Source organism: Eumetopias jubatus, unplaced genomic scaffold, assembly GCF_037043125.1.
Source record: "Eumetopias jubatus isolate StellerSeaLion01/CBP00866 unplaced genomic scaffold, mEumJub1_p1.0 scaffold_1, whole genome shotgun sequence".
Classification (NCBI taxonomy): Eukaryota; Metazoa; Chordata; class Mammalia; order Carnivora; family Otariidae; genus Eumetopias; species Eumetopias jubatus.
In genome coordinates this window covers 80510773-80613121 of record NW_028274807.1, presented here as the reverse complement: position 1 = coordinate 80613121, position 102349 = coordinate 80510773, and the positions used below count along the sequence as shown (strand labels likewise).

Below are 102349 nucleotides of genomic sequence, written 5' to 3'. Positions count from 1 at the left end.
TCAAATAAATAAATAAAATCTTCAAAAAAAAAGGAAAACTTAATCAAATAAATCCATAATCCATTATTGCTGTAGCAAGCTAACCCAGAATTTTTTGAACAAAGGGGGATTCCCATCTCTTTTACCCTATATCTCTCCTTCCCCAACCCATAAGCACTCTAATACCACCCATATTATATAAGGCCTTATAACAGAATCTTTACAGCATTTTGCTAATATTTAAACAGAATCCTTCCCCTTGCCTTCTACTCTAGGGTGAAACATGGTAGAAGATTCTACTATATATGAAACCATACCATCTCAGCTAGTGAAAAATGAGCATGAGAAATAATGCAATATAGCACTTTAACCAGGAGGCAAGGTAAATTACCCAGAATCCCCATTTTATGCTAGCCACATGATTTGAAGCTGAGAAGCCTTTACATTTTCTATAACATAAAACTCATTCCATCCCCTTGCCCTAAAGATACTATTAACCTCTACTGTCTGCAGTGGAGCTGGAGGAAATAAATGTCCTTTGACCTCTAAACATATATACTTACAGCCTTCAAGATGTGCTGTCAGGATGCAAGTTTTTAAAGTATTAGTATGGAAAATATATACAAAAGTAGAGATGCTAGTATGATTAACCTTCTTGATCCCATTGCCTGGTTTCAATAATGATTAACTCATTCTTGTTTCCTTTATAGCTCCACCCACTCATACCCCCACCTTGCCACTGGATTATTTTGAAGCAAATCCCAGACATCAAATAATTTCATCCATAAATATTTTTGCATTTATCCCTAAAACCATAACCCACAACATCATTATTACATGATAAGATACACTTTGATCATATACAGGTACTTGTCCCATTGGTGCTGACCACCTCTCCACCTCCCCTTTAAGAATGCTACCCTTCTGTCTGGAATTTTCCTCTTTCCTTCTCTTCCTGTCCTGCCAGCCTCTTCAGTTTATGTGCCACTTCCTCAAAGAAGCTTTCTCTGACCAACCTCCATTCTTCCTTCATATAACTTTAAACAAATAATTAAAGAAGGAATTATTGAACTAATATCTCTCCTCATTCTTCACCTCTCCTGCCACAAACTGTAAGCTCCTTGAGGGCAAGAACATGGCCTCTGTCTTGTTCACCATCTTGTTCCCAGTTCTAAGCACAGAGAATAAATAATTGTTGAAGTAGTGAAAATTATTCCATCTCAGACTCCCAAAGACTGGAAAAAGTCCACCTATAGTAAATTGTTTGCAAATATGTGTGAATAATTTGTATAATTACTCTTCCTACAACCACACCCTTGGATATTCCCCCACTGACTCTGAACTTAACTCTGGGTATTAGTTATCTGTTGCTATATAACACGTCACTACTAAGTTAAAACAACTCCATTTCTATGGGTCAGGACCCCAGGCATAACTTGGGTAGGTCCTCTGCTTCCAAGTTTCTCACAAGAACACAATGAAGGTGTGGGGCATGGTTGCATTGACACCTAAGAGGTTCAACTGGGGTTGGGTCTGCTTCCAAGTTCACTCACTCACTGTTTGTTGGCAGGATGGAAATGTTGGGCTGGGGGTCTCAGTTCCTCACTGGTTATTCGCTAGAGAGTTCTCTCAGTTCCTTGTCACGTGGACCTCTCCGTAGGGCAGTTCACACATGGCAGCTTGCTTTACTGGAGCAAGCACACAGAGTCAAAGAGAGTGTTACAGTCTTTTATAACCTAATCTTAGAAGTGATATCCCATCAGTTGTGCCGAATTCTATACATTAGCAGCAAGTCCTGAGGTCTATCCCTCATACAGGGGAAGGAGATTACACAAAGACATGAATATCAGGAGGCAGGAATTATTGGGAACCGCATCATGTGAGTCGCTTTAGCCAAGGAGAGAATAGCAAACTTGGCATCGCAAGGATTTCCAAAGAGTATGCTCAGTGGAGTTCCTCTCTTTTTATGTTTGGAACTCTGAGAGCACCAGGTGTACAAGACTGATGGAGGATGAAATGCCTTATGGAGGAAAATGAAGGCACCTCACATGATGAGCAGCCAATCTCCAGCCAATCAATGGTCTACCAACCACAAGAACTATCAGTGAAGCTCTACTAGATTATCCTAGACCCACTTGCTGATCACAGAAGGATGAGAAAGTCCAGTAGAAATCTGCTGAGCCCATTTTGACCTGAACAGCCACCAGGACACTCTACAGAATCAGGAGCTACATAAAGCAGTTGTAAAACCTACTGTTTTGGACAGTCTCTTACAGAGTAAAAGCTAACTGATACACCCACTGATCCTCTCTTGTTGTAGGCAAAGTAATTGAGGATTCAAGAGGCTAAGTGGCTTGCTCATGTCACAGTAGAGCAGACATAGTGGGGAAAGTTCTCTAGGGCCTGGCATTGGAAAAATGTAAATGGTTCAAGTCTAAGCTCTGTTGTTTTCTGGCTGGGAGACCTTGGCAGATCCCTTATGCTTTCTGGGCTTCAATTTCTTCATAAGCAAAACAAAACAGAAGGTTTTCCAGAACATCTTTTTTCACCCGAAGCTCTGACTTGTCCATTTGGGTATATATAGATGGAGCTAGGGTTAAAATCCTTTCGGTGCAGATGGTCATTTGTGAATAATCAGATTTTGCCTTCCTATTCTATTGCACGTATTTGTCTAATGCTAATGTCAGTTGTATCTATGTACACCAACAATTCTGAACACTTTGATAAATCAAGCCATTACAAATCAGTGACTTTTTGGTTGCTTGATTGAACCAAGCAACTAATTGCATCATGGTTATACATAACCTGCTAGTATTGGTTAATTTGTCATTTTAAAGCAATTAGAATAATGAAGTAGTTGGAGAAGCTTCCAAATGAGGTGCAACTAAATGAGGAGTCTTCTGTGGGGAGGGAGGACCCGACACCTCTTTAGCATTGTCGCTGGCATAATTCAGACCCTTGTCATCCTCTTTAATATAAAGGAAAGAAGGGCAGCTTTAAGATCAGGCAGAATGGGGCGCCTGGGTGGCTCAGATGGTTGAGCGTCTGCCTTCGGCTCAGGTCATGATACCAGGGTCCTGAGATCGAGTCCCGCGTCGGGCTCCCTGCTCCTTGGGAGCCTGCTTCTCCCTCTGCCTCTCTCTCTCTCTCTCTCTCTGTCTTTCATGAATAAATAAATAAAATCTTTAAAAAAAAAAAAAGATCAGGCAGAATGGAATCAAAGCTCAGCTCCACTATCACCTACCTGGGTGATCTTGGGCAAGTTACTTGGCCTCATTTCTTAAATGAGAATTAGAATTCCTACTTCATACACTTGCAGTGAACACTAAACATGATAACATATGTGAAGAGCCTAGCACTGTATCTGGCACATTGCAGATCCTCAAGAAGTATTAGTTTTCCACATCCAAGCACCCCAAATGTCTTCCCTGTCTACAGACTCTCTATGCTCCAATCATTCCTTCAAAATGCTAAGAGAGCCCTCTAAAATCTGATCATATCATACTTGGTCTTAAAGGTTTTAACACTTCTCACTGCCTACTGAAAAATAATTCACACTCCTTTGTAGGCTATACAAAGCTCTCCCAATGTCTTCTCCAGCTACTCTTCGCATGCCTCCAAAGCTGTACCCCACTGGATTATTTATTGGTTTGTTTCTAGGCATGTAATATCCTCTCCTGCTTGCCTTTGTGTCGTCTCTCATCCTTTCCTTTGTCTCAAAGTGCCTAACCTTATTTATGCATGCAATTCCTACTTTTCCTCCAAGTTCTAGCTCAAATGCTACTTGAAGCCTTCTCTTAGTTGCCACCCTTCTCCATACTCAGGGACACACTGTGCCTACCATTTGGTACCTCGAGCAGTGAAGCAGATATTGTGTATTTCCAGTGCCTGACATTGTGTTGGGTAGTAGGAAAAACTCTCAACAAATATTTTGGGATGGATACGTTAAAAGATTTCGGACTAAAAATTCATAAATATCATGGAAAAGCAAAACATCCTTTTTTCAAACTTAAGCCCCCCAGAACTAAGAGATTCCTTTGGATCCCTGGAAATTAAAAAGAAGCCTTACTTAAATAAACTTGCTTGTAATCTCAGTGAATGTCTTACCTCTATAGGTGACCCGGGCTGCAACAACTGTTGGCTCAAAAAGGCATTTTAGACATTGCAAGAATGACAGACCCATAATAGAGAAATATTCATGGTCCCTCCCTAACGTTCTGATATGGCACCATGAAGGGCAGCTTTCCCACAAAGTATCCCATTGTGCCATCACCAGAGGCAAAATAGAAAAACAGACTGACCCTGAGCTGGTCCAAAATAGCATTTCCTGTATTTATACAGTGGTGGAAGTAGTTACTATTTATGGATTGCCTTCATATGATTTTCAAAATTCACCATTTTATTCCTCAGTTTTTCTTTGAAAGGGATGTACTGATTTTGTGCCACTTTTTTAAAAAAAATCAATTAGAGAAATATTTTTATGTATAAAAAAATTTAGTGGAAAAATCAACCTCCAGAGTAGGTTTTGAACATAAAGGGGGAAAGCAAAAGGCCAGTCATTAAAGTGCCAAGCAATCAGCCTCCTGGGGGCCTCCGTAAACACCCTCAGTGTTCAAGCCCAATAATCACTGGACTTTTCTTGAGTGATGTGTTGTGACACTAATAGAAGTAGGATCTGGGTCAATTTTGTGCTCCATACCACACAACCCGTTCTTTACGCTCTGACAGTCCACACTTACTTCTGGAAGCAATGGACCTAGCATAATTTTGAAACAAGACACTCTGACTTCTTTAAGTGGTAGGATAACACATACATGCTGCCATTTCCATTAAAAAAAAATCTTTTTTCTTGATGATTAGCAATTAAAATAATTCAGCTTTAATTAGCTCATTTCAGTAAGCAGCTAAAGGCTGAAATGACAGTGAAGAGGAATCTGGAATACAATGACTGACTCATGGTGTATAAATGAGGCAGCTGAGGTACCTCACACAACCTGCGTAGATGCTGTGCTGTGGTCAGCACTCCATCCACACCCAGGGCCCCAAGCATTTAGGCTCACTTATCCCCTCCACACATAGCGAATGAGCATCTTCTATGTGCCAGACTCTGGGCTGGATGCTGGAGATCATTCAGAGGGGAGCTATAAATCAACCATAAGAGTATAGAAGGTAATTGCTTTGATTAAGGGGTTTAAACAAAGCAAACTACAAGAATAAGAAAGAAACAGGTAAGTCTGCCTGGAGCCATCAGAAAGTATTTCACAAAAAGGGTGAGTTAGCACTGGCAATGCAGACAAGCTGGAATGATGTATTATGGGAGAAGGAACGGCATGCATGCCAGCAAGAAAGGCAAGGGGCTGTTCTGGAATTCTGTCTTGCTTGAAAGTAATGTGGGCTGAAGAAGTGATCAGATGAGAGGAGGAACTGGTAGGCAGGGGCCAAATGATAATAAGCCCAACAAAGTTTAGATTTAGTCCTCCAAACCAGTAGTTTTTGAACACCTTGAAGCTAGAGGCACTTTGTTCATTGGAAACACTTATCAGAAAGCATAAATGAAAGAGATTTGCAAAGTCCAGCTGCTTTCGTTGGGGCATGATACATGTTGGCGGGAACGCTCGGACTCCATTTGTTTGTAACCCCACAACGCCAAAGCCAAACCCCTGCTTCAGGAGGGGCTAGTCGTGGCAGGCAGCATCTAACATGGCCGCCAATGATCACCGCCTCCTAATATTCACAGCCTGTATAATTCCTTCCCTTGAGTACACACTGGATTTAGCAACTCCAGAAGTAGTGATGGAGTCACTTCTAAGATTAGGTTGCAAAGACTGTGGCTTCTGTTGCTTTCATCTCTCTCTCCTTCACTCTCTGAGATCTCACTCCGAGGGAGCCAACTGCCATATTGTGAGTGGTCCTCCGGAGAAGCCCACATGGGAAGGAACTGATATCTCTGGCCAACAGCCAGTAAGGACACGAAGAGTGCCAGCAATCACGTGAGTAAGCTTGGAAGCACATCCTCCCAGTTGAATCCTGAAATGAAACCACAGTTCTAGCCAACACCTTGACTCGAGCCCTGTAAGAGACCTCTAGCCAGCTAAGCTACACCCAGATGGCTGACCCAGAGAAATTGTGAGATAAGTGCTTTGTTGTTTAAGCCTCTACGTTGTGGGGGCACTTGTTATGCAGCAAGAGATAACTATTACAGGCACCACGGTGGAATTCTGAGCCCAGAGCAACAGGATCAAGTGTGCATTTTAAATGCTAACTCTGGAATGAGCAAGCAGGAGACATTTGTTGGAACAAGACCAGAGATAAGGCAGTGGCTGGCCCAGGAGGAAGGTGAAGAGGGCCTGAGCAGTGGGGGTGGGAAGGAGGGGAAGTAGTATAACTATTGAAGAGGTAAAATTAATGAAACTTGATATTATTTGGTTGTGGAAGTAAAGGAGTTTCAGGGACAATGCCGGCCATCAGCTGGGGAACAAAGAGGAAGGAACATGTTTAGAGAGGAGGGAAAAAAGTTTAATTTGGGATGTGTGGAGATCACAGTGGCTGAGAGTCATCCTTATGGGCAACACTGTTACTTGGAGGCATGGTACAAAGAAGTCTGAAATAGGGTGCTCTACGTGAGAACCTGTACTCAGGAAACTTCACTCCTAGATGCTGCAAACTGCAGTGCCTTTGTGGGTTAAGGAAAACACAAAGGAGAGAAGAGTTCTGGGTATAAAGTAATAGGGAGCGGCAGGGACTGTGTTGAAATGCAAGGTGCCTGCCTTCCTTAAAGTACCAAAGCCAAACATGTTTGAAACACTGCTGTCTGTGGAGCTGACATCCACTTCAAGAGAAGCTGGTTTTAACAGCCTTCCTGAGGAAGATGTCACAACAGAGCGAAAAGGGCATGAGCTTTGGAGTCAGGCAGCACTAAGTTCAAATCTCGTCTCCACCACTTACTCACTGGTGTCCCTGGGCAGGTTACTTATCCTCTCTCCGCTGGCATTTCCTCAGCTGCACACAGGGTTAAGAACACCAGTTTTAATGGAATTGTTAAGTGGCACAATGATTTTTAACGCAAAGGAAAGTTCCTGGCACAAAATAGGTACTTCAGGAATAGTAGCTGATATTACAATTATGTTATAATAATGGCCATTATCCCTCCCTGAAGGGCACTCCAACATACAATGGATTGCCCCCCCCCCATTCTGTGCAGAGAGCACAAGAGTCATGGCAGAGTGCCCACGCTAGAGCTCCGAGGACTCAGTGTCCAGGAGGGTGAGTGTGTATTGTGCGTGTGTGTTGCAAGTACTTTAAGTAATGGAAAATTGAATGTCAGGAGGTACATGGTGCAATAAGGGAAACCAAGAACAGAAGTCATGGTACACCCAGGCCTCCAGGAACTGGGATTTCAACCAAAGCAACCCTGGGACGATGGTAGCAGGATTTGACAGAGCTTCACACCGGTGCTCCAGAAATAGGACTCTGCTATTCCCCATGTGTTGGTGCTCATGTCGCCGGTACATTTATTCTTTCTACTTTTTCTTTTTTCCACCTGATAGCTTCTCTTCTCTCATAGTGTCTGTTTCTTCCTAACTTTGACCCTATATAGTCCTAACCCCACCTCTTCTTTTCCACTGTAAATCCTTTCTAATTCAGTTCTTGAGAGGACCTACCTTCTCCTTTCCCCTTGCAGTTTGAACTGCAAATGAGGATCTGTTTCAACTACCATCTTAGCAGTCATCTACGGCTGAAGAAAGAGAAGGGGAAGTCATGCGATGTAAAAGCCACCTAAACTTTAGCAGGACCCGTGGGTGGACCATTTCCTATAGAAGGGACTGCGGTCATGGAGGCACCATGATTTGCCATGCCTAGTAGAGAGCATCTGTGAGCTTGTGTCCAGCACAGGCCAGGAGGCCGGATGGCAGAGCAGATTTAAAAAAATAGCATACTGTTATTTTAGAAGTCAGTATGAGAGTATTATTCAGCCATAGAAATGAAGGAAATCCTGCCATTTGTGACAACATGGATGGACCTTGAGGGCATTATGCTAAGTGAAATAAACCAGACAGAGACAGACAAATACTGTATGATCCCACTTATACGTGGAATCTAAAACAAACAAACCCACACCCCTGAACTCATAGATGCAGAGAACATCTTGGTGGTGGCCAAAGGCAGGAAGTGGGGAGGGAGAAGAAATAGGTGAAGGTGGTCAAAGGATACAGACTTCCAGGTATCGGATAAGTAAGTCCTGGGGATGTAAGGTATGACATGGTGACTGTAGTTAATAATGCTGTATTGTATATTTGAAAGTTGCTAAGGTAGTAAATCTTAAAAACTCACACTTGTATAATTGGTAACTATGTGTGGTGATGGATGTAAACTAGATTTATTGTGATCCTTTCACAATATATACAAATATCAAGTTATTAGGTTGTACATCTGGAACTAATATAATGTTATATGTCAATTATATCTCAAAAATAGTATTAGGGGCACCTGGGTGGCTCAGTCAGTCAAGCATCAGCCTTCAGCTCTGGTTGTGATCCCATGGTCCTGGGATTGAGTGCTGTATCAGGCTGCCTCTCCTTCGGCCGCTCCCCTTTGCTTGTGCTCTCTCTCTCTCTCTCTCTCTGTGTGTGTGTGTGTCAAATAAATAAAATCTTTAAAAAAAATAGTCAGTATGAAATTAGTTGCAGGAAGATATCATGCAACATTACAACACTGGAAGCTTCTTCCAGGAGTCTCACTTTTTTCCCCTCTGCAACTTGAGCAGGTACAAAGAACTACCAAGGCAGTTGGCTCCAAGTATAATGTCTGTGGTGACTGCCTTCAGGTTCTTTACACAGCTGTCTGGAGGATGAAAGTCCGCTCTGCTCCAACGTCAAGGGCAAGGATAAGGCTTGTTTTCCTTCTCTGCTACTCCATCCTGCTTGGCCTGGGTGTGGAATCTGGGACATTACTGTTACTTCAGTCCTGAGCAGAGCTCATCCAGGGTGAAATAAGGGTAGGCTCAAGTCTTTGCCCTCGCTGGCACTTGGCTTTCCCCCAGGTGTTCATTCTCTACTTCCCGAAGAGAGGGCCAAGCCCCAGTGGCAGCTGTTGTGATTTCCAGAGAGCACAGAACTGGGGCTTCCCTACCCTTCTCGCATCTCCCATGGGTGTCCATCCAAATGCGTATGTGCCTGTTTGGAAGCTGACAGGGTGAATAGCTTAGAAAGTGACTGAGAGGAGAAATGTATGGATTCATAGATTGACAGAATTAGTTAAGTAAAACATCCCTTTTATTCGTTAGGAAAAGTGGAGGCACAGAAAAGTGATGAGGTGACTTGCCCAAGGTCATAAAACTACTCGTTCCACAATCTATTCCTGTTGGAGAAGGAAGGAGAAACCATATATTTCCAAGGCCCCTGCTCTTCCTTCCTCCTTAGAGGTGTGAAGACGAATTGACTTCTCCTTTTGTGCATTTTAAATTTTGTTTACTCCTTTTTGTTCTCTACCCACTGTTAGTTATTAGGGTGATGCTTCCATACAGACAAGGACCCAGCAATGCCCAAACCCTGCCTTACCTGCTACCTCCCTCTCCACCTCCCACCAGACTCCAAGGAAGCTAAGCACAATAAATAATACAGATTGTGAAACAAAATACCTCTTTATTAGCATGGCCCAGGCACCCATACCCCAATGTAGAGCTCGCTGATAAAAAAAAAAAAAAAGTAAGTGAGGCCTTCTTCTTCTTGGGATTTCTCTGCCCTCTGACCATATGCAAAGATGAGGAAATCTGAGAAACAGGTACTATATGGCCAGGTTTGCACAGTAGGTCTTCGCTTATTTGCTCACCCAAATGCATGGTAGGAGGAAAGTAGAAGAGAAGAAACTGGCTGAGCCTGATCCATCTAGAAGGGATACAGGAAGCACAAGAGAGGAGCACAGAAGTTCACACCCTTTAGCAAATATAGCCTAAATTAATTACCTGGTGCTATGTAACCAATCACTCCAAAACTTAGTGGCTTCAAACAATAATCATGGATTATCTCTGGCTGCTTCTGTGAGTCGGGAATTCAGATAGGGCATAGCAAGGATGGCTTTTCTGCGCTCCACAATTTCTGGAGTCTCCCCTGGAAGACTCATAGACTGAGGACGGGACCTGTCTGAAGGAACATTCACTCACTCACAGGTCTGGTGGTTAGCTGTCAGCCAGGACACTCCCATGTGGCGTTCCCATGTGGCTTCCCCAAAACATGGTAAGTGTCCTGAGAGAAAGCCACACGAGGGCACCTGGGTGGCTCAGATGGTTAAGCGTCTGCCTTCAGCTCAGGTCCTGATCCCAGGGTCCTGGGATTGAGCCCCACATCGGGCTCCTGGCTCAGCGGGAAGCCTGCTTCTCCCTCTCCCTTTGCCTCTCCCCCTGCTCATGCTCTCCCTCTCTCTCTCTGTATCTCCGTGTCTCAAATGAATAAATAAAAATCTTAAAAAAAAAAAAAGCCACACGGAAGTCATAGTAACGCCTGTGATCCAGCCTCTAAAGTCATGCAGCATCACTTCTGGGACATTTGAGTAGTTGAGGCAATTACGGACGTCTGCCTAGGGTCAGAGGGCTCCTTCTGTTCTCCACAGACACCACCTCATGATGAATCAGGTCAACCTCATATCGTAAGAAGACCATGAGAGAGGAGACATTTTAGGATAATACAATCTACAACAAAGTCCAATCGATATCTTGGCCTCTGACCATTCAGATTAGAAACTTCTTCCTTACTGAGTGGGAAGACAGGAAGAAAGGTGATCTGAGATAAGCATGGCTGGGAAGAGGGCTTACAATTGTATTTTTCACAGAACGACCACCCTTTCCCTACAGACATTACTTTAGAGACTCCTATTTTACTCTCTTTATAACTCCCTTATCTTGGCCAGAACACAAATTCAAATGAACTGCCCAGTTTTGACTTCTGGATACCACTGGGTTGATGGGTAGGAGGCACATATGTGGAAGAAGGACCCCTGCCCAGTCAGTCCCCTTCCAAAGCAAAGCAAAGCAAACCAAACCAAACCAAAACAAAACAAACCTAACCTAAACCAAACCTAACCAAACCAAACCTAACCAAACCAAACCTAACAATCTGTTATACTGTCTGAGAAATCCATGTCAGTTAATTTATCTTAATACTGTCCCAACTGTTAAATTCAAACCCAGTAGAAGTTCTCTCTTATTAATCATGTATACCTTAATGGAAGTTCATGTGGGTTTGAACTGGGGTGGGGGGGGAGTGGGAGAGGAAAAGAGAAGAGTTGAGAAGCTGGTAAGAATAAGGTAGAGAAGAAAGGAAAAGCAGGAGTAGAAGCTATATTACCTGGAACTTGCTGTGTTACAGTTCACCATGGTCCAGTTGTTGAAAGCATCTTACAGGGTTTTCCAGCTCTAAGCCCACAATATTGGCGTGGGGACCACAGATCCTCCACCACCTCTTACCCAGAGACCAATCCTGGAGACCAGATTTCCCCTTCATCCCACCCCTCACCAGAAATTCTTCTTTCCTCTGAGTACCCTACAGAAGGAACTAAGTAATTCATATTTTTTAAATTAAAAATAGTAACAATAACTATCATACTAATCATTAAAAGCTGTGTGCCACATACTATGTTAAGTGTTCATATTATCTTCGAATAATCTTTACAAAAATAATCTAGAAGGGGCGCCTGGGTGGCTCAGTCAGTTAAGCATCTGCCTTCGGCTTGGGTCATGATCCCAGGGTCCTGGGATGGAGCCCCGCATCGGGCTCCCTGCTCCGCGGGGAGCCTGCTTCTCCCTCTCCCACTCCCCCTGCTTGTGCTTGCTCTCTCTGACAAAGAAGTAAATAAATATATCTTAAAAAATATACATAAGTAAAATAAAAAACAAAACCAAGTTAGTACATTAAAAGAGTAAAAAGTGCCTTTTTGTGTAAATGATTATTCTCAATCAAAACAAGAGAAAATATGAATTAATAAGGAAGACATAATATATTCCCAAATATGTGCTTGCTTACAAAAATATAAAGCACTGTGACAAATCAAATAACTGGAAAAGAAATACAAGCCATTACCCCACAAAGATGCCTGATCCTGATGGGTTTATGAAAATTTTCCAAACTTTCAAAAGAACAACAACAAAAAAATCCCTATGTTACATAAACTGTAAATGTGTGTTTGCGTATGTTGTAGGTCTTATTTTATCAAGTGAAAATGATTGATTTCAAAATTTGAATAGGAAACTAAAATCAAATTATAGGGCAATCTCATCAATAAATAAAAACGTTAAGATTTTATGTTAGCAAAAAGGGAGAAAAATACATGTTCTAGTCACTATGTTTAATTCTAGAAATGCAAAACTGGAACAAAGAAGTAAAACTAATATAGCACATCACATTAACAGAAAAATGGAAATAAATCTACATGATTTATCCAAAGAGATTTTAATAAGTTGTTGCCTATAATTCTCTTCCCTTCCTGATGAGAACTTTGAAAATCAGGTGTTGATAATTTAGAGATTGTTTTTTGTCATATGGAATTTATCAGAAAGGTAGATTCCTGGTCAGCATTGTTTAAAATCATTTCTCTTCTATGAGAATACAGCCTTTACTCAAGGATGTGGAGGAAGGGGGACTGGTAAGAAGAAAAATATCAGCACCCTGGGGCAGGAGCCCTCGTATTTACAGACTGTGGCACTAGGGAGCTAGGATCCAAGGAGAGACCAATTCAAGAGGCTCACATATACAAAATAATTGAGTAATGACCAGGAAAAGGGAGTAGGAATAAATGCTTCTAAATGTCCAAATGATATGCTTTTTAATTTATTTTTTGCTTATTTTGATTTGAGCTGCCTCCAAGCTATTTTTTTTAAAGATTTTATTTACTTATTTGACAGAGAGAGAGAAAGCGTGAGTGGGAACACAAGCAGGGGGAGTGGGAGAGGGAAAAGCAGGCTTCCCACTGAGCAGGGAGCCCGATGCGGGGCTTGATCCCAGGACCCTGGGATCATGACCCAAGCTGAAGGCAGATGCTTAAGAACTGATCCACTCAGGTGCCCCCCGAAACTATTTTTTTAAAGATTTATTTATTTTGGAAAGAGGAGGGGGGAAGGAGGGAGAGAATGAGAGCGAGCATGTGGTGGGGAAGGGGCAGAGGCAGAGGCAGAGAGTGTCCCAAGCCGACTCCCTGCGGAACCCAGGGAGGGGCTCCATCCCACAACCCCGAGGCCACCTGAGCCAAAACCAAGAGTCAGATGCTCAACTGACTGGGCCACCCAGGCATCTGGCCTCCAAACTATTTTTATCTTCAGCGATTCCTTTTTTTTTTTTAAGATTTTATTTATTTATTTGGCAGAGAGAGAGCACAAGCAGGGGGAGCAGCAGGTAGAGGGAGAAGCAGGCTCCCCACTGAGCAAGAAGCCCCATGTGGGGCTCCATCCCAGGACCCGGGGATCATGACCCCAGCCGAAGGCAGACGCCCAACCAACTGAGCCAGAGGCACCCCAATCTTCAGCCATTCCAAACAGGAAACTAAGGCAACATTAGCTATTTTGGATTTCCAGTCTAACCATGATGGAGTATGTACTAAAAACAGAGTCCGATTTTATTCTTGAAGAAGAAACACACTGGTTTTCTCAAATCAGGGTCTCTTCTAGAAATGTCATCAATAACTATTTAAGAAGAAAATATTATGTTTAAATATTAGAAAGGAAGAAACAAGAATATCTCTTTTACAGATGGTATGATTGCAGACCTAGGAATCGAAGGAAATCAACTAAAAATTATTGAAAGTAAGAGTTCAGCTGCAGAACTGACACTAAAAATTTTGTATGTATGTATATATTGCATTGTATTATATACGTATACATGTCAGTATATATACTGATACATAACAAGGAAATACAATAAAAAATGGATTTCTGTTGTTGCTCTTACAACAAAAGCAGGTTAAATGCACAGGGATTGACTTAACTTGTGGCGAGGTTTATTCAGAGAAATTATAGAGAGCATTAATAAATTGAGTGCTATGCCTGCTCTTGATTAGGAAATTAGATACAATGGTACGTCCAAGGTTAGTATGTAGATTTATCAAAGCCTCACAGGGTAAATGAGCGCAATTCCTCTGGTTTAATAACAAGAAAAATGCCAAAGAACACTTATTTTAAAAAACACACTTACCTACTTTATATTTTGCTTTAGTAAAATTTTGAAACATAGTTCATACCTCTAAGCCTTTGTGCAGGACTGCTCCCTTTCTTGTCTTCTTCTGGAGAGTGACTTTACCCTTTATGACCCAGGTAACTCCTCCAGGAAGCCTTCCTTGATACATCCTAGCTGAACCAAAAGCCCTCTTCCAAGCATCCTAGCAACCTACCCGTGCGTTTCTCCCCGACTAGGTTGCAAATTCCTTGTGGACAGGAGACAGTCCTAGCTCTTGGCCGTCTTTGTTCCTAGCACAGTGGGGGCCCATGGTAGTCCTAAGAAAGGTCTTGTGCCATCTGCCGCAGAGTGTCTCACTGCTGGCACTAGTTTTGACATCACTCTTTGTCCTACTGAAGCTGCTCATATGAATCTAGATGGTGGTTCTCAGCCCTGATGCATATAGGAATGTCCTGGGGAGTTTATAAAAATACCAGTGACAGGGCTGCACCCGAAGCCAATTAAGTCAGAATCTCTGGGGGTGAACCCAAGTATCAGTATTTTTTCAAAGCTCCCCAGATTGATTTGCCTGTGCTGCCAGAGTTGAGAACCATCAGTTTAGGACATACTTCAGAGCTTCAGACAAAGAGCTGCTTTTAATTCTGATTCTGACTAGGCAGATGGGGAAGGGTACCCCTGCTGATATGGTTGCTATGCAGGGCCTGGGGGAGTCAGGAAGCATCTCACCTCCCCCTCAGGGCCTCCCCCTCCACGATCCTATCCCCATGAGGCTGAATGCTTACAGTTATCATCTTCACATGTTCTTGAAGGCTTGCTGTTGAAGCCCTCTCTCTGGGAACTGGCTTTGAATGCTGCCTCACTCATTCGCATGCTTGCCTTTCCTTCTGATCAGGGGGATGGGGCACTTCAATTGGCCTCAGGTCCCCCCTTTGGAGTAGAAGGGTTGCATAATAGTCATGACGAGGGTCCAAGGCAAGTCTGAAATAGATATAATCCTAGGGGCCCCCTCTTTAAGAAAAAGAATACACAGTTACACATCACAAAATTGCTCTGGCCTTCCCAAAGTTTGATTTATTGTGGCATTCTCTATCAGAGACTTATCATTGAGAGCTCTCTTCACAACAAAGAAGCAAAGATGTGTTATCCTAATTTTACAAATGAGGAAACCCTGGTCCAAAAGTGTGTGCTACTTATCCCAAGTCACACACGTGGAACTAGAATTCAATCCAGTTCTGGCTGGTTCCTGACCCTAGACTCTTTCCACCACACCAGCAGATCTCAGCAACTACAGAGGTTGTGTATGCCCCGGGGCCTGGGATTATCATAAGATGCAGGCAAATCTATAAGGATACCAAATATTTATGTACATGGAAAACTTAATGTGACTTGCATATAGGTAGGATGTTTCTTAAACAATGCATCGATGCCGTTGTAGCTAATAAAATGGTATCATTTAAAAAAAAGCATGAGTGTTACTTAATAGCCTAAATCACAGTCTCCTTTCTCAATTGAGAGACATGGAAAGCACAACTCTTACATGAGCACTTGCAAATTTTTTTTTAAATTTTAAATGTGACTCTGGTGCTGGAAAGGTCAGGATGCCCACTCTATGAATGGTGCAATGGTATAGCTCATGTTCCCTGGGTCTGCCGTGGCCAGCCTCTTTCCACAGGATTCCATATTCACAAATAGTGGTCTCTAAAATGAAAGACTAGAAAACAATATTGTTTTGTTGAGTCTAATCTCTGATAGAGAATGCCACAATAAATCTGCTGGGGTAAAGGAATAATATATCTGAAATTCTATTTATGTTTATTTTTACCCTTACCTTTAAAAATATCCACGTATGGGGGCTCCTGGGTGGTTCATTCAGTTGAGCATCCAACTCTTGATTTCAGCTCAGGTCATGATCTCAGGGTCATGAGATCGAGCCCCACGTCGGGCTCTGCACACAGCACGGAGTCTGCTTGAGATTCTCTCTCTCTCCCTCTGCCCCTCCCCATACTCAAGTTCTCTCTCTCAAAAAAAATTTCTTTTTAAATATCCATGTATATTTATGCTTCATAAGGTATATACACGTTTGTAATTATAAATACATATTGCATAACATAAAAGATAAGAGCACAGACCCTGGGATCTTGGGTTTCCCTATGTATGTCCTTAGAAAAGAATCCTTTCTGTGCTTCAGTTTCCTCATCCATGAAACAGAGATAATAAAACCTACTATTGACAGTTGTTGTGAAAATTAAGTGAGTTAACACATGCAGAATATTTAGAACAGTGTCTTGCAATAGTAAGTGCTGTGGAAGTTTTCTTCTGTGATTAAAACTAAGTTGAATTTAAATAAAGAATTTTTAAAAAATAAAATAAAAATTTGAAAAAACATGCACTGCTTATTTTGCATATATTAAGGCATATTAAGGGTGCACTCTCTCAACCAGAAAAAGGTGTGATCTTAAAAGTTTGGCAATTATGGCTCTAACAATTCGATTAACTACTGTAGAAGCAAAAAAACAAATGAGTCTGGGGGAGCAGATCAGGACGCCGCCCCAAGCTGCCGCCTCCTGCGTAAGCCAGATTCTGGTTTTGGGATCTGGGCTAGCACTGCCAAATTGCTTAACAACGCAGGAGTGAAAAGAGAGCGCTCATATGCTGGGATTATTCCTCTTTGTGTTGTTCTCCTGCCCGGCAATGGGAGACAGGCTGCTACACAGAGCTTCCTTCTGATAACTGGGGGTGGAAAGACCAAATCACAAGGCTCCACTTACAGCAGCCTCCCACTCCCTCCAAGGATGAAGAAAGGGGTCTGTGTGCTGGGGCCATGCCCCTGCCAGCTGCCCGGCAGGACAGCTGCTGATCCCCTGCCCCGAGGTCCTGTTTGTCTCATCTCCAGGCTGAGGCACCAGGAAGTGGGGACATCAGCTGCAGAGAAAAGAAGTAGATTGAGTTTTGCTTATGCTGTCTACTTTTCTTTCCTCCTTTGCTCTTCCCAGTGACAATTTCACAAGTCAGTATCCTCCCACAGCCTCAATGCCCTTAAGCCCAGAGATCTACTGGTCTGGCTCTCCTGACTCCCCGGATGCTGTCATCCAGATTCTCTTCTTCCTGAAGGAAAGGCCCTGGAGACCTTTGCGAAGTCCCAATCCCCGCTCCAGGCTCCTCTTCTCCCTCTTTGGGTCTGCCTCTCTGTTACTCAGAGATTTATAACTTATGCAAATACATGTAGATGATTAGGCAAATGATTATGTAAATGATGCCTTTCCTCTTCTCCGTTCCCAGTTCTGCTAACACTAGGAGAAAGGAACAATAGTGATTAAATCCTGACGTTCCAGACAAACATGGATAAACCTTGAGGGCATCATGCTAAGTGAAATAAGTCAGACACAGAAAGACAAATACCGTATGATCTCACTTACATGTGGAATCTAAAAAAACCAAACTCACAGAAGGAGACAGTAGATTGATTGGTGGTTGCCAGGGGCTGGAGGGTGAAGGTGATCAAAGGATACAAACTTTCAGTTATAAGATGAATAGATTCCGAGATCTAAAGCACAGCAAGGCGACTATTAGTCACCAATACTGTACTGTATACTTGAAAGTTGCTAGGAGAGTATATCTTGAATGTTCTTACTACACACACGCATACAAAAGGTAATTATGTGAAGTGATGGATATCAACTAATATTATTGTGACAATCATTTTTTCAGATATACATAGATCATCACGCTGTACACCTTAAACTTATGTGACGTTGTATGTCTCTTATATCATAATAAAGCTGGAATAAATGATTAAAAGATGGGAAATAAGGGTGCCTGGGTGACTCAGTTGTTAAGGGTCTGCCTTCGGCTCAGGTCATGATCCCAGGATCCTGGGATCAAGCCCCGCATCGGGCTCCCTGCTCCACGGGAAGCCTGCTTCTCCCTCTCCCACTCCCCTTGCTTGTGTTCCCTCTCTCGCTGTCTCTCTCTGTTTGTCAAATAAATAAATAAAATCTTTAAAAAAAAAGATGGGAAATAGAATCAATGTGTAAACAGTAAAGAAGCTGGAATTTTAATCTAGAAAATAAAATGTAATGCTTTTTCACAGCAAAATTTTTTTCCACAGAGGATAAAATAAAGGAAGTCTTTGATCCTTAAATTTCCAAAAAAGCCTCAAATCCACAGCAAACTGTAGAATCTGACCACCTATACCCATTGCATTTTCCCACTGAAAACGGCCTCTTAGGAAATGGTCAAGGGGACTAATTGCTGTATTTTACCAGTAGCTCATATTATAACATTTATGTATTATACACGGAAAAAATCCTGAATTTTCTGCCTAATAGACAAAATATCTTCATAGAAAGAACCATAAATCCAACTGTTCAGTTTCTATTTTAAAAATTCTTGTCCTTATTTTAAACAATTAATAAAGCTGGCTTTTCATGAACCACAAGAATAAGTAACTGGGTTTTTAAGTTGAAATCGTATTATAATGCTCACTCTTGCGGATTGAACAACATCTACAATTCAGGAGGCCTGCTGAAGCTTCCAGGAAAGGTTATTGGAAGCCAAGTACATGACAACTGCTGAAAATCTAATAATTTCAAATGCCGTTGCCGCTGAAATCCTATCTCTGATTTCCACCTACTCAAACAATTATTTATGAAACTGACCCACAACACATTCACACACAAGCTCTAGAAGCCCACAGAATGTTTTGCCTAAAGTTACAAAAATAAATGTTATTAGAGAACCATCCTTAAACATATGAATTCTATCCTATTGCTTAGCTAAAAGTGAAACTCTAAATTGTATTTTTTTTAGAAAACTTCTTAGCAGCACCATCTAGTGGGGAGTGCAACAAAAAACCCAGTCTGAAGAGCTATTTCTTGGAATGATTTATTTAAATTTTACTTAATAAAGTTTGTCCCATCTTCTGACATAAGAGTCTAAATTATGAGATAGTCTTCAGGACCACTTGGATAATTGAAAATATAGTGATATAGCAAAACTTAGATTTTCTCCAACAGTTCAAATTTCAAATTTTCATATATTCTAATAACAAATATTCTAGAATTTTATATTTCTTTTTATGTAATGTTATTGTCTTAAATAAAGAGAATTTGTTAATTATACCATAAAATGTCATTTGATTTTTAGTTCTTTTAAGCATTTTTAAATTTAAGTCACAAATTAGGAAAAATTTTATTGGATCATGTGTTCTGAAGTTAGGGGTCGGGGGGCGCCTGGGTGGCTCAGTCAGTTGAGTGTCCAACTCTTGGTTTAGGCTCAGGTCATGATCTCAGGGTAATGGAATCAAGCCTGGAGCCCTGAGTTGGGCTCTGTGCTCAGTATGGAGTCTGCTTTGTCCTTCTCCCTCTCCCCAGCGCCCCCCCACCCCCGCCGGCCCCACTGTGCTCACTCCAAAATAAATAAATAAAATCTTAAAAAAGTAATAAAAATAAAGTTAGAGTGGGTAGACAAGGCAAGAGTTAGGTTACCAATGGAAATTTGGTTTTTACACCACCTTATGTTAAGCTGTGCTAGATACTTTTTAAACAGTTAATGAGCAATCTTTGTAACCAAAATGCTTGCTTTTTAGGAGCTTACATTTGGAGAGGGAGCAGAGAAAATAAGCAAAGAAACAAAGAAATATATAATATGTCAGATAGTAATTGGGCTATGGAGAAAATGCAGTGTCAAAGAGATAGGAAGTACAGGGGAAGGGAATTATTGCTATTGTATGTGGAATAGGCAGAGAAAGATCTAATAAGGTGACACTGAAACAGGAAAAAAAAAAGAGAGGGAGCAACCTATGCAGATAGCTGAGGGAAGTGGGTTTCAGGTAGACAGAATAGGAAGTGCAAAGGCCCTGGGGTGGGAGCTTGCTTGACAATTCTGAGAACACCGAGGAGGCCAGGTTGGTTAGAAAAGAATGAGCCAAGCAGAGAACTACGAGAGAGGACAGAGAATTTATGGAGCTCCGCGGCATTGCAGAAAATCTCATTTTTATTCCAAATGAGATGGGAAACAACTGGAGAATTTTGGTAAGAAGAGTTAGTTGCTCTGGCAGGGGTGAGAGTTCAGTTAGAGCAACTGGCTGTTGTATCCATAAGGCCACAGTAAAACAAGGGCTGAAGCAAGGAGTCCAGTTAGGATGCTGTTGCCCCAGGTGAGAGATAACTATAGCTTGGCTCCAGGCGACAGCAGAGGAAGCAGTGATAAGTACTTGTATTCTGAGTATATTTGCAGGCAGAGTCACCAAGATTTGCTGATGGACTAGATATGGAGAGTGAGAAAGAGTCAGAAATGACCCTAAGGTTTATGATCTGAGTAAACGGCTGGATGGACTGCTACTTACTGAGAATGGGAAGGAAAAGCCTGTATGTGGGGGAGGGGGTTGACAGATATCAAGGGCTCAGTTTTAAACATGTTAAGTTTTAGACATCCATTAGACCTCCAAACGTAAATTTCCAAATAGACAAGACAAACAGGGGAGAGGTCCAGGCTAAAGGTGTGAATTTAGGAGTTTTCAGTGCGTAGATGATATTTAAAGTTGTGCAACTGAGATCACCAAGAGAGTAGGGGTACATAAACAAACAACAGATTTAAAGACTGAGCCCCAAGACCTTCCAACATTTGGAGGTGAGGGAGATGAAGAACCAGCAGCGGAGACCAAGCAGGAGGCTAATGAGGTGGAAGAAATCGAAAGAATGGTGGTATCATGGAACTGGGTGAAGCAAGCTTTGTAAGGAAGAGGGAACGATCGATGACTCACGTAGGATGAGAACCAGGACTGACCATTGGATTCAGCAACAGAAGAGCGTTGGTGACTTTGACAAAGGCAGTGTCAGTAGAGTGGTGGGGATACAAGCCTGACTGGAATAGATTCAAGGGAGCACGAGAGGAAAACAATGGGAAGCCAAGAGAATCATCAGTACAGAAGTTTTGCTACGAATGAAAGAAGTGTTGGTAGCTAGAAGGGAAGATAGGATCAAGATTTTTTAAGACAGGAGGAAGTTTTTTTTTTTAATATACATTTTTAATGGAACAAATTACAGCTTGTTTACAGGCTGATTGGAAAGAAGCCACAGAGAAAGGGAAATCGGAGCAGAAGAAAGAGGAAAGGATTGCTGGGAGAACGGATCTGAGTAGGTGAAAGGGGAGGGGATCTAGAGTCAAGTGGAGGAGCTGGGTTTTGACAGATAGCTCGTTCACAGAAATAGGAGGGAAGGCAGGATATATGAGCACAGATGCAGGGAAGTGGGTAGATGTGTTGATGCTGCCTGTGGAAGCTCTCTTCTGACTGCTTCTATTTTCTCTGTGAAGGAAGCAAAGACATCAGCTGAGAAGGAGGATGGAGAAGGAAGTGATGGAACACAGAAGAACGGGAAGTCTGCAGAGTTAAGGTACTGAAACCCGCATCCTTCCCCCCAGACTGTATCACTAATAAAGGTGATATTTGGCACACACAGTTACTTCTGATTTACTCCTCAATTTATTCTGAAGCTGGCTGGTGAAGCCATTCATTAGAGACCCCCTTTGAAGACCCTAAGAATTTAGGTCAAGAAGACAAAGGAATACTCAGAGAATATTTTGAGACTAGAGAAGATTCCGCTGAGGCAAACTGTGAATTGAGTCCCTTGAGGACTCAGGGGAAGGATTTGGAAAGCGGAGGGAGACTAGGCGTCAGGTCAGGAGAGGTACAGAGCAGTATGGGGGTGAGAGTTCAGGGATGAAGTGAGAGATAGCTGGGAGTTTGGGCTTTTGGCAGTGAATGACCAAAACAGAGATAAGGTACGATGAGAGCAGTGTGAAAACATGGCGAAGCTGTGTATGGATGCTGTGGGGCACTGCCCAGGTCCCGCCTTTCAGGGCCAAGACACTTATTCCCTCAGCTCCTGGGAGTGTTGGCTGCTGGTAGAAGCCAGCAACCTGAATTTCTCCAAGGATATTGACCTTAGCTGAAGGCAGATGCCTTGTTTGAGGCCATGCCTCACTAGGGGCAACCCACATTCAAAAGCAAGGTGGGCATACAAAGCCCAACCCCTTTACCTCAAATTCAGGGGGCCTGACGAAGCTTTGCTGCACCTGCCTAGTAGTTCAACTCCTTCGGTTCAGTCTTGGCTTTCTTCGCTCCTGTACGGGTATTGTTCCCAAGAGCACTCAGCAGCAGACCTTCTGCATGGAAATCTCTACTCCAGAGTCTCTTTCCTGGGGATCGTATCGTGGCCTATGACAGTTGCTAACAGAACTGGTCCCGGGAAGCAAACTCTAAAATGGGATTTTGGAGCTGCATTACAAACCGGGCAATTGGCAATGAAAACATCATCACTGGTAGAAAGTGGAACGTTGAAATCTTCTAGCATGCTGTAATTGTGAAAAAGTTAAAACTTTCATCAGTGCAGGGCTCCATACTGGGCCTACTTAAAAACAAAAACACCAAACAACTTTCATCAATGGAGAAGTTGAAGTGGGATACCCATAGAAGGTAATGAGGGCAATATCTCAGGCATTTGAGAGGTTTATAGGAAGTCGTAATTACTTGGAGTCAGATGGCTGTTGCTGGGGGCTACCACTGCACAGAGGAACACAATTAAAGGTGTGAAGGTCATTAATTACCAATGTAAGATGAACAGAGAATGTCAGAGGCCTCCCCTGGCAGCATGTGGGAAACTCATCCACTGTAGTCACAGGGCAGAAAACACAGAGGATCAAGCCCAGGACTAAATTTTTTTTTAAAGATTTTATTTATTTATTTGAGAGAGAGAGAGAATGAGAGATAGAGAGCATGAGAGGGAAGAGGGTCAGAGGGAGAAGCAGACTCCCTGCTGAGCAGGGAGCCCGATGTGGGACTCGATCCCTGAGCCGAAGGCAGTCGCTTAACCAACTGAGCCACCCAGGCACCCTCCCAGGACTAAATTATAAGGGAAATGGAGTTCCAGAGAGGGTTAGTTTCTCATGGCAATTCTGCTTTGCCGAAGTTAGGGCTGTGATTGGGAAGAAGTGTGACCCTGTGACTTGGAATGGGGACATCTGGGTCAATGAATTTGAAAATATCGAATTCTGGGGAGGTGGCTCCCCTCTCCTTGCTAAAGACCTGTGACTACTCAACCCTCCTGCCACTTGCTCTAAGACAAGTTAGAGGCTTCTGTTCTGCAGGACAAATGCCTAGCTCAGGAAATATCTTCCCTCCTGGCCAGCAGAACAATAACTACAGTTAAGTCACAAAATAACCCATTCAGGGCAGTGCTGAGATGAAGGAAGGAAACATCTTCCCAAGGAGCTACAGGACTAGCCAACAGGTATCAGTAGAAACCAGAGAGTACATTTACGAGTGTGTCAGATAAAGGAGGGGGGCAGACATAAACTTTGGTAGAGAGAGCTTATTTATATGGAAGCACTCTCCATAACAGAGAATTTAGTGCCCAGGTAAAGACTCAGGACACGTTAGTAATACACTGCTAAGTTGGCTGTTGGAGGCTTGGAGAAAATGACAGCATAATTAGTGAAGCAGAGACACCAGGACTGCTATGGCAGATGGTGGAAGAAGGAATCAAAAGACTCAAGAGAAGTGACTTGAGGTGAGAATATATATGGGTAATGGCAAATTGCCAAATGGTGGGATGGTTGGTCGGGGCCTAGAAGGAGAAGTATGGGAGGATAGGGGGCAGCAAAAACTGGGGAATTGAGGGATGGACCTATGGGAATGGGCACAAAGTGTGAAGAGCTGTGCGTCACATGTTAATGTCATCCAGAAGACCTCTACCACAGAAGACAAATTAAACAAACAAGTAGGTAAAGTGACCAGGCTGGCTGCCATCAATGAGCCAGTGTCCTTGACCACCTTAGAGCAGGCACAAATAGCCTGTAAACAGAGTGGGCTGTAAGGATGGAGGTCATGCATGAACCCGAAAGAATGGGCTTCCGCTCACCAAGGCTAATGTAGCTGCTGAATGTACATCTAGCCCTAGGCACTGTCCTATCCTGAGACCAACCAACCACTTGGTGGTAAGCCAATTACACTGGAAACTCTTCAGTCAGCAGATCAGAGATTCATCGTGCCTGGAACTGACATATAGTCCATGTGTGGGTTTTCCTTTCCTGACTGCAGGATTCACGTTCCACAGACTTAGAGAGCGTCTGAGCCAGTGACACGAGAGCCCACAGAATATTGCATCAGACCAAAGGACACACTTTAAAAACTAAGGTGGTGTGGAAGTGGGCATATGAGCATGGATTCCCTACTCCCATTGCATGCAAAACCACCCAGAAGCTATTGGCCTTCCTAATGGAGTAACAGAGTATCTCTTTGAAGTTAGCCCTGAGGTGCCAGCTTGGAGAGGATATCCTGTGAATATGGGGTACTGGTCGTCCGGGATGCAGTTCACACCCCAAATCAATAACTGTTATGTAATGCTATGTTTCTAAGAGACAGAATTCAAGGTTATAGGGACCAAAGAGCAGAAGTAGAAGTGGCCCCACTTACATTACTGCCAGTGATCCTCTTGGAGAATCTTGCTTCCAGTAGCAGCAACTAACTCTCTGGGATCTAGAAGTCTGTTCCTGGAAGGGAAACCCTTCCACCAGGGACACAGTAAGAGACTTTGTACACCGCATGTGCCACTCAATCACTTCTGGATTCTTTGTGCCAAGGAAAGGAGTCACCACTCTGGCATGAGTAATTGCTCCCAATCACAGGTGGAGGTGGACTACAGATAAAACATCATCGAGGCTAAATGGAAAATTTGACAAACATCATTTAATTAACAACCTTGATCTTACGAGAGAATCCCATATTCGTCAGAGAATGCACATTCTTTTCTAGCACACCCAGGATATTCATAAAAATTAGTGATATGTGAGATCAAAAGAAATCTAGTAGACCAATACCAAAGAGTTGATAGAGAGTATATGGATCCAAACATTTCTGATCATGGAGATTCATTGTCATAGTTTGGGTTCCCTGGGAAGCAGACTCTGAGATGGAGATTAAGGAGTGCTTTTGGGATTAACACCTGTGAAGGAGAGAGGAAGAAGTGGGAATGAGTAGAGGGAGAGGTTGCATTTCAATGCAGAAGCAGTGAAGACCCCAGGCCAATATCACTGGGAGCTCTAGAGCTGTCAGCCCTTCAGAGTTGGGGCAAGAGGACCAGGCACTTATACTCCTGCACCGAGCAGTCATTGGATGCAAGCTCCGTTGGAAGAAGATGTGACCTTGAGCAAGGCAATCCCCGAAGAAGGCCATTTTTCTGGCAGCACTGTTAGCAGCTAGGAAAATAAATCTCTCATTCCTAAAGGAGGATCTGGGTAAAGGATCACATAAATTTTAGGATACATCTCTAACATGTAGGATGTTTATAAATTGTATAGTTTCACTATTATATTGATATATATGCACATTATAAAACACAATAAAATAGAGATTTATAAATGGGAGCACCTGGGTGGCTTGGTTGGTTAGGCATCCAACTCTTGATTTCAGCTCAGGTCTTGATCTCAGGGTCATGAGTTCAAATCCCACATTGGGCTTCACACTGGGCATGGGCCTACTTAAAAAAAAAAAAAAGAAAGAAAAGAAATTTTTAAATGATGAAATGATGAAATAAATAATGTTAAAACATTTTGCTAATAGGTGATGGTTTTGTCCTATTATTAAATAATATAAGACACAATACACACTTAGGGCAAGCTTCATCAGGAATGGTAGATTATAAATCAATATTCCTAATAATCTTCTTGATAATTTCAAAGCTTTTTGGTCAACTTCTTGCTGGATCTGACTAAATAATTCTACCTTGTAATGCGCCTGACAAAAAGCTGGTATCAGACCTACCAACTCTGCAATTTTCTTGTTGTTTACCTTTGTTTGTATTAGTTGCATTATCTTCAATTGTGCTTTCTTTCAAGGAGTCTTTTGTGAGGGTTAATTTAGTAAGATTAAATAATTAAGTCTAAATATCCACTTATCCCAGCATACGTAATCTGCAATATCTCTCAACATGCTGACAGCAAATGAAAGAGGGAGGAAACCTCTCTGTATGTTGGAATTTGCCCTCTGCCTGCAGGGTACTTCATTCCTGACGTATGCCTGTCTGAGATGCAACCTGGTGAGGCCAACAGTGTCCATATATACATGAAATATTAATAAAGATTAATTTCTTTTTTTTTAGACAAAGATAAGTAGCAATCATTTCTAACATTTTCTGCCTGTACCTCTACCTCTATGAGTCATCTTTTACACTTCCTTGGGTAAGGGCGCTCCATTTTGGAGATCTCTGATCTACTGAGCAGAAAGTTCCTGTACTTCAGATTTATCACCACCCTTCTAGTCAGTGCTGGGAGATAGTATTTGTTTAATTCAAGAAATCTTTTCTTGAATTATTCTTCTTTTCCTTCGTGCCATTGTTGACCACCTTTCCTTCCCATAATGCACACTTTCTTTGGGTGTTTTTGTCTCTCAGTAAGTAGGAGTCATCTGAGGTTCAAATAGGACTGTGAAACTAATTCCTACTAAATATTGATTTAAAGCTCTATTCTCAGGTTCTTATTTGGCATCTCCATGAACTGCCTACAATTCTACATGAAACATAACATAAAAATTTATGAGCAATTCAATATCAAGTTGAAAATCACATCACAGTGGCAAATTTTTTTTCTTGAAATAAGAAATCCTGTTTAATGAGACTGGATTTTTGAGCCTGCCTGTGCATCAGAATTACCTACGGCACTGAGAAAAACACAAACAAAAACAAAAACCCACTGATTCCTGGGCCCTACCTGTGATAATTAAAGACCTACAATAACACTGGCTTATTTACACATGATAGGAATTGATTTCACTCTCACGTGACTGTTGGAAGGCAGAGTGGCAACTCTGCTCCAGGAGGTCTTTGGGGGACCAAGCTCTTTACGGCCCTCCATTCTGCTATCCCTAAGGCATTACCTTTGTCCTTATGGCCCAGGATAGTGGTTGGACTCCAGCTGTCACATCTGTGTTCCAGGCAGCAAAATGGAAGAAGGGACAAAAAAGAAATGGGCAAAGGAAGCACATCAGATGACTTCTAAGGGAGGTTCCCCAAAGCTGCCATGTGATGCTTCTATATATATCCCATTCTCTAGATCTCAGTCACATGTTCACAACTGGATGCAAGAGAAGCTGACAAATATATTGTGTATTTTGAGCAGCCTAATGCTCAGTTAAAAAACATTGAGAAGTGTATTACTACAGAAGAAGAAAAACATTGGGGGACAGCCAACAGTCTCTGCCAAAATGTACAAATTAACAACTGTCTAGGCCTTGGCAGATTCTGGGAATGCGAGTGCAGTGATGGTTTGGTTGGAGAAGATTTTGCCCTACCTAACCTAAGGATTTCATATTATGGCTAGAATTCGCAACTGCTTCCTCTTAGAGAAGGTGGAATAACTGTAACTATAGTGAAAGAGTTAGATTGCATCAGCTCTGCTCTTGTCACCTTATCAGACGCATTCAGGCACTCGTTCTGCTAGGCTATTTTAAGTTTGGTGAAAGAGAATAAATAAATATTACAATTGAAATGTCCCGGAATACTTTAGACAAGAATTAAAAAGCCCTGTTTATCTCTTATGTTCCTCTTTGTCAGAATGCTAGGGGAAAAAAGGACTAAGATGAACAGACAAGATGAAATCTTTGTGAAGTTTTGGTCCCATTAGAGACACCAATCTAAAGGGAAACTTTCCTTTTGTCAGCTAATTTTGGTTATAAAGATACTTATAGCAATAAACAGAGGAAAGAGTTTTTGACTTGAAAAGAGTACCGGGTGTTGTACAACTCAAGGGGGTGCTATTCACATTATTTTTATGTGAATGACCACCTCTTGGAACACGGTATGAGTGGTGTCCTTCAGAGTTGTATAATGCTGCTGTCCTACCAGGAAGCAGTGCAACTTGTTTGTTAATCTCAAAATTATAAGCTGGCAAGATAAGCAGATGGCACTGGTCGTTTCAAGAATAGTCAAAGACTATTCTGTTCTTGCAGAAAGCTGTTTGTAATCCAGAGAGCTTCTTTTCTATTAATCTCATCAATGGCTACCAAGAAGGGTCAGCCAATCTAGTAAACCCACAATTTTTCTGATTTTTAGGTGTCTAAAGACAAATGTAAGACTCAAGAAATTTCAGGTTCCTAACTGCTGTGGAGTATGATTTGCATACACAATTCTGAAACATCATTAATCAGGGGAGTTTAGGATCCCACACTTTATCTCTCTCACGCACACCTGTTCTTGCTGGAAGTGAATAAGTAGATAGCAACCACAGCTGCACAGTGGCTTTACTGATTTAAGGAACATCGTTGGTCTCATCTATAAAGCTGGAGAATTACGGCAAAGCTTCAAGAGTGCTTCTAATATATAGTTCTCGTCAGAGTCGATTACCATTAGAACACATTTTTTAAAATGTCATTCTGAAGCTGTTTTTTTCCTAAAAAAAAAAAGACAGGCAGTTTTAAAGTTATCAATAACAACAACAAAATAAGCCTCTGAAGCAAGAACATTTTCAAGGATGAAATAGAATATCCTGGACAGATTTCATCATATTATCCACTGTTGTATGTAGGACCCAAGAAATTTAAATTAGTTTTGCCTCTTTGATATGAAATAAGAATAAATGAACTCCTATTTCTTCTTCCCATATTATATAGAGAATATTAGTCCTTAAAACATTTATTGGGTCACAGACACTTTTGAAAATATGATGTAAGACATGGTACCTCTTCTAAGCAATATACTCATATACATATACAGAAACATCAGCATGAGATTTCAGGGATTTTTGACTCACAAAATCTATTTATAGACACTAGGGTCTAAAGAAAAGGTGTGTGTGTTGGGGGGGTGTGTGCACGCGCATGCACAGGCCAGTCCTTTAACATTCATTTGAAGATAAGTCAATTTGCAGACAAAGTAACCACTTCCCAAATTTTTTTAAATTTTGTTTAATTTCAAGGACCAATTTATATAAAATCCAGCAATACACAATTTAAAAATGATTCTAAATTAAACTACAATTCAAGGCACACTCTAGAGTTTTTGTTTGTTTTTGATAACGGAAAACCTATACTATTTTCATTCAAGATTCCTCTATCAGAACTTTTGTTAATTTTGCTTGGATTCACAGGTGAAAATAGTTCATTTACATCACACTGGAGGACAAGTTGAGCCCATTTGTTTATTTACTTATTTATTGACAATTCTGAGTTATAATTCACATACCAAACAATTCACCCATTTAAAATTATACAACTCAATGGTTTTTAGTAGATTCACGGAGTTATGTAACCATCACCACAATAATTTCAGAACATTTTCATCAACCCAAAAAGAAACCTGTCCTCTTTAGGTCCCTCCCCATTCCCTAGCTCCTAATTCCAGCCTTAGACATCCTCTGATCTGTTTTCTGTCTTTATAGATTTGCCTATTTTATTTCACTTAAGTGTCCATATAACATATGGTCTTTTGTGATTGGCATCTTTGATTTAGCATAATATTTTGAAGGCTCGTCATGGCATGGCATGTATCTATGCTTACTTTATTTCTTTCTATGGCCAAATATTCTACTCTATGGCTATTCCACACTTTGTTTATCCATTCATCTGTTGATGGAGCTTTAGGCTGTTTCCAATTTGGGGCCATTATGAATAATACTGCTATAAACATTTGTGGACCAGTTTTTGTGTTGACCAGCCCCCTCAACTTTTAACCCCACAAAAAAGTAAAAAGAGAAGAACTCTTATAACAAAACTATACAGAATCTGTTTTGCAGTAATTCCGGACTTTTCAAGATTCAACAATTTCCATACCCAGCATCATAGAGGCTCATCATGACAGAGAGACCAGCATCATGACTCTATCATAGAATCAGAGGATGTTAGACATGTTTTCTAAGATATCAACAACTGCTACTTTCTGCTACTTCTCCATGCATAGAAAAGAATGTTAGACATCCCCTGGTCCCCAGGAAGTTATCAACAAACATTACTGAGCCCCTTGCAAGCAGCAAGCATGACTGTGCACATGTAACTGCGCTGTGGACAGAAGTCATATGCCAAGTATGAGCTGCCAAGCTACTCTGAGTTCCCCATTCTAGTCTGAAGCACTTGACACCCTCACTACTTCCCACCTGGGTTCTGCCTACAACATTAGCACTGTTATACCTTTGACACCCTGCCTCTCTTTCTGGTTACCTACTGCCTCCCTGTGGGTGATGTTCCGTACTCACTCACAGAGACCCTCCCTGCTGACTCGACCCTGCCAACTATCTCCACTCCACCTTTGAGACTATGGCCTAAGCTTCATCACAGCTTTCCCTGCTGAATTAATGCCCCTCTGGACTCTGGGTTTGCCAAGTGCTGGGCAAAATGCTCAGGAGGTGCACAGTGAATGTTTGTTGAGTAGAGGACCCGTAAGATTTCCTATCAGGGCTGTGTGTGTGAGGTGGAAAGGGGTCAGAATGAATTCGTGGCTTAGTGGCATTTATCAGTGATTAATTGTTGACATCTCCAATGATCAAAGCACTTGGAAACCTCAACTTAATCCTGAGTCACTCTCCTTGGCTATTATGGTATTAATACAAGTTTATTCACTGGGATCAAAATGATTTATCTGATAAAGACAGACTCAGAGGCATAGGAAGCACATTCCTAAAGATTTGACCCATTAGAATAATCAGACAGAAGACCCAAAGAGAAGGTTTAGCTGACCACTTATTTCTTCTGCTTTGTATTTCAGAGCAATCTTACTTTGGATCTTTAGATTTAATATCAATGAAATTCCGTGAGGCATAACCTGGAAGGCTGAATCATAATCTACTGTGACGGGGTCCTGCTAAGCTTTGCCATTCTTTCAGAGGAGGGTTGCCCAGGGAAGCCAATTTTTTCAGATAGTCACAAGGCTCTAGTTGTGGAATATCAGGATTCTGCCTGTAATATTTTTGCAACTTCTCTAGCACTGTGGGCAACCCAACTGTGGAGGCGTAGAACATGGGCCCACCCCTGTGTCTTGGCCATCCATACCCATGTAAATAGACAACATCGATGTGCTCTGGAGTACCAGCCATCCCTTCTCCCAAGATACGGAATGCTTCATTGATGAGTGAATATAAGCAGCGCTCAAGGATCTCATCCTGGCTAATGATACGTGCCTCAATGTGATACATTTCTCTGTACTGTGACAGAAATTCAGAAAGCCAGGGGTCAGGTTTGTGAATCCTACCCAATGGCTTATCATATTGGTACCAACCCTTACCTGTCTTCTGGCCAAATCGTCCTAATTCACAGAGCATATCAGGAATTGGGCAATATCTCCCACTGCCTCGCTTTCGGGCAGGAGTTCCTAAAGGCAACATAGGTCCAGTAGGACCTTGCCCTTGTCGAGATTTCCAACCCACATCCAATCCAGCAAGATCTGACACTCTAAAAGGTCCCATTTTGAAACCAAACTCTTCCAGCACCTGATCTATCTCCTCTGGCTTACTGCCTTCTTCTAACAAGAAATACGTCTGATTGTAATAAGGTTTCAACATCCGATTGCCAACAAATCCAAAACAGTTACCTACAACTACTCCAATTTTTTTAATCTTTTTTGCTAAATTCATAACTGTGGCAATGGTAGTGGGGGAAGAGTACTGGCTGGGAATAATCTCTAACAACTTCATCACATGAGCTGGTGAGAAGAAGTGAGTGCCAATGACCAAGTGAGGGCGATGAGTGGAAGAAGCAATCTCATCAATGTCCAAGGCTGAAGTATTGGTGCACAGGAAAGTTTCTGGCTTGCACACAGCTGACAGTTCAGCAAAGACCTGCTTCTTCAGGTTAATTTCCTCAAATACTGCTTCAATGACTAAATCCACACCACCAAGCTCCTTCACAGATGAGGTTAACCTGGGTTTTGGTCCTAACCAAGGGTGGCTGTTATGCTGCATTTTGGATGCTTCCTTTTCCAAGAGGGAGGAAATTATCCTATCGGCAGTCTCTAGCTGCTTCTTGTCTGAGTCCACAGCAATCACAGGGATCTTGGCCTTCGCAAGAGAAATGACAATGCCCCGGCCCATTGTTCCCAAGCCTGCAGATAAGAGTGAAGAAAAAAAAGAATGATTCAATGATATTGGGAACTGAAACATTATTCAGTAAATGGGAGGCTTCTGTGGCAATAGGACATTTAAAGAGATCAATTCAAGGAATACAAATGGATTGAATATTAGTTAAGATTAGGCACTGTGTTAAGTGCTCCAGACGATGTGACATTGAGTAATATTCATGGACACGGATGGGAACACACACACACACACACACTGTTAGAATTAATAAACAAGTTCAGCAATGGTTATATAATATAAGATCTATATACAAAAATCAATTGTATTTCTATATACTAGCAATGAACAATCAGAATATGAAATTAAGAAAACAGAATAGCATTAAAAAGAATAAAATACTTCAGAATAAATTTAAAAAAGAATTGTAAGACTTATCCACTAAAAACCACAAAACCCTGAAATAAAGAAGACCTGATAAATAGAAAGACATCCCATGTTCATAGATCAGAAGACTTAATATTGTTAATATGGCAATACTACACAAAATGATCTGCATCTCCAATGCAATCCCTACCAAAAGTTCAACTGGCTTTTTGCAGAAATTAACAAATTAAATTAAGCTGATCCTAAAATTCATACATAAATACAAGGAATCAAGAATAACCAAAACAGGGGCGCCTGGGTGGTTCAGTTGGTTAAGCGACTGCCTTTGGCTCAGGTCATGATCCTGGAGTCCCGGGATTGAGTCCCACATCAGGCTCCCTGCTCAGAGGGGAGTCTACTTCTCCCTCTGACCCTCCCCCCTCTCATGCTCTCTCTCTCTCTCTCATTCTCTCTCTCAAATAAATAAATAAATAAAATCTTTAAAAAAAAAAAGAATAACCAAAACAATATTAAAAAAGAAGAACAAAGTTGGAGGATTCATGCTTCCCAATTTAAAAACTCATGACAAAGCTACAGTATTCAAGACAGTGTGGTATAAGGGTAGACCTATAGATCAATAATCTCATAACTTATGGCCAATTGATTTTTGACAAGGGTGCCAAGACAATTCAATATGGAAAGAACAGTCTTTTCAACAAATGATGCTGGGACAACTGGATATCCACATGCAAAAGAATGATGTTGGACGTCTGCCTCACACCATATACAAAAATTAATTCAAAATGGGTCACAGACTAAAGTAAGATCTAAAACCATAAAACTCTTATGAGTAAGTCTCCATGATCTTGGATAAAGCAATGGTTTCTTTCTTTTTTTAAATTTAACTCTTTTTTTAAATTTAAATTCAATTAATTAGCATATAATGTATTATTTGTTTCAGGGGCACAGGCCTGTGATTCATCAGTCTTATATAATACCCAGTGCTCCGGAGTGCGGCTGGAGGCCGGGGAGACAGGAGTGACTGACTGCTTTTCTCTGGGGGCGCACTGAGGAGCGGGGCCCCGAGTTCTCGGCTCCTCCTGGGCAGAGATTGGGAGGCCACCATTTTCACTCTCTCCTCCAAAGCTGTACAGAGAGCTTACAGGGAACAAAAGCTCCCGAGAGCAAACCTCAGCAGATTGCTTAGCCCGGCCCAGCAAGGGCGGGGCAATTACGCCTCCAGCAAAGACATTTGGGAACCACGGCAACAGGCCCCTCCCCCAGAAGATTAGCACGAACAGCCAGCCAAGACCAAGTTTACCGATCAATGAGAACGGGAGAACTCCAGCGCTAGGGGAAGACTGCACATAGAATTCATGGCTTTTTTACCATGATTCATTAGTCTTTCAAAGTGAATTTTTTTAACTGTTTTTTTTTCTGAATTTTTTTTTCCCTTTTTCAACCAACATCTTATCAAACCCTTTTTTTAAAAAAACATTTTTATTTTTCATTTTTAGAGTCATATTTTATCCCTTCATAGTAGTTACCCTTATTTTTGGCATATATAAGTTGTTCTCTTTAAAATTTTGAGACACAGTTTCTTCTAACATATCAAAATACACCCTAAATCTCTAGTGTATGGCTTTGTTCTAGTCTCCTGCCTGATCACATTCTCTCCCCTATTTTTTCCTTTCTTTCTTTCTTTTTTTAATCCTCTTCTTTCTTTTTTCAAACACCTTCTTATCAATTATTTTTAAAATTTTAAATAATTTTCATCTTTACAGTCATATTCCATCCCTTCATTGTATCAACTCTTATTTTGTACATGTATAAGTCTTTCTTTCTTTAAAATTTTAGGAGGCACTTTCTTCTAACAGACCAAAATACACCCAAAATCTAGTGTGTGGCATCGATCTATGCACCAGCCTGATCGTATTTGATCATATTCTTTTTTTTGTTTTGTTCTGTTTTTGTTTGTTTTTATCTTTATCTTTTTCTTTTTTTTCTCTTTCTTTTTTCTTTCTTTCCCTTCTTCTCTCATTCATCTATTCTCCTCTGGACAAAATGACAAGACGAAAAAAATCACCTCAACAAAAAAAACAAGAGGTAGTATTGTCTGCCAGGGACCTACTCAATACGGACATTAGTACGATGTTGGACCTAGAGTTTAGAATCATGATTTTAAAGATACTAGCTGGGCTTGAAAAAAGCATGGAAGTTATTAGAGAAACCCTTCCTGGAGAAATAAAAGAACTAAAATCTAACCAAGTCGAAATCAAAAAGGCTATTAATGAAGTGCAATAAAAAATGGGGGCACTGACTCCTAGGATAAATGAGGCAGAAGAGAGAATTAGCGATATAGAAGACCAAAGGATGGAAAATAAAGAAGCTGAGAAAAAGAGAGATAAACAACTACTGGATCACAAGGGCAGAATTCGAGAGATAAGCAATACCATAAGATCAAACAACATTAGAATAATTGGGATCCCAGAAGAAGAAGAAAGAGAGAGAGGGGCAGAAGGTATATTGGAGCAAATTATAGCGAGAACTACCCTAATGTGGGGAAGGAAACAGGCATCAAAATCCAGGAGGCACAGAGAACCCCCATCAAAATCAATAAAAATAGTTCAACACTCCAACATCTAATAGTAAAACTTATGAATCTCAGAGACAAAGAGAAAATCTTGAAAGCAGCTTGGGAGAAGAGATATGTAACCTACAATGGTAGAAACATTAGATTGGCAACAGACCTATCCACAGAGACCTGAAAGGCCAGAAAGGACTTGCATGATATCTTCAGAGCACTAAAAGAGAAAAATATGCAGCCAAGAATACTGTATCCAGCCTGGCTGTCATGGAAAATAGAAGGAGAGATAAAAAGCTTCCAGGACAAACAAAAACTAAAGGAATTTGCAAACACGAAACCAGCCCTACAAGAAATATTGAAAGGGGTCCTCTAAGCAAAGAGAGAGCCTAAAAGCAGCATGGACCAGAAAGGAACACAGACGATATACAGTTAACAGTCACCTTACAGGCAATACAATGGCTCTAAATTCATATCTTTCAATAGTTACCCTGAATGTAAATGGGCTAAATGCCCCAATCAAAAGACACAGGCTATCAGATTGGATTAAAAAACAAGACCCATCAATATGCTGTCTGCAAGAGACTCATTTTAGACCAAAAGACACCCCCACATTGAAAGTGAGGGGGTGGAAAACCATTTACCATGCTAATGGACACCAAAAGAAAGCTGGGGTGTCAATTCTTATATCAGACAAATTAGATTTTAAAACAAAGACTATAATAAGAGATGAGGAAGGACACTATATCCTACTTAAAGGGTCTATCCAACAAGAAGATCTAACAATTGTAAATATCTATGTCCCTAACATGGGAGCAGCCAATTATATAAGCCAATTAATAACAAAAGCAAAGAAACACATTGACAACAATACAATAATAGTGGGGGACTTTAACACCCCTCTGACTGAAATGGACAGATCATCTAAGCAAAAGATCAACAAGGAAATAAAGACTTTAAATGACACACTGGACCAAATGGACTTCACAGACATATTCAGAACATTCCATTCCAAAGCAACAGAATACACATTCTTCTCTAGTGCCCATGGAACATTCTCCAAAATAGATCACATCCTAGGTCACAAATCAGGTCTCAACCGGTACCAAAAGATTGGGATTATTCCCTGCATATTTTCAGACCACAATGCTTTGAAACTAGAACTCAATCACAAGAGGAAAGTCAGAAAGAACTCAAATACATGGAGGCTAAAGAGCATCCTACTAAAGAATGAATGGGTCAACCAGGAAATTAAAGAAGAATTAAAAAAATTCACGGAAACCAATGAAAATGAAAACACAACTGTTCAAAATCTTTGGGATGCAGCAAAGGCAGTCCTAAGAGGAAAGTATATAGCAATACAAGCCTTTGTCAAGAAACAAGAAAGGTCTGAAATACACGACCTAACCCTACACCTAAAGGAGCTAGAGGAAAAACAGCAAACAAAGCCTAAACCCAGCAGGAGAAGAGAAATAATAAAGATCAGAAGAGAAATCAATGAAATAGAAACCAAAAGACCAGTAGAACAGATCAATGAAACTAGGAGCTGGTTCTTTGAAAGAATTAACAAGATTGATAAACCCCTGGCCAGACTGATCAAAAAGAAAAGAGAAATGACCCAAATCAACAAAATCATGAATGAAAGAGGAGAGATCACAACCAATACCAAAGAAATACAATTATAAGAACATATTATGAGTAACTATATGCCAGCATATTAGATAACCTGGAAGAAATGGATGCATTCCTAGAGATGTATCAACTACCAAAACTGAACCAGGAAGAAATAGAAAACCTGAACAGACCTATAACCACTAAGGCAATTGAAGCAGTCATCAAAAATCTCCCAACAAACAAAAGCCCAGGGCCAGATGGCTTCCCAGGGGAATTCTACCAAACACTTAAAGAAGAATTAATACCTGTTCTCCTGAAACTGTTCCAAAAAATAGAAATGGAAGGAAAACTTTCAAACTCATTTTATGAGGCCACCATTACCTTGATCCCAAAACCAGACAAAGACCCCCATCAAAAAGGAGAATTACAGACCAATATCCCTGATGAACATGGATGCAAAAATTCTCACCAAAATACTAGCCAATAGGATCCAACAGTACATTAAAAGGATTATTCACGGACGCCTGGGTGGTTCAGTTGATTAAGTGACTGCCTTCGGCTCAGGTCATGATCCTGGAGTCCCGGGATTGAGTCCCACATCGGGCTCTCTGCTCAGCAGGGAGTCTGCTTCTCCCTCTGACACTCTTTCCTCTCGTGCTCTCTATCTCTCATTTTCTCTCTCTCAAATAAATAAATAAAATCTTAAAAAACAAAAAAAGGATTATTCACCATGACCAAGTGGGATTTATCCCTGGGCTGCAAGGTTGGTTCAAATCCGCAAATCAATCAACGTGATACACTACATTAACAAAAGAAAGAACAAGAATCATATGATCCTCTCAATAGATGCAGAAAAAGCATTTGACAAAGTACAGCATCCTTTCTTGATCAAAACTCTTCAGAGTATAGGGATAGAGGGTACACCTCAGTATCATAAAAGCCATCTATGAAAAACCTACAGCGAATATCATTCTCAATGGGGAAAAACTGAGAGCTTTCCCCCTAACGTCAGGAACGTGGCAGGGATATCCACTATCACCACTGCTATTCAACATAGTATTAGAAGTCCTAGCCACAACAATCAGACAACAAAAAGAAATCAAAGGCATCCAAATCGGCAAAGAAGAAGTCAAACTCTCACTCTTTGCAGATGATATGATACTTTATGTGGAAAACCCAAAAGACTCCACCCCAAAACTGCTAGAACTCATACAGGAATTCAGTAAAATGGCAGGATATAAAATCAATGCAGAGAAATCAGTGGCATTCCTATACACCAAGAAGACAGAAGAGAGAGAAATTAAGGAGTCAATCCCATTTACAATTGCACCCAAAACCATAAGATACCTAGGAATAAATCTGACCAAAGAGGCAAAGGATCTGTACTCAGGAAACTATAAAATACTCATGAAAGAAATTGAGGAAGACACAAAGAAATGGAAAAACGTTCCATGCTCATGGATTGGAAGAACAAACATTGTGAAGATGTCAATGCTACCTAGAGCAATCTACACATTCAATGCAATCCCCATCAAAATACCATCCACTTTTTTCAAAGAAATGGAATAAAAATCCTAAAATTTGTATAGAATCAGAAAAGACCCCGAATAGCCAGAGGAATGTTGAAAAAAAGAAAAGCAAAGCTGGCAGCATCACAATTCTGGACTTCCAGCTCTATTACAAAGCTGTCATCATCAAGACAGTATGGTACTGGCACAAAAACAGACACATGGATCAATGGAACAGAATAGAGAGCCCAGAAATGAACACTCAACTCTATGGTCAACTAATCTTTGACAAAGCAGGAAAGAATGTCCAATGGAAAAAAGAGAGTCTCTTCAACAAATGGTGTTGGGAAAATTGGACAGCCCCACGCAGAAGAATGAAACTGGACCATTTCCTTACACCACACACAAAAATAGACCCAAAATGGATGAAAGACCTAAATGTGAGACAGGAGTCCATCAACATCCTAAAGGAGAACACAGGCAGCAACCTCTTCAACCTCAGCCACAGCAACTTCTTCCTAGAAACATCGCCAAAGGCAAGGGAAGCAAGGGTAAAAATGAACTATTGGGATTTCATCAAGATAAAAAGCTTTTGCACAGCAAAAGAAACAGTCAACAAGACCAAAAGACAACTGACAGAATGGGACAAAATATTTGCAAAGGACATATCAGATAAAGGGCTAATATCCAAAATCCATAAAGAACTTGTGAAACTCAACACCCAAAGAACAAATAATCCAATCAAGAAATGGGCAGAAGACATGAACAGACATTTTTCCAAAGAAGACATCCAAATGGCCAACAGACACATGAAAAAGTGCTCAACATCGCTCAGCATCAGGGAAATCCAAATCAAAACCTCAATGAGATACCACCTCACACCAGTCAGAATGGCTAAAATTAATAAGTCAGGAAATGACAGATGTTGGTGGAGATGTGGAGAAAGGGGAACCCTCCTACACTGTTGGTGGGAATGCAAGCTGGTGCAACCACTCTGGAAAACAGTATGGAGGTTCCTCAAACAGTTGAAAATAGAGCTACCATTTGATCCAGCAATTGCACTACTGGGTATTTACCACAAAGATACAAATGTAGGGATCTGAAGGGGTACATGCACCCCAATGTTTATAGCAGCAATGTTCACAATAGCCAAACTGTGAAAAGAGCCAAGATGTCCATCGACAGATGAATGGATAAAGAAGATGTGGTCTATATATACAATGGAATATTATGCAGCCATCAAAAGGAATGAGATCTTGCCATTTGCAACGACGTGGATGGAACTGGAGGGTGTTATGCTGAGTAAAATAAGTCAATCAGAGAAAGACATGTATCATATGACCTCACTGATATGAGGAATTCTTAATCTCAGGAAACAAACAGAGGGTTGCTGGAGTGGTGGGGGGTGGGAGGGATGGGGTGGCTGGGTGATAGACAATGGGGAGGGTATGTGCTATGGTGAGTGCTGTGAATTGTGCAAGACTGTTGAATTACAGATCTGTACCTCTGAAACAAATAATGCAATATATGTTAAGAAAAAAAAAAAAGAAGAAGAAGAAGATAGCAGGAGGGGAAGAATGAAGGGGAGTAAATCGGAGGGGGAGACGAACCATGAGAGACGATAACTCTGAAAAATAAACTGAGGGTTCTAGAGGGGAGGGGGTGGGGGATGGGTTGGCCTGGTGATGGGTATTAAAGAGGGCACGTTCTGCATGGAGCACTGGGTGTTATGCACAAACAATGACTCATGGAACACTACATCAAAAACTAATGATGTAATGTATGGTGATTAACATAACAATAAAAAATTTAAAGAAAAAAAATACCCAGTGCTCATTACCACACGTACCCTCTCCAATGTCCACCACCCAGCTACTCCACCCGTCCACCCTCCGCCCCTCCAGCAGCCCTCAGTTTGTTTCCTATGATTAAGAGTCTCTTATGGTTTGTCTCCCTCTCTGGTTTTGTCGTTTCATTTTTTTCTCTCTTCCCCTATGATCTTCTGCCTTGTTTCTTAAATTCCACATGTCAGTGAGATCATATGATAATTGTCTTTCTCTGATCGACTTATTTTGCTTAGCATAATACCTTCAAGGCAATGGTCTCTGGTCTCTTATGACACCAAAAACATAAGGAACAAAAGAAAAAAAGAGATAAATTAGACACCATCAAAATTAAAAAATTTTTGTGCCTCAAAGGACATCATGAAGAAAGTAAAAAGAACCCATGGAATCATATATCTAATAAGGGATTTGTATCAAAATATATAAAGAACTCTCACAACTCACAATAAAAATACAATTTAATTTAAACATTTCTCCAAAGAAAATATACAAATAGCTAATAAGCATATGTGAAGATGCATCATTAATCATGAAGGAAATGCAAATCAAAACCACCATGAGCTACAACTTCACACCCACTAGGAGAGATATCATTAAAAAGAGAGATGTAGAGGTGAGGAGGTAGTGAAATTGAAATCCTGACACGTTGCTGGAAGATTGTAAAATAGTGCGGCTGCTATGGAAAACAATTTGGAAGTTCTTCAAAATGCTAAACATGGAATTACCACATGACCCAGCAATTTCACTCCTAGGCAAGTAGGTAGGCAGGTAGGTTTGTGTATATATATATTCCCAAGAGAATTGCACACATATGTCCACACAAAACTTTTACATAAATGTTCATAGCAGCATTATTCAAAATAGCCAAAGTAGAAAGAAGCTGAATGTCCATCAACTGATGAATGGATAAACAAAATGCATCCCTACAGTGGAATATCATTCAGCTATTAAAAGGAATGAAGTACTGATATGAATAAAGAATGAAGTACTGATATGAATAAAGAATGAAGTCCTATAACATGGTTGAACCTTAAAAACATCACGCTAAGTTAAAGAAGTTGGAAACAAAAGGCCACATATTGTATGATTCTATTTATATGAACTGCCCAGAATAGGTAAATCCATGAAGGCAGAAAGTAGATTAGTGGTTGCCAGGGGCTGGGGGAAGGGTAATGAGGAATGACTGCTAATGGATACAGGGCTTCTTTTTAGGGTGATGAAAATGTCCTAAAATTGATTGTGGCTGGGTGCTTGGGTGACTCAGTTAGTTAAGCATCCGACTTTGGCTCAGGTCATGATCTCAGGATCCTGGGATGGAGCCCCGCGTCAGTCTCTGTGCTCAGAGGGAAGCCTGCTTTTCCCTCTCCCTCTGCCCCTCCCCCTGCTTGTGCTCTCTTTCTCTCTCATATAAATAAAATCTTTTTAAAAAATTTTTAAATAAAAAGAATAAAATTGATTGTGGCAATGGTTGCACAACTTTGAAATACCTAAAAACTATTGAAGTGTATTCTTTTTTGGGGGACATTGTTACAATGCACTTAAATTTCTTTTGAATTGTGGTAAAATACACATAACATAAAATTTACCATCATAACCATCTTTTAAGTGTGCAGTTATCGGCATTTGTATATTGACATTATTGTGCTACCAGTACCGCCATCCATCTCTACAACTCTTTTCATCTTGCAAAGCTGAAATTCCATACCCATTAAAAAATAACCCATCCCTGTCCTCCCTCCCCAACCCACGGCAATCATCATTCTACCTTCTATCTCTATGATTTGACTTCTCTGGGTACCTCATATAAGTGGAATCATATAGCACTTGTTCTTTTGTGACTAGCTTATTTCACTTAGCAGAATATCCTTAAGGTTTATTCATGTGGTAGCAGAATTGCTTATCTTTTTAAGGCTGGATAATATCCCATTGTATGTATATTCCACATTTTGTTTATCTATTCATCTGTCAGTGGACACTTGAGTTGCTTCCACTTCTAGGCTATTATGAATGATGCTGCTATGAACATGAATGTACAAATATCTGTTTGAGTCCCTGCTTTCAATTCTTTTGGGTGTATACCTGGAAGTGGAATTGCTGGATCATATACTAATTCTATTTTTAATTTTGTGAGGAACTGCCATACTGTTACATTGAACTGTGAATTTTATGGTATATGAGTTGCATCTCAATAAAGTTGTTATAAAAAATATGAGTAGTATCAACCTTCAGTGAGCTTTTAATCTAGAGGTGGGAAGAAAATTCACAAATGTCCATTCTATAAGGTAAAGGAAGTGATACGAGAAGTTCAAATTTCTTTGATGAGTCAAAGGAAAGAGATTATTTTTGGTTGGATGAATCAAGAAAAGCTTCAAGATAAAGATATTTGTAGAAATATTTGAAGAACGATCATATTGAAATAGGTGAAATTGGGGAAGTTGAACCAACCAGACTGGAGAAGGAGAAAGGAAAGTATTACTTTAAGCAAAGGCAAGAAGAACAGAAAATGTAGACAAATTATTTGATGACAAAGATGTCACTGCTCCTTCCCCCTACCATTTCATTTTTCTTCTGGGCACATAGAAGACTATTCTGGACCCTCCATATCCTGACAGGGCCTGTGACTAATCCTGGTCAATGAAATGGGAGAGGAAGGTGGTGTGGGATCACGACCGGCCTCCAGAATCTCCCACAAGACCTTCATTATTACCAGGATGTAGAGGATGCAGAGAACAGCTGTGAGGCCTTGGAGAAGACCCTTGAGCAGACTAGTGTCTGTGCACCAAAGCCACCCCAATGCGTATTTTTGTACTGCCTGTGAGCTAAGAATGGTTTTGCATTTCAAATGGTTGAAAAAAAGCCAAAAGAACAATATTTTGTGACACATGCAAATTATGTCAAATTCAAATTTCAGTCTCATAAATGAAATTTTATTAGAATACAACCACACTAATTTGTTTCCATATTATCTGTGGCTGTTTTGGTGTGCAGAGTTGAGTAGCTGCAAAAGAGATCATATGGCCCAGAAAGCCTAAAATATTTACTATCTGGCCCTTTAAAAAAAAGTTTCCTGACCCTTGTTCAGGAGAATGGCAGAGTCATTTAGTTAGAAAAAACCTTGTCCTAGAATGAACTTTATGGAGCAAGCAGGAAATAAATCTTTATTGTGTTAAACCACTGAGATTGTTATCTGTTACAGCAGCAAGTTATCTGTTACCTAATCAACCCATTGTGGATGAAGCTGTCTTGTGAAAACTATTTACATATTACTCTTCTATACTTTGGGGATTGGTTTGCTTTGTTTTGTTTTTTGGGAATTGGTTTGGAATACAGAATGTTATCAGTCATCAGAAATCCTTATTTCTCTGGAATATATTTAATTTTCAAATTGTATTAACTTATTTAATTTAATAAACATATTAAATTATTTAAAAACACTTCCTTTTCCAAAATTAATAAACATCTGCATTTCACTCAGTAGCAAGAGGGCTGGATAGCTCTCTCTGCTACAGCAACTTGTATCCGAAACTTTAGGCTGGATAAGTAGGAGGTAGAGCATGGGGTTCAAAAACCCTGGCCTCCCAGCTTTTGGTCCCAAGCTTCACATAAAATTTCTAACAGTATAGAAATTATAATCTCACAAAGACAATGAGGACTAACAAGATGCAATGTGAAAGTACTTTGTAAAGTGTCACGTAAGGTAGGTGATATCTCAGAACCGACCACAGAGCAATGAAGCAAAGACACCTGTGAAGGTCAAGTGCAGTTCTTCAGTGCTCACGTTGCGGAGCAGATCTGCTGAATGACCTGTGGGGCTACAAATCAACTTAGAATCCAAATCATAAAGTAGACCAGACTAAGGCTTTTTGCAAGTGTCCTAGCCATAATTTTAGATTCTCTTTAGCCCCATAAACAGACACATTTCATATAATCACCGAAACAAAAACATACATGAAAACACAATATATATTTATTTCAACAAGTTCTTAGCTCCAGGGTGCCTGGATGGCTCAAGTCAATTGAGCGGCTGACTCTTGGTATTGGCTCAGGTCAGGATCTCAGGGTTCTGGGATCGAGCCCCACATAGGGCTCTGCACTCAGTGGGGAGTCTGCTTGAGATTCCCTCCCTCTCTCTTTGCCCCTCCCCCTGCCCACACATGCTCTCTCTCCCCTCTTCTCTCTCACCCAAACAAATAAATAAATCATAAAAAAATAAACAGTTCTTAGCTCCCAATTTCTCTTCTCATAAACTTGTGGTCTCAAAGATCTCAAAAAAAAAAAAAAAACAAGCTTTTCACTGTTGGTAATTATGTTTCCAAAGGTGCATATTATATTTATATTGAATTTAGTTTCCTAAGTTTTCCTCATTAAACACATAGAGGGGTAAGGGGTCTTGCTTCCCTAACACTCATTGCCTTTAACTGCCATGGAATTAATTCCGGTCAAGAACCTTTTCTATTGACAGAAGTAAAGAAAGAATAAAGGATGCTTTCACTACTGGTTCTGTAGTTTTGGTCAACTGCATCTTCTCCCTTTTGGATGGCTCTGAGAGCCCAGGCAAGGGGGGGCAGACATGAACTTGCAGTGGTGCTGACCCATTCTGAGAAGCCTGGAAATGGGCTCATGGAGGTGCACACCTGGAGTTTTGCCAGGGGGGCAGAGTTGAAAGGGCAATGAGTCACGGAGTTCGTGGACCCTGACAAGACAGTGGCTGAAGGGATGACCCTGGAAGTGAAATTTGGAAAGAGAAGAAAGTAAAGATAAGGGGAGCCGATCAAGTAATGGATGTAGACGGAATAACCAATGAAGAGATGTAGGAAGATACAAGGTTGTCGGGGAAAGGTCAGAGCTTGAATTTCAGACGTGGAGAAATATTCAAGGTAAAGGCAAGACCTACAGAAAAGCCGTAAGTAGGGGTCATATAAGGGAAGTGAGGTGAACATCACCGGATCTGAGGAGGCAAAGGCACCGGAAAGCAACAGGGCTGGATGTATTGTCCACGCAGGCGATGAAGACAATCAGGGTAGCAGCAGGATTTGGGGGAAAGTGGATAACTGTGAGCCAGCCACAATTTTCAGCAAATGGGGGTGGGAGGAGTAATGACAGTAATGAGGAGGGAGAGAGCGATCAGACCAGATGGCAGAACCACAGAGGAGTGCCCTGAAAGAGACAATGGTCTGAGAAGGGAACTGGGAAGTGGCACCGGGCCGTGGACTGTAGAGAAGCAGCAGCATTCTCCTAAGAGGCCTGCAGGAGGAGCGGGTGCCCAGAGTAAGCCGGGTCTCAGGCAGGAAGCAGATCAGGCTGGAGGAGCGTTCCAGAGGGCACAGGGAGCCGGGAGGCTGCGTCACAATGATCACGTGCACAGCAGTATGGGGACAGACGTGACAAAGGGGGAAATGACCAAACTCTCTCACTTTATTTGTATCCAAGTTATCTTCCATGGATTTTAAATGCTTCTTCAAATATTTTTCTGAACAATATGGGGTATACTTAAAAAAAACAAAACTACAAACTTTTAGACATGAGCCAGACACGAACCTGAAATCTTTTTTAAAAGGCTCACAACAAGGAAATAGGGACACTCTCAAACAATGGTTGATGAACACAATACTGATAAATTTCATCTTTGCTGTTATATTGCATTAATTATTCTTGGCTTGAAGGAACATAGAGAAGAAACAGAATAAGTGCACAGCAACTAGAAATAAATACTGGCATTGCTGAAAAAAAAGCACAAAAAAGAAACACTCAGAGTTCTCTGTCACACTCTCTATCCACCTCCTTTAAAAATCACAAGTGAGTGGGGAGATGGGGTAACTGGGGGATGGGCATTAAGGCGGGCACGTGATGGAATGAGCACTGGGTGTTATATGCAACTGATGAATCCCTGAACTCTACCTTTGAAACTAATAATACACTATATGTTAATTAGTTGAATTTAAATAAAATAAAATTTTAAAAATCACAAGTGAACAGAGTCAATGCCGGAAAGAGCACAGTGTGACTGGTAACAGTAGACTGAGAAGATGTAGAGTGGGCTCTTTTCCTTCAAATTGGGTTGGTGCTGGACAGCTGGGTGAGGGTTAAGAAAGTTGACACTTTCAGTAAACTATGGACCTCCTCCCTCAGAAGACCATACATAAGCTGACACATATAACATTTTGCTTACCATTTCAGCGGGGTTTAAAATCCACCAAAGACCATTCTTGGGTCAAGACTAAGAACAAGGGAAGGTTAGGAAAGTAGCCCAAAGAAGCCAATCAGACGGCTAGCTTCTGAGGAAAGAAGAGGTTTTGTTTGGAAAAATTCCAGAGGGAAAAAGTAGGGAGGTCACTGTTTCAGGGTACAGAGAGATTTGAGGATAGTGGTGTCGAATGAGAAGTGAATGAATCCAGAGACCAGAAAACGCAAAGAGCCTTCATTCCAAACACTTAGCTACAAGAGTGACAGACTATACTTGGAAATGTGGTACAAATAATAATCATTGCTGAGAAATCCGGGAGTGAGAGATTCATGCCAGGAAGAGGAGGCAATGAGCAAGAAAAAAATACGCAGAGTCTAGAGTCAGACAGACCTAGCACCAGACCCTCACACCGCTTGTGTTTAGCTCACTCTTGAGGAGGTTGATATCTCTAGGCCTCACATGTAAAACGAAGATAACTCATCGGCTGGGGTGAAAGCCAAGTTAGCCACACAAATAACATGCGTAGCATAGAGCCTGGTACCTGGTGGCCCTAAGCAAATGGCAGCACTTCCTATGTGCAGATTTGGAGAATGACTTTAACCCTACCACGTTCTTACCGACAACACCAACCGAGGAGATGGGCTGTGCTGTTGCTGTTTTCCAGGATGCTCCCGAGGGGGTTGACCACTTACTGGCATTCCTCTCCCCAAAGAAAACATATTGCAGGGCTCTAGCCTGCCCTGATTTCTGAAGGTACATGAACAACTCCTCCTCCTTCTTGATGCCCACTTCATAGGGATACTGGACGGCAGCCTGGACTGCACGGACACACGTTTCCTGAGAAAGGCACCCAGGATGCTGCTTTCGCATCTTCAGAAGGGCTTCACTGAAAATGCTGTCCATGTTGGACAAGCTCTGAATTGGCTTGTTGCAGAGTCTACGGGATTCTAAAGGCTGATCTGGAAGGAAGAAGAAAGAAAATCGGATCTTTGGAAATGTTACTTATACCAAGGGACTAGGAGTATGTAATAATAATAATAATAGACAACAACCTGCTCCAATTCAAAGCACAAAATTAAATACTATTCATCAAGATATTTAACATAACACTAACATCAAAATATCTGAATCACGTTAGTCCAGTAAGATAGAATTTAACAGATTCAATGCAATTTTCAAGTTACCTCATGTAGGCATAAAAGTTTCCTTTTCCTTCTGTTCCAAAGCCAAGACAGTGTTATAATAGATTAAATTAAATAGATTAAACTCTCAGTGAGTTTAAGGAAAATATTTCTGAGTTAAGAATATTTTAGATTCAAAATAATCTCAACTCCATTCCTGATAGTAACAAACACTTAAAAAGACCTAGAACAGAAGGCAGTGTTATATTGGTACAAGGGGAGACATACGAATCAGTGGAAGAGAATTGAGAGCTCAGAAATAAATCCTGACAATTAGAGCCAACTGATTTTCAGCACAGGTGCCAAAACAATTCAATGAAAGGGAGTTTTTTCAATAAACAGTGCTGAAATAACTGGATACCTATATGCAAAAAAAAAAAAAAAAAAGAAATTAGATCCTTACCTAGAACCATATATAAAAATTAACTCAAAAAATTGGATCATAAATCAAAATGGAAGAGCTAAAACTATAAAAACTTCTAGAAGAAAATAATAGGGAAAATCTTTAGGACCTTGGGTTAGGCAAAGTATTCTTAGCATGATTCATGAATGAAAAAAAAAAATCAATAAACTGGACGTCATCAAAATTTAAGACTTTGTACTTCAAATTAAGAAAATGAAATGCTAAACCATAGACTGGAAGAAAATATTTGTATGGTAGGCAGAGTAATGCTGCATGCCCCCAATGTCTACTTCCTAATCCCTAGAACCTATGAGTATATAACCTTACATTGCAAAAGGACTCTACAGATATGATTAATGGTAAAGAACTTGAGATGTGGAGATTATCCTTTCTTGTCTAGATGTTCCCAACCTAAGCATAAGAGTCCTTAAAAGAGGAGACCCTTTCCCAGCTATGCTGAAAGAGACATTGATAATGAGGAAGGGTCAGAGAGACACAACATGGGGAAGATTTAACCCGTTGGTGATGATATGGCTTAGACGATGGAGGAAGGGGGCCAAGAATCAAGGAATTCAGTGGCCTCTGGGCCATTCCCTCGACTTAGAACCAGCAAGAACATGAGGACCTTGGTCCTACAACACAAGATAGTGAATTGTGCCAACGACCTGAGTGAGCAGGAAACAGATTCTCCCCTAGAGCCTCCAAAGGCGTATGGCTGCAGACACCTACATTATAGATCAGTGAGACCCAACCAGCAGACTTCTGACCTACAGATCTGTTAGATAATAAATTTGTGTCATTTACACTACTAAGCTTCCAGTAATTTGTTATTAAAGCAATAGAAAACCAATACAATTTGTAAATCAAATATCTAATGCAGTATTTGTATCCAGAGTATAGAAAGAATTCTTGTGACTCAATAATAAGAAGGCAAACAACTCAGTTTTTTAAATGGGCAAAAACTTGAGTGGCTATTTCACCAAAGAGGATATATGAATGGCTAATACATATGTGAAAAGGTGTTCAACAGCATTAGTCATTAAGGAAATGCAAATAAAAACCACAGTGATAAAAAAAAACCATAGTGAATGTGGTGGGTTGTCTCTAAGTAATGGGATGTCGTTTCTGAGATTAAGGTACAAAAAGACTGGCTTCAGTCTTGTTCACCCTCTCTTGCTCTCTCACTCGTTCATTCTGATGGAAGTCAGTTGCCACGTGTGAGCGGCCCTTTGGTGAAGCCCACGTGGCAAAGAACTGAAGGAGACCTTCAGCCAACAGCCAGTGAAGGGCTAAGGCCCTCAGTCCAACAGACCATATGGAACTGAATCCTACTAACAACTACTTGAGTCAACTTGGAAGCAGATCCTCCCCCAGTCAAGCCTTGAGGTGGAAACCCACAGATAATACCTTCGAGGCAATCTTATGTGTAATCCTAAACCAGAGAAGCTAGTTCACCACACCTATATTCCTGACCCACAGAGACTGCCAGGTAATAAATGTTTGATTTTAAGCAGTTAAATTTTGGAGTAATTTGTTATGTAGCTAGAGGTAACTAAGACAGACCCATTAGAATGACTATTATCGAAAAGACATCAATACCAGGTGTTGGTGATGATGTGGAGTAACCGGAATCCTCAGCCATTGTTTGTGAAAATCTAAAACAGGGCAGTACATCTACTTTGGAAAACAGTTTGGCAGTTCCTTAAAAAGATAAGCTTATTGTTCAACCCAGCAATTTCACTCCAAGGAATCTACCTAAGAGAAATGAAGACATATGTCCCCATAAACCTTACACACAAATATCCATAACAGTATTATTCATACCAGCTCATCAACTGATGAAGGGATAAAGAAAATGTGGTAGAGCTATGCAGAATACTGTTCAGCAATAAAAATACTATCCGCAAATTACTGATACATGCTGCAATTCAAATGAACCTCAAAAACATTATGCAAACTGAAAAGAAGCCAGATCAAAAGATTACATATGATATGATGCCGTTCATGGTAAATGTCCAGAAAAGGCAAATCTGTAGAGACAGAAAGATCAGTGGCTGCCTAAGGCTGGGGGTGGAAGTGGGAGAAGTTGCAACAAAATATGAGGGAAATTTTGGGGGTGGTGACAAGTCCTAAAACTGACTCATGGGGATGGCTGTGCAACTCTATACCGTGAATCTACCTCATTAAAGCTATTTTTAAAAATGCCTAGAAATGAATTTATCAAGAAACACACGAGACCTTTAAGAAGATAACCATACCATTTTATTGAAGAACATATAAAGACTTTAATAAAGAGAGAGACTCTATGTTCCTGGATATAAACATTTCATAACATAAAAATATAAATATTTTCCATATATATTATATATGAATTTCTAATCAAAACCCTTGCAGTTCTGTATTTTTTAAAAAATTCAACAGGGGCACCTGGCTGACTCAGTTGGTAGAGTGTGTGACTCTTGATCTCAGGGCCGTAAGCTTGAGCCCCACATCGGACGTGGAGCCTAGTTAAAAAAATAATAAAAGTAAAAATAACTTAATGGAATTGAGTATAACTCAACAGAATGATGATTCTGAAGTTTGCATCAAAGGATAAATGTGTATGAGAAGCATTATCAAATAAGATGTGATGTTAAACTTTAAATCTGTTATGTTCTGGTATAATGTTATCCGTCATAATTTTAAGATATATGTCACAGAAATAACCAAACTCTCTTGCCAATTGCAATATAATAAACTCTCTTGTCAACTGCATTATAATAAATGCATTATCAGATCTTCAAATAAAAAGAATAAATGTGTAACAAATTATATTACCAAAACTGTTGTCTAAAACACTATGCCAGAAACTGTTTTTTTTTAAAGTGCTACCATCTCTTCAAGAATACACCATTACATCAAAAATGTACACTTCAGTTAATTAGACAGAAAACCTACCAGAGGTTATAAAGCAGTTTCAGTATAAAAAGGCATATAAGCATGAACCTGTCTGGTATCGGTGTGTTACAAAGTGTGCAAGGGAGACTGAGTAAGGTTTGGATTTAATCATGTACACATATAAGTTTATCTTTGAGGCACTGCATAATCTCAAACTTTTTTTAACCTAGGAGGCAACAATACTTCCTAATGCCTGGTAACTAAGTAGACTCGAAAATAATGGATTTTTATTTATTTATTTATTTTTAAAGATTTTATTTATTTATTTGAGAGAAAGAGGGAGAGAGAGAGCACAAGCAAGGGGAGCAGCAGGGAGAGGGAGAAGCAGACTCCCCGCTGAGCAGACAGCCAGACACCAGGCTCGATCCCAGGACCCTGGGATCATGACCTGAGCCGAAGGCAGACGTTTAACCGACTGAGCCACCCAGGGGTCCCCCAAAATAATGGATTTTTAAATTAATGTTTTCCCATATGATGTTGAGAACAGGAAAGGAGGGGAAGACAGTGGTTAGACATGTGGTCCCTGTTTGCCCTCCTATTGTTGGAAAGACATGAACTCTACCCAATAGGTTTCCAAAGACTTGCTCAATTATCCAATGTGTTAGCCCAATCCTCAATTTCCAGGGAGGCAAGTTCAGCAGAGAAGGATGGAGCCCTTTCCAGGGCCTACAGCTGATTTAATTTCCTGGTGGCCCCAAAGGGAGGCAAGTGGGGACAAGTATGTGGAGGACGAAGTGCATGAAGAAAGGGGACGGAGCCGCCAATGCTGTGGCACGAACAGGCAGCTGGGGCAGTCTGTGCCGGGAACAGGGCATATCAGAGCTGAATCTCTGTCCTTGTGACACGACCAGAATTCCCATCTGATTAGGACTGATTCTCAACACCATAGTACATACTAAGTGTTATCCGAGGAATTTAAAAAGTTCAGATGCCCATGCCCCACTGTAGACCCAGCTAAGAATATTTAAGGCTGGGGCCTACACATGTGTATTTTTATAACTTCAACACCTGATTTTGCGGTGTAGCTTCTGGAAAGTGCAAGAGCAGAGCATTAGGTCAGCCAGGATCTGGCTCAAGGACAGCTGCAGCTCCTGGCAAACTCTGCCCTGGACCAGAAACTGAAAAGGGAAGAAAGAAAGAAAGAAAAAAAAAAAACCAGAGAGAAAAGAAAAAAGGAAAGCCTGCTTAATTGTGTGCAGTAATTATTACAGTAATTATTGCTGATCTGCACAATGCTATTATCCTGGGGATACTCAGAATCTATCCGACTGCAGATGGGCATTCTGGGAACTACCTGTGGCACATGTCCAGACCAGTCTAGGGCCAAGCTGAGCACATCCACTGGAGAATTGTGGATCCGGGCACAAATACAGATGCTTTTTCCTGCTCAACTTCCTATCTCTTTCCTGCTGCAGCTATAAAGGATGCTATTACCTTACAAATTCGTTCTATTAAAACAAAATATATTCAGAATTTCCCCTTTAGGTCTACAGGTATGGTGTTTTCAACGTGTGTTTCTTATACACTTGGTTGTTTTAACGTCTTGGTGGTTTTAAATTCATTCAGCTGTACCTACAGAATAAGAGAGGCTGGTATGGGCAGGTCAGCACCAGCAAATGAGGTCAGCACCCAGGAAAATGAGGAGAAGAGAAACTAATTAGTGATTCAAATATGCTTATAATTGAATTCCTTCCTTGACCCATTCACATTTTTTTCTTAATTCTTTGAGGTATTGTAAGGCAGAAGAATACACAAGTTTTGATTTAAAAAAAAAAAAAGTGAATCACCCTCCTAAAGGAAGAAAAGGAGGTGATTATTTTCCCTCTCTTCTTTCTGGTAAACTGACAGGAAGAGATTTTCTCTGCCTAGTTTAAAGAGAGGCACAACATGCAATTTACAGAAATGGTTACCTAAGACATAAAGGATGGTCTGTTCTCCAGTTGTGATAAACAGTAAGTAAGCTGTGTTTGTCACAGAAGCTCTGCAAAGGACAGACAGGACAACTGTACTTTTTCAGTCTTGCAGGAGGTCACCCACAGAACTCGGGTATTACAAAAAAAGGCAGCTCAATTTAGACATGCGCTTAGGCCTTCTCTGTGAGGCAGGGTCACTCTGTTCTTGTGAAACGTGTATATAAAGGTTCACAGAGAGCAAAAATAAATTACAAAAAGCAAAAGATAAAATGGAGAGAAAGACGATGATACCATTAAGATTTGTTTAAAGTCACAAAATCAAAATGAACACACAGACCAAAGTCTGTAGGCAGAATTAGAATCACTAAAAATGGCTAACATGGTGCCATAACAATAACAGAACCAGGGTTCGTTACAGGGACAAAAACAGCATTAGGTTCCTGAGTTGGGCCCCCCCCCCCCCAGCTGGATGTCTCCTGTGCCCATCTCTGAATAACAGCACATACTTTCAGCTTCATGCTAGAAACATGCACATGGGAATGGGGAGTTCTTACTCAGTTTGGGAATAAGCAGGCTGCTGGCCAAATGCAAGTGCAAATAAATAGTATTTTACAGGACCCTCTCCTCCCCAGTTGAGCCAAAGCAATCTGGTTTGGCCAAGTAACTCTGAAATGCTCTGCTTAATCCACTGTACTGCAGTAGTCTTCATATAACAGCTTCATATAAGCTTCATATAACAAGAGCATTAAGATGCATGACGCTAATTGACTTTCACAGTCAACTCTCCTCTCCAGGATGCATGTTAAATTGTAAGAGAAATTTGCAGCTACTTCCCAAATCATATATATATATGTATATATATATATATATACATATATATATATATATTATGTGGAGCTTGAACTCACAACCCTGAAATCAAGACGTGAGCTAAGATCAAGAGTCAGATGCTCAACCAACTGAACCACCCAGGTACCCCCAAGTCATATTTTTAGATACATGCTAACCTCCTATAATCCCCTTCTACCCATAACTGGTTCCAAACTGCTGATTGCAACATTGACCACTGGAAATTCCCTTCCTTCTCCCCTTTTTTATTGGATGTGGAAACTAAATAAGTTCCTTAATCTTTTCCCTGTTATTAAATTTTATATATATACACACATATATATCCTTGTTATAATTATTATTGTTATTATTTTTAAGTCAACATTTCAGCTGAAGAAGTTTATCAGGGGTTGGGGTGAGAATGGGAGGGTAAGATGTAGGAATGGGGTTGGAACAGGCTTAATTAATGGCATATTTTTACAAATGGGAAAGGAGAACTCAATAATTTTACATGTATTTTAAAAATCAAAGTATAGGGGTACCTGGTTGGCTAAGTTGGTTAGGCAGCTGACTCTTGATTTCAGTTCAGGCCACGTTGGGCTCCGTGCTCAGTGGGGAGTCTGCTTGAGGATTCTCTCTCCCTCTCCCTCACCCCTTCGCCCACTCACACACACACTCTCTCTAAAATAAATAAATAAATTCTTTCAAAAAAATTGAGGTACAATTCATATAACATAAAAGTCACCATTTTAAAGTTTACAATTCAGTGGTTTTTAGTATACTCATAAATACCCATTATAAAATATAAATATGTATTTGTAAAAGATTTTTGTGGAGCCTCTCCTTCAAGCCAATCCATCATTTTTGTTCTGCCAAATAACTACATACTAATAGCTATATTTAAAAACAAAGACCAAAAAGAAGAAGGAGGAGAAGGGGAGGAAAGTCTAGAACAAACAGAAAGGAAAAGCACAAGACCTTCAATGAAAATGAAAGGCAAAATGAACAAGTCTCTCTATGCTATGCATTTTGTAAGATAATAAATGGCAAATATACATATGAATCTATGAGATCGTCCTTTGTCAACCTGCACTATTTCTCTACCTTGTATCTCTGGCATTTACCGATTACAAAGCAGCACCAAGGAATCACAGGATTCCAAATAGTGGAACTCATTTTAAAAGCAACAACAGGGGCACCTGGGTGGCTCAGTCAGTTAAGCGTCTTACTCTTGATTTTGGCTCAGGTCATGGTCTCAGGGTCATGAGATTGAGCACCTCCTCAGGCTCTGTGCTGGGAGTGGAGCTTGTTTGAGATTTTCCCTCTGCCTCTGCCCTCCCCGCCCCCCCACCGCCACCTCCCACCCTTCCCCCTGGCTCATGTATTCTCTCTCTCTTTCTCTCTCTCTCACACACAAAAAAACCCAAATAAATAAAACCAAACAGTAAAATTCCCAGAGTTTCCCATGGGGATTCTGAGACTTAACCCCCCAAAGAGACACAGTGTGAGCGTGCATGCATGGGGATGGGCAGAGAGAGAGGGAGAGAGAGAGAAGCAGACTCCCTGCTGAGCGCGGAGCCCTACTCCGGACTCTTGATCACACAACCCTGAGATCGTGACCGAGCTGAAATCAAGAGTCAGATGCTTAACCGACTGAGCCACCCAGGCACCCCAAGATAAACTTTTTTTTTTTTTAAATCAAGAGTCTTCATTACCTACCACCCAATACAACCACTGACAAAAATTTTTTGTTTATTTCCTTATGCAAATATGCATATGAAGACATAAACACACAACTGTGCATTTTCCTATCTGGTTGTTTTCTACAATATTACATGTAAGCATTTTCCCAAGTTCTTCAACTTTGTTTAAAAAATGGAAGTTTTAATGGCTGAATGGGGTTGCTTCATTGTGATCTACCACCTTTGATGTAACTAATCCCCTAAAATTAGAGTTTTGAGTTGTCTCCAATATTTTACAATGATATACATACTATGGAACACTATTAGGTAATAAAAAAGAATGAAATATTTTTACATGAAACAACATGGATGAATTTCAAAGACATTATCCTAAGTGAAAGGAGTCAGACACAAAAGGCTACATGTTATATTGTGATTCCAACTATATGAAATTCTAAAAAAGCAAAACTGTATTAAGAGAAAGTAGGTCAGTGATTATCTGTGGCCAAGGGGAAGGGAAGAGAATCTACAGGAAAGGGGCATGAAAATACTTTTTTGTTTAGGGTAATAGAACTATGTAGTGATTGTGACAGTAGTTACACAAATATAAACAATTACAAAAATTTTTCAAACTCTACACTTGAAATGGGTGGATTTTACTGTGTGTAAATTATACCCCAATAAAGCTGGAAGAAATGAAAACAGAAGCAAAAGATTACTTATGAAATTTTTTGAAAAAAACTTATTTTCATTTTTGCATATTTCCTTTAAATTTTTGGCTATATTCATACTCTATATAGCTATAATTATAGAATTTATGTAAATTTATATTTTAGACATTTTTATATACAATTTTACATATTTCTGTACAGTCTTCATAATTACAATTTAAAATAGTTATATATAATTGTCAAAAGCTAAAAACTGTTTCCCTACTGTTAACAGGTGAATTACCGAATTTTAAAGCAGATGATTCCTAAAAAAAACGGAAAGAAAAAAAAAAAAGCAAATAATTCCTCCTCAATATTTGGATGCCACCAAGTGGACAAACTGTGCAATTTTGCACAGACTGAGTAGGCCATTTTATAAATTTTATAAATAAAAAAATTAACTTAATGTTTAGTTTTCTAACTTAAAAATTATTTTTAAAGTCAAGTACATTTTTAAAATTAAAACAGACCATTTTACAATTTACTAGACTATGATCCTCATCTATCTCTTCTAGTTCCTTAACTCTCAAATCTCAATCTAGGGAAATCAGTTAAGGAAAAGAACTTCCTGTGGAGACCTAGTCCTTTACAAACTAAAGCCATGGGTGTCAATGTTAAGACATGGGTCTAGCACAAGCCCTAAACCAAACACTCTTGTATGGATCTCCAAATGCAAATAGCCTTTGCTGTCAGCCAACCGAGTGACTTCTAACACGACAACAAGCCCTTCCAGGAGGCACAGTAAAATCAGAGACAAAAAGTTGGTGATGACTGTATGGAAGGCAGAGAACGATACCAGGAGGCTCATTCCCTTTTGGGCAAAGACTTGCTAATTCTCTATATGAGTCACCAGGATCTTCTCTCTACAGTCCCTGGCCTCTCCAGTTCAAGCTTTTATAGTCGCATTGAAACCACAACTGGCTAGAGCCACAAAAAGAAAGATTATTTCAGGGAAGTGTTTGGTCCCTGCCAGGGTCGACAAAAGGATGACTTTTTCAAAAGAACGCCTTTGAATGACACTGAGCCTTTGCCTACCACCAAGCAGAAAGAAGAGCCTGCAGCTCTACCTGTGACCCAGCACTGCTCCCCATTATTTTTTCTGGCATTCTTTAACCCTCTCCATCTTGCTGCCAATCTCCATAAATTGAAAAAGGAAAAGTTGAAAAGAAGAAAAAGGGAAAACGCTTGGAGTGCCACTCCCAAGGACTCTTAAAGGAACGAACGCCATGAATCCATAAAGAGAGAAATCAACAAGAGAAAGAAAATACAGCTCCACCAGACATAACTATGGTTTCATTGTGGCAAATTAGAGAGGCTTCTTTCTTTTTTTTCTCCCCAAGATTTATTTATTTATTTGAGAGAGAGAGAGAGAGTGTAGGGTGAGGGGCAGAGGGAGAGAATTTTCAAGCAGACTCCCCGCTGAGAGTGCAGCCTGATCTCATGACCCTGAGATCATGACCTGAGCCAAAACCAAGAGTTGGATGTTCAACCTGTGCCTGAGCCCCCAGGCACACTGAGAGGCTTGTTTCTGTTTGCTGAATTGTTTGTTTGCTTGTTTTCATTTTAATTATATTTCTTACAGAAAATACATTATTTCAATCCAAATTCAAAGGTACAAAAGGGTAAACAATGAAAAGTTTTCTTCCAACAGCTTCCCTGGCTGACCAACCCCATTCCCAGAGGCAACCATTAGCCATTTCTTGTGAATCTTTACAGAAATATCTTATATGTAGACGAACAGTTACATATATACATTCTCCCCACATAGACATTCAGGCCCATTCCCCTTTTCTTTCTGCATAAATGGTGAACCACTATACACAACGATGTATAGGGTTTTTTATTTTAAAGATATTTATTTATTTGAGAGAGAGAATGAGAGAGAGAGAGAGCACGAGCAGGGTGAAGGGCAGAGGGAGAAGCAGACTCCCCACTGAGTAGGGAGCCCGATGCGGGACTCGATCCTGAGACTCCAGGATCATGACCTGAGCCAAAGGCAGACTCTTAACTGAGACACCCAGGGCCCCTGATGTATAGTGTTTTTCACTTAGTAATACAATATGTTGTGGCATTTATAACATATCAATATGCAGAGTTTCTTATTCATTTTAAAGCTCCATCATATTCTATCACACGGATGTACCATAAGATATTTAAGGAATTCTTTATTAAAATGAAAGTTTAGCTTGCTTCCAATCTTGTGCTATTTTCATTATTATCTTCTTACCAGAAATTCTCTCGGCTAATTTGATTGCTTCTTCAACCGGGTCTGAGTTCACAATTTCATCTAGAATACCCAGCTTAAGTGCTTCATCTGCCAAAACATGTCTTCCTAAAACAAAACAAAACAAAAATCAAAGAACAACGTGAGTTTAAAGCAAAAGCATTACTCTGTCTAGGTGGGAAGGTTATCTGTCCTGGATACAAACATCTATTATTAAATGAAATAAATAAGCAACACACTGACTATTATAGTAGAAAGGTCATCGTATAGGTAACCAGAAAACTTAGTTCAAGCTTCAGCTCTACCTTCTACTACTATTTGTGTGATGATGAAGAATTGTACGGGGACCACCCCTTCCTCCTAGGCAAATGGGAATAATTATGCTTACCTTGGTAATTCTGAGTATCAAGTGAGAATAACACATTTTCTTTATAGTCTATAAATCTCTGTGGAAGCACTTTGTAAAGTATACATTTCTAGAGAAGAGATGATCAATTTTTGAGACTAATAACAGGGATAGTAACAGCAGAGAGTAGCAGTATCTTACACCAATATACATACCATCACTGATTACAAAAAAAAAAAAAAGACAGTCCTGAAACATGAATATAGTTGGGTAAACGGGGAAATTATTGATTAGGTTAACATTATTTAAGTTATAATCAAAATTACACGGGAAAAATGGGGTGGACTTGTGTCATCTTTTGCCTACCCAGCATCTCCCTTCGTTTGTGGAGTTGCTTTTATGTGAGTTTTGGAGCCCTGCCTTTTACTACAGAAGCTAAAAGGGAAGCAGAAGTGATCAGACAACTGTTGCTTCAGATCCATACAGGTAGGGTGTGGCCCATGACCCCAAGTTTAGAGAAAGGAGCGCTCTACAGAGGGTTGTCAGCCTGGAGTGAGGACAAAAAGGAGCAGCTAGCGACATCTAGTGTCTGATGGCGGTGGTACAAGGAGCTGCTAATGGCCAGGGGTGGCACTGGCCACCTCCAATATAGAATGGCAACTGCAGGGTGTTAAGAAGTTTGATGAGCATCACTCCTGAGTTCTTCACCGGGTGTAAATACGTAATTTAATCTGAACATTCTGAAGAAGCGAGTTAAGGGATACGAGCATCCCTTAACACAGCGTCAGGAGGAAGGAGACAGTAACACCTTACTTGCTTTCTTGCCAGTACCACCTTGCCTTGTGGAAAGTGATCATCAAATCAGTCTTGAGGGCAACAGTGTCACAGTCCTTGCTGTTCATACAGGGTTAGTGGATGTCATCTTTGAGACAAACCCTCATTCCTGGTTCTTTGTAGTGCTCCAGAGAGTTACAGATGGGTTTTCTTGATCAGAGAGACAGTTCAGTGATTTCTGGCAGGGGCCACTCTGCAACATTATTTGGGTGGTTTTCTAGAAGTGCCTTTGAAAACGGGCTTCCAGATTTCCTCCTGGGGTGAGGAGGGCAGTGAGGAATGGATGAGTGGCTGCAGGGGTCAAGTGTCCTGTGTATAAGATCACTTGGGGGGCACCTGGGTGGCTCAGATGGTTGGGCGTCTGCCTTTGGCTCAGGTCCTGGGACTGAGCCCCACATCGGGCTCCCAGCTCAGTGGGGAGTCTGCTTCTCCCTCTCCCCCTGCTTGTGCTGTCTCTCTCAAACAAATAAATAAAAAATCTTTTAAAATAATAAAGTGTTAACTCCATAGTTGGTGTTACGATTCTAGATATCAGCTTAGGCTATGTTTAGTAAGCCTGTTTTAATGTTTCGCTGACTCATTCTTAAGTTTGCAAGGGAGTCTAAAGTGGAGACCCTAAAAAAAAAAAAAAAAATCATTTGGGTAAGGGGTGAGTGAATCAACCTGCCCAGGTTAAGGGCACCAACAGCAGACAAAATGGAAAATGGAAACCTGAGTACAAAAAGGATCTTTGGGGCAACTGAGTAGATAATCTGAGCTACCCAGAGGATGCACTGCAAATTCCTTCAGCTGTAATGATTGCTTCTAGCCTGGATTTCACACAAGTGGAGGTGTATCACGACTGTTCTTACAAAGTCAGTGAGATTCTGGGTACTTTGATTCTGTTTCAAGGGCCTAAAGACACAGCTCTGTATATACAACCCAAATCTTCAGGCTCAGATTTAAACTTGCTTTTTCTCTTGCTGCCCTCAGTGTGGACAACCCCTGTCCAACAGACTTTAATAAGGGCCCTGCCTAGAGCTACTATAAGGAGACCCAGGGTAACTGAAGCTGAGACTTCTCTTCTCCAAAGTGGGTAATCTCGATTTTTTCCAACGTTCTTCAGGGCTTCTTTTCCAACCTTTAGAAAATCTTTTTCAACATAGAATCCTTTCCAGATGTCATTTTAAAGTCCCCCTAAAATTGTACAGATAACTTAAAAAGATAGATGTATGATTCTAATGTTAATTTTCTTCTAATTCACTGTGACCTTTTCTATGCAAATTAGAATCCATCATATCCTTTACTGTTTGTACTCTTCTTCATCAGGTTAAAAATAGTGATATTTCTATAAGCAGCAGTGCTTTGGAAAAGGCAATCCTTGTTCATTTCTTTTTTGTCAAAGAAGCCAGATTTCTTCCTGATTTTCCCCAAGATATGCTTGCCTTTGAGACTTAATGATGAAAACAGAGACACAGAATTCCTCAATATTTCCCCACATGCTTAAACCTTAGACTTTATACTCATTTCACACTATTATAATTTCCCCCATATTTTATTCTGCTTTGCTTCCTTCCTATTTGATCTTTTGCAGAATGAACTATCTTATGTGCTTTGAATTCTGTAGTATATTGGATTGTAAGCACCCTCATGAATTTTACATTAGATACTTAACATACTATACATTCTTAAAAGTGTACTTATCATACCATTGTAACTTAAGACAATTTCTAATTTAACTTATTGAAAGCAAGAAATTTAATACTTTTAGTTTTTCTAGCTACCCTTTCATACTCTGTACAGATTGATAACAACTCCCCAGCATTTAAAAGAAAAAAAGCATTTTTATGCACATAGACTCATACTGTTTTCTAATTTGGATCACATATACACAGTTTTGTATTGTGGTTTCTGTGTCAGAAAAAAATACAGATTTCAATTAGCAGCTCTCAAACTTTTTAATCTTAGGACCGCTTTGCACTCCTAAAATTAATGGAGGACTCCAAAAAGCTTTTGTTTATGTGGATTATTTCTATCAATATTTATCATATTAGAAATTAAAACAGAATTTTTAAAATGTTTATTAAATCACTTTAAAGTAACAAGGATAAATGTTAATGTTAACATTAATGTTAACATGAATACATTTTAATGCAAAATAACTATATTTTCAAAATTTCAAAAGCTTAGTGAGAAGAGTGTCATTGTTTTACACTTTTGTAAATTTCTTTCATGTCTGGCTTAATAGAAGACAGGTGGGTTCTCATATCTGCTTCTGCATTCCATCTGTTCTGACATCACCTGGAATACAACCACCCCTGGAAAGGTCTTAGAGAATGAGAGTGGAAAAGGCAAGTCACGTCCTATTGTTATGAAAGTAGCTCTGACTTCACGAACCGCCCCCAAAGGTCTTAGGCATACCCAGGAGTCCCTGGACCACACTTTAAGAACTTCTGATATAGATTACCATTTTAAAGATTGCATAGAATCTTAGAATAGGCTTATCATTTTAAAGACTGTATAGGATCCTAGAACGTAGGATCCTATACAGTCTTTAAAATGATGATAACGTAAGGATAATAATGTATGACAAACGTATGGAACATTCATACGCTAGGATCGTGTATTATCTGATTTGATACACACTATCGCTGCCTCAGAGCCCTGGAACTAGGATCGTATATGAATGTTCCATATATTTAGCATTTATTTGTGGCTGGAGTGATTTTACTTATTTTGAAAGTAATCTTTTGTTTTGTTTTTATCTTTTGGAAGCTTGCAGGATTCCATTTCCTGGAAGTTTAAAATCTTTACTAAAAATACATCAGGCAATTGATATCCCATCAGTTTTTCCCAAGAAAACGGTGAGTTTGCTGAATTGTAATCTCTGGTTCCATTTCATATCTGAAGAGTTTCTTCTGTTTTTTCCTTTCGTTACTGCCTCTCACCTTTTTGCTTCATGCTTTGGGAGCTCTTGTTATTCAAAGCAGAGACCTCGATTACATACCTTCTCTATCTTTTTGTTAAATTCTTCTGAATTTCAGAAATGTGTCTCTATTTATCCGCCACGTTGCTGATTGAGTTGTCTGTTTGATCGTGTCTTCTTTTTATTGCTTCAAAAAGAAGTTATTTGGCCTAATGTTTTTATTTTAGACAGGGTGTTCTTATTTAACAAATACAATATTTTCTTTTCTAATTTAGATTATTTTCTAAAATTTTCATTTTCTTTCATCTTGTTTCACATTAATGCTTCACTCTTCTAATGCCACAGAATATTTTCATAGGCTTTGGGTTCAGTGTTAAATGTTTTTTTGTCTGTTGGTTTTGGTCACCAAATTATATTTGCTGATATATATTATTACTGCTTGGGAGCCCCGGCTACTAAAATTTACCCTCCACGTCTTGTTCATATATAAAGAAAACTCACCTGGACTTAACCCACCTGAAAACACAGGTAGGATAAGGATGCCACTCACAACTTCTCCCTGACTATTCTAGGTGGTAAGAAGTATCTCCTCAAAGTCTAGAGCCTGAGGGTTTCCCCGTCCTGGGAGTGACCATAAAGAAATTCATGGGCTGGAGCAAAGCTCGATGAGAACAGAGCAGAGACTTTCTGTGCTATTCAGTGAACAAGAAAAGGACAAACCCTACAAAAAGAAAGCAGAAGCAAGAGCAGGGCACTATAGTCCTTGTCATTTGATTGTACAGAGAACATCAGGGAATGAATTGCAATGTGCTCAAGCATCTCTTTTGTGGTTACTGCGGAAGATTCAGCTGTTTTCGGGTAGCATTTTAAGGGAAGTGTGGAAAAGCAATGGTGGTTGTTGTAATTGCTCCACTTTCCAGAATTAGCTCTCTAATGGTTTCCAGAAGATCAGAAAAGGTTAGCTATTTACTTATTAATTTAATCTAACTCCGTTTACTTATTAACTTCCTATGGGCACAGTGCTTACCAAGCTGGTGTTTTTTTCAACATGAGTATCAGCAGGGGCTCGTCAACTTTCAATAACAATTTTTTTAGCATACGCTGTTAGAAAAAAAAAATTTTCCAAACCAAACAGCAACAGCCTTAATAGCGTCATTGTTAATAGGTACTGTACTAGTTTCCTCTATAAATTCCCACCTTAAAACAACACACATTTCTTATCTTAGTTTAGGAGACCAGAAGTCTAAAATAGGTCAGCAAAACTGTCTGGGGGCTCTAAGAGAGAATCTGTTTCATGGTCTTTTCCTGCCTCTAGAGCCTGCCTGCAGTGCTTGGCTCGTGGCCACTTCCTCCATTCTCAGAGCCAGCTGGGTAGCATCTTCTCTCCTCTCTGATCTCCTGCCTCCCTCTTCTAAGGACGCTTGTGATGAATTGGGCCCACCTGTAAAATCCAGAATAATCTCCCATCTTAAGATTCTTAATTTGATCACATCTACAAAGTCCCTTTTGCTTGTGAGGTAATATATTCAGGAGTTCTGGGGATTAGGACATGGACATCGTTGGTGGTGGGGGGTGCATTATTTGGCCTGCTACAGTTACCATTCATTAAATGTCTTCTATGTGGCAGGTACTCTACCAGAAGCAAGTCATGTGATTGCATTATTCTTTAAAGCAACCGTGTGGTATTTTTACTGATGAGAAAATGGAGGCTGAGAGATCAGAAAGAGCTCTGTCCGAAATCCCAGGCCAGTTTGTCCAACTGTCTCCTTGACGTCTCCTTGGATGTCTAACAGGCCTCTCAAACTTAACGTGTCCCAAAGTAAGCTCTTGTGATTCCTCCCTACAGCCTGCCTCACCAGCAGCAATCCCCGGCTCAATAACGGCGCCACCCTCCCAGCTGCTCAGGCCAGCGGAATCACTCCTTCTCCTCTTTCTCACACAGATCACTTTTGATGGGTCACGGAATCCTGCTGGCTCTCCCCTCATAATACATGCAGAATTCAGCCATGTCTCACCATGTACATGGCTACCACACAGGTCCCAGCTCTCCTCATCTTGCCCTTGGAAGATTAGGGCAGGCTTCGGCCCTTACTTCCAGTTAATATATTTTCAACAGCCAGAGTGATCTTTTAAAAAAAACATAAATGAGAGCACTTGACTCCCTGCTCAAAACACCCATGTCTTTCTGCCTCATTTAGAAGAAGAGCCAAAGTTTGTGCTTTCATCTTCAAAGCCCTACATGATGCAACTTCACCCCCTGTGTGTCTTCCCCTTACTCACTTCACTTCAGCTTCTATCGGCCTTCTTGCTTCTCTTTGACACTTCCAAGTATACTGCTGCATCTGGGCTTTGCATTGGCTAATTTCTCCACGTGGAATATCTTCCTCCAGATATTGGCATAATAAGCCACCTCACCTCTTTCAGGTCTTCTCCCAGATGTCATCTTGTAGGAAAGCCTTTTTAACCCCTCCATCCCTAACATTTTATATTAGAATATTACCCCTCTGTCCCTCACATTTTATATTCCCACTTTCTGTTTTATCTTTCTCTTTAGCACTAGTCTCCATCTAACCTACTATATATGTGACTTACATAATAGGGACGCATATGTGTGAGCATACAGTTGGGATAGCTAGCCTCCAAAGTGACTACCAGGGAGTTTCACCTCTCAGTGTTCAAGCCCCCTCCCATGTCAGGAAAGACCTCTATAATCAATATCATATATACATTATGTATATATGTATATTATATATGTATACATGTACATTTTACATATATATGTGTATGTGTGTGTGTATATATGTGTATATATGTGTGTGTATGTTTATATATATGTGTATATATGTATGTATATGTGTGTATATATACATATATATCATATATATACATAATCAATCAGAAATATATATACATAATCAGAGAAGATGGTGCAAGGCTCCAAAGCTAGGTCATAAAAGACATTGCAGCTTTTGCCTTGCTCTGTCTTGGATTACTCACTCCAGAGGAAGCCAGTCTCCATGTTGTGAAGACACTCAGGCAGCTCTAGGGGGAGGTCCATGTGGAGAAGAAATGAAGCCTCCTGCCAAGAGTCAGCACCCACTAGCCATCCATGTGAGGGAGCCAACTTTGAAGTAGATCCTTCAGCCACACTCAAGTTTTCAGATGACTACAGCTCCAGTCATTGTCTTGACTACAACTTCATGAGAAACCCTGAGCTAGAATCCAACTAAGCCGGTCCCAAATTCCTGACCCATAGAAATAAAGAAAGAAGAAATACTGTCAATCAAAACGTGACTCTTTCTTCCTACCTTACCTCTACTGGAAATCTCTTTACAAGTCTTATGGTATTTGGTAAATCTAGGGTGTCTAAATGTTTTCTAGTGTTGCATTGTTCACATTCCCTAGTGAGAAGGAACAACCTTTATTTGTAGCTAAAATCTTAATACCTGTGAAATGAAAAATTCAGTCATTTCCACACTAAAACCTGAAATCTTTCTGTGACAATTCTGGTTTTAATTCTTGTTTATATTACAATTTCTAAGTCGGGTCTGAACATCATGCACCCTATGTGAATACCAGTGTCTGTGCATGGACACTCAAACTATGATAAAAACTTACATATAATTGGTGCTTTGTATACACTTTCATTTAGAAGGCACTTACATGTGGTCTTCATGGTAACATCTGAGAAACTCTCAGGGCAGGTACTCCTTCCATTTTACAGATGAGAAAATTGATCGTCAAAGAAGTTAAAGTATTCTCTTAAGATCAGTAGGGAATGGATGGTCAATATAGAATTTCTCTACCTCCTAGTTCAGTTCCTCACACTGCTCTAGATGCTTGTTGGCAAGGTTTGTACTGACCTGAGGTAATTAAGTCAAGTGCAGCAGGAACTCCGATGAGTCTGGGGAGAAGCTGGGTTCCTCTTCCACCAGGAAGGATTCCTAATGTGACTTCTGGGAAGCCAATTTGAGCCTATCAAAGTTTGAACGCATGAAGATCATAAGAATGAGATGACTTGTACAGTCAAGACAAGCATTCCCCTGATTTCCCACACTCTCAAAAACGCTGTTCCATAATATTCGGCAAGAGTTTCTACAGGGCAAATTAGTGTACACTCTACTTTACTTAACAGCATAAATAGAGCTGTGCTGTCCCTAAGTCTTAGGTTGAAACACATCCCTAGCTTCTTACACATTGTTTCTCTAACTCCATTATGATCTGTTTGGGCCAACAAAAATGATATTCTCCAGAAACAGCTTTATGGAGCCTAAAAGAGCCAGGCAGCCAAGAAATTAAAAAGACAATCCACAGAATAGGAGAGAATATTTGCTAATCATATATGTAGAATACATAAAGAACTTTGTCAACTCAATAATAAAAAGACAATCCAGTTAAAAAGGGGCAAAGCATCTGCATAGACATTTCTCCCAAGAAGAGATAAAAAAAATGGCCAATAAGCACATGAAGAGATGTTCAATATCATTAGCCATCAGGAAAATTTAAATCAAAACCACAAGATACTACTTCACATCCAATAGGATGACTATAATAAAAATATAGACAATAACAAGTGTTGGAGAGGAGGTGGAGAATACAAAACCCTCATTCCATTGTTAGTGGAAATTTGAAATGGTATAGTCACTTTGAAAAACAATTTGGCAGTTCCTCAAAGTTTAAACATAGAGTCACCATATGACCCAGCAATTCTACTCCTGGATTTATACCCAAGAGAAATGAAAACACGCCCCCCCCACACACACACAAAAGGTACACAAATTTTCATAGCATCATTATTCACAAAGGCCAAGAAAATGGAAATAACTCAAATGTTGATTAATTGATGAATGGAAAAAGAAAATGTCATATATCTATACAAGGGAATATTATTAGGCCACAGAAAGGAATAAAGTACTGATACATGCTACAACATGGGTGAACCTTGCAAACATTACACTAAGAGATAGAAGCCATAAAAGACAACATATTCTATGATTCCATTTATATGAAATGCCTAGAATGGGCAAACCCATAGAGACAGAAAGATTAGTGGTTGCCTAGGACTGGGGGAGAGGGTAGATGGTGGGTTACTCCTAAAGGGTATGAATTTTCTCTTTGGGATAATAAAATGTTCTAAAATCAACTGTGGTAATGGTTACACAACTCTGTGAATATGCTAATATACCATTCAATTGTACACTTTAAATGAGTGCATTATATGGTATGTAAATTGTATCTCAATAAAGCTACTGCAGAAAAATAATCAGGCAACAACCTCAGTCCAGACAAGAGAGTGAGCTTGAGTCCTTTATCACATGCATCTCCTGGCTATTTAAAGGTGGATAAAGCTCGGGGCATCTGGGTGGCTCAGTTGGTTAAGTGTCCGGCTCTTGATTTTGGTTCAGGTCATGGTTTCAGGGTTGTGAGATCGAGCCCTGCATCGGGCTCATGCTGGGTATGGAGCCCGTTTGACATTCTTTCCCTTTCCCTCGGTCTGCACCCCCCACCCCCCACCCGCCACCAGCTCACGCACACATGCTCTCTCCCTCTTTCCATGAAAAAAAAAAAAAAGGTAGCTAAAGCTCCGTTAGTCATCTTCCAGGTACAGGATGGGAGGAGGAGAGTGCTTTCATGCAGACTGTCATTTACCTACATTGTGATGCCAACAGCTCCAAAATAAATATTTGAGCCTCTCTCACACAAGGCTTTCCTAACAGTCATGATTTTTTCCACCACCGTTCATCCCCATCCCCTGACTTATTGCTCATAACTTAGATCTGCCCTCAGTGTGCAGAAGGAATGGTAAGAGGGACAGAGAAAAAGGAGCACTTAGGATATATGTCTTTATTCATTAGCCTTTATAAAAATTAAAATGCCCTAAGGAAATAGTTAAATATATTATGGTATATCTATAGACAAAATTATACAGTCATTTAAAATGATATTTTTAAAGATTATTTACAATAAGATTAACAGCAAATTTCTCACCAGAAACCATGGAGGCCGAAAGCAAGTGGGATGACATATTCAAAGCACCGAAAGCAAAAACCTGTCAAACAAGAGCTCTATACCTGGCAAAACTAGCTTTTGAAAATGAAGGTAACTTAGGGGTACCTGAGTGACTCAGTCGGTTAGGTGTCTGGTTAAGTGTCCGACTCTTGGTTTCGGCTCAGGTCATGATCTCATGGGTCATGAGATCGAGCCCAAGCAGGGCTCTGAGCTCAGTGGGGAGTCTGCTTCAAGATTCTCTCCTTCTGCCCCTCTCCTCACTCGTGCACACATGTGTGCATATGCGTTCCCTTTCTCTCTAAAATAAATAACTATTTTTTTAAAAAAGGTAGTAAAGGAAAAAAAAGCTGTAAGAAAAAAAATGTCAGGTAGGAAAAAGACCAGAAGAAAATAAAATAGAATGCTAATAGTGGTTATTTCTGAACTGTGAGTTTATGGGTGATTTTGGTTTACATCTTTGTAGTTTCCTGTATTTTCTAGTCTATGACAATGATCGATATTATCTTTATCGTTAGAAAAATATGTTACTTACAAAAATGCTACCATTGTTAAGACTGGTATCACGACTTCATCTACATACCTAATAGCCCAAATTAAATCTATTTACAGAAACAAATGGATTTAGAGTTTTGTGCTATTTTCAAAATAGGAAATTATCTTCTTAGGTACTGATAAACATGAGGGACCACAAAACCAAAACACTTGAGATAGGAAATAAAATTTTAGGGGCACCTGGGTGGCTCAGTTGGTTGGGCTACTGCCTTTGGCTCAGGTCATGATCCCAGGTCAGGGTCCTGGGATGGAGCCCCACATGGGGCTCCCTGCTCAGTGCGGGGCCTGTTTCTCCCTCTCCCTGCTGCTTCCCCTGCCTGTGCTCTCCTGCTCTCTCTCTGTCAAATAAATAAAAATAAAATCTTAAAAAAAATTTTTTTAAAAAGTATGCATACTCAGGATGATAATGAAAATATTTCATACCTCATAGTGCATGAGCATGGCTCAGAGGAACCTGACCTGAGCCACACTACTGGAGCAGAGTCCTGGGGGCCCAGTACTGATCCAGGAGTTCCCCTTTAGGTGGTGGATCATGGGGAGACCCAAGGGACAGGGTTAGGGGAAGCAAAGGAACAGTCATGGGGCTCAGGCTAATAGCTATTAATCACTGGAATGGACATATTTCACCAACTACTACCATTGTGCTGGTACTAGCAGCTGCAAAACCAGTGCTAAAAATAGATGAGTTGTCAACCAGTGAGCTAGCCCTTTAAAATGAACACCTCTGAGGCTTACACAGAATTTAGGTTTTGCCTTAAAGAAAAGTCCCCCACACCAAGCCCCATACGGAGCTTTAGCTGTTACCTCTGCATGGGCAATCCTATAGTGACAGCCCAGGGCCAGCTCCAGTCCCCCTCCTAAAGCCAGGCCTTGAACAGCTGCCACCACGGGCTTCTCATTTCTCTGTATTTCATCTACTACATGTCCCAGTATGAAGTCAGACATTCTAGGTGCCCCGAAGCTGTGGATATCAGCACCTAAGGACACAGACAAGGAGAAAGAGAGCTGAGAAAGACGTGGACTCTGTTACATAACAATAAGGCAACAGCTAACTCTCAAGGAATCTCAGACCTCTTAGGGCCCATAAAACACTTCATCCTTTAGTTGGATGCACAGGGAAGAAAAAACAGCCTGGAAAATGGAGAACAACCTGAGAGACAATCCCCAAATCTTTATCAGGAATCCTGTAATCTTCTAAAGTCTGTCTTTCCATATGATAGGTAGCCACTCTACCTTCAAAAAAAATTAAGAGGCGCCTGGGTGGCATAGTTGGTTAAGTGTCTGACTCTTGGTTTCAGCTCAGGTCACGATCCTAGAGTCCTAGGATCGAGCCCCACATCAGGCTCCTTGCTCAGCATGGAGTCTGCTTGAGATTCTCTCCCTCTCCCTCTCCCTCTGCCCCTCACACTCATGCTCTCTCTCTAAAACAAATAAATAAAATCTTTTAAAAATTTTTATTGTTATTTATTTATTTATTTTTAAAGATTTTATTTATTTATTTGACAGAGAGAGACACAGCGAGAGAGGGAACACAAGCAGGGGGAGTGGGAGAGGGAGAAGCAGGCCTCCCGCCGAGCAGGAAGCCCAATGTGGGGCTCGATCCCAGGACCCTGGGATCATGACCTGAGCTGAAGGCAGATGCTTAACGACTGAGCCACCCAGGCACCCCCCCCAAATTTTTTTTAATTAAAAAGCTCAGGGGCACCTGGGTTCAGTCGGTTGAGCACCAACTCTTGGTTTTGGCTCAGGTCATGATCTCAGGGTCGTTGAGATTCAGCCCCAGGTAGGGCTCCACACTCAGCACAGTCAGCTTGAGATTCTTTGCCTCTCCCTCTTCCTCCTCCTCTGCCCACCCCCCTGCTTACACGTGCACTCTCTCTCTCAAAGAAATCAATATATAAAATCTTAAAAAAAACGAACAAACCAAAAACATTAAAAAGCCCAGAGAAGGGAAACAGAGAATCTGAAGTTGAGCCAGCCCTTCCTATTTTTTTTATGGTATTCCTCACCAACCCTATTCACAGCAATTTAGACCCAGATCTTCATTAAGAGCATGAAGGCATTACAACATAAAACTTCAGCATGAAACACATACATATTTATGAGTTATATGTTCATCAACCAGCTTGGAATTATGTTTTCATAATAGATTTTTTTTTGTGATCAAGAAAAGTAACAATATTTATTGGTTTCCCTAATCATAAAAATAACACATGTGGGGCACCTGGGTGGCTCAGTTGGTTCCCGTCTGCCTTCAGCTCAGGTCGTGATCTCAGGGTCCTGGGATCGAGCCCTGCATCAAGCTCCCTGCTCAGCGGGGAGCCTGCTTCTCCCTCTCTCTCTGCTGCTCCCTCTGCTTGTGCTCACTCTCTCTAATAAATAAATAAAATCTTAAAAAAAAAACATGCATTACAGAAAATTTGAAAAATATTCAGAATAATAAAGAACATAAAGACCACCTCAAAAATCACCACACAGAGATAACAATGTAATATTTTGGTGAATTCTTAGTTGTTTCCCAGTGCATATATGTAAATGGCTTTGTGACCTTCAGTAAGTTGTTTATTTAGCCCTTTAATCTCAACACCTATCCTAAATGACTTACAAGAGAATTAAACAAAAGTTTATTATAATATATATTTAACAATATTGAGAGCATTCTATAACATCATTTTTCATATTTTCCTTTTTTCACATAACATTATAAATAATGAGCATTTTCCCTAGAGCATTATCCATTCTTTAAAAACATTAAGCAAGGGCGCCTGGGTGGCTCAGTCAGTTCAGCATCTGCCTTCGGCTCAGGTCATGACCCCAGGGTCCTGGGATCGAGCCCCACATCGGGCTCCTCGTTCAGCAGGGAGCCTGTTTCTCCCTCTGCCTCTGCCGCTCCCCCTACTGTGTGCCCTCTCCCTCTGTCAAATAAATAAATAAAATCTTAAAAAAAAAAAAAAAGGCAGCTTTTTCTGCCCATGGGTCCTGTCCCTGTGCTTTAATAAAACCACCCTTTTGCACCCAAATATATAAATAAATGAATAAATAAAAACATTAAGCTTGGTATAAGTTAAGAAGTTAAAACAATTATTTCATATTCAGCCTATTCATCTTTTTGTTTCTACCAGCTTCTTAACTAGCATTATGTGTTTTCTTACCAATCCATTGTATTCACATTCTAATCTAGTGTTATTATTATTGTTATTATTTAGATTCCTTTTTGGCTTAAGAAAAACAAGATCTATTTCAGCCTGCATCTCAGGCCCATCAATCCTGTAACTTTAGATTTAAATGATTTTCATATCCTAAAGCAATTAGCACATATTGGATAAATACTTTACACCGTGCATTGTGCTAAGTAGTTTCATATATTCTCTTACTTCATTTTCTTAACACGGAGATTAAGTCTGTAACAATCCCCATTTCACAGGTCAGGAAGGCTTTGAGCTGTTAAGTGGCTAGTTCAAACATATGACCAGTTAATGATTGGTAGAATAAGGATTTGAACTCAGGCAGTTTAACTACATAGCCCACATTCTTAAATGTTATACTACATACATCCTTCTACTTGCAGCATAAGGTTAGTATTATTATCCCATTTTACAGAAACCAAGGCACAGACAAGAGAACCGTGATTTCACTTTTTAACTGTGTATCTCTGGCCTATAGAAATGTAATTAATTTTTGGATATTGATTGTATATCCAGCAAAATTCTCATATTAATTATAATCTTCTAATAGATTATTTTGATTTTTCTGCAAACACTATCATATCTTCTGGATAATGAAGTTTCATTTTTTCCTTTCCAATCCCTATACCTTTCACTTGTTTTTCTGGCCTTACTGGGAGAAATGGTGATAGCAGCTAGCCACGTCTTTTTCCTTTCTCATAGGGAAAGCTTTCAATTTACCATTTTATTTGATATTTGCTGTAGGTTTTCCAAAATGGATAAAGACATTTTCTTTCTATACCTAATTTACCAGGAATTTTTACTTTTAATATGTCAGATGTTATCAAATTTTTCTGCATTTCTTGAAAAAAAAATCACATGTTTTTTTCTCTTTCAATCTTTTATATAGAATGAAATACATTAATCTTCTAATGTTCAACCAATCTGGTATTTCTGGGAAAAAGGTGATGTCTTCCACTTTTTATATGTTATTAGATTCAATTTTATAATATATTGTTCAAGATTTTTTATATCTAGGTTTAAGAATGAAACTGACCTTTCATTTTGCTTTTTTTTTTTTCATTGCAAATTTCATTCACAAATTTTGCTTTTTCATACTGGCCTTGACAGGTGTTGGTACCAAGGTTATACTAGCCTCACCCAATGAATTGGGAAGTGTACTGGATTGAACCTATGACACTTACTTTATTTGGAAATAGGGTCTTTGCAGATATAATTGAGTAATAATGACGTCATACTGGATAAGGGTGATCAGTATAAGCTCGAGGAAATCTGGACACAGGGAAGAGGCCCATGGGAAGAGAGAGGCAGAGATAGGAGTGAGAGAGCAAGAAGCCAGGGAACACCAAAGGTTGCCAGCAACCACAGAAGCTAGAGGAGGCAAGGAAAGATTCTTCCCTAGAGTCTCCGGAGTAAGAATGGCCTTGCAGATATCTTGATTTTGAACTTCTACCCTCCAGAACTACTAGAGAACAGATTTCTGTTGTTTTAAGTCACCTAGTTTAAGTCATTTGTTACCACAGCCCTAGGAAACTAATATGGGAAGTGTTCCCTCTTTTTTCATTACCTAAAACATTTGTGTAAAATTAGAATAATATTTTCCTTGACTTTTTAGGTAGAGCTTGCCAAGAGTCATCTGGGGCTGGAATTTACTTTGTGAAATTTTTGATTACTGGCTCAATTTCTTTAATGGTTTTCTGTTTCCTCTTGAGTCATATTGGTAAGCCATAATATTTTTGTTATCTTTTTTAATGGCTACAACATCTGCAGTGCAATCCCATTCACCATTCCTTATATACATCGTGCCTTCTCTTTTTTTCTTGATCAATCCCTCCAGAGGTTTGTCAATTTTACCAGTCTTTCAAAGAACTAAGTTTTTTTTTAATTTTATTATTATTATGTTATGTTAATCACCATACATTACATCATTCGTTTTTGATTCATTGTTTGCGTATAACACCCACTGCTCCATTCAATACGTGCCCTCTTTAATACCCATCACCAGGCTAGCCCATCCCCCCACCCCCCTCCCCTCTAGAACCCTCAGTTTGTTTCTCAGAGTCCATAGTCTCTCATGGTTCGTCTCCCCCTCTGATAGCCCCCCTTCATTTTTCCCTTCCTACTATCTTTCAAAGAACTAACTTTTGACATAATCTTGAATCACATTTGTTTCTATCTCATTAATTTCTCCTCCTCCTTACTCCCTTCCAACTACTTCACTGGGTCTATTTCACGCTTGTTTTGTTAGTTCCTTGATACAGACGCTTAGCTTTTTATATTTCAGTCTGTTTTCTGATAAATACCTTTATGGTTATAAATCTCCTGCTAACTTTTGCTTTAGCTGTATCCCTCAAGTTATATATGTTGCATTTTCACTATCATTTCGTTCAAAACATTTATTCTATTATGAGTTCTGCTTTGGCACAGAGATTATTAAGAAATGAATCTAATTTCTAAACATATGGGTATTTCTAATTATATTTTTGTTACTGATTTCTAGTTTAATTGCATTGTTGTCAGAGAATGCATTCTAAGTGAAATTTTCTTTTAAAGATTTTTTTTTTTATTTATTTTTTAACAGAGAGAGAGACAGCGAGAGAGGGAACACAAGCAGGGGGAGTGGGAGAGGGAGAAGCAGGCTTCCCGCTGAGCAGGGAGCCCGACATGGGACTCGATCCCAGGACCCTGGGATCATGACCTGAGCCGAAGGCAGACGCTTAACGACTGAGCCACCCAGGCGCCCTTCTAAGTGAAATTTATTGAGACAAGTTTTGTGGTCCAGTATCTGGTCAAATTTGTAAATGTTGCAGATTTAAGAAGAATGTATATTTTCCAATTGTTGGGTGCCTTGTTCTATATAAATCCATTAAGTCTAACAACTCCTAATGCTTTTCTAGGAGAATAATTTTTTTTCTGTCCTTGAGCTCTACTACATTCTCTCTTTCCTACCTCCTTTCTTACAAAAAATATCAAGTTCTCCATAATTGGGATCCCTCTCTCCATGCCGCAAAGTCACTATCTTGGGTTCCTGACCTCAAGTTTTCAAACAATTAAGCCATTTAATAACTGGTTAACGTTTGGCACAGTATTTTAATCTCTCTCAGGCTCATTTTTCTCATCCGTAAATAGAGATGGTAGGATTTACTGAGGGTTAAAATACAATACGTGTAAAAATAGTTTTCATTATTAATAAATAAATAACCTACACAACTGGCACATAGTAGGCAAGGTAAATGGCAATTATTATAATGATTAACATTTTTACTTTTTTTAAAAAGATTTTATTTATTTATCTGACAGAGAGACACACAAGTGAGAGAGGGAACACAAGCAGGGGAGTGGGAGAGGGAGAAGCAGGCTTCCCGCCGAGCAGGGAGCCCAACGTGGGGCTCGATCCCAGGACCCTGGGATCATGACCTGAGCCAAAGGCAGACGCTTAACAACTGAGCCATCCAGGCACCCCCATTTTTGCATTTCTTTATTGTCATGATTCTAATATCTATTTCTTCGCAGGTTTCAATTAACACATATTAAATTCCCTTGGCTGCAGTAAGATCACATAGGCCCTCCTATCCACATGACTTTTGTCAAAGGGCATAAACATATTTAATTGGGAAAAGAAGAAAAGTTGTCACAAATACCACTGAATCCCCATTTCAGATTCTTTTGCCATATGTTTTCAATATTTTTGCATCTTCATGGAATAACCCAATAAAGATTGCCATGGTCCCTGAGATGGGTTACCCTCAGAAGAAAAATGAATTCCTTTTCAAATTTCTGTGTGAAATAAAAAATAACATTTACTGAACATCTTCTGATGCAGGCAAGCACTGCACTAGGGACTTTCAGATATATCTCATGTAACCTCACAAAAACCTGTTAAGATAGATATTACTACCTACTTTCTCTTTTTTTTAAAGATTTTATTTATTTATTTGAGAAACAGAAAGCAGAAAGAGAGAGAGAGTGAGCACGAGCGGGGGGGGAGGGGCAGAGGCAGAGGGAGAAGCAGACTTCCCTTGAGCAAGGAGCCCGATGTGGGGCTCGATGTGGGGCTTGATCCCAGGACCCCAGGATCATGACCTGAGCAGAAGGCAGACACTTAACCGACTGAGTCACCCAGGCGGCCCTACTATCTACCTTCTAAGTAGAGAAACTGAGGTTCAGGAGATTACAGGGATTTGCCCAAGCTCACATAGGGTGGAGGTATATGCCGAGCAGAGATGTACGAACATACCTGCTAGTGGTTAGTGTTAGTTAGTATATACTAGCAGGCATAACCCCCATCAAGCCTGGCACTAAATGTCCTCCAAAGGCCCAATCCAATATAAAAGAAAGGTCAGAGTCTTCTCTGGGTCTCTTTGTGGCTCCTTCCCTCTACAGTGTTTCTCATTCCCACTCAAGTCTCCCATATCCTTTACCCACCCTAAGGCATTACCCACAGAGATAGTGCTTTGCAGTATGGGTCTCAGTCTGTGGCTGGTTTCTAGAGACAGTGGGAGAGGGTGAGAGACTGGTTACCTGCAGAGAATTTGCCATCCGCTCCGCAAATCACGATGGCTTTTACTGTATGGTCTGTTAAAGCTTTTTGCAGTCCCTCTCGTATTCCATGGAGTACAGCCGTACTAAGAAAAAAAAATACATGAGGCATTAGAATTTAATTTCTACCATCTCAGAGTTTTTTCCTTTTCTAACAATGAAAAATGAAACATACACACAATGGATAAAAACCCTAGTTACTTACTATTCAGTTTTCACTGATTTAATCAACTGATAATATATATGTCAGGGCACCTGGGTGGCTCAGTTGGTTAAGCGTCTGCCTTCAGCTCAGGTTGTGATCCCAAGGTCCTGGGATCAAGCCCCAGGTCAGGGTTGGGCACCCTGCTGAGTGGGGACTCTGCTTCTCCATCACCCTCTGCCTTTCCACCCCACTCATGCTCTCTCTCTCTCTCTCTCACCAACTCTGTCTCAGATAAAGAAAAAATCTTAAATATATATATATATATATATATATATATATATGTCAACTGTGAATTAAGCACGAAGCTAAATAAATGAATAAATGAAAAATGAAAAAATAAAAAATAAAAACTATTTTTTTAAAAAAATAGTATTTTCCTGAACTTCACTGTAACTTTGACCACTTAGAAGCAGTACTCATCAATTTTAAAATATTACTGTACATCCTCTATGTACTGGAAAAGGAGTTTACAACATCCTAGGAAACAATAAAATATCACACTAAGATGAATGGTGTAATAAAAGTACAAAGAAAGTAATGTGGATGTTCACAAAGAGAACTTACTTACAATTTGTCATATTAGCAAAATATAAGAAAACTGAAATAGTCTAAAAGAAACAACCTAAGAGATGTGTCAGGGGCTTCAAGTTACCCCAAATATCCAACCCTCCTCACTTTCTTCCAAGTATTAAGCATCTAGTTTTTAGCTGGATACATGACTGCCTAAAGTAGAGACTGCATTTTCCGGCCTGCTATGCAGTAAAGCCAGCGTACGGCATTAAGTTCTGGCCAATAAGATGGCAGCAACTTTGGCAAGAGCCCTTAAAGGATTGGGTATGCTTTTCTCTTTTCCTTTTCTGCCAGGAATGGGGATGTGAAGGCTAGATCATGAGCAGTCATCATGGACCAAGAGGTAGAAACCTTGTATTGAGGATGGCAGAGCAAGAGATAAATAGATGGGGTCCCTGATGATTGCGGAGCAGTCATACCATTCAAAGACACTGCTGTGAAAGAAATCAACTTCTTCTTGTTTAATCCACTACTCTTTTGAGTTTTCTGTCTCTGACAGCCAAACCTAATACTAACTAAGTTAGGAGGCAAAGGCAAGGTCTGGGAAAGAAAAGGCATATAATAGACTGCTAAGTTTCATCGATGAGGGAGTCATCCATAGAAGAGGGTCAAGATTGAATGAGTCTGCCAAAGGAAAAGAGAGCTGAGGGTAAATCCTCTGGATACACCCTCATTGAAGAAGTGGAAGAGGCTCAGCAGAGAGATTCGGTACCAAGGGAGCCCAAAGTCACACAGATCAAGAGAAGAGAATTTGCCAAGAAGTAGAGGATCACTAAGTGTCAAGGGATAGTGAAGGAGGAGAACCTGGGAAACGTGATGAGGAATTGCTTAAAGGAAAAATGGCAGAACCAGCGTCCATTCAATTTTGCATTGGAATTCTAAGCATTCTGGGTAAAGTGTCTGTTCTAGTATACAGGGTGAAAAAAAAATCTTAAAACAAAACAAAACAAAACAAAAAACTCCTAGAAAAGTCAGATTGTTCAGACCAGCAACTATGAGTTAACACCTCGGGAAATAAAGGAGATACTGGTATATATTAACTCCCTTTCACCTCGTTACTTTTCATCATTTAACCTCGATGAAACCAAACAAAACCTCTTGGCTTTGGTTAATTAGAAACCAAATCTGCTAAGAGTGCCTGGGCTCAGTTGGTTAAGCACCAACTCTTGATCTCGGCTCAGGTCCTGATCTCAGGGTCATGGGGCTAAGTCCCCCAACACAGTCCTCACCCCCCACCACATCCAGCCCCACATGGAGCCCCAAGTTGGCTTGGTGATCAGCGGGGAGTCTGCTTGAGATACTCTCCCTCTCCCTTTGCCCCTCCCCCTGTGCTTGCTCACTCTCTCTCTCCCTCTCTAAAGTAAATAAATCTTAAAAAAGAAGAAGAAAGAAAGAAAGAAAGAAACCAAATCTACCAATGAGATCTGGACCCATCCAGAATACTCAGAAGCCCAAAAGGCAAGTATTTCCTCTGGGTAAATAATGGCTGCAAAAGTAGCCAAATCAGTGCCACTGAGGACAAGAAGCTGGCTTCCCCCATTTGAACCAAACTCTACTCTTCTATTTCTTAAGGTCTTGCTAATTTTGCAAAAATGAAACAAAGGGAAATGAAAATGGCTGTAAACAGATACAGCTTTACTAGATTCAAGCCGAGTAAAGGGACCACAGCCTTGTAGCAATGACAAGTTTACAGGGGCTAAGAAATTATTTTGTCCCCTTAATATTGTCCAGGTATGGAGAAATCTAGAGTAAAGATAACATTTTCATGGGTGCTGAGCAAAGCTCTTTAGCTTCTGTGACTTTAGGAGGTCTTTCTTGTGACAGTTTTTTTAAAACCAAAGGTCATCAAATCAACTTTGTAGCTTGTGACCAGCATTTTTTTATTTATTTTTTTATTTATATATATTTATTTATTTGAGAGAGAGAGAGAAACAATATGAGAGGGGAGAGGGTCAGAGGGAGAAGCAGGCTCCCTGCTGAGCCGGGAGCCCGATGTGGGACTTGATCCCAGAACTCTGGGATCATGACCTGAGCTGAACGCAGTCGCTTAACCAACTGAGCCACCTAGGCGCCCCAGCATTTTTTTAATCAAAGAAATAGAAGAGAAGAGAAAAATAGAATATGACAAACTATATAACATGTAAGGATAGGGGTGGGGGTGGTTTTTTGTTTTTATTTGTTTGTTTTTAGTAGGCTCCACCCCCAGCGCAGAGACCTGCCCCCCAGGTCACCTGAGCTGAAATCAAGAGTCAGATGCTTAACAGACTGAGCCTCAGGCGCCCCATAGGGATAAGTTTTGTTTCACAACTTTGTTTTCAGTTATGTGTGTTTATGTGTGTATATCAAGTTGCTACGTAAAACATGGGATTTCTTACTGTATGGATTACAGTAAAAAAAAAAAAGTATGAAAGCCATTGTTCTGAGAGACAGGCCTAGTAATCAGACATGTCCTATACTAATAAAGAGGGTTGGTATTCATCTGAATGGAAGGAAACTTGGCTGGCTAAACTTTTTTTGGGGACAAAAAAAACTTCAAGTAAGAATCAGTGAACTAGGAAGAAATAATTTCCCATATACAAGTAGGAAGGGGAAAATGAAAGAAAGAAAAGTATAAAGAAAAGAAATGCGGGGAGGCTGCCGGGCTGGCTCAGTCAGTGGTACATGAGACTCTTGATCTTGGGGTTGTGAGTTGGGGCCCCATGTTGGGTGTGGAGATTAATTAAAAATAAAATCTTTTATTTTTTTAAAAGATTTTATTTATTCATTCGAGACACAGAGATACAGAGGGAGAGAGAGCATGAGCAGGGGGAGAGGCAGAGGGAGAGGGAGAAGCAGGCTCCCCGCTGAGCCAGGAGCCAGACGTGGGGCTCGATCCCAGGACCCTGGGATCACGACCTGAGCCGAAGGCAGATGCTTAACAATCTGAGCCACGAAGGCACCCCAAAAATAAAATTAAAAAAAAAAAGAAAAGAAAAATATAGGCAACCTGTTAAACTTGATGAACATGTTGGGATACATACCTCTATGTAAAATGTAACTTCAGAATGGGTGCCTGGCTGGCTCAGTCAGTAGAGCATGCAATTCTTGATCTTGGGGTCCTAAGTTCAAACCCTACATTGGGTGTAGAGATTACTCAAAAATAAAATCTTAAAAAATGTGTATATATAACTTCAGAAGAGGATAGAAGAAAGGGTGGGAAAACATTCCCAAGTAGAGAAAACTTGATGAAGCTGAAATAAACCCTGGGCAGCCGAGCCTGCTGGAGAGGCTTTCCATGACAGTAGCTAACACCTCTACAAGGCCAGTTTATGATCTCCAGCATAGGTAACCTTCACCACAACGTTAGCAGGTAGATACAAACATTTCTCTTGCAAGGGGGGAAGGGGCAGGCTAAATATGAGAAACGCTTAAAATCGCTATGAGAAAATATTTCTAGCTACAGGTATAAGACTGTGAAGCTTTTTTCCCAAGTTCGTGATAGGCATGGTTTCCTGTTATAAGCAGAGGCTGAGGCAGAGTCCTGATACCTAGTGTCTTTAACTAAAACACAGACAAGTCCAAAATGGGTATGTAATCATATCACATGTTTTTCTTCATCAAACCCGAAATAACAGATATTTTGCTTTTTTTTCTGAGAATGGCAAGTGGACATATTCTTGTATGATTTTATTCTTGCACTTCTTTTGTATTATTAAATGCAATAACATTAAAAATACGAATTACATTAATACTCATGATAAAATCAAATCCGATGACACAGTTGAATTAGCAGATCTCCTCATTCCAGTCTCTTTTTCGCTCCAGCGGTATGTCGTAAGAATGTTGACCAAAGGTCTTTCTCCCTGTTTTATATATTCTTTGTAAATTATAATTTCTGCTAATCCTACTCCCGGAGGATGGGTGGCTCTTTTCTGGGCTGATGGATCACTATCCTTTTTACAAAGATAGGTAAGAACCAAACCTATATAATTAAACATTTTTTAAATTAAAAACATAAAGCCACCAGTTTTGAAAGCACGGCTTGTTAGGGGCGCCTGGGTGGCTCAGTCATTAAGGGTCTGCCTTCAGCTTGGGTCGTGATCCCAAAGGCCTGGGATCTAGCCCGGCGTCGGGCTTCTCCCACTCCCTCTGCAGGTTCTCTGCTTGTGCGCGCTCTCTCTCTCTCTCTCTGTCAAATAAATAAATAAAAACTTTAAGAAAAAAGAAAGCACGGCTGTAAGTACAGGGCATACATCTGTGGGAAACTTTAACAAGGAAGGTGCGCCATGATGAAATAAAAGAAGATAAACTGCACATTCGTTACTCAGGAAATGCGACTTAACGGGCTTCCTCCGAGCGTTATCTACCACTGAAGCACCAAGGCCTTGAGTTTAGAACAGATCAGGAGAAAGAATTTTGCATTTCTGCGCCACACCACAATTCACCTATTCTCACTGCCTTGGCACGAATGAGGACCTTTGTTAATTTTTTTTTTAACAAACGTGAAGCCACCTTCTCATCGGATTTTTAAATCTTTCAGTCACACACTGTTAGGGTGGCCTGGACTTGAGATTGGGAAGTGAGGGATCAGGGTCCAGCCAGCATTGTACCCTTGGAACAGAACGTACACCTGAGAAGTCAAAGCTGCTAACGAGCAGAAGGGCTGAGCACGAAGCTGGCACGGACGACCCGGGTTCGAGGCCAGCCCGCCCACTTAGCAGCCATCCGTCTGCCTCTGAGCCTCAGTTTCCTCACCAGTGAAACAGGGATCAGAGCTCGCTGCGAACGTCAACCAAGCTAACCTAAGAGAAGGCCCTGGCATGCGCCGCGGTTCACTCTGTGCCAGTGTCTTTCTGCGTTTAAACCAGCAGGGGGGTCAAAGCCTCAGAGCGGGCAGGCAGCGAAGGGCCCACCTTCCCCCGGCCGCAGGCAACCGAGCCTGTTACCTGATGGCGTTGACCGGCGGGTTTCTGAGGCGGATCAGCGCCAGGTAGTTCGGCAGCCGCGTATACTCGGCCATGTCTGCTCGGTCGCGGAGGTCGCCTCCGCCTCCCGCCACTAGGCGATGCCGCGTTCCCCTCGCGCCAGGCCGGCCCCGCGAGGAGGAGCGCCCGCTGGGCCAATGCGAGCCCGGCACCGCCTCCCGCCGTCCAGGGGCCGGGGGCACCGCCGCCGCTCCTCCCACCCGCTTCTCCTCCTCCACAACCCCAGCCCGGCGCTCTGTAGGCGCTTGTGGTCTCCTTCTCTGTGTTGGTTCCCATCATATCCTAGATCAGAGAGGACGGTGGAAAATCTGTGCAACTGCCAGGAAGTCGAAGTTTGCAACCCTGCCTTCTCTGGACAACTTCTGGGCTCACTAGGTTGGTGGAGCTGTCCTCATCAGTTTTCATCTTCATGATCCTTCTTAACCGGGATGGATACCTGGGGTCTTGCCAGTTAGGTGATAGGACACACACTTGGAACTTAAAATACACGCACCATGAATTTCACCTAAACCGGTATGGTACCAACCACTTACAGAACAGTAATTTTATCTGTCTTACTATAACGGCGCAACCTAGTGAAAGGTATAGGTATCTTGTCTGCCCCAGCCTTCTCTTTTTTTCTTTTTAAAAAAACTCCCCCAGTTTTGCTGATATATAATTGACAAACATCACTATACAAGTCAAAGGTGTACAGCATAATGACTCACATAGATTGGAAAATGCCGCAATAAGTTTAGTTAACATTCTGCCATCTCATATAGATACAAAATAGACCCCAAAAAACCCCAAAAAACAAAAAACAAAACAACAAAAAAAACCCTCTCTTTTCTTCTTGTGTCATTCCTAAGGACTGTGATTTCTAATGCTTCATTCATCCATGAATTGAGCAGCTGTTAGGAGCTTGGCCTAGGCAGGAGACTAAAGATAAACCAGGCCCAGGCCCTTCCTTCCAAAAGTGCACCACTGAAACAAGGTTTTTCTAGATGGTATCAGCCTCTGGTGGTCCTCACAGTCCATCAAGTGGTCATAAGGCAGTCTGGAAGTTTCAGAGGAAAACAAAATGAAACAATGGAATGATTTTGTTCACTGATGTTTCACAAATCTCAGCAATGATTAGGGACTATTTTCATATTCTTTTACCTCTTGGAAATAAAAACAGGTTCCAAGTCTGAGGAAAGTAGGATTGCCTTGAAGCCCTGGGAATGAGCAGCAGTCTGAAGGTATCCAACCCATCACGAACAGCTCTCATTTCTAACGGCCAGTCAATCACAAACAAGACAGTGCACACCTCTCAGCGTCAACATTTGACAAAAACCAGCTCCTACAGGTGAGATCTCTGATGCCTCTGAAAATTTGCCAACTCCTGAACTCCACCTTACTCAAAAACATAATAAAAGATCAACAGTCTGCTCTGCCTGGGAGAAACTGCATGAGGAGCCTAGGTTTCCTTATTATAGGAAGCGACAAATTCAGCTTCATCTTCTTATTTCAGATACTGGTCTCTAGGGAAACAACTCCACGGAGGCCTCCTAGCAACTTTGTAGGCTAGACTTAATAGTTCTGAATGGCCTGAAATTCTTCCTGGATCAAGAGTTGATGAGCATGGTGTGGAGCTGTCTTGAGGCAGGTTCTCACCTCCATCTTGGAGGTGTTAGCCATAGGTCATTTCTCACCTAGTTCCCTAGTTTTAGTTGAATGCAGAACTTTCTCCCTAGTACAAGCTGCAAACTTCTATGTAAATCTATAGAACTGCTCAACAGTAGTTCTAAGGTAGGGACAGGGACTAAGGTAAGCAAGGGAGGCACCCAGTGGGCAAAATGTAAGAGGGCACCCACTCTCAGTTTCCTACAAGTGCCCACCCTGCCCTTTTCCTCAATAACAGAGCTACTCACAGTTCCCGTGATCTGTGATGTAGCCTCTCCTATTTGGTGTCATCCTATGGGACTAGGGATACAGGAAGGTGATACCATATCTTTCTTTTGCTATCTGTCTGTATAAATAAACTGTCTAAATCCATTCAGTCTCCGGGCGCCTGGGTGGCTCTGTTGTTAAGCGTCTGCCTTCGGCTCAGGTCATGATCCCAGAGTCCGCATCGGGCTCCCTGCTCCGCGGGAAGCCTATTCTCCCTCTCCCACTCCCCCTGCTTGTGTTCTCTCTCTCGCTCTCTGTCAAAATAAAATAAAATAAAATCTTTAAAAAAAAAATCCTTTCAGTCTCCTTACGGACCAATCTATGGAAGTGTGGCAAGCCAATCTATCAAGTGCCACCATACTGCCAATGACAGACCGCTTGAGCTTTTGACAGTCTCTTGAGCATTGCAATGAATTGTTATATTCTTAAGTTGTCTTCTCATTTAATTTGTCTCAACAAGTGCTACTTAACAGGATGTCATTTCTCTTGGCTAGTGCCCTTCAACATCATTTGCATGTTGAATATTAACTTTGCTTAGTTATGTCACTTTCATTGTTGTTGTGTTGCAACTTATGAAAATAGATCGGTTAATCAGAAGAGGTTTGTGTGTGTGTGTGTGTATGTGTTTTTAAGTAAACTCTTTGTCCAATGTGGGGCTCGAACTCATGACCCTAAGATCAGTCACGACCCTGAGATCAATAACAACCCTGAGATCAAATGTTGCATGCTCTACCGATTGAGCTAGCCAGGCACACCTAGAAGAGGTTTTAAAACTTATAAGACAAAGAAAAGAATGTAAATATAGAACTTTTGTGTGCTAGATCATGCTAGATCATTTACTCACAGTAAAAATGGAGATGACTATCTAAACTTGGTTTGTGTTGTGAAACTTCATTCAATAGTGGCATGAAGCCATGAGGGCTACGGCTGACTTCTCTGGTAAACCAATTAGATTGTTCTGGAACAAATAAAAAATATTGCTTTCCAGCTGGAGTGATAAAATCTTTCACATGTTCTCTTCCACATCGTTTCCCCTTTCACTGTGGGATATAAATGGGCACGAGGCCTCAGAGAAGGAGGGAGCCACAGACAGAAGAAGCCTGACTTCCCAAATGATCTTGTGCGGCAGAGCTGCCTGCTGACTAGAACCGACACGGACTGTTACAAGAGAAAGAAATAAATGTGGGTCTGTTTGTTAAAGAATTTTAACCTGTCCTAACAATTACAGCAAAGAAATGGGCAGTGAGTACACTCTTCCCCAGTGAAGTTGGCTGACATTTGAGGAGAAAAGCTGCTCACATAAGTACTCGAAATAAAAGATGTGATATAATTTCTTTACTGTGCCAATAATATTAGTAATGACAATTTCTATAATTTCCAGTGGCTTGCTCAAATGTTGAGCTTTGGAGATATCACACACACACACACACACACACACACACACACACACACACACACAGTATTCAGTATCTTCATGATGAAGATAAGCTATCAGGATTCCTAAAGAAGTCCCAACTGTGGCAGAAAAATGACTCAGTCATGTCAATTATCTTCACTGACTGAAATATCAGAGATCAATGATGTATTATTGGGCATATTGAAAGATCATGCCCAGAGGCTGCAACCAAATCCGAGCTGAATATAGCCAAAACCTGAACCGAGAGCCTATTCACTGATATCTCTCATATTTCAACCTCTCAGCTTTTCGGCGAGTGCTGCTTGTCACCTGTCATCAGCCAGATCATATTCATGTTTCCTTAACTCACATTTGCTCCCTTTTTCCCTATCCAGAAAGACATTTGTCCTTCTAAATTTCAAGTGACATGATCTTTTTTTTAAAGGATAATGAATTTTTAAATTGAGATCTAACTCACACACTATACAATTTATTCTTGTAAAGTGTACAATTCAGTGATTTTTAGTATATTCACAAGGTGTACACGATCACTACTCTCAAATTCCGGAACATTTTAATCATTCCAAAACAAACCTTGTACCCATTACGCAGATTTGCCTATCCCACATATTTCATATAATTGGAATTACATAATATGTGGCCTTTGCGCCTGGTTTCTTTCACTTAGCATAACATTTTTGTTTGTTTTAAGGAAGGAGTGGTTCCAGGCCTCTCCTAGCTTCAGGTAGTTCCCTGGCTTCATGGTACATGACTGCAGTCTTCATGTGGTTCTCCCTGTGTGGGGCATCTCTGTGTCCAAAGTTCCCCTTTTTATAAGGACACTAAATGACCCCATCTTAACTTGATCATCTGCAAAGACCCTATTTCCAAATCAGGTCACATTCACAGGTCTTGCTGGCTTGGACTTCACATCTTTTTGAGGGACACAATTCAAGCCAGAACAGCCCCATGCAGTCACTGCGGTAGAAGCCCTTTTAGGGGGCAGAGCAACAAAAGTCAGCCTGAGCACCACAAGCAACCCGCAGTCTTGGTATTTGAAGCTACAGAAATGGCAGTGACTTCCACTCTTCCAAACCATAAATTCATAGTTTAGGTTAGGTCACATTTGATTTTTTTTTTTTTTAAAGAAGGCTCCATGCTCAGTGTGGAGCCCAACATGGGACTTGAAGTCATGACCCCAAGATTAAGACCTGAGCCAAGATCAAGAGTCAGTCGGACACTCAACCAACCAAACGACCCAGGCACCCTGATTTTTTTTCTAAAAGTAAGCAAAACTGTCCAGAATAGAGAAATGTTTATCCTTAAACAACCACACAAGCTAGGTTTGTCCATATGAATCACCACAGGAAGAAAGATTTGGATATTACCAGCCACACCCGAAGGTTACTGGACATTTTAGAAATTAAAATAAACAGAAAAGATGCAGCCTCCATCTGACATTATTTTTTAGGGGAAGGGGACAAAGCCCTTTAAGTTGACAGGATGCTCGCCAAAGTAATAAAGGACAACATTTTGAAAAATGGGCTTTTGATGTTTCACAGGAAAAGGCTTAACACTAAAAATTGTGCAAGTTTTCTTCTTTATAATATGCAGGTAGAACAGTTTATTTTTTTCTTCCATTTGGATGTTCTGTAGAACATTGTATTCAATCCTAACACCATATTGTGATTCAAGTGGTTTCTCCAGCTAAGTACATTAATGATAATAAACACAATAATACAAAATAAAATAATAATGAAACATTTCATTCTTCCCATGTGCCATGCTTTGTCCTAAATGCTTTGCATGTATTAACACATTTCGTCCTCCTCGAAGCCCGTGGATATGACATCATTGTTTATCTCCATTTTATGGAAGAGGCACAGAGAGCTAAGTTGTCTAAGGCCACATTGCTACTGAGAAGTGGAACCAAAGTTTTAACCCACAGTGTCTGGCTCTGGAGGCCGTGTTAGTGTGTTCTTAAGATTCATCCATGTTATATAGTATGTATCAGTGTTTCATCTCTTTTAATGGCTGAATAATAGTTCATTTATGTATATACCACATTTTGTTTATCCAGTCATCAACTTATGGATATTTGGGTTGTTTCCACTTTTTGGCTATTTTTAAAAAAGATTTTATTTATTTGAGAGAGAGAGAGAGAGAATGAGCAGGGGGAGGAGCAGAGGGAGAGGGAGAGGGAGAGGGGGAAGCAGGCTCCCTGTTGAGCAGGGAACCCAATGTGGGGCTTGATCCCAGGATCCTGAATTCATGATCTGAGACAAAGGCAGACGCTTAACTGACTGAGCCACCCAGGCGCCCCTCCACTTTTTGGCTATTGTGTATAATGCTGCTATGAATATTTTATGTGCAAATTTTTGTATAAACTGTGATTTTAATTCTCTTTGGCATATACCTAGGAGTAGAATTGCTGGGTCATATGGTAACTATATGTTTAACTTTTAAAAACAATTTTTCTTTGATTGAACTGTAATTAACATACATGTTTCAGGTGTACAATATAATGATTCAGCATTTCTATCCATTACTCATTGCTCATCACAAGTGTACTCCTAATCTCTTTTATCTACTTCCCCCAATTCTCCCCCTATACCTCCCCTCTGCAACCACCAGTTTGTTCTTGGTTTGTTTGTTTCTCAAATTTCACATAGGAGTGAAGTCATATGGTATGTCTTTTCTTATCTGACTTGTTTTACTTAGCATTATATTCTCTAGCTCCATCCACATTGTTGCAAGTGGCAAGATTCGTTCTTTATAATGGCCCTATACTAAAGTTGAAAAGATAAGAATTGTAGAGTTGAGTGTCTAGTCCAGAAATAAATGTATATATTTTTAAAAGATTTTATTTATTTATTTGGGGGGTGGGAACATGAGCAAGGGGGAGGGGCAGGGGCAGAGGGAGAAGCAGGCTCCGCACAGAGCAGAGAGTCCAATAAGGGAGGACCCCGGGATCATGACCCGAGCTGAAGGCAGATGCTTAACAACTGAGCCGCCCAAGTGCCCAGAAATGAATGTATATATTTTTTTCTCTTTTCTAGCCTGAGAATCGCCTTGGAACGATCAAATGTGTGTCCATCTCCTCTGTGAGGGTGCACAGTGTGTAGATGTGAGATGAATTGCTACAGCCATTTTGCCACCTTGAGGGAAGCTGGCCATAAACTGAAGCAGATCCTACTGAAGGCAGAGTAGAGAGGGGAAGAAGAATGGGTCGTGAATGATATCCTTGAGTTGCTGGAAAAACCAACGCTGATGCCTGTCATAACAGTCCATTTACAGAGGTCAATATATCCCCTATTGTTGAGGCTTTGTTCTGCTGTGTTTTATGGAAGATGCAAAGAGGTGCTGCCCAGACTCCCCTTCAAGGAAGGACTTGCTGCACGACTCCAGAGAGTATGGCCAGCTGGCAGCCCCCAGCTGTTAGCTTCTCTGGGGTCTGCCTCAGGGGCAGAGCGCCACCTTGCTTGAAATTGTACCCTGCCCAAGGCAGGATGCATCCAGTACAAAGGGTTGGCCATTTCAGCCTGACCGAGGATACCCTCTGATGGGCACCACTCACTCTGTAGCTCTCTCCCAAGTTAGCTGAAGAGTCCTTCAACCTGAGTAGCAGGTCAACAACTTCCTCTGACCAATCCTGCTCTTGTCCATTCCTAATAAAAATCCCCATCTTCATATCAGTGTCTACTTCTCAAAAACACAATCTCTGACAAGATTTCTGTCACGTCAGTCAAGAGTATTCAAATTGAGATTCCATGGGATAGTCTGAACTTGGTCTGGACTAGAGGAAGGGAAATGCACTCATTACCTTATTTTAAACTTTGTGGAGGGGCACCTGGGTGGCTCAGTCGTTAAGCGTCTGCCTTCGGCTCAGGTCATGATCCCAGGGTCCTGGGATCGAGTCCCACATCGGGCTCCCCGCTCAGCGGGAAGCCTGCTTCCCCTTCTCCCACTCCCCCTGCTTGTGTTCCCTCTCTCACTGTGTCTCTCTCTGTCAAATAAATAAATAAAAAATCTTTAAACTTTGTGGAAATTTTCAAGCATACACAAAAAGTAGAAAGAATATAATGAAACCAAATATATCCAGCTCCAACAACATTAATATATGGCCCATCTTTATTATCTGAACTTTTCCATATTATTTTAAAATAAGTCTCAGACATTACATGATTTCATCCATAAATATCACAGTGCACTGCTGTTCACTTTGGGATGCAATGCAGTGCCTTTTGCATTCTCCTCCCAACCCAGTTCCTATCTGTTGTCTCTTTTCTTCCTCTTTCCACCACCACAGCTTGCAAGAGTATTTTAGTAGAAGAAAAGGCAGTAGTAGTAAGAGATAAAGGGGCCCAGAAAGAATCCTAGAATCCACTCATTCTTTCACTCATCCAACAAATATTTTAGGCCTGTCATCTCCTAGAGTCTTGGGATGCACGGTTGTTACTCATATATGTGGTTGTTCAGATAGGTGGTGTAATGATGTCTTGGTCAGGTGAACTAACAAGAAAGAAAAGAAAAGAAAGGGAGAGAGAGAGGGAAGGAGGGAAGATTGGAGAGAGGGAGAGGGAGGAAGAATTGGAGGATGGGAGGAAGGAAGAGGAAGGGTGAGGAGGGAGGAAAAGAAAGTGCGTCATCTAGTGGTTACAGTGGGAAATATACATTGTTTTCTACTACACAGAACAAGACAAGGCTTACTCCAGACAGGACCTTAAAGAGGAAATTGAAGCCCAGAGAAGCGAAGTGATTTGTCTAAGGTCCCATGGCTAGTTAATAGCAGAGATAGGCATATAACCCAAATGCTGACTCTAATACCTATATAAAGATCTATGTAAATTGTGATTGTTTCAGACTCTTAAAAATGTGGTTCAAATGATTTTAAATATGATTAAAACATATTTTTTGCATTTATTTTTGTCAAGTTATGGTATTTTGATGGCAAAGGGGGAAAAGTGCATTGATTGAGGGAAGGAACTAGATGGACCTATGATAATATTAACACTGAATTATTTTTCCATTAAAAGTTCTGCCTCCATGGGGCACCTGGCTGGCTCAGTCAGTAGAGCATGAGACTCTTGATCTTGGGGTTGTAAGTTTCAGCTTCATGTTGGATGTAGAGATTATTTATTTATTTATTATAAATACTTTTTTAAAAGATTTTATTTGACAGAGAGAGAGAGAGCATAAGCAGGGAGAGCAGCAGGCAGAGGGAGAGGGAGAAGCAGGCTCCCCGCTGAGCTAGGAGCCTGATGCGGGATTTGATCCCAGTACCCTGGGATCATGACCTGAGCTGAAGGCAGACGCTTAACCGACTGAGCCACCCAGGTGCAGGATGTAGAGATAATTAAAAAAAAAAAAACTTAAAAAAATATTTCTGCCTCCCTCACCAGTTACAAAATTCCTCAAAAGCAGATTACTTATTCATCTTTTTTTAAAAGACTTATTTATTTAAGAGAGAGAGAGCATTTGGGGGGGGTGGGCAGAGGGAGAGAGAGAATCTCAAGCAGATTCCCCACTGTGCATGGAGCCCGAAGCAGGGCTCAATCTCATGACTCTGAGATCATGACCTGAGCTGAAATCAAGAGTTGGATGCTCAACCAACTGAGCCACCCAGGCTTCGTCTCTGTATACCCAATTCCTGGCATGGTGTCTTTCCTGAATGAATGACTAAGTGAATGAATGGAATCAGGAGTTTGAGAGTCTAGAACTAACCAGTTCTAGATTCTAGTCAGAACTAGTCATTCTAGATTCTATTCAGTTTTCTACTGACTGCCACTGGCTAACTTTGTGACTTTCAGCAGATCAATTCTTATGGTCCACTGATTCATTAAAAATGTCATCTTTTTTAACGCTAGAGTCGGAAGAAACCTTAAATTTCACCTATCCCAAGTACATTATTCTATGGGGTCCATAGAATTACCAGATTATTTGGAACACAGACTTATTACCAATATTTGAATAATAATACCCATGCTAGCTTTGTTATATTCCTAGAACAAAGAGTGAATATTTAAGAGAAATTGTTTGCAATAGATTAGTCTAAATAGGATTGTGTCACTTTGGGGCATCTCGGTGGCTCATTCGGTTAAGCGTCGGCCTTCAGCTCAGGTCATGATCTCAGGGCCCTGGGATCAAGTCCCGCATCGGGCATCGGGCTCCCTGCTCAGCGGGGAGTCTGCTTCTCCCTCTCCCCCCAGCTCGTGCTCTTGTTTGCTCTCTCTCTCAAATGAATAAATAAAAATCTTAAAAAAAAACTGTGTCACCTCATTGGCAATGCACTCAGTCTTTCTGTTTACCTTTGGTTACTGCTTGGATCAGTTACTTATCCCTGTCTAGCCAGCTAAAACAGAAGACAGAGCTCACAGGAGCTGGTACTTAACCCCTCAGTTCTGGGTAAATATAAGAAGTTTCCAGGGGAGAGACAGCTAACTATTTGAAATGAGCTCAGCAGTGCCAGACCAGAACATTCAAATGATCATCAGAATCGTATGGCATCCGCTAGGTTACATTGTCTGTCTCTCCTGGACTGGGATTTTCCTACTCCTCTTCACTTGAGAGTGAAGGTCTTGGAAGTGAATCTGCTTTTACCTTATTAACACCTTGAGGCAGATTTTGGGAATGGAAGGAGGTGGTGAGCATTTTGGGATTCCACTTCTAGTCCTAGCCCTGGCACTAATTGTGTGACTTTCAGTCAGTTGCTTCTCTGGGTCCAATTTTACTTACTTGTAACATCAATAGGTTAACTAAATTCACTTCTAACATTCTGTGAAGTTTTTGTTGTAAGGATTAACCCTCAGCTCAACTGGTCTCCTGTTTTCCCTAGGTTAGCTTTCTTCCTTCCATAATTTATTACCTCCATGTTTTTGAGGGCAGTGCCTAGGTTTTATTCATCTTTCTTCCAGTATCTAGCACAATAACCAAGGAGGTAGGTGACTTCAAGTAGGGCTGAAGTTGGTTCCTACACACAACTCCATCTTTGGAGGAGCTCACACTTCAGAGGAAGGTACCAAGTATTATTAATCACTTGATTAAAAGCTGAGGATACAACGGGTCACAAGAAAACTGGTTCCAGCTTTCCTAACCACTTACCAGTTCCAACAGGAAAGAAGAGTGCTTGTAATCGTTAACACTCATTGAGCGCTTCATTGTGCCAGAGCTTTCCATGTATTATCTCAAGTAATACACACACCAACCCTACGTTCTAGGTACTAGTATCATCTCTGTTTCACAAAGAAACGAGCACAGAAAAGTAACTTGCCAAGGTAACACCCTTACAAGTGAGAAGCAGCGTTCGAAACTAGACAGTACCACCTCAGAGCCCGCGCTCCGGAGCACCCCACTGAGCAGAAAAATGGGAAAAATCTTGTGTTCAAGACAAAGAGGGAGCAGAGGGAAGTGACTGTATAAGCCTGCAGAAGCTGGCAAACCAGTCTGAAAAACAAAAAATGAACTTCGAGCGGGACTACACAGCCGTTAAGGAAAGGAGGGGGGAAAGAACCCCATAAACAAGATCAGGAGCGCGCCTGGATCCCGGGAAAACCAAGGAAGACGTCGCCAGTGACGTCACTAGCGGGAGTGGGACGCTAAGCGGGACCATCGGGCCTAGCGCAATTTCGGCCGGACGTGATGCACAGGAAGTTACGCCCTGGAGGCGGTCCCTGGTAGTGGAGGGCGTCGCGATGGGCGGGGCGGAGCGTCTGTGGTCCTCCTGGAACCTTGCATCTCGGGCAGGTAACGTGCGGGCCAAACTTGGACCCGGTCAAGGGTGGTAGTTGGTGTTGGTGACCCAGGTAGTTCGGGCAGGGAGAGAGATGGATCTCGCATTAGGCTGGAGGAAAGTCTCCTTGGCGTCAGACTCCCTGGGGAGGGAGGGGTGCGAGGAACTTTGGGAACGGGGTCGTGAGGACCGAGGTCGTTGAGGAAATACAGCTTGAGACTTTCAGGAATCGGTCATGGCTGGGGGTCGTGGACTCCTGAGCCTTGGCGCTTTGGGGTTAGAGGTGGAGCCTGGGTGTTGAGATGAGCCGACGTAGAGTTCATTTCTTACCCACTCCGACCCCCGCCTCTGTTCTGCTAATAATAATAATAGGGGACAGGTACTTCATCTCTTAATCCAAGACGGTGCCTTGCCACTATTAGGCATTCTTTAGATGTTGTTGAACGAATGAATTATTTATTATGAACGCACGAACCAGATTCTCGCTCAGCAGGGGGAACTTCTCCCGAACTTCAGGATCTCTTTCTGGGTGTAGAAGTGACTTCAACGTAGTTTGCTAACCAATGATTTATGAGGATGCTGGGGGAGTAGAGATTCAGAACACTGTTGTTGTTTTGTGAGATTATTGAAACTTATAAATTTGTCTTAATATTTCGATGGTGGGATAGAGGATAAAGCGATTAATTCAGCTTCTTTCGGATTCCTTTATTTTTCTCGCAAGAACTTCAGGTAATGATGGGGGAGGAATGATAAACTACAGTTGTAGCACTGAACTTCTAGTGTTCTAAGTACTTTCAGCAGTATGAACTTACTTTCCATTTTCTTCATGTTTTCTTTCTTACATTGGGGTACTTCTTACATTTGAGAGGTAAATAAGAATGATTTCATAACAAAGATGAAATTAATTTAAAAATCCAGTCAGAGGTTTTCACCTGGTGTGTTCACGTAACATAAACTCCTTCCACAGATTTGTAGGAGGCCTCCAAAAGAATGAATCCCTGAAGATTAAATTGTCTTCTTCGTAAAATATTTGTCTAGGTGTCTTAAATGTGATGAAGAGTGGCCATAGACCTACAGAACAAGTGCTGTAACCAGATTGGTCTTGATTGTCAAGTTCAAAAAATTGCAGAGGACAGACACATCAGGCTTGTAATGGGGTCTGGGCATGGATCATTATCTGGATGCAGTGATTTTGTTTATGGGCTTTGTGCTATCTAATGAGGTGTAGTAGCTCCTAAGAGGTTCTAGAATCTTTTTTAGATTGGATATAATGGAGTAGAAAAACCTGAATTTATGCTTTTGTTTGTTTGTTTTTACAAAGAAGAAACTAGTAAGCATTTTTAGATTTAAAAATCCTAGGGGCACCTGGCTGGCTCATTCTGTGGAGCATTTGACTTCTGATCTTGGGGTTGTGGGTTGGAACCCCGCCTTGGGTGTAGTGATTACTTAAAAATAAAATCTTTAAAAAAGAAAAATCCAAGATGTTTTTAAAAATAGTCTGAAAAAAACCAGAAAGTAAACATGTAAGTACATTATTGTAGTCATTTACATTTAAAAAGTTTGCCTGCCTTTAAAATTTGTTTTCCCAATTTCTGGAAAGTGTTCGTATCCAAATCATTCCCATCTTTACAAGCTCTTACTATGGTGCCACCTTTAGAATACATATAAATATGGTACAAAGCAGTGTTTCGAGATCTTCTAGATTTTGTTAATAGTAATGTCTTACTTAAAAATAAAGTATAATTTTGCTACCTCATTCTGCTGTTCAGTGTCATATCAACTAATTTTGCATATCTAAATGTCTATATTCATAATAACTATTATAATTATTATTCATAATAATTTAGTATCTAAATGGTAACTTAGGTATATGTACATTGACATTCTTGAGGTTTTCAGTTTTGCAGAACACTGATATCTATGGACCCTAGCATGGACTTCATTTTAAAGAAATCCACGGACCATTAATGGACAAAAACATGAATCAGTTTATGTTGTGGCATTCAAATCCTAGCACTTTGGGAAAGGTAAGTTGTTGACTGTGTTTATGTTAGGTGAGAAATAGAATAGCCTTGGATTGGTCTAGGAAATTTTAGGATTGTGATTGAAAAATATAGAACAAATCTTCAAATTTTGTTTTAATCTGGATCTTTCAAAGAGAGATTTGTTCTGTATATATGAGGTGATTATTACTATTTTCTTGTAAAATTGATCAGAAATTAAAGAGATTAGCAAATTTTATTACTCCTGGACGATTACTGCTTTGTTCTCTTTTTTTGGGGAGATCTCCTTTCAGCACTTTAGAACCTGGTAGAATATATCAGCCTGTGGATACGCTGTAGGAAAGGGGTTTCAGATAGTCATTTAAATCATCTCACATCCAAGTTTGGCTCTGTGATAATATATGTACCAAATCTTCTGGCCAGTTTTACTTTATATGTTAGGTTCAAGCAAGAAGAAAAGTTTAAAAAATGTCTTCTATCTCCCTTTATCTTGCTTTATTTATGCTATTTTCCTTTCTTTTCTTTTAAAAAATCACTTGGCAGGATTCATTCTACAGGCCTTTTATCTTTCTGTCCTGGGGGTAAATTTTCTCTTTTTTTTCCTATTTTATCTTAGGAGTTTGTTAACTTTCAAATCTTTAACTTCTAACTTTGTGGTAATGTTTGGCACCTTTTAACCACTAAGCATTATACTTGTAGTTTTTTCCAGTCTCCTTTGTAGAGACACTGGCTTCTTGTTTAGAATTTGCTCAATGCCAAAACCAGTTAGTACTTCTAGGAATTCATCTTTTAGATATATTTGCACCTGCACACAAAAATTTGTATATAAAGATATCATTACCATATTATTTTAAATTAAGAAACAGACAAACTAGGAATAACCTAAACATCCCTCAACAGAGGAGGTGTGATTAAATAAATGCCTTCATGTAATGTAGTACTTTATAACTCTTAGAAAGAATGAAGCTAATTCATAGGCAGAAGTATGGCAAAATCTGATACACTGCTAACTGAGAAAAACAATAAAGAGCTGTTTGTATAGTGTGTTTTCATTAGCATGCATATATATATATGTATATATATATATATATATATATATATATATATATGCAAAATTTCTTCGGAATCTGTATGAGGAACTATAGACAGGTACTCCTGGTGAATGAGACTATAGGTCTATGGTAGGAAGATGATTCATATTTTTTCTGTGTACTCTTTCTGGCAGATTGGATTTTTAACCATGAACATGTTTTCATAATACTAGGAAACAAACAAATGACAAGGCTTTAGGCTAGTTGAAGAACTATGGAGCCTACAACTATTCCTTATGACTTTTGTCCTTATAATTATTTGCACTATTCAGAGGGAATGGGGTTGTATAAGTGAGTGAAGTTTTTGTCAGAGCTGCATGGAAGGTTTGGTGACATTATAATAGGTTTTTAACCTTGACATTACGTTATTATTCTTATGAACAAACTAAGTGCTTAGTGCTGCTGAATTTAATACTCATATACAATTGTAGCATGTTACTGGCCTCCCTAGATAATATGGGTATTATCTTTGTTTGCAGGCCAGGTTTCTATTGTATTGGCATGGTCCTTCTGAGCCTCTCAGTATTACTGAATGTGATGGACTTTGTTTTATTTGAATTGCTATTGAGGGACTCTACTCTTTAAATAAGTCTTATTTATTATTTCACTTTGTTCTTGATGTTTAGAGCTGGCTTAAAGCATTTCAAAGAATGGCTTATTCTCTCTGTTAGCAAAATCAGTAAACCAGAAAGATCCTTTAGATATATATGGATAATCTCCTTTGAAGTGGCTGATTATTTGCCATGGGACTCTGCAAAAATTTCTTGTGGCTGGTACTTCTCTAGCCGTCTTTTCTTTCCACACTTTCATTGTGGAAAATTTGGAATAATAATAATAGGTGAATACAAGAATACAAGAAATTTAAAGATATAGTAATCTTCATTCATTAGTAAACGGGATTTTATTTGAAACTTGCTTGAGAATAAGCTTTGTAAGATACATACCTTTATGATACTACTGATTGTGTATCTTGTTAAAGTCAAAATCAAGGCCATTTATCTGGGGGCTGTCATGATTAATGAAATAGAACAGATTATGGTATGTCTGGTGGTACATAGAAAGGAGCACATGAACATAAAAGTTACATGTAGATAACATAGAATTGGGGAAGATACATGTATATGTGTGTGTGTCTATGCATGTAAATATGTATTTATAAAATGTGTGTGTGTATATATATATTATTTTATACATAACATATATAAAATTTTCTGGAAAACCAAAAGTTCCAGATAAGAAGATATCCAGTTAGCACAGGAAGAAAAAAAGTCAGAATTTTAAGACCTTAGAGCTGGGCCTGTCATGGGCTAATTCATGATTATGAGAGCAGCTTAAAGAATTTTGGTTGTTTTAAGATCATTCACAGGTTCAAGTGATAGGAAGGTAGATAGAAGCCTGAGAGAAAATTAAAATCTAGCAAACATGTAAGATTATGGTTGAGGGTATCTTTTAAGATTTGTTTGGTGGTATTATTTTGGGGAGGAGAAGAGAAGGGGGAACTCAAAAATGTATTGCTGTTCAATTTGGATTTGAGCTAGGACCATTAAGTCTTTCATAGCTTTCCAATTGTGTATGACCATGGATGAACTAGATCCACTAACTTATAAAACATTGTTCCACAAAAACTGATTTGATCATTAGATATACCTCGAAGAGTAAGAGAACTATTTTTTTTTAACTTTTTAAAAAAAAGATTTATTTATTATTTATTTGAGAGTGTGGGGGGAGGGGCAGAGTGAGAGGGAGAGAGAGAATCTCAAGCAGACTCTCCACTGAGCAGGGAGCCTGACCCAGGGCTCAATCCCCAGACCCACGAGATCATGACCTGAGCTGAAATCACAAGTCGGTTGCTTAACCGACTGAGTCACTTAGGTGCCCCCGAAAGTTTTTAACCAGTTTTGTGATTATGTAAAAGGATAACTGTGATGATCTAGACTGAGGGGACTGGGACCATTTTGTTCAGAAAATTCTAGAAGACTTTGGAAGAGTTGGAAAAACTGTAGGAAGCACACTTGTTGTCTGTTATTTGAGGTCAAGTGAGAGAAGGTATAGAACTAGTCAGTAGGGGAGCAGGTTGTGTCCAGAGGCAGTGAACTTTGGGTCATTAGGGCTGTTTAAGCAGAGTTTGAACATCAGGAATGTTGTAGAGGGGATTTCTTATTGTATGGGAGATTGTACTAGATTATTGTAAAGGTTCCTTTCAAATCCTAAAATTTTTTAATACTGCAATGAAGTGTTTATTACAGTATGAGTATACATTCTGTTATTCCTGTCTTTAAATACTGATCCCTGACTTATCCACTTATCATTTATCCACCAGCCTCAACTTCCATGTAACCAGGAAGTAAATTTAAAAATTACCTGAGCTCCCAAATTATAAGACATAAAACCCATATGCTTTTTCTTAGGTCCTTACTCAGTTTATTGACTTTTTTAAAAGATAGTTCTTTTTTTTTTTTTTTAAGATTTTATTTATTTATTTGACAAAGAGAGACACAAACAAGAGAGGGAATACAAGCAGGGGGAGTGGGAGAGGGAGAAGCAGGCTTCCCGCCGAGCAGGGAGCCTGATGTAGGGCTCAGTTCCAGGACCCTGGGATCATGACCCTAGCAAAGGCAGACACTTAACCGACTGAGCCACCCAGTCACCCCTAAAGATAGTTCTAATAGGCTTAATTAACTGGTATCTAACTCCACAGTGTACTAGAAGCAGCAAATTGTGAGTAGGCCGAGTGCTAATGTAAGTTTAATGTATATTAATGCTAATAATGGTGTTGGCATGCTTAAACAACCTTTTTTTATTATACAAGTGATCCATGTCCACTTCACAAAAATTAGAATATAGAAATATATTGTGGGGTGATGTAAATATATATATCATATAGGTAACTTTATTTCTCTTTTGGTGATATCACCAAAAAAAGAGAAATAAAGTTACCTATAGTCCCCTACCACTGTTAATATTTTAGTGGCATCCTTTATTTTTAAACTCCTTGACATTCCTGCAGGATGTTACTTCTGAGTAGTGACTGCTGAAACTGATTCTACATTACTCCTGTTTGGAAACTTAAATTAGTCACTATACTCTGATCAGAATATCAGAAAGTGAAAGATTATGACATGGCACAATGCTGATTTGAAAAAAACGTTAGTCCTGTTCAATTTTGTTGCATTGAAACCAGTTTTATAGAGTAATGAGCACAGGTTGATACTCTAGAGCCAAAAGGCCAGAGTTTGAATCCTAACTCCACTATTTACTAGCCAGGTAAACTATCAGAATTTCTTAATTTCTATGTGCCTCAGTTTCTTCATTTGTAAATTGAGGATAATAATAGTAATATCAAATTCATGGGATTCTTGTGAAGATTATGAATTAATCTGCATAAAATGCTTAGAGTAGTGCCCAGCACAAAGTACAGACTCAGTATGTATTACTTGCTATTGTTATTATTTTTATTTTTTTTTAAGTTTAATTTTTTTATTTTAGAGAGAAAGTGCAAGTAGGGGAAGGGGCAGAGAGAGAGAATCCCCAAGCAGACTCCCCGACGAGCGTGGAGCCCAGTGTGAGGCTCAATCTCACGATCCATGAGATCACGACCTGATCACGACCTAAATCAAGAGTTGGTCACCCAATGGGACGCCTGGGTGGCTCAGTCGGTTAAGCTTCTGCCTTTGGCTCAGGTCATGATCCCAGGGCCCTGGGATCGAGTCCTGCACTGGGCTCCCTGCTCTGCAGGGAGCCTGCTTCTCCCTCTGCCTCTCTCTCTCTGTCTCTCATGAATAAATAAATAAAATCCTTAAAAAAAAAGAAGAAGAGTTGGTTGCCCAACTGACTGAGCCACCTAGGCACCCCATTATTATTAATTTTTAAAAGTTTAAAGTTTTCTTGGAAAAAAGGCAGGTTTATAGGCACACATAAAATAAAAAGAAGTCAGAATGAGCACAAAAGCAGGCAGTGAGATTTAGTATATTTATTTCATAAAAACCTGTAAAGTGGTCTGAATTTTTCCATTGTAAGGAAAAAGAAAAGTAAGAAAGTCTGTTGACTTTTCTCCCTTGTTAAATATTTTCAGACCATAATATTCCTAGCTCAATTTCTCTCTCTACCCCACAAAATCAACTTTATTTTATGCTGTCTCTTCCAACAAATACTTGGCCATGCTTTCAAAGATCAAAAGCCCTTTAAGACAATCGAATATCATGGATAGTGATCAGAGAGCGTCCAGAAATTATCATTAAATCAGTTTCTCTGACTATAGCCCAAGGTGGTTCTGCAAGAAGTTTGAATTCTGCAACTTAAAGCAAATATTATTCAAAGAGATAAGCCAGTAAACATATTAAGTTATTCTGAACGCTCTTTTAAAATCATTGTTTCCTTTTCTTTTTCTTCTTTATTTCATTTTGGTTTTCTCTTTCTATTCTTTCAGCATGGTATCTGGTAGTCTGATTAATTATTGGCCAAAGAGTTAAAGCTTTTCAAAACCCTTAAAAATTTTTTTAGACTTGCTGGTAGAATTTTTTTGTGTGTTTTGTTTTGTTTTAAAGCATCAAGTACAAGTTTTTGAAGACCCTGGGGCCTACCATCATTATGCATTCAAGATTTGAGTTTGAATAACTTCATCAAGACTTAGATCCTCTTCAAAAGCCTCAAGTCTCATCTGCATTAAAGCTCTCCATTGAACCCTCTCACAAAAGTAAAAGCTTACAGGGACTAAAATCCACTAATACATTCCATTTTATATCCTTTCCTCTGATTTCTCTTCAATTTCTTTGGCCTTTAGAGTCTTTCATATTGCTTATGTTTCTTTAGATTGGAGCCAAGGTAACAGTGCCTTCCAAAAGAATAGATGTCCTGTGGCCCTAAATTTTCATCGGTAGAGAAGCATAAACTTGGTATAAGTTTACAATCAGGTCTTTTGTTGTATCCTACAAAAACTTGAGTCAACAATAAGAAATGAGAATGAAGTGGTAAAAATATTTGAGGTCAGATTATACCATCAGTGGTTTAGAGAGAAGAGCCCTCCACCTAAAAGTTAATGGTTCTTATTATCTGCCTGGGAAAGTCACATAACCTCTCTGGACCTTAATTTCATCTGTAAAGTAAATCTGATATTATTTCCCCTGCCTACCTCACAGGGTTGTTGTGAGGGTAACATGAAATAATATATATAAAAAGGACTTCTATATAAAATGTGCAGTATAGACAGAGTCCTGTTACAAGTCATTCCCTCAGCTCTTGGGCCTGGGAAGGTGGATGATTTAAGCACACTGAAAGCAAGCACCATGTCCAGGCTGGATACATGGGAACCAGGAGGCTGCGTTAATTTTTGGTTTCTTTGAGTACACAGAGTACTTTTGTGGGCCAATTCTAAGAAGGAGGAAGACTATACATTTCCCTAAAATTTTAAGTTAGCATTTATAATGCTCTAGAGCAATTATATGCTGTAATTGTATTCGTGGCTTGCAACCTTTGTTTACAAGTAGTGACCAGCATTTTTTTTTTTTAATGGAGGAGCATAGAGCAGAACATTTCACACTGCATCCCACCCGGTAAGAGTAAGTATGTTCCCATTGTATCTATGTGTGAATGTGTGTGTGTTTGTGTTTGTGTACTTGGTCATTAAATAAAATGCATTTTTTTCCCTGTGAGTTGCAGTCGCTGATCCAGGTGTATTATTTTAGTACTAATGCTTTCCTACACATTTGGGGTCTTAGGAAACTTTCTTTTCACTTCATACCACTACTGCTTGTGACAAAGGAATCGATAATATCAGTTTGATTTGGGGTCTAATTCATGAGATTTTGTAATTTCAGAGCACAGAGAAAGCCTCTAGACCTCTGGGTATTTTATTTAGTAATACCATCCACTTTGACACCCAGGCTATTAAAACATGTAAGGTTGGTTCAACCTCATACTAGTAGAAAGATTGTAGCAAATGTTTTTTCT

General features: G+C 40.3%; 1 protein-coding gene and 1 long non-coding RNA gene across 3 annotated transcripts; one reads left to right on the top strand and one right to left on the bottom strand.

Annotated features, from left to right (window-relative positions):
• Positions 1-29111: 29111 nt before the first annotated feature.
• Positions 29112-82327, bottom strand: EHHADH (enoyl-CoA hydratase and 3-hydroxyacyl CoA dehydrogenase). Of its 2 annotated transcripts, none has more exons than XM_028101195.2 (7): positions 82235-82327; positions 76517-76620; positions 69615-69787; positions 66113-66224; positions 58168-58272; positions 46904-47245; positions 29112-32215 (listed from the first exon to the last, which is right to left on the bottom strand). In XM_028101195.2, exons 1-7 carry the CDS (start codon positions 82306-82308, stop codon positions 30954-30956), a joined length of 2172 nt encoding a protein of 723 aa, XP_027956996.1. In that variant the 5' UTR covers positions 82309-82327; the 3' UTR covers positions 29112-30953. The 2 variants fall into 2 exon arrangements, with proteins under 2 accessions (XP_027956996.1, XP_087881281.1); XM_088025155.1 differs by lacking the exon at positions 82235-82327 and adding an exon at positions 80330-80366.
• Positions 82328-93265: 10938 nt separating this feature from the next.
• LOC114207047 (uncharacterized) lies at positions 93266-101994 on the top strand. The gene is made up of 3 exons (XR_003608779.2): positions 93266-93323; positions 95209-95336; positions 100948-101994. It is a non-coding gene; the product is annotated as an uncharacterized LOC114207047 (long non-coding RNA).
• Positions 101995-102349: the final 355 nt, after the last annotated feature.

Excerpts from the sequence above, each read along its gene's own strand:
- EHHADH (XM_028101195.2), bottom strand. The coding sequence starts at position 82,308 with ATGGCCGAGTATACGCGGCTGCCGAACTACCTGGCGCTGATCCGCCTC. Across the intron at positions 76,621-82,234 it reads CCGCCGGTCAACGCCATCAG|TACGGCTGTACTCCATGGAA; the intron begins GTAACAGGCTCG and ends TTTTTTTCTTAG. Across the intron at positions 32,216-46,903 it reads CTCCTCGGTTGGTGTTGTCG|GCTTGGGAACAATGGGCCGG; the intron begins GTAAGAACGTGG and ends TCTTATCTGCAG.